We start from the raw sequence: 116,395 nt of genomic DNA, 5'->3' as shown, positions 1-116,395 counted from the left end.
GTGGCTGCTTAGAGCGTTCCCCACCCACGCCATGGAATTTTACACTGACCATCACTGAGTTATAGGAGCTAAAACAGCAATAAAATTGTAAAGTAAAGGGTTAAAAATTATCTTTGATGTGTAAACATTTCTGACTTCTTTCATGGGCAAATCGCTTTAACATATCAGTTACAAACCCTATTGACATTAATGTAAATTTTCTGTTACGCATGTGTTTTTTTTCTTAAACGGAGAAAAAGTACTGCAGCCACTATTGTTTTTTTTGTCACAAAAACGTACGGATAACGGATGACATAACAGTTACATTAATGTCAATGAGATTTGATACGTTAAACCACTATAGACGTTTGAACAGTATAGTGGGAATAATCCCCCTGGTCCATAGCAGGTGCTCTGCAATGTACACGTCATCACCAGGCCGCATTCCAGGCCCACTGGATAGGTGGAGGCAAGGAGCTGGGGAACGCACGCACGTACGTCAGCGGGGGATGACGTCACGCATGCGGAAGCAGGGTAGAGGCCGGAAGCTGGGCACTGAGTGAGAGCCGGGCGCTGACATCTGCCTATCTTGTGGCCGCCCGCTGCCGTTTAGCCCTCTCCCTATCGCGGTCATGTCTCTCCTGCAGTCCGCGCTAGATTTCCTTGCTGGTCCCGGAGCTCTGGGGGCCGCTGGCAGGGACCAGCATGACTTTGTGGGGCAGACGGTGGAGCTGGGAGAGATGAAGCTGCGGGTGAAGCGGGTGATCGCTGAGGGTGAGTATAACCTGTGTCCCTTGCTTATTGTGGGGGCACTATAGCAGTGCTGTACCTGTGCACCTGCCGGGCCCACCTGTGCCCCTAGCTCCACCCACACCTGCTGTGGGCTGCTTGTCTTGTGAGGTCATTCTCATTGTATGTGTGTGTACACTATGAGCTCAGTGCCCTAGTAGTAATGACTGTTACATAGACTGACCCTTTTATGTGGGATATAACAGGTGGGCAATGTACAGGACGAGATCTTCCTGTTCATTCTTAATCACTGTAAAACTGGATAATGTGTCACACCTACAGGGGTACTGTTTAGTGTTATTTTATGTCTATTCATAGCTGTAACGTTTATAGATTCTTTCTGGAGCTGGACTTATTTTCAGATCCATTTTGTCTTGTTATCCATCTTCCTCATAAGAACTTTATTGGAAAGTTATTGGATGTGTGTGGTAGTCACTCTTCTTACAGCAGGAGTTTGCTTTTGATTTTAGACATAAATCTATGCTCTTTTTTCACAGTACATCTTTGTATGATTACTGCACTGAGAAACCTTCTAGGCATATATTAAAATGGGATCCATATTAAGTGTCAATTTGAGGTCTATCTGGCCAGCTTACATCATGTTGTATGGAATAGTGATGTTCTATTCAGATGCCTGAAATCTGGCTTACTCATGCAAAGTTTTTGTGCTACTTAACTATATACATGATTTCTCATAAAAAATTAATAACTAATACTAATTACGCGTGCTGGTTACTAATGTGCATTTCTTCTGAACAGAGGTAGAGACACTGCTAGGGTTTTGGCATTACCTTGTGTCCCTGAGTAAAAATCCACTTCCACTGGGGGGGAGTGGGTATATTGAGTGGGTGATCCTATTACAGGCTAAGATGCTGTGCCTAAGTAAGGCCCCTTCCACACTTGCGTTGCAGATCACGTCAGAGTTTGATCAGGGTGCGATCAGAGTTTGGTCAGTGAAAAACGCACATTTTGCATCAGAGTTCAATCAGTTTTCAGTCAGAGTTTGTTCAGTGTCTCAGTTTTTCACGCGCGTTTTTGATGCAATTTCAATGCGTTTTTCACGCGCAGAAAATGCGTGAAATGGACTCAGGACTGAGCTCTATCTTTTCTATGGCAATTGATGCGTGAAAAACGCATTGCACTTGCATTGCACTTGCGTGTGTCTCAGAGTGCAATGTGTTTTTGATGCATCTCCATAGACTTATATGGTGCGTTTTTCAAGCGCGTGACTTGCAAAAGTAGAGCATGTCGAGATTTAAACGCGCGTTAAAAAAAAATGCAAGTCTGAAAAGACCCATTGATTACAATGGGTCAGAGTGCAATGCAAGTTCTGCGCATCAAAAGCACGCGCAGAAAACGCGCGTGAAAAACGCAAGTGTGAAAGGGGCCTAACTATAAATCTTTATTTCAATAATGCCATCATATTCTGCATTGCTTTAGAGATTATGGGTTACATACAGAGAGGAAGATAACATATTACAGAGATTCTGTGGAATATGATGGCGCTATATAAATAGATAAATATTTATTATTATTATGATCAATTTCTGTAAAGGAATCACAACAGAAATAGTGTCAAGTGACCAATCAGATTAATCCCATTACAGTATATGAGGCTAGTCAGTAAGTAAATTAGATATTGGTCTTTGCGCTCTGCCACTGATATCATGGGGCTATTTTTCAGCAGATGGTTTATTAACCTATCCGTCCCTGCTTCCACAGCCTTCAATATACAGTTTTCATCAATATAATAGTAATTTTAGAATAGTTCCCCTTACCCCTGTAAGTTTAATTGTGGGATATCAATAACCGGTCTGGGGTTCAGGTGCATCCTGCGGGACCTGGACTTATTAACTTATTGGAGGATTGGTTGCAATATGTTGTGATTGGCCAGGGGTGTCCCCCTGACCTATCACAGCTATGGCTAGTAGGTAGGGGTGTCAATTTGTCTTATTGACTGCATGGCTGTCAATCTGGCAATATGTCCAGGTCGTGCAGGATGCACCCGAACTTAATGGGGTATTCCCACGAAGACAAGTTTTTTTTAAATGTACTCATAACAAAATAACACATTCTCTAATTCACTGTTATTAACAAAAATATAGTATTTCACATATAAGTCCAACCTTTCTAAATCAGTCCTGATGTATACAATTTAAGTTGTCTTTAGACACGACCCTGTAACTTCATGCTTAGGATTGTGGAATCCATCTTGGATTTCTGTGTGACAGCGGTGGAGCTGAGTTTCTCTCTCTCTCTCTCTGCTCCTCTATCCGCTCCCCCCTGCAGTCCAGGACAGAGATCACAGACCCATACACTGACATCCTGCAGACCGTAGCATAAGGAGAACTACAAGCTACAGACATATAAGTTATTTATCTGGGGAGGCACAGCAGATCTAGTGTGTTGTGGAATAGGAAAGTTGTAAAAGAGATGACTGTGTGCAATAGACATCTCATGGATCTCATCATCTTTCATCTGCCTCATCTCTCTTTCTATATTGTCAGGTACTAGTGAATGTTCAGAAGGTAAATAAAGGTGTATATAAACCTGTACCGCGATAATCTAACCACATTGTCAGCTTACAGAACTAGATGGATCATAATGTGTCTCATTAGAGTCACCATCCACACTCTGGATTTTTACACTGACCATCACTGAGTATTAGGAGCTAAAACAGCAATAAAACTGAGTACGATTGTGAAGTAAAGGGTTAAAAATGATCTTTATGGTGTTAACATCACTAGGGGGTTGAAATTTGAGAATTTTATTTAATGGGAAAACCCCTTTAATGGGTCTGGGTAGGTAATTCATAGTGACACATTGGGGCAGATTTATCAAGTGTCTGAAAGTCAGAATATTTCCAATTGCCCATGGCAACCAATCACAGCTCCCCTTTAAAATATTCATGAGCACTGGTGAAATGAAAGCTGAGCTGTGATTGGTTGCCATGGGCAACTGGAAATATTCTGACTTTCAGACTGCTTGATAAATCTGCCACATTCACTTTAACTGGAGTCTACCTCCTTACATTTACCCCACAAGTAAAAGAAAAATTGTACAGTGCTATTCACAAACTTAACAGGGATACAAATATTGTTCTTTCAAAATCTGTCAACTTTGCAAAAATTTAGTTTTTTATCTTTATGCAAACGAGGTCCTTGGTAGACAAGGTACTGTGCCTGCTGGTAACTCCATTGTCTTCACTACGACTCCTTTCTGCAGGGGTTGCTGATCATTGTGTATAAAGATGTGCCACTGGTTGGTGCTGGGAAAGATGGAATTAGAAAAGTGTAGATGCTGCTCACACCGAGAAGCTAATCTGCATAATTTTAAAACAAATAAAAAAAACTGAATTTAATGACAGTTGATAGGGTACTATCAACTGTTTCTCTGAAGAGATAGTAGTGTCATACACTGTGCTGCTTTTACCTGTGGGGAGTTGGAAACTGGTCCCTTTATCACTGTATAAGCACAGCTCTTGTACTTAAAGAATTAAAGAACCTTTAATTTTTTGAAAAAAATTTCTAAAATAATGTAACTTTTTTAGCTTTGAGTCTTTAAATAAATATATTTTTTTATTTTTAAGGGGGATTTGCGTTTGTCTATGAAGCACAGGATATAGGCTCTGGGAAAGACTACGCACTTAAGGTAAGAATATGTTTAAACTGAGTAGCGTGTTAACAAATCCTTCTAGAAATTTTTTTTTTTTGTTTTTTTTTTTTAGTAAAATTGCCTGTGCAAGCAATTAATGCGACGACTGGATGTCCCGGTCATTTAGAACATGAGGACCTTCTGTTTTTTTTCATTGTTTGGTTCCTGTAAAGTGCAGATGTGAACACAGCCGTACTTGAAATGGTTCAAGTACAGGCAGTCCCCTGGTTACGTACTAGATAGGGTCTGGAGGTTTGTTCTTAAGTTGAATTTGTATGTAAGTTGAAAATGTTTATTTTATAATTGTAGATCCAGACAAAAAAAAAATTGGCCCGCAGTGACAACTGGAGTTTAAACATTTTTTGCTGTAATGGGACCAAGGATTATCAATAAAGCTTCATTACAGACACCTTACAGCTGATTATTGCAATCTGGGACTATAGTAAAGCATTCAGAAAGCTTCACCAGAGGTCAGAGGTGTCTGTCTGTAACTATGGGTTGTCTGTAAGTCGGGTGTCCTTAAGTAGGAGACCACCTGTAATGTAATTTCTGACAACTCTATATGACTTCATAGATGACTAGATAACATTTTCCATAGGAAATGTAAAGATAGACAAGTTATTCAGAATCCTATCCCAAAATTTTTGTCAATTTGCTCAGCTCAATAGTTTCCATGTCCTAAGTTCACTTTGCCTATAATAACTTTAGTTTGACTCTATGTAAAGTTGATTTGCATATTAGATGTTTTCTGTTTTGTAGAGACTACTGTCAAATGAAGAAGAAAAGAATAAAGCAATTATTCAAGAGATCTGTTTCATGGTATTGTTTTTATGATACATTTGTCTACTTTCTTACTATACATTGCTAAATATGAGAGATGTTTACATGACTATTGATTTTTTTGGGAGATAAAAGCAAGGGAGGACGTATTTCATTCTATTATCAAGCCTCTTTTGTCTGTATATTTTGTTTGGTATTCTGGTACTTTTTATTCATTTGTTGCGTTTTTATGGTATATAAGGTTGAAAAAATTGTTCAGGTCCATTAAAGGCCTGTTCCCATATATTCTTTTTATGACATATCCCCATGATATAACTCTCCAGAAGCAGGAATATAAAAGTGCCGGTATGAAATTAAAAGAAAATCTGATCTGATAAGAAAATAAATGTTAGACCAAATGATTCTATGAGCTACAATTCTCGTTGAAAAAAATCAGTCATTCTCTCCTTTTATTTAGCATAGTTTATTCTTATAAAATACAGTACAAATGCCAATAACATGTCCTCCGATTAAAAGAAATCTACCACTAACTGGTAGACATATTAAACTAAAGATACTCACCTCCGCTCCTCTTGATGTTGAACCCGGCGGTGTCCTTCTCTAAGCTAGAAAAGAAACCTATAATTAGCAGCACGAGGACAAGAGGTCTGGCGCTCTGTGCTGCTAATTATGTACGCCCCCCCCTGCGTGACCTCCCTGTCCAACATGGGAGAGAGAGGCATCTGTCATGCAGGAGGTTACTCTCGCGTGACGTCACCCTCCTCTAGCAGCATGGGAGAGGGAGAGGGCGCACATAATTAGTAGCCCAGAGCACCGAACATCTCGGTCCCTGCGATGCGTGCTGCTAATTAGTTTCTTTTCTAGGTGAATCCGGCATGTCAAGCTTAGAGGACACCAACGGGATCAACATCAAGAGGAGTGTAGGTGAGTATTTTTAGTGGTAGTGCACCTGTTTAATTTCCTTGCATTTGTGATGTCTTTGACACTCCATGGTGAAGTGGTACATCATTCATATTTGTTCTGTAGTTCAGTAGTAGAGTGCGGCAAAAGGTGTTAGGGAGTAGAATACTGATCCAAGGTGAATCTGCCAGTGGTACATGGGTGGGTTTACTACGGGATTTACATGGCAGATACCACCAAAGCAGTAACTAGATTTTTGTGAAACCAGCAACAATGGCTTGTATGCTATGTAATCTCTAAAATTGCATATATTAACTATTTTTTGGTACTTTTTTGTACTTGTGCATAGAAAAAGTTATCTGGACACCCAAACATTGTTCAGTTCTGCTCAGCTGCATCAATAGGAAAAGAGGAGTCTGATACAGGCCAAGGGGAATTCCTTCTTCTTACAGAGTTATGCAAAGGTGAGAAAGTTGCTGTGCAATGATTACAGTACTGCTAATCCTGTCAGGTCATTGAGACACGATCTTCAATGGCATACCCAAGGAACATCTCTTCCTCCACAACATGCGTGTCATAGTGTCTGAAGGCATAGTGTTACATTTAATGCTTGTCTTTTCATGTAATTTTTTTTTTTTTTTTATAGGACAGCTTGTTGAATTCCTCAACAAAGCTGAAAGTAAAGGTCCCTTGTCATGTGACACTGTATTAAAGATTTTTTACCAAACCTGTAGGGCGGTCCAACATATGCATAAGCAGAAGCCTCCGATAATCCACAGAGATCTTAAGGTAATAACATGGAGTGTAATAATAACATTCATCAATGAGTTATGCCCCTCATTCCAACTGCGGTGGTAGAGCAATGAGGTGTCTACAGTTTTGATTCCTGGTCCAGGAGTGCTCAGTATGGCACTCGCTGCGCTTTTTTACAATGATGCCAAAACACGCAGTCATAGATTTAATACTTTTACTGCCTGGTTTTAGAAGACAATGGCCAGTTGTTAAAGGGCTAAAAAAAAAGGGTTGGTATAATTTATTTACAGTATTTATCTAATGCTATTTTTGTTACAGTATTCAGTTTTTTGTGTTAAATATTGCATATAATGCATATCTCTTCTTCTGTCTCACTTAGCATATATATGTTTTTTCTCCTTTGATCTGAAATGTCGAGGCCAAGACTCTGTACTGTAAGATAAGGTTTATATCGTGGGAGTGGTTTAACTGACTAATATGCTTATTGAACAGGAGACTGATACACGTATGCTACAGCCTGTGACATATTCTAGTGTTGAAACCCTTTCAGTGGACCTCCCAAGTTTGCAATGTTCTTTAATAGGGTTGTGCCTCTCAAAGGAATAAATATACTTGGTCCTTCACATGGCCCCCCTCTTATTCCTAGGTGCCTACATGGCTTCCCTTTTTTATTTCTGATCCTTATAACGGCCTTTCTCAAAATTGTTGTCCTTCACCTTCTAATCCCTAATGCGCTAATTCCATTTTCCAAGCATGGCCCACACACTATTCTTGTTGAGAACAAGGATGTGGCTCTCTTTCCTAGTATTTGACAGGATGTACAATCTCTTCAGCTCCTCCTGCTCTATAACATGCTCACTGCAGATTAAACTGAATTCTCATGAAGGGGTTTATCATATTAATATTTCTATAGTTTCTTTTACTGGGGTATCTGTATCTTTTTAGTGTACAGACAGGCCCGTGTTATGTACAAGGTTATTTAGGTTTGTTTTTAAGTTGAATTTGAATGTAAGCTGGAACTGATAGGTTTTAAAGTTGTAGCAAAATTTTTATTGTTCAAAATGTTGTGCTGTCACAGGAACAAGGATCAATAAAACTGCATTACTGACCCCTTATATCTGATCATTGCACCTTGGGACTAAAGTATAGCAACCAGAGAGCTTCACCAGAGGTCACAGTGGGCAGAGGGGTCGTCTGTAACTAGGGTCCTTGAGACTGGAACAGTCTATATATAAATGTATTCTTCCTAGAAAATTTAATTCATTTGACCCAAGATACCTCAAAGACCAATACTTAAGATTTCCCATAAGATTTATTAACTGAAATAAATTTATTTGCAAATTCAATATTAAAAAAGAATAATATAATAAATTAAACAAAATGACTTATTGGCATTTCTTCAGTGTGAAAATAAAATAATGCTAATGTTTTACAGGTGGAAAATTTGCTCATTGGAAACCAAGGTACTATTAAACTATGTGACTTTGGTAGTGCAACCACCATTGCACATTACCCCGATTATAACTGGACAGCGCAGAGGAGAGCAATGGTCGAAGATGAAGTGAGTAAAAGAATGCATTAAGCTAGACTGAAGTACATTATTTCCATAGACAGATTACTGGCCTGTGAGGAGGAGTTAATGAGTACCAATAATTAAAATAATAAATTAAGTGTGTATGAAGTTCATGTGGAATAAAATATATATGCTGTATATGACTTGCTGTATCACTTAGCAACAGGCTTGTGAGCCTGTTGCCTTACTATAAAGTGACATTGCTACTTAAATATCACTTGTTTCATTTTCCGTGTACTGTACTTGCTTATACCTGTGATTGCTCACTGCTTGGTTCTTCTACCTGCTGACTACTTTGCAGGTGATGTTCAATGAATAGAAAGGACCATACAATCGCAACTAAATACAAACATAAATGAAGGAAAAAATGGTAAATTATTTGAAAACAAAAAAAAGAGAAGACAGCAACTTGTATAACTTCTGAACCTTAATATAGGTGATTCATGCAGCTCAGGATCCTGGTGTATAGGGTCCGAGTTACTCACAAGATAAGAAAAAAACACAGCATCTGAGGAAGTAAAGAAGGCAATAAGCCTTTATTCACACGAACATAAAGCAGCATCATTTCGATTCACCATGAATCTTTGTCAAGCATGCAGCAATTGCATACATATATACACCCACTTCCTGGTGACATCATATCCTGTTATAACAGCAATCAAAAACATCTTATCTTCAAAACGACTTCATAAAAAGTATACAAAAAACAATACGTGAATTGTGTTACATACAACATCCCCAAGTTTTATCAGATATTTGACATGGATATGATGTCACTAGGAAGTGAGTGTGTGTATATATATATATATATATATATATATAATATATATATGTGCACTTGCAAACTTGCTACATGCTTGACAAAGGACCGCATTCCTTGCTGCTTTTTTCATGTCCGTGTGAATAAAGGCTTATTGCCTTCTTCAACTTCATCAGATGCTGTGGCTTTTTCTTATCTTATTTGAAAACAAATCACTTAAACTATATAGTAAGGCTTTGCTTACTATAATGTACTGTAATGCTCTGTGATTAAAGTAACTTGGTTATAGAAGGAACAGCCATGTATCGATGTCCCATGAAGGGTGTTTTATTTAGGAACACTAAATACTGGGTCCAGTATTCTTTTTATAAAATTTATTAATATAAAAATCAAGATAAAATGTCAGGACAATAAAGGAACAACGCAGTTCGCGCTTGGGCCAAGCGACTTGTCAAGGTACAAGAGCTTGCTGGAGCTTATAATACATGTATCACAGGCTTTGTTGTGGGGTGCTAGCCCTGTGACCCTCACAATAAGCCCAACAACCTCTGGGGGATTAATTCAAGTCTGTAATGACCAAGTCAGATGCAGTTAATAACTGGAATAAACTGGAATTTTTACTCTCAGATAAACGACTATATAATCCATTGCATATTTCAGGGTGCAGACTTGTTAAGAGTGTTGGTCACAATTCCCTTTTTACATAATCTTCGCCAGCTTTAATACTGGCTATGGAGACATAACTTCTTGGGGTTTTGTAGCAGGTTGCTACTGGCAACGGGTACAGTCCAATGCTACATTATTCTGCCATGCATGGGCCTACGTAGTTTGGCTCGCTGTGGGAAATCATTTTAGGACATTCATACTCTCTGAGGTGAATTGCACAGTTCTCTATTGCAGGGCATACAGTGACAGATGTATGTTCCTTAGGTGTATGGCACTCACACTGGCTGAACCATTAGAGGCGCTGAGTGGAGCAGAAGAACCTTGTACAGCGCCCTCTCTTCTGGCCATATCAGTTTATAAATGAAGATGCCCTGCCGCCTTGGACTGCAGGCAGCTTGGTGTGTTGTGAGGTGGCGCTCCAATGTTGGGAATAGATGTTGGTGTTGTTTAACCCCTTAATGACCGCCGATCGCTTATTCAAGCCAAGAAGTAGAAAATGTAAAAAAGTTTTTAAAAAAACAAAAAAAAAACAAAACAAAATTAAATCTTTTTATAATATAATTAAATAAATAAAATAAAAGTCCCATAATCTCCCCAGTAACACATAAAATGCAAATAAAGTAAATAAAACACAAAAACACGTCCATATTTGGTATCACCGCGTCCGTATTAATCTGTAAAATAAATTTAAATCAATATTGAACCCGCTCAGTGAATTAAGTAAAAAAAATACTCGAAATGTTCTAAAAAGTGATCAAAAAAAGTTACGTTCCCTAATATGATACGACTGAAAAGAACTGTTTTCGCAAAAAATAAGCCCTCAAAGTTATGGCCCTGAAAAATTGTCAATAGTAAAAACAATGCGATTTTCTCCAATATTGGTTTTGCTCAGGAATATTGAGCAAAAATAAGAAAAACTATATAAATGAGGTAACACCGCAATCGTAGTGAACCAGAGAATAAAGATAAAATATTATTTTTACGTTACGGTGAGCGGGGGGAAAAAAATGCTAACAATCCAAAATAAAAATTGATGATTTTGTTTGTGTCCCCCTTGAAATAGTTAATAAAATCTCATGAATAAGCTTTGGACCCCCTAAATGAATTATCTATACATTGTATCTCATCCCATAAAAAATAAGCCCTCATATGTTCGCATTACCAAAAAAAATAAAAATGTATAGGTCGTACAATGTGATAATACAAATCTGCTGTGAATGGCGCCTCCATTCATTCTACACTCGGCCGTGAGCCCGTACAGCAATTTACCACCACATATGGGGTATCAGTAAACTCGGGAGGAATTGGGCATCAAGCGTTGCAGTGCGTTTCATCATTTAATTTATTCTGAAAATGTCAGTTTTGGCCTAAATGAATGTATTTTCCAAAAAAATTCTATAGTTTCTAAATCGCAGGTCCATATTTTTTAACCCATGTGAAACACTTAAAGGGTTAATAGACTTAATAGAAGTTGTTTTACATATGTTGAGGGGTGAACTTTCTATAGTGGGGTAATTTATGGGGTTTTACTATTTATTTAGGCCTCTCAAAGTCACTTGAAAGCTGAGTTGTCCCTCAAAATGTGAGTTTTGGCAATTTTCATGAAAATAAGAAACATAAAGTTCTGCACCTCATAACATCCTAGAAAAATGACCGGAAGCATAAAATATCATCCCAACATAAAGCAGATATTCTGTAAATGATAATTATCAAACCTTTTGGTTAGTTTTACATCTTGTCTGGAAACCAGAACATTTCAAACTTAAAAAATGAAGAATTTTTACAAACTTTTGCCAAATTTTCACTTTTTTTCAGAACGAAACGCAAAACTTATCACTTAAATTTTATAACTAACATGAAGTACAATGTGTCACGAGAAAACATTCTCAAAATCACCTGGATATGTTAAAGTGTTCCGAAGTTATAACCAATTATCGTGAGACATGTCAGATTTGAAAAATCGAGTCTGGTCATTGAGCTGAAAACTAGTGTCGGTGATAAGGGGTTTATACAGATCTATTACTAGATCTGGGGAATTGGAAGTTGGGGCCTAGGCTGAATGTGAAGAACAGCTGTGAAGAAAAGCCTGACTGAAAATCTCCTCAGCATCTGGTCACAACTGGCTCCTCCCTCTGGTTCACAGATACCACTTGGGAGACTCCTCCCTCAGAACATTCTAGAGGCTTTCAGGAAGCCTGACTGAGGGAAGGTCATGTGACCACAACCCTTACACCTATACAATTATGCCTGTAGGTGGCAACACATAGCAAATATTTACTGAATCACATAATACATTTGGCAATTCCTCAACCACCTGAAAACTATATTATCCAGTAGCTGGGATGAGGTACTGGTACACTACATTTACAAAACTTTTATATTAAGTTTGCGCTTTGTCAATGCCATGTTAACGCCATGTGTGAACGCAGCCTTAGAGGCTCAGATAGCCATGCAATAGTTGAGAAGCTACGCGGCCAGGCAAGACTTCCTGAAATCAATATTCCATTTCCATCTCTTTTAGATGGTCAGAAACACAACACCAATGTATAGGACTCCAGAAATTATAGACTTGTACTCAAACTTTCCAATTGGAGAAAAGCAAGACATTTGGGTAAGTGATGGAAAAAATTACTTTTTCATGTGTTTGTGCATTTACAAAATGCAATGTAAACGCCGCGCGTGAGCGCAGCCTCGGTGGAAAAGTTGTGCCCAGAAAATGACTGCAACTGCAGGTGGCCAGGGCACAACATATGCCAGTTGTGCTATTTTATTTTCTTTTTGTTGAGTAATTGAAATATAACAAAATACACAAACAATTACGGTGTATAATGTACTCAATATAAAAAAAAAAAACACTGGGCATCTCACTTTTTATTGCAATGCATATGTGATTGGGCCAAGCCCTGACCCCATTTGCATTGCATTTCTAGGCACAATACGAACGTTGCATGTGATCGCAACCTCTGGTCTTCATTTATTTGCATCAGTTATTGTGAGGCAAATACACAAAAGTAAGGTATAATGAAAAGACTTGCACCTGTCCTCTGTGTTCAACCACGGTTAGTTTGGGCTCAAAATAATTGATACAAATAAGTGGGGCACATTTACTTACCCGTCCCGTTGACGCCGCCGATCCGGAATGCCTGATGAGGATTCAGGTCTGCCGCGATTCACTAAGAACGTGCATCCAATTTCCTGCATGTGTTGCTTCCCCGCTGTGGTCCGCTGGAGTTCACCACCTTCTTCGTGGTGAATGTGAGTGCTGATCTTGCGACACAATTTGCTTTTTAAATTCCGCGGTTTGTCAGAATCAGTCGGGTTGTCTCACGTCCACGTCCCACGATTTTTGTTGCATGCAAGCTGGCACTGATGCGCCACAATCCGATTGCGTGCGCCAAAAACCCGGGGCAAATCTGAAAAAAAAAAACGCGAAATGCGGCGTTTGGACCCTTTAGTAAATGTGCCCCAGTGTGTTTTTGGTGCATTTTAAAAACGTGCCGTGTGACCGCATCTTTCCTGAAGGACTAACAAATGTGAACTGAACATAACTACCATTTAGTAACAGTTAGAACATTGATTAATAATCTCCCTATTGTGATGTTTTACCTCAGGCTCTTGGCTGTATTTTGTACTTATTGTGCTTCAAGCAACATCCGTTTGAAGATGGAGCCAAACTTCGTATTGTTAACGGGAAATATTCAGTACCAGAAGATGATACAAAATACCTTGTTTTTCACGGCCTTATCAGTAAGTTCTTTTGAGATGTTGGTTTTTGTTTTTTTTTTTTTTTCTTCCAGGCTTCAGAAATTTTCAACTTCGAAGAACAATTGTTAAATGGGGTTTATAGTCATATTTATGCATAAGCTACAAACGTCTGATAGGTCCGGGTTTTGTATCTATCTCTAAATGAATCCTATAGATGGCTTACCAGAGCTTTCTTGCCCCGCAGGCAGTGAAATACATACTGTCAGCAGTGGTTGAGTTTGACAGAAATTGCGTACAACTACAATACTGTTTGTCAGTCACTTATACCAGCCAAACGCATGGTAAATGTACAAAAACACATGTGCTTTCAGTCTGTTTAAAAACTGTCCAAGAATTCATGTAACAACACCCTAAGAAACTCTCTGCTCTGAGTTTTAACACCTGCTCTGTAACACTTTCTTGCCTTCTTTCTTACCTTCTCTCTCTCTCTGGGACATTCATTAGAGATTCTATGCCATTAAACTGGCGTAGAAGACCTTAAGTAATCACAATTTCTAGCGCACCGCTAGCAATTGCAATTATTTCCCCCTTCGCACCATGGGACGTAAAGGGTGGTGGCAGACAGGGGCTGACGTGGGGCATTCCAGACACTTGCTTCAGTAGACCTGGCTTAGAAAAAAACGCTACACAGACTGGCCATCAGATACATCAAGAGGCCAGAACCTCTTCAGGTATTCGGCGTCAGCAAGGCAGAGATAATTGTAAAAGAACGCTGATCAAAAATAAGAGAACATGTTCAGATGCCTGCAAGTTATTGGTGTTAATCTGGCACCCGGTGCTAATTTCCTTAATTATCTGACCAAACATTATTTAATGACCCGACATTGAAAGACCATTGCAAAAGAGGACAGGATAATGTGGTTATTCTCCATTGATAACAGTTTTAACATTGCTGTTGGAATTGTTCTCCAGTTCAGCACTGAACATGGTAAAGATCTTTCTTGGATGTAGCTAGCAGCCATCTTGGCTGGATGTACGTGAGAGAGTACTGTGCCTATGCCAGTGTTATCCTGACAAAATACTGCACCAGCTATATCGGCATAGGAGCTAATTGTCCTGCACAGATCACAGAACCGGAGGGACCTCCCTGATACACCCAGGAAAGCCAGATTTGGACACCCACCGGACCACCCTGCAGCACGGCTGTGGCCATGTTCTGCTATCCAGGACAGAGGGTGACCATCTGTGACAGCACAAAGGCATGTGAGGACCCATAACCATGGGAGTAGCAGATCCCTGCTGCCCCCACATGTCGGCTGCCATAGCCAGAGCCGGCCCCTGTCCAGTAGATGAACCAGCATGTCATATCCTGCTCGTCTATGAGTAATGAATGGGGATAAAGCATTGTTGTTCTTCACTACAACAGAGCTGGTAGACTGGCTGCGCACTCAGCATAGATTACCACCGCACTGCTAAAGCTCCTGAGCAACCCAACAGACTATGCACCCCATGCCCTTTCTCAAGTAGGCTGGGCACTAGGAGGATGGCTCTCTGTGGTACTGCAATCAGTTCCTCAAATGCTTCATCTCCAGGAGCAGGCTGTTCCTCCTTTGACCGTTACCTTATTGCATGCATATCCTTTTGATTTATGACATTGATGCAATGGTGAACCTTATTGAAATATTCATATGGCAAGCATTAAAGCTCATACCTGCTGCCTGCTGAACATCGTGTTTTAGTCAGGGGTATCCCCGACTATCTAACTTACAAACGGGACTGGAGAGGCTCATCTTGTCTATGACAGAACTTGGGTGCTAAAGAAGTCCTGGATTCAATGTCCACACTATACATGTCACACGTCAGTGTCCAAAGGGGTTTTCTTTGCTGATTTCCATGTCCGTGCGCTGGGAGTCAATTGCTTGTCAAATGGACCAGAATTTTACACAAAGCGGAACCTTTTGCGACTGCATATCCACAGGCCACAACTATTTGTATGGGGGATCTGAATTTACTGCACAACCAACAACTCGACATTTGGGTGGGCAGATTATTGGAGACAGAAATTTCCCACAACACTGGCCTTCTCCTATTATAGTCCCTCCTTCCATTCCTTTTTCCTTATCAATTACATGTTGGGGTTCTCGTCACGGTCGACCATATACAATCCTATAAAGTATTTGGCAAGGTTATGTGTTATTGGCAGCACACAAGATCGAAATCCATGCTTTCTGTATTAGCCTTACTGGCCCACAGGACATGATCCCATTGCAACTGAGGAAGCGATCTCGTTTCTAAGGGACAACATGACTACTTTTATTATATTTTTTTAATAACATCCAATTGAAGAAATGTTTACATATTGCAAATGAATATTATTAAATGTGAATGCCCTGATGGGAATACCCCTTTAAGAAGGAGTCAACTCACAAGGTATCAGAGCTTGCAGCTAGGTGCAGCACTCTTAGAGCAACAATGCATAGCAGACTGAACAATAGAATTGTATGGCTCATTACAGGGCGATTGGCCCTCATGGAAAAGAAAACTCCAAATTATTTTGAAATTGTGGAATCAATCGGCCAAATTGAGCTCCTCCTCCCCACCTATCCTAAGGATACAGTCACAGAAGGGAGAGAAAGACATTGCAGGAACAGGGAGCCATAGTTAACAGGTTTACACAATTTTACATCGACCTCTGCTCCTCCAGGTTTTAAGTCTGCCGAAGAGTTTCAGACAAAAGTGCAAGATCTAGAGTCCACTTTCCTCTTGCTGGAAGGTCTAGACAAAACCCCGAGGCCAGGTGGTCTTCAAGAGGGCTCACCTCCAGTGGCCTATACTACCATTACACAGAGTGGTTCTGCAAGTTTGGAAAAGCAGCTACATTAATTATAAACTTCAAAGACATCATAGCTGACATGCCGCTATGGCAAAATCTTTCATTAACCCAATTGGAGGGGGGGGGGGTGCAGGGCTGGAAATCTGCAGGTGTCCACCTACTTTCAAGGACAGGGTGCTAATCTCCTCCAGCAACCTGCAGGAAAAACATGGCCTAGGCAGACTGCGACATGCGCTATCAACACAATTCCCTAATGAAGCTTTTCTCATATCAAAATACTCACTCATAGGCTTTTATAGAACGTAGGACCCAAGAGGATTGGTCTCGATAGTCTACACATATCTAATATCAGAGTTAAGCATACCCCTTTACAGACACTAAGCAAAGGATAGGAACTCATCCCTACTCTAGAGGATGAGGCGCCTAAGGATATTCTCTCTTCCCATCTCAAGGTGTCCCCTTCAGTAAGTAATAGAATGACACAATCTATCTAGTACATCAGACATATCTTACTCCCAAACGTGCACCCAACACGGCTTGTCCGTGATGTGGCTCCTTGGAAGCCAACTTCTAGCACACTTTTGACAAAGGGTAACTGCCTTCCTTTCTGGCAAGTGCCTTATACTCCTGAAATATGAAGAGAGAAAGAAAGGATATGGGCGGCGCCACTAGTGCAATATGAATATTAGGAGGGTTGTATAGTGATTGTGATATCTGCTCACCTTGAGACACCTTGTGTCTTATGCGTTAAAGCAGACATTGTAGATCCAGTCTTCCCTTAGTAGAGTGGGTGGGGTATGGTGCGTCTTCCCTGCATAGGGAAATCACATGGAGAAAGTATTTGAAAATATCCGGGTTGGTGTAAGACGTGATGCCCGTAGTTAAGTTGATGCGACACAAATTTCTTTTGTGTAGAATTTATTCGTATAGAGGTCGGACTATGCATTTCGGGGGTGTTTTATGGACCTGATGAAGGGGTTAGAAGGTACTAGGCAAAGAATGATAAAATATATACATATACATACAAGTGTTTATAAAAACAATCAGATTACTTTAAAAAGAGAATTCATTATTATATAAATAGAGAAAATGAATAAATAAAGTCTTTGCATTTATTTACTTATTCAGTCTTTTCTTTATACATATCAATATAAATTACAATATCTAAAATACATATTGGAAAATTAGCTTATGGAACAAAAAGGGGTAATGAATAGTTGATCTGGAATAGTTATTACATATATATGAAAGGGTATGGATGGTGTATAGATGAATGGATAGTTTATAACTATGATGAGTGGATGGGGATAAGTCGAAAATAGGCATATAAAAGTAAGTGCAAGTAAGATCATTACCTTAAGATGAGGTGGCCAGGGACCAGTGGGGAGCTATGTAAGTAATAGGCTGGTTCTCCAGGTAACTAACAGCTGGTGGGAGAATATGGGTAATGGCTTTATAATGATTGGATGTGAGTGTTCAATTGGTACTGATATATGGCAATAATGTTACTATTATGATAGTAGTAATACGCGGTGGCTGCTTACTTAGTATGGAGCTCCTGTCAGGCGTGCTGCGCGTGGTCCTAGAGGTGACATACACCAACCGCGTCTTACACCAACCCAGATATTTTCCAATGCTTTCTCCGTGTGACTCATGAAATATGTCTACTTGGGTTGCTAGCCAAGGACCTAGGGTTTCACAACCATAGAGTATTCTTTGAGGAATCACTTTTTGTTGCCAGGAAACCAACCATGCGGTGATTCTAACCGCACCAATTATTCCCCCTTATACCGTTACTCACTCTAATCTACCGCCACAGACACCGCTGAGACACACTGTGAACTAGAGTCCCCCTCTGCTGGCCATAACGGGATTTATTTGAATTTGTTGAACTCAAAGTGTGTAAAGAAGTCAATGAAAGGTGGTGGAAGAAGTTGGTTTGATGAATATTTTCTGCATAAGAGGTGGACCTCTTATACAGCTACATGGCAGAGTGAGTGAAGAACGCAAGGAATGCACCACATGTTATTGAAGAAGGTTCTGATACACACTTCCATTCAATCAGCCAGTAACTTTCATGCAGGAAATTAGGAAATTTTGCCCTGCCTTACAGACAGAAAATGTTGAAACATTAAAGTGGCCATCCCATTTCGAGTCCTAATCTTAACCAAATAGAAAACCTCTGGAAAATCCTTGGTGAACAACAACCTTAACAGGAAGAAGAGTAGACCAAAATCCCACCAGAGCAATATGAGAGATTAGTGATGTCCCATTGTGCTTAAATCATTCAAAGCAAAAGTCAGTGCACATTATACTGATTAGTGAAAGTTTAGTTATAATCTTTCCCTATGTTATAATGCAGTCATCACTGTTCATCCCATGTTTTGCAAAATAAAGGTTTTATGTCCAAAATATCCTTCAAAAATCATTATTTCTGAACAAATCAAGAGGACATAGGGTCTACGTGCAATAACCTGATAGCTGCAGAGTAGGTTTGCTCTAAGCTGTTCATAATCATGATCAAAGTTTTGGCATAATTACGCAATGAGGTGATAGCTTGCTGCCAGTGGTTTCTGTGATCTGCTTATTTCCCTTGTCTCATTTCAGTAAACAGATCAGATTAACTAACAACTTTCTTTGTAATACATTTATTATAATACTTTGCTTTGTAATATATTATCTAATTAATATTTTTTTATTATTATTATAAAGAATCCATGTTAAAAGTGAATCCAGAGGAAAGACTGTCGATAACAGAAGTGGTCAGTCATCTACAGGACATTGCAGCTGCAAGAAATGTGAATCCTAAATCTCCCATCACTGAGGTAAGTATATAGTATAATTCTAAGCATTACATAAAGTTATATATACTCTTCTAAGGATCAGCTCACCCTTACTGATAGGCTAGGTTCAGATCCGTATGTCCTTCATATGCCACTGAGCATCTGAATTTCCGCTATTTTAAAAATTGGTTTTCTGTCCTGTATTCACTTACAGCTAAACATAAAGGAGCCTGATAACATTCCGAATGAGTTGACAAAACTTACTTGCATATTTTTCCAGAATCCCCTAATTCTGCGTCTGTAAGGAGAGCTCTTACTTCCCGACCCTAGTCACAAGACTCTCACTCGGCCAAATCGGTTCCCTACACTGTACTTCAGAGACCCAACTAGGCTGATACAGTGCTGTCTACAGTTGGGAGTCTGTTCCTTCTGGAATAGATAAACTAGTTTGGTTTTAAACCCACTTTATGTTATAAGGCTTCATGCTTGATGTTAAAGGAGCTGCATTACAAGGTAGCTAAAAGAGTTGTGGTTTTCCTTAGTCCGTGGCTATAAGTTTCCACAAACCTATGCGACGGCTTTAACTCTTACTTCTTAACTCTTTACACTCTTTATCACTGGATAGTCTAATCTCGTCAGAGGGATGAATCATTAAGTGAAATATTCTCTTGGAATGGAAATAGTTCATCTTTAGCCTGCTTTCCTTATATCTATCCTGTGGTACAGGACTTCAGACAATGCTTAGTATAGGAGAAATAATGAGCAGAAAAAAGGCACTGAAAACCAGCTTTATGTAATAAAGTATTTTACAAAGTTTGCTATAATCACTTGCACAATTCGTTGCTGCAATAAAAATGTATACGCCTCAAAGGTTTAGTTATGCTTTTTCTTTAACAGCTTCTAGAGCAAAATGGTGGCTATGGGAACACTGTGAATCAAAAAGCGTTCAATGTGATACCGCAAGTTTCCAAACCTCAAGGGCCCTCAGGTAAGAAATCTTATAGACTTAAACTTCCACCCACTACTTATGTACTCTGCTTCCCTGCACAGAGATTTACATAGACCTCAATGTGTCATCTCCAGTCAAACTCTATGACCATGAGGTTGCTGAAAAACTAATATTTGAATGCCATTAACAGAGCAGAAGCAATGCCTTGAAAGCAGCCTCCATTAAATTGGTTTTCTTCTGCTGTGGCATTGGAAGGGGGGGGGGGAGTAGAGGAAGATGCTATTCTTGCCCCTCTAGAGTGTGTCCTTCTACTGTCAGTGATGATGTTAGAAAATATTAGAGAGGAGCAACACAAACGGCGCTCCTAGTGTAGTATTTTCTCTACAGGTTGTTACTAGGATTCCAATGTAAATTGCTCATCTGATGTAATCTTGTATCAATGCCTTGAAATCATGGGTTACATCGCGGTCTCAATGTCTGATGGATTGTGACAGCCTCCCGAGAGCCGGTGAAGTAGTGCCGAATAAATATTTAGCATTAGGCTCCATTAACACTGCCACAAGGGGGACGTATGTACGGCCGTTCTGCGCCCTACGGGAGCTCCCGCTCTGCGCCCTACGGGAGCTGTACGGTGCCGTACCGCTCCGTACTCCGGAAAAAGATAGGACATGTCCCATCTTTCTCCGTAATACGGCACCGTGCGCCATATGTTCCTAAGGGGAGAGGCGGGGATGAGCTGCTCACCTCCCTCCTCCTCTCCCCGCGCGCTGCTGTTGCCCGCCGTGCTACGGTACAGCGGGCAACGGCAGTGTGAATGTAGCCTAAAACACAGAAACATACAGGTGTGTTATCCATGAAGCTCTTGAGACAGTGACTTGTGCGGTTTAAGGTATCTTTTATTTGTTAAAAATGCATTTGGGGGGTGGACCATCCCCTTCGTCAGATCAGTGACAGTACACTCTAAAAGGTTGCAAAGTATAGTTTGATATATACAGTAATTAAAGTAATAATCGGTATCTAATACAGGCGGTCCCCTACTTAAGAACACTCGACTTACAGACGACCCCTAGTTACAAACGGACCTCTGGATTTTGGTAATTTACTGTACTTTAGTCCTAGGCTACAATAAACAGCTATAACTTTTATAAATGATGTCTGCAATGAAGCTTTATTGTTAATCCTGGTTCTTATGACAACCCAACATTTTTAAAATACAATTGTGACAGACACCCAAAAAATTTTGGCTGGGTTTTCAATTATAAAGTATACAGTTTTGACTTGCATACAAATTCAACTTAAGAACAAACCTACAGACCCTATCTTGTATGTAACCCGGGGACTGCCGGTAATATAATATTCTGTATTATTATATACTGATTACCATGTAGTTTAAAAACATACACATGGTTTCATGATAATCAAATTTTAAACATAATTAAGTATTTGAATGTTTTATATATGTAATTATTGCTTAAATATGTCGATTTTTGTCATCCATAATTTCACCAAAACCTGACCTATATCTGGAACGAAAAAATAGTGAACATAGATTCTATTATATTTTTGGATATCATGGATACTGTATATATATCAAACTATATACCTGACGAAGGGTGTGGTCCACCCCCGAAACACATTGTCCATTATTACAACCTAAAAGAAACCTTGAATTTCGTGGATAGCGAGCCTGTAAACACCTGTATTTTTCTGTGTTTTATGCTAGTGATGATGTCAGTCATTGCTTAGAAGATTTCTTTGCCTATTCCTGTCAATAGCATTCACATTTGTGAACTACAGGACGGGAGATACAGGCATGTGGGAATTGGATTTTTATTTGCATCTCACATCCCCAGCTATGTCTTTACCTGCCTGTATGCATGTAGGCACTATAGAACCCAAGATGGGGGTAATTGAAGTTATTTGCATTTAGTTATTGTAAAACAAAAGCAGATGAGGCAATTACAAATAGGTAAGGTATTTGAGCCAAAACTAGGAGTGATTGAATACACAGAAGACCTAACAAAACGTGCCTTGTATTTCCTTCCTAATTGCTGCAAAAGTGGAAAAGGCATTATAAAATCAGCAAAAAAAAAATAAATCAAAAACCGTATTTTGAAAAAAAGATATTCTTCACTATCTGGTCATAAAGAAACTTGCTGCATTACCATTAATATGATTTTGTATGTATATACTTCAAACAGGTATTCCTGCTGGAGATGAGGATCCGAATTCTGGAGGGTTTTTTGACATCTTAAAGGGAGGCACTGAACGATTCTTAAGTAATATTAAAGACACATCTTCAAAGGTTATACAGTCAGTTACCAAGTAAGGAAGTATATGTGTTCATTAAAGGCTTGTGTGTTGTGTGTGTATATAGCGTACGTACTTGTGTATAAAAAGTGTGCTGAAAAACCTCACCTCGGCTTATACACGAGTCAGTAAAAAAAAATAAACTTAGATACTCACCCTCCGGCGCCCCGATGCTCCACGCATCTCCTCTTCTATCTTCTCTATGCTGTAGTAGCCGGATGAGGCGCGTTCATGCGATCTGCTGGCCAGCGCTGGCTTGCTCGAGATGTTTTTGTTAAAAAAAAAATTCTTTTATTTGGGCCATAACCGGCAATAAAATTGATTTAACAATAAAAAGTTGTTAGTTATACACACCATTCCTATTAGGAATCTGAGGAAGCGCATAGTTCAAGCGCGAAACGCGTCATTCCGCTTTTTACTTCTAACATCTTTTTATTGTTAAATCAATTTTATTGCCGGTTATGGCCTAAATAAAAGTAATTTTTTTAACAAAAACATCTCAAGCAAGCCAGCGCCTTTCTTGCGTCCCAAAATTGGAGGAGAGGATAAACTCACCGGATTGGATTCTTCCAAATAGTCCTGTAAGGAAAGCAATAAGCGAGAAAGATAAGGTGTTTAAGGTGCTAAAACACGAAGGTAGCAATGAGGCATTACAGGATTATAGAGAGAAAAATAAATCCTGTTTAAAGCAGACAAAGGCTGCAAAAATAGAGACTGAGAGAAATATTGCCAGGGAGACCAAATTATTTTTCAAGTATATAAATAATTAGGAACTAAAAACTGAGAGTGTGGGCCCTCCTAGAAATAGGTCATGGTGGAAGGAGATAAGGGAAGGGCCAATTTACTGAATGTCGCCTTCTCGACTGTCTTTACCCAGCAAAAATCTCCTGGTGGAAGACAGAATGAGGAATGATGTAAATTCTCTTTGGAATGTCTACAGTTTAACCCAGGAAGAGGTACGGCGCCGCCTCGCAACCACTAAGATAGATAGATCACCGGGGCCAGATGTCATACACCCCCGGGGTCTACATGAACTATGTACTGTGATAGACAGACCGTTATTTTTAATATTTGAAGATTCCCTGAGGATTGGTTATGTTCCACAGGACTGGCGCATAGGAAATGTGGTACCAATATACAAAAAAGGTTCAAAAAGTGATCCTGGAAACTACAGACCTGTGAGTCTTCTGTGTCGGGAAAAATATTTGAGGGGTTTGTTAGAGATGCTATCCTGGAGTATCTCACTGTACATAACCTTATAACCCATTATCAGCTTGGGTTTATGAGAGATCGATCCTGTCAGACTAATCAGATTGGTTTCTACGAGGAAGTAAGATCCAGACTGGTTCTGGGGACGCTTTGTATGTTGATGTTGTATATCTGGACTTTTCAAAGGCCTTTGACACAGTGCCGCATAAAAGGTTGGTACATAAAATGAGACTGCTGGGACTAGGGGAAAATCTGTGTATTTGGGTAAGTAATTGGCTTAGTGATAGAAAACAGAGGGTCGTCATTAATGGCACATTCTCAGATTGGGTTGACGTTACCAGTTTAGTGCCACAGGGGTCAGTATTGGGGCCACTTCATTTTAATAATTTTATTAAGATTCAGATGGAGCAACTGGCAGCAGATGTGTGGCATCAGGCGGGTAGCAGCAGCAGAATAGTGGCTGAGGCAGGTAGTTAGAATCCAGACTAATTTCTCAACATTTGGGGGAGGCGTTATGGCTGATCTAATCTGATGCATTAGGTATTGGTGTGTTAAAATCCTGACCGATCCAAGCCTGATTCATCTTGACAAAGATCAGGCTCTCCAGATTACGGGTGGACAAGCGGGTTTGCCTTGGGGTAACGATGGTCCCCGTCGCACTGAACACCCGCCAGTCCAGGGGATCCTCTACCTGGGGTGGTAGAGTGCTATCCTCCTCACTAGGTGGGTGAAGGAAGCTGCTCATTAAGGACTCCAGACTTGGGGAATACAGAACCCTGAAAACTGACACCCTGGACTTTGAGTAAAAAATCACTCCATCAACTATGTTGATTTGACACGGTGTTCCTTTCTCCTTCCTAGAGTTCTCTGCTCCATCTCCAAGGGTCCGAACGCTGCACTTTTGTCGGGTTTCCTGAATATTTCCGTTTTGCATCGGATTGTGGCGCATCGGCGCCAGCTTGCACGCGACAGAAATCGGGGACGTGGCCGCCGGACAACCCGACGGATTCGGACAAACCGCGGAATTTATAAAAGGTTATGTGTCACAAGATCAAGCACTCACATGTACCAGGAAGAAGCAGGTGCATTTAGGTGGACCTTGGCGCAGCAGCGACACAGGAAGGAACTCGGACGCACGATCTTGCTGAATTGCGCCGGACCCGAATCCACGCCGGACAACCCGCTGTGGGATCGCGACAGGACCGGGGAAGTAAATCTGCCCCATCGTGCTTGTGGCCATCTCTAAACAGAACCTTTTAAGAAAAACCATGGAATTAATTAAATATAATTCTTGAAAAATTATTTCACACCGGTTAATGGTGTTACGGGTGTTCAAACCCAGTTCACCATTCTGAAAGTGTTCTCCTTTGGATGGCGTCCTTGTACTTCTGGTAGACTCTGTGTCATATTGACCTATGGCAGTATCAGCAACCCAGTAAACAACCAGAGTTGGCGCTCTAGGTGTTCTCCTCACAAAAAACCTGATAAGAAGGCACAGCATTCCACTGCTAGTTTGTGAATTACACAATGTGGCTGATTTACACCCCATAATAATGGGAGAGACCGACTCCAGGAGTTTGATACCATCAGTTGGTTTACAATGGGGTTAACTTCCAACTGTCCATTTGTGATCCCTATCACGGTGTTGTTCATTCTGTTACCTTCTTGCTACTTTACTTTACTTGATATGAAATTTTAATCATGTCGATTTCAACATAGGAATAAAAAAAACTATGGGAAAACCAAAGACCCTTCCTCTCACTGTAGTTAAAGGTGCTATGGGTGTTCAGATTCAGTCATTCAAATATGGAATTGAGAAATTTTAATTTGAAGTTCCATTAATGCGAAATTGAATTATTTGAAATTTACCTGCTCCTGGGCCATGCCAACTAAGGGTTGTATCTGCCGAACCCTTGGACTCTTGTCTGGGGTTGTCAGATGTCATTTGGGAGCAAGTGGATGACCTAGTCAACCAAACGAGAACCTTTTTGGTTGTTTATCAACACACTGTCGCAAGATGACACCGGCAGCTCTGGCCTCGGAGTCACCCCTGCTGTGACTTCCCCTTACTGTGCTGCGACCTGTGCCTGCTTCACCTGCCACCTCTCTGTCTTCACCTGCCACAACCTCTGAGAGGTTGTGCAGGTTGGTTAATCAACTATGTGGATTTTACACAGATTTCTTTCTATTAACTTCAGCAACAAAAAGAACTGAAATTTGGGGTATACAGATCCCCCAAAATGTACACCCTGGAATTGGAGAAAAATCACTCCAGCAACTACTGTGTACAAGCATCTAGACGCTAGAGACCGCACATGCAGTGTGAAATAACGAGATTGGAAATGGTTGACTGTTTTTATAGGGCTGTGACATCACATAAGCCTGCCGGTCGTTGATTGGCTTTCATGTTTGCACATGTGATCGAGGGTGTTCCTTTCTTCTTCCCAGAGTTCTCTGCCCATGTAACACGTTGTGCTCACGCCCGTTTTGGTAATAAAAGGGGGGGGGGAATTTTGTTCCCACGAATCACCGCAAACTTCGGATACGTGAAGAATCAAAGTTTTTCTGAAAATCGGAACAAATTCTGATTCGTTTGAATCGATTCACCCATCTCTAATAGTTGCGTTTTATATCCATCTCTTGACTCTTCTCTCTCTTTTTCTGTGTCGGATACTATTAGAATGTTCAGAAGCTAATTGGAGATAAACCCTGAACCCAGATAATCTAAGCACATCGTCAACACACAGCATTTCATATCACAGACGAATCATGAAGTATCTGCTTAGAAAATATCCACCCACACTCTGGATTCTTACACCGACCTGTCTAGGGAGTGATGGGACCAAAAGCAGCTAGAAAACTGAGTAAAATTGTAAAAAGTAGGGGCTTAAAACTATATTTATTGTTGTCTTTCATGGATAAACCTCTTTTTAAAGCAATAGTGAACTCTGGGACGGTCTGTGGTGCAACATGGCAATGGTCGATGGTGTCCCATGATGTCCCAGATATGCCTCTCTACACTGACTTGGGCTAATGGAAATGCAGTATCACACAGGAACATCTCCAACAATTTCCGGATATAGAGGGATTTTTGTCAGTTTTGATGAACAGTTGAACTTTCAAGATGAGGCTTTTCTCTGGGAACAGCTCACTAATGATCTTTCACATCGTAATGCTACACAGTTTAGCAGTGCCAGATAACATGAAGGCTTGGCTTCTATACCTACAGTACATTTTCATGTGTGTGTTTCTGAATTTGAAACAGTTTTCCTCTTATATTCTATTTATAGTGTATAGCATCCATAAACTAAAACATAAAGCGGTATACAGAGAGGATCCTGCCTTAGGCTGCATAATCCAGTTTTCCTAATCACTGTAGCAGTTCTAAGATGATAAGTACAGACATTATTTCTTCCCCTCAGATCTGTAGGAGAAGCGCTTCACTACAATTCCATGTACATAATGTGCAGTCATCTCAACTAATAGCATACAAACTTGAGCTCAGAGAAAAGAAACTAAAAGAGCATAAAAAGGAAATATACACTGGGCAATTGATTTATGCAATTTATTAAAACTTTAGATATGCTAAGTATTTGCCTTAATTCTGATTTTCTGGTCATTCTAGCAGTGCTAGATGAGTGCAAGAATTCCCAATACCTGTTTACTGTGATCTGTAGGGGAGCATGCGCAAAAAGTGCATCCATATTTATCTCAACTAAAAGACTACTTCCTTAGATCAGCCATTAAGCTTTTTACTTTTCTGATTTTGCAGTTATGCAAAGGGAGATCTGGATTTATCTTACATAACTTCTAGGATTGCAGGTGAGTCAATACTAAAAGGTATTGAAAATGGTAATTTTTTTTTTTTCCAAATATGTTGGCAACAGGACTATTGCTGGTTTTTAACATTTAGATTTTGGGGTGCTGTTGATAAAGATTTTCAAACCGCTTCCAGTACTTTTGTGTGAAAATAGTGGTTGCCCTTGCTTGTTGTCATTATCTCTAGAAGACAACTGTGCTCTGTATCTGCTGTGGGGAACCCAAGTTATTGTATTCCGATATCATTGCATTTTAGCAGATCCTGCTCGGAGATGACAGCTCCCAAGAAACAGATTATATACAACAATCTTTATAAAATGTATCAGCCTGGCATTTAAAAAAAATGTTGTAAATGTTTTTCTCTAATTTGTTTGCCCTAGTGATGTCCTTTCCTGCTGAAGGTGTAGAATCTGCCTTAAAGAACAACATTGAAGATGTCCGATTGTATCTGGATGCAAAGCATCCTGGGACTTATGCTGTTTATAATTTATGTTTAAGGAAATACCGACCTTCCAGGTTTCATAACCGGGTAAGATGCAATACATGATAAGATTGTCTACTAGAATATAAACATATATTCGAATACAAAAGTGACTCGGAGTGGCTCATACTTTAGTCAAAAAATGATAAAATATCAATGGGGTTTATCCACCCGTTCATTTGATGTATCATGTGGAAAGTATCAATATATGTTTTATATGGAAATATTTGATTATGTGTTACTGCTGAGACCCCTTGGCACAAATATATCTGGCCCATTTCAGAACCTTAACAATTTATTGTGTGAGGTTGACGTATTATAAGTCCCCTCTAAAAGGCAACGGTTTTAATTACAAATGGATCAGGCAATGTGAACAAGAGTAATAAACCATAACTTTCATTTTCATTCTTTAAAAAACATGGGGGTGAATAAAATCATTTATAGTATCATATATATATCATTTCCATATATGAGTTGCACTTATTAGTTTCAGTATATAAGTTACTAGCCAGCGCGCACGGACCTGTCACTGCCTGCAGGACTAGATCAAGTAGTGGACCTGGGTAAAGTATGTACCCAAGTATAACCCGAGGTGCCTATTTTTACATAAAAAAACTGGGAAAACTTGAGTATAAGCCTAGGGTGAAAAATGTCCAGCAGAGCCCCCCTTTAAAAAGAAATGTCCAACACTGCCCCTGATAAAAAAAAAAACTTGGTACTCTCCTTCGGCACTCACCCTTGGCGTCCTCTTCTCAGCTCGGCTCCTGGCATTGTGGGGAGAGGCACTTCTATGCTCTCTTACCGCACACATTACAACATAGCAGAGAGCTGGAAATGAGCCGGGGAGAGGAGGACGCTCATTTTTAATAAACTTGTGTATAAGCCAAGTGGGGGCATTTTCAGCACAAGTATATATGGTAAGTTTTACACTCAACATCAACTTTTTCCTCTTTTCCCTTACCCTTATGTTATGCAGCAATTTGACTATACTAGGTGTTATACACCGAGAGTGGTTTTCTGAGGGAGACACTTAAAGTACAAATTATTCCAGGGTGTAAATTGATATGCGAGTTGGTAAGAGCACCTTTCACTGATTCAGTGATACACGCTCATATCATATTCTAATATCAGGAAACTGTTAGAAAACTGATTTAAGACCCTGTGCAAGTTTTCATAAAAAATAGAACCACTAGGTTACAAACTATAAAACCCAATCAAAAGGATCAAAATTTTAGTTCTATGCATGAGAAAAGAGATAACGAGGAAGCGGGCAAGAAGAAATAAACTGGTTAAAAAACTCAAATCTGCAGTGGACATTTCATTAAAGAGGGGCATCTAGGGTGGACATTTCATTAAATATGGGCTCTTTGGGGGGGGTGTGGCCAGCAACCGAGGAGAGCGGTCGCATGTAGCTTGAGCTCCGCTCTTGCCGGACACCTACTATATCATCCTGCCGAAATATTACGCTCTCCGCACCGGGAAACAAGGTGGGACACCGATCACATCACAGGCTGGCCACCATGAGCAAGACCAGGGCGTCAGGAGCCACTTCAAAGCTCCACGAATTTGCGTGGCATGGCTCACAAGATGGTGCCTGCACACAAACAACGGCTCCGCCTGAGGCACCGCGACAAGCGCCAAGCCCTGAAGCCTCCTCTTCTCCTCAAGAACCGGAGCCGACACTAAAGGAGGTAACTTCCCAGTTACTGGCGGCTATACAAACCTCCACCACCTCCCTTACCACCAAAATAGAGGAGATATATGTGGATGTAGGCCTACTGCGTCACATCTTTCAGCAGCTGCGAGAGTGAGTCAAAGAAGCTGAGACTCACATTTCTGAGGTAGAGGACACACTAGCCCCCATACCGGACAGACTGCGGTCCCTAGAGAGAGCTGCTAACATGTGGGCCCAGAAGTCTGCTGACTTAGAGAACCGGCTACGCGGAATAATATTCGTATATTGGGCCTACCGGAAAGAGCTGAGGGAAGTGAGCCTGTGGCGTTTATTGAAAAATGGTTCCGTGACACTTTACCAGCTACCGCATTGTCCACAGCGTACTCAGTGGAAAGGGCCCACAGAGTTCCTGCCAAGCCACCACCGCCTGGAGCCCCTGCACGGCCCTTCCTGGCTCGCCTTCTCTGCAGCAAAGATCGGGATGCATTACTGCAGGCAGCCAGAAGACACGGCACTACCAAAATGGAAATGTGTCGTTATTCCAGATTTTTCTGCTTCTCTACAAAAGTCCCGAGCATCATTCATGGGAGTAAAGCGACAGCTAAGGGATCTCCAGATATGCTACTCAATGACCTACCCAGCAAGGCTGCGGGTAATATCCGAAGGCAAGACTATATTCTTCGACAACCCCAGCGACGCAGAATCAGGGCTGAACACCCGCAAACGTCCACCGCGTCGCTAAAGCATATGTTGAGTTAACACTGACTTTTCGCTAATTACACTGATGCCCTTGGCGAAATAATAATAATCTGTTTGCTGATAAGTATAATTCTAATCTACTTGTTCTGTGTGTATACACTCACCGGGCACTTTATTAGGTGCACCTGTCCAACTGTTCGTTAACACTTAATTTCTAATCAGCCAATCACAGTGCATTTAGGCATGTAGACATTGTCAAGACAATCTCCTGCAGTTCCAACTGAGCATCAGTATGGGGAAGAAAGGTGATTTGAGTGCCTTTGAATGTGGCATGGTTGTTGGTGCCAGAAGGGCTGGTCTGAGTATTTCAGAAACTGCTGATCTACTGTTATTTTCATGCACAACCATCTCTAGGGTTTACAGAGGATGGTCCGAAAAAGAAAAAACATCCAGTGAGCGGCAGTTCTGTGGGCGGAAATGCCTTGTTGATGCCAGAGGTCAGAGGAGAAATGGCAGACTGGTTCAAGCTGATAGAAAGGCAACAGTGACTCAAATCGCCACCCGTTACAACCAAGGTAGGCAGAAGAGCATCTCTGAACGCACAGTACGTCGAACTTTGAGGCAGATGGGCTACAGCAGCAGAAGACCCCACCGGGTGCCACTCCTTTCAGCTAAGAACAGGAAACTGAGGCTACAATTTGCACAAGCTCATCGAAATTGGACAGTAGAAGATTGGAAAATCGTTGCCTGGTCTGATGAGTCTCGATTTCTGCTGCGACATTCGGATGGTAGGGTCAGAATTTGGTGTCAACAACATGAAAGCATGGATCCATCCTGCCTTGTATCAACGGTTCAGGCTGGTGGTGGTGGTGGTGTCATGGTGTGGGGAATATATTCATCATGTCAATATGGACCAAAATCTCTGAGGAATGCTTCCAGCACCTTGTTGAATCTATGCCACGAAGAATTGAGGCAGTTCTGAAGGCAAAGGGGGTCCAACCCGTTACTAGCATGGTGTACCTAATAAAGTGGCCGGTGAGTGTACAAATATATGCTTTGTGGGTCTGCCCGCAATGAAAAACCTACTTACCAAATGACCAACCCCCAGTGGGGCCCTCCTGGCCCTGGATAATACCACCCATAATCCCCTTCCCATAAACCCATTTGGTAGCTCATAATGTCTCCTAGGCTACAGAAACCATGGGTACAGTGGTCCGCACACTCCACTTACTCCACACACTCACGCGGGGTTTCACTCCTTATACACAAAAACCTGAGATGGGAAGGAGTGGACCACTTGGTCGATCCAGAGGGGAGATATTTATTTGGGTACGGCACTGTAGACTGTTATCTTATGTCTGTATATACCCCCCCCCCCCCCCCCCGGCACTCTCACCATTCTGTATGAAGCGGCTCAATTTGCTACTCGCTATCCTAGAGCCCTGATTATTTGTATGGGAGATTTCAATTCGGTAGTTGACCCCACACACGATAGGTTTCCCCCTCCCCCCCCATCTGACAACAGGTCAGACAGTATGACACCGCTTGCGAGCTTCCTACAAGAAATAGGATGGTATGACTTATGGCGCCTCAGACATCCGAGCACACAAGAATTCACATGCTACAAGGCTGGCCGGGGCACCCTGTCTCGCATTGACTATGTCTGCGGAAATGACCGTGCTAGCCTCAGTCTTGAATCAATAGAAAATTTGCCTAGAGAACCCTCTGATCATTCCACTATTATGGCGATCTTTAGAACCACTGATCCGCCATCCCGAGCGGGCCCCACGCAAAATCCACCCATTCTGGCTCACCTTACTTACAGAGCTAGACAGAACACCGACTTTACTAGCTGAGTTAGTCTCATCCAACCTCCCCTTTGAGAACCATTCCTTCTTCCTGGATGCCCTTAAATCACATGTACGCTGCTGTCTTCAGTCATCCATTAAACACATTAAGAAGGAATCTGCCAAGGAGGAGGAACACCTAGCCGGATCATGTGCTGATCTGGAGGCAGTCTTTTTGTAGCTAACCCTACCCCTGAGAATAGACGGGCATGGTTACAGATGGGCAGGCAATATATGCACTGCATGAGAAAGGTAAACGTCGTTTGTTTTTCACCAAGCAACTATTTTTTGAGCAGGGCAATCAGTCAAGCAGCCTTTTAGCCCATTTAATACATAGAAGCTCTGCTTCAACCAGGATTATCAGTGGTCTACTGTTACCAATACCCAGATTGACAACTACCTAGATGCTATACCATGTCCTACTTTGACACCATCTCAGCGAGGCTCCCTGGAAGCTCCCATAACCTTGGAAGAGCCCCAAGAAGCCCTGGGTGACCTATCCAAGGAAAAGGCCTCTGGACCTGAAGGTCTGCCCCTTGAAGTTTATATTAAATATCAAGATGAGATGCTGTCTGCGCTTCTTAAGATCCTCCAGGCATCTTTTGAAAAGGGAGAACTGCATCGTTTTACGACACTAACATAGTGGTCATACTCAAACCGGATAAAGACCCCCAGGAGTGCGGTTCATACAGACCCATCTCGCTATTAAATGCTGACTATAAGCTACTAACTAGGGTCTTGGCGTCTAGACTTAATAAGGTTATCGCATCTATCGTACATAGGGACCAGTCCGGTTTTATCCCTGGACGCAGCACAGCGGACAACCTGAGGAGAACCCAGATCCTTATGCAGGTGGGGGTTGGGAATAGGAAGGAGTGGGCCTTGGCCTCGCTGGACGCGGCCAAGGCCTTTGATTCCATTGAATGGCCATTCCTATTGGGGGCTCTTCGCAGATTTGGGTTTGGCCCCTCGTTTATTAAATGGGTGTCCATTATATATAGGTGTCCGACAGCCAGTATAGCACTAAATGGGCAACATTCTGACAGATTTCCGCTTGAGAGAGGTCCCCGCCAGGGGTGCCCTTTCCGACCCCTACTTTTTGCCCTAGCGGTGGAACCGCTGGCGGTTCAGATACGTGCAGATGAGATATATACAGGATTTCGGCATGGCGGAATGGAGGACCGTCTGGCACTCTATGCCGATGATCTCCTACTCTACATGTAGGACCCGGAGAACTAACTGCCTTGGGCCATGCAACTTATTGATAATTTCGTGACCTGTCGGGACTGCGTATGATTGGGATAAATCCTGCATTATGTATATGCCACATGCTCGGATGCCTGATGCACATGCTCAGGAGGGCTGAGGGTGGTTCCCCACTTCAAATATCTTGGCATTGTTCTTTCCCCAGACCCAACCATATTGCAGGAAAAGAACATTGCACCACTACTGGCCCTATTTAGAACAAAATTTGAACTATGGGCCAAGTTACCCCTGTTAGTGGCTGGGGGAATCAATCTCATAAAAATGGTCATTCAACCCAAGTGCCTATATGTTACTACACACCTCTTTTATCCTACCGTAAAACGTTGTTCACCTCCCTAGAGACACTAATGATGCCCTTCATATGGGGCTCTGGTAGATCAAAACTACAACTAGCTAAACTACAGAGGCCAAAGACACTGGCGGGCATGGCCTTACCTGACCCCTTCCTCTATTACCTAGCCAGCCAATTGAAGTTTCTGCAATCTTGGCTATCTGCAGATGCCCCGCAATACCCTGAAACCCATCTAGCTTCGCATCTGGGTGCTGATAATTTATGGCATACGCTGACCACTCCAATATGGAGGGGGCCCAAACTTCTCCCGGCACATAAACTAGCTAGGACTGCTTGGCGAGAGGCTAAACTAGTTACCAGAACCAGTTCGGTCCCCCTAGAAACCCCACTCTGGGGAAATCCAGACCTCCCGCATATGACAGAGGCCCTCGATCCCCAATTTTGGATATCGCATGGAGTCCGTACGATCAGAGACATATGGGATAAATCATCCATTCTCCCCTATGACCAGCTTGAGAAAAAATAAACTACCCCAACACAGTTTTTATAGATACTTACAACTACGTCATGCATTGCAAGCTCAATTCCCCCCCTAACGAGATCTCCTTATCTGACAGCTCGTAAATAGGTGTCATACGGTCACAGGGCCCCGGTGGCTTAATCTCACTCATTTATTCTCACCTAATTTGTGCTAAAGCTCAGGCTGCTCCACAGAGAGCATTGGAGGAGTGGAAAACATTGATCCCCTCCTTGAGCGAGGAGTAACCTTGGAATCACATAAATATGTGTCCCCCTCAATCAACAATAAGCTTATCCAATTATACATTATCCATCAAAGCTATTTGACCCCCATCAGGCTACACAAGATGGGTCGTCTTCCAAATCCGGGGTGCCACAGATGTAGACATATACCTGCAGGTTTTTGGCATATGATATGGGAGTGCCCCCGAGGTGCGAGGGTTTTGGGGAGAAGTCACCTCCCTACTTACGAATATCATAGAGACCCCAGTGGCACTAGATCCAAAGATATGCCTGTTCGGGATCCTAGATGAAGAAACCTGGTTTCATCGATCCCGTCCGGATAAGTTTGATAAGATTTGGGGAAGATGGTGTGAATCGCCCTTAACCCAATACTGTACCTCAGTGTCCTCCTCCTCGCTCACCACTCCTCCTGTACCCGAATGAACCCCACTGAAAGTGAGAGGCTCATACTCACCCTAAACAGGGACTTGTCTGTTAGGCGGAATGGTCAAATGGGTATCTCTGATGCCCTTTAGCGAAGTGCTACCGTATCCGATCGATAAAAGTTTGTTTATTGTGATTTTATTTGTTTGAAACAATACTTCATATCCATCTATTTACCTTTTGATGAGAGCGGTCAATAATTTCTATCTCCTCAAATTCTTTACGAGTACCAACTGAACTCCTATGTAACTGCATGTATATAAACCTATATGTACGACTAGCTTGTCTTTATTATGTATGACATGTATGGATATGTAAATTTTATTCTTTAATAAAACGAGTTTAAAAAAAAGATGGGCTCTTTGGGGGCATTTCTGTAAAGGGGGACTCTGCTGAGGACTTTTCAGTAATTAGGTGCAGCTGCATTTTATTACAGTAGGGGGTGCACTTCCTACCCTAGGGTTTATCCTCCACTCATCTTTTCCCAGTTTTTTTTTTTTTTTTGGTGATATTGGGAGCCTTGGCTTAAACGCGAGTATTGGTGGTATGTGGGGAAGCTTATCTGCAGAGCACAGAGGCCTGGGCAGCATCCACATCTCCACCCCTGACAACCATCCAGACCAGATCTCCCAGACAGTGTAGAAGGGTTTCATGAAGTCCAGGAATGTGATTGGTTTCCTAAATAGATGGGTTATAAGAGCACGATTGAAGTTCATCATTAAATAACTTATGAACAGTACAAGATTAAGAATATAGAGTAGAACTTAAAGGGGTATTCCCATCTGGGCATTTAATATTTAATTTAATTCATTTGCCATATGTAAACATTTCTTCAATTGGATGTTATTAAAAAAAAATGTTCCTGTGTGAAGATAATTTCTTTTAAATGTAGTCATGTTGTCCCTTAGAAACGAGATGGCTTCCTCTGATACGACCACCTCACATTTTGGCAACAATGGCCAGGCATGCGCTATTCCTGCCTGACCACCTGGGTTCAGCAATCATTACTACATTGTTTCTTTGTGCAATCCCTCCAGCAGAGGTGGCCGTTTCTAAGGGACCATATGACAACATTTATGAGAAATTATCTTCACACAGGTAAAAAAATTTTAGTGACATCTAAATGAAAAATGTTTATATATATTAATGAATCTGGATGTGAATGCCCAGACGAAAATACCCCTTTAAGTCCTAACGTCCAGGGGACATGTTGGTTTGGACGCTAGGCAGTCCCTAGTCGTGTGAACAGCCCGTGGCCCAAGGGACATTTAATCTGCAAATTTGGTTACAGGCCTCACATGTACCACATCAAAAAGTACCCTGTGGTTTACTAGGTACCCCCACCAGCACCCACTTGGATATCTTGATATCTCTTCCCTAAAAAATCTTTTTGACTTCTCCACTTACGAAACTTGATTTGAGGTCTTTTACCTAGTAGGTCTCTTAGACCTTGATCCCAAATGACATGTCAAGATATTTTTAATTTCTGTATGGGCTTCATCAAGTGTGCCAATTACCGGAGGTTTCATTGGGTCCTTCATTTTTTGTTTTGATATCAATAGAGATCTACGAATTCTAGCAATGGCTTCATTAAAGGATTGCCTCCAAAATGCTTTAATGAAATCCTTATGGAAGCTGTTAGTTGCAGTCTTTTATTCTAAAGACTTCAAGTACCCATTTCTATCCTTAGATCAGATGTTGACTATCTATCGAATTCCTTTAGAGAAGCTGTGCACTGATTTTATGCCTTTTTAATGCATGTGTGAATATTTGAATTACATATTTTCACAGGTGTCTGAATGTGGTTGGCCTGGAAGACGTTCCCCAAACCTAATGTCCCTCTACAGCATCTGTAAAAATATGCACCTGTGGCTGAAACAAAATCCCAAAAATGTTTGCATTGTTCACTGTCTTGTAAGTAGATCTTCTTTGCAGCTTTTTGGTAGGACTATGCCTCAATCTTCTCTGTGCAACGTTTATATGAAATTATAATGTCAATTAGAAGTATCCTCCAACCGTTCACAACAGTATGGTCAAACAGGATGATGATCTGTGGATGACATTACAGGGGTACTTTAACACTACTCGTCGCTTTAGAAGTCAGTAAAATTGGCTACCCCCCTGACTTCTAGATTCTGCCCTCCTTTAACACGTACGTAAAATTAAATGTAATACGGCAGTACTTTTCATACAGATGACTTCTGTTCTATTTTTTCAGTAGTATTTATATTAAACACTTCCTTAGAGATTTGTTGGGACCAAAACTGTTTTAATCTGGACTAGTGAGTGGAATGTAAATAAAGGTGATGTTAAAAGTACAGTATTTTTCCGACTATAAGGTGCACCGGAGTATAAGGCACACCATCAATAAATGCCTGCTAAAACATCTGGGTTAATATATACTGCGCTCCGGAGTATAAGGCGCACCTGATTATAAGGATGAATGACCAGCAGGTGGCAGACCTGTGCACAGTTCAAGGCAGCTGTTGTTTGTAAGTATGGTTCATATATAAGGCGCACTTATAGTCCGAAAAATATGGTAATAGAACTACAATATTTGGTAATAACTTTGTGCTGGGGTGCTTGGGTTTATTGGCGTTTTAAACACCTTTGAGGAAAAACCTGAGCAGTCATTTAGTGCCCAGTCCTATACTATTTATGTCTTGTCTAGGATGGACGCGCCGCATCAGCTGTTGTGGTATGTTCCTTCCTCTGCTTCTGCCGCCTTTTTACCACCGCTGAAGCAGCTGTGTATATGTTTAGCATGAAGAGGAGCCCACCTGGCATCTGGCCTTCTCACAAAAGGTATTGTTTTGTACTTTATGATGGATTTCAGAGTGAGGCCTTTTAAAGGGAATCCTTCAACAGTTTTCACCATACAAAGGTGCAGACCAGGTCTACTACCAGAGTGCTGCAAATCCATTTACAATGCTGGGATATAAATCCTTATGCAGATGCCCACAAATGCAAATTCATTTGATAAGCCTATGTCCATTCCGTGTCACTTAACATGTCATACAAACCTTGCTATTTCCAGGATTTGTCTGCATTCATGGCATAGATGTGCATTTTGTTGTAATCACCTGTTTCCAATGGGTGCCATAAAAACCTAAAATTAATTCATTCACTTATGGCATATATAGGCGTATGCTTATAGATCGGCTTATATATAAATATATATTATAACTAACCACATATATTAATATGCCTGTGTCCAGGGATCACACAATGTATACTACCATTCTTTTATCTTGAATTAATAGAAGTTTTATTTAAATTAAAGAGAATCTGTTGGGCACATCTAGACCCCCAAACCAAAGGTCCTACCTAATTTATTGTAGTGAGTTGCTCTGGATGATGATATTAAAATGAGTCTACAGTTCCTGTGAATTATAAAACGACCCCACCCCCATCCCCATTCTGCATTGTGAATTGAGTCAGCCTGGTGTTCCCAAGTTGCCCCGAGTCGGGCTGCAACACACCCTTTCTCCTCTTTCCTGTTATAAATACACCACCTGCCCACACCACCTGCTAAGCTGCAGCACAGAAAGGGCTTTGTATGATATGTGCAGGAGGCATGCAGGAAGGTGTTATTGCAACAACCGGCTGCCTCTATTCACTGGATTACAATGCAGAGTGGGGGGGTCATTTTATAATTCACAGGAGCCACTGTCTCATTTTATCATGCAGAGCAAATCACTACACTAAATGAGGTAGGCTTGGGAGGCTAGACGTGCCTGAAGGATTCCTTTTAAAGGGTTTGGTCCCTCCAAAATGCCCACATGCCTTTACTGCCTTAATAATAATTCCTGAATGTTCACCAATGGAATCATCATCTCTGATGCTTTCTTCAGTGTTGTGTGCAGACTCTCTGGGGCACATTTACTAAGAATGGTTCAAACTGCACTAAGTGTGGATTGCCTCTGTATAATGCAGGGTTTCTGGTGCCCGTTCTTCATTAATCTGGCACTCCCTGAACTGCCCCGACAGAGTGCACCACTTTTTTATGATCGATCTTTAACATGGGGCATGTCGGACCTGCATGTCAAATCTGGCGCACTCTACGACTGAGCACGGGAACGCCCCCTAATTTGTGTTGCATGATGGCTACAGCAGCTGTGGCACAAAAGGGTCATGTGCAATACATTTGTAGTGCAGCCACTAAAAACTGAACATATCCCTGGTTCCACCAGGATGCAAAAAAGAAGTTTATTACGCTACATATTCAAAGCAGCTAGATCAGTGACTCCAAGGCACTGGACATCTCCTACTCCTCCCAAGATTTTTGATTGGGTTCAAGAGATGTTATCAATAGCTCACATGGAGGAGTTGGCGGAAGCGACATCCACCTGGAGTAAATACTTAAAGGTATGGCAACCTTGGATGCTTAAAGACTCTCTGTCTTTTCATAGAGATGTTGGCAGACCCCTCGGTACCGGGCCAGTCTCTCCCTTCTGCCCTGCCCTTCCCAGCCCAACCCCTCCCCCCTCCCCCACAATATATTATAGAACTGGGTTTCCCTACGAGCTACCTAATTACACCCTTTTGCTCTTCTTTTCCTTATTTACTGAACGCTACAACTCCCTCTCTCCCCCTTTGTGTAACCCCTTCCCTGTACCCTATAGTGCATTTCCGATGCTTTTAGTTACGTTGCCCTTTAGAGAACACTCGGGCATACATCCGACATATTAAAAACATGTACTGAAGCTAGGGACAGAATCGGGTTCTCCTTTTGTCGCAATATCTGATTCGAACTTGAATTTGTTACCATGCAACCATATGTCTTTACATTGTATTGCTATGTTTTATTTCTATTGTTATACTTTGTCCGTTTGGTCCAATAAACTTGATTGAACCATAAAAACTGAACATATATTTATTGGTCAGCAGTTTCTTTACCACTGTTGCACATTTTTAGCGCTGTGTATTTCTTTATTTTATACTCATTATTTTGGGAGACAAGGTATTTTGAACAGAATGTAATGGTAAAGTACAAAATTAATTATTTTTCTAGATATATAGAATACATGTGTGATATGATGGCAGAGGAGCCAATAATTCCCCACAGTAAACCAATTCTCATCAAAGCCATTGCTATGACTCCAGTACCACTTTTCAGTAAGCTGCGCAATGGCTGTCGCCCCTTTTGTGAAGTGTATGTTGGGGATGAGAGGGTGGCAACTACATCTCAAGAATATGATAAAATGAGGTAAGTCACTTTAGTAAAATTTCAGTACAGTATGATACTATAAATACAGTAATATGCTTTGGAGGGTGAATGTTGGAACTTCCTATCTCTAGGCCTCCTGGAGCAACTTCTTGCCTTTTTCGTAAAATTGCTTTTTTTTTTTTTTTATTATTATTTTTGTAAATTTTTTATGTTCATGTTTTTTTTTAATCTGGGGAGGGAATTGTCTTGTGCTGATCTGGTTGATCACTGTTCAAAGTTTTGTAACAGTCCAGAGGGATGTGTATAGATCTGTGCAGAACTCTGGCTCCTTCCTATCATGATGTCATCACAGGTCTTAATCAAGGTCTCATAATCTTGAGATAGATTTGGCTCCTGTTCCTACTCCCTGTAGGCTGCTTTTGTGTGTAATGAAACCATACACCACTGAAACCAACTAGTGGCCAACTATATTAAAATATATATATTTTTCAATGTATGAAGCAATTTTTTATGCGTAAAGCAATTAAAAAGAGCACCATAAATGACAAAAGTAAACAATTCTCATTGATAAAAAATACATATTTGTCCTGAATAGCTGGCTACAAGCAAAGGGATTTATAGTGTTGTCCTTTTTTCTGTCTTTTATTGCAATATATAGAGATTTCAGGAGTGAAGATGGCAAAGCAGAAATTCCATTAGATGTGACTGTGCAAGGCGATGTATTAATTGTCATTTACCATGCTAGATCTACATTAGGGGGCAGGTTACAAGCAAAGGTAATAATTGATGTTATTTTAAAATGAACGTCCCTGCACTTCTGCAGTGCTGTAAATTAATGTATTCATTTGTTTTACTGGAGGTGGACCAGGAATGTTTAGCTGTACATGCAACCACATTTTGAAGGGGTTTGCTTCTGAGGCCACATTCACTCATAGCATTTACAGTGCTTTTATTCAAATGCAATGTAAACACAAGTGTGAACACGGCCTAGTCAAACAAATAGGTTCAAGATATAAAGCACACAAACATGCTCAGTCTGTGAAATACAATTTCATTGTGGCTAACCTGCTGCTTGTCCAGCTTTAACAGCAGATTTTCACTTTATTATCTATTAATGCTGCTTGGTACATCACAGCAGCGTGATTTTGTATATTAGGGAATATATGTTTATTAGCAGCTCTGTTTATTAGGACTGCATTACTTATGGTAATTTATGTTAATTAAGCACAAGTACTTCAGGAACAAGGAAGCGGATCACCAGTGCTTTGGGGGTGCATAGTACCCCCGAAGCCCGGAGGACGCTCTGGTAACACAACCAAAGCACTTGTGCTTCCATAACCTAAAATAAGGTTAATTTTCTACCCCACAGCTTTAATATGTAATATAGTGGAAACTGATGGTAGATTTCCTTTTATGAGGTTTTCCAGGAAAACATATGAATAGCCTTTTCCTTTTATATATTTATGGGCTATTGAACAAAGACAAGAACTATATATTTTCTAAAATTATGACTTTTGTAAGATTTAAAAATTGTCTGTTTTAGATGACGTCAATGAAGATGTTCCAGATACAATTCCATACTGGATTTGTACCTCGAAATGCAACAACTGTGAAGTTTGCAAAGTAAGTAGTTTAGTAGTAAGGATTTACAGCCAAGTTCTGGTTAGGTAACTACCACACAGTGCTTTTTAACCCTTTCACGACCCGTGACGTAATAGCACGTCACGGGTCGGCCGTGGGTGCATGGAGAGGGCTCACGCGCTGAGCCCTCTCCATAGCCGGTAAGTCTTTGCTGCATATTGCAGCAAAGGCTTACCGGTAACACCCGCGATCGGTGCTAGCACCGATCGCGGGTGTTTTCACCTCGATCGCCGCCGGCAATGCTGCCGGCGCCTTCAAAAGGATGGCGGCGCGTGGGCGCCGCCATCTTTTCGAGGATCGCTGCTCCCCATGATGTCATCGGGGAGCGGCGATCCGTCGCCATGGTAACCACGGGTCTCGCGAAGACCCGAGGCTACTTCAGGTTAACCCATGCATTACAATGTGCTATCAGCACATTGTAATGTATGAGTAGTAAAATCCCCATATACTGCCATACTGTAGTATGGCAGTATATGATAGGATCGTGCAGACCCCCTAGGGTTAAAGTACCCTAGGGAGTCTGAAAAGTACTAAAAATAAAAATAAAAAAAGTTAAAAAAAAATATATATATATAATAAAAAACCCTAAAAACTCAAATCACCCCCCTTTCCCTAGAACTGATATAAATATAAATAAACAGTAAAAATCATAAACACATTAGGTATCGCCGCGTCCAAAAATGCCCGATCTATCAAAATATGATAACGGTTTTTCACTGCGTTTAATCCCGTAACGGAAAATCGCGCCCAAAGTCGAAAATGGCACTTTTTTTGTCATTTAAAAAAATTTAAAAATTCTATAAAAAGTGATCACAAGGTCGAACAGTCCTAAAATTGATAACATTGTAAATGTCATCAAAATCCGCAAAAAACGACACCAGCCACAGCTCTGTAAACCAAAGTATAAAAAAGTTATTAGCGCCAGAAGATGGCAAAATCCCCCAAAAAAATTTTGTACAGGAGGTTTTAATTTTTTTAAATGTATGAAAACATTATAAAACCTATACAAATTTGGTATCCCCGTAATCGTACCGACCCAAAGAATAAAGTAGACATGTCATTTGGGGCGCACAGTGAAATCCGTAAGATCCAAGCCCACAAGAAGGCGGCACAAATGCGTTTTTTTTTTTACCAATTTCACTGCATTTGGAATTTTTTTCCCGCTTCCTAGTACACGGCATGGAATATTCAATACCATCTCTATGAAGTGCAATTTGTTACGCAGAAAATAAGCCGTCACACAGCTCTGTACATGGAAAAATAAAAAAGTTATGGATTTTTGATCATGGGGAGTAAAAAATGAAAATGAAAAAACAAAAAAGGGCCAGGTCCTGAAAGGGTTAAGAAAAATCTAGCCTTAAATATAACTTCATCTTTTCCCTCCTCTTTTGAGTCGCATACTGCTTAAATATTTCCTCTATTAACTTTGTACATGTACTCCTGACCCTGCTTTCTGGATATTGCCTCATTTCCTGTTGTTTTTGCTCTGTCATGTGCCCAAAACATTGTCTGCGTGTGCATATTTTTTCAGCTTCAATTGTACTAATCTTGTAATGTTCTCCTACTGGCTGCGAAAGCAGTGATTGTATTAGAAAAAAAAGTTAAACTCAGTTTGAACCTTACTATTCTTTTAGGTATGATCTGGATGCATGCGACATACAAGAAAAATACCCTGATTTATTTCAAGTGAATTTAGAGGTTGAAGTCTCTCCACGAGATAGGCCAGCAAACATCACTCCACCCTGGGAAAATCTTAACACCAAGCGATTGACTCCTAAAATTCTCTTTTCAAGCCGGGAAGAACAACAGGAAATGCTGTCTAAATTTGGTAACCTTTTTACTTTAGGTGTAGATGGGAACATGAGGGCAGGACAGCTGGGAATTGAACATTAGGTTATTTCACGCAAGCATGTCCACTACGCTTCTGCAAACAATGTATCTGTTTTCAGTACTTTTGTGTCAGCATTGTATCCGTGTTACTTGTAAAATGTGTTTTTGCACTTTGCAGGAAAACCTGAATTACCCAGGCAACCAGGGTCAACTGCACAGTATGAGGCCGAAATCTCCCCAGCAGAACATTCACCTGAACCACCAAGCTCCGATAAACCTATACAGAATAGCTTTTTTCAAACTCTTGACTGGCAAGGTACCTATGCAGTACAAAGCCATTGACATTGTATAGTTATACCCTGTAGTTCTACAATTCCTAAATCCCCAAAAGTGCTTTGATTACACTGAGGTTGGGCCTTTTCTGTGAGAATTTGCGGTAGGAATTTACTATTCGTTCTGTGACCTAACAGAACCATATGTAAAAGGAAGTGAATGTAATATTACTGGTGTCTGTATTTTGCCTCATAAGTTTGTTAATATATATGTTGTACATTCCTATGGGGGCCTCAGTGTGTCTTCTAATAATGCATATGAGAAACTGCCAGTATTGCTGTCGTTTCAGAACAGCTCATCTGATGGAGAGAATCCCTGACGGCAAGCTCTTCCCATAGCCCCAACCCCCCCCCCCCCCCCCCCTTAGCTCCAAATCTTCCAATGCTACTCATGGAGCAGATTTGTATCTGCATGTAGCATGTTGAGAAGTGGGAGACCTTAGACCTCATTTTATTGCATTATATACTGTAAGTATTTAATACCATTAAAAAAACAGCAATATTTTCAAAAACAAATTACAGTGGTCAAACTTCTCCTGTTCTTCTTGACCAAGTTTGCACACACTGCAGCAGGGATTTTGGCCCAGTCCTCCATACAGATCCTCTGAGAATCATTGTTGCCCCACGATGTAAGATCTTGAATGAAGCCCCGACATCTAGTGTTTCTTCCATTTTCTAATAATTGTGCCAACAGTTGTCTTCTCATCAAGCCTTTTGTCCTGTAGCCCATCCAATCCTTGTGCAGGCCTACAATTTTGTCCTTGGTGTCTTTAGACATTTGCTTGGTCTTGCCCATGGTGGAGAGGTCGGAGTGTTTGGACTTTTCTACAGAAAACAGGTTCAAACAGGTCTAATTAATACAGAAATGAGAGCAGAGTAGGAGGAGCTTCTTAAAGAAAAACTTACAGCACTGAGACAGAATCCTTGCCCGTTGGTAGGGGATCAAATACTTATTTCATGCAATAAAATGTGAATTACCGTAATTATTTAAAAATTATACAATATGATTTTCTGGATACTTATTTCCAAACTGTATGTGGGATCCGATTAGTTCTAATTAGTCAGATATATATAACCCTTTCTATGTTGAGACGTTCATTCATAAATGGCCCCCTTTATAACTATAAACCCTTCCTTGACCTAGGACTTTAGAATATTTTCCACAAAACTGTATACAGGCAGTCCCCGGGTTACATACAAGAGAGGGTCTGTAGGTTTGTTCTGAAGTTGAATTTGTATGTAAGTCGGAACTGTTTATTTTATCATTGTAATCCCAGCCAGAATTTTTTTGGTCTCTGTGACAATTGGATTTTAAAAATGTTGGGCTGTCATAAGATTTAGGATTAATAATAAAGCTTCATTGTAGACACCAGTGATAACTGTTATAGCTGATCATTGTACCCTAGGACTAAAGCACAATAAGTAACCCAATATCCAGAGGCCGTTTGTAACTAGAGGTCGTATGTAAGTCGAGTGTTCTTAAGTATCCATTTACTTGGCGCCACCATCTCTCTATCTTTTTCCCTCAGATCAGACTTCGTTTTACATATGACCGGTTTCACATTGGTGGTGGTCTGACACCTGCACCTTGCGCCAATCAGCTGCTCTTCCTGCAGAAGAAGGTATACTTGGAAAAAGGCTATGTCTACCGTATGGCTGGAATACTGGAGGTTTTATCTGGAGGTTTAAGTTAATAAGAGCAGGCCGGCATTACCACAGCACTATATGGTAGACAAAACTTTTTTCCCCCATATGTAGGTTCTTTCCCCCGGAGACTACCTGGTATAGCTGATTGGCGGAAGGTCCAGTTCTCACACTACCACCAGTCTGAGGTTTATATTAAGGGATGCTGATCAGTATCAAAATGTCCAGAACACCAGATTCATTTTTAATAGTTTTCTTCAAGGTTCATTCACACAAGTATATTTGTGGTCTCTAGAACAGATCTCTCTACTACAGCTACCACTCATTTCAGTGGAGGCATAGTGCTCTCTTCTAATATAGTTTAATGATGCAGTGTTTGCATTCTTCATTAGATGTTGCATATTGGTGCTTTACTTCTTTTTACCTAGGTGCAAACAATATTTTCAGGATAACCTTCTTAAGTACCCTATGTGTCATTTTATTTTGCTAACAGTTTATCATTGTTCCTGATCATAGATCAAATGGAAGGAAGAGATGTTACCATTGGGGTCCAGGAATACTCGTCTAGGGAAGAGCACAATGGAAGCTCAATTGACAATAAAAGTGAACCTTCTGATGAGGAGTTCTATGACTTTGGTCAAGTGCATAGTGCACTAGAAAGTGAAGAAAGAGGCACAATCAACATAAGTGAAGAAAAAGGCACAAGCATCATATCACCTGAATTAACTGAGAATTTATATGAATCAGACAATGGTGTAGACACTCCAAAACCTAAAAATGAAGAAGCCGATTTATTGGGACTGAATTCGTCACCTTCATTTGCAGATCACATATCCCTCCACTCCCAAATAAAGAATTCTTCCAGCAATGCAGCTTTGTTAGGCAATCTCTTCACAGACAATCCCTTTTCTAATGACTGCAAAACGGATAACCTGCTAGGCTCAGGAGAAGATTTCTTTTTCAGCGGCACGGCTCAGACATCTGCAGAATCTGCCTCCTCATTTGACACAACACTTTCTGCTTCTGGTAATGTATAGTTTCCATGCAGAGATCCAGAGTTATACATTTTACAGAATCCTCATATGTTTGCAAAAACCAAAATACACTTGTCTATACAAATTTATTGTAGTGCTGGCTTAAAATGTAAATTTCCCTTTCCACGTCATATTCACGAGATTTACAATTTTATGTGTCCTTTTTTTTTTTTTATACCAAATGTATGAGAGCTAAAAAGGTTTTGCTAAGGAATATAAAAACCAAGAGGATATTAACTAACTTTTTACCTTTTGTTACTGTGATAAAAGAAACCATCAGGTCTGAGGGACTAGGAAGCAGTGACTCTACACTGCCTTAATAACGATTCAATTCAGGGTCTCCCCCTTCTGAGAGTCAAAGCAGCATTGTAGCGGATGCAGGACTGCAGAAATACAGCCCTATTGAGTATGCATATTTCCTGGAGAACCCCCTTTTAACAGAAAACTTTCGCTAACTTTTTCCATTTTCGGATGAGATCTAATCTTCTGTTTGATAATAAAACAGGCCGGTTAAAGAGCGATTGACAGTTGACCGCATACTTGCACTCAAGGGGGTTGTCCACTCCTTAAAGGGGTTTTGCAAAGTTCACAAATTTTCCTCATGATGGGGATAACACGCTGATTACTGAGGGAACAACTGCTGGGACCCCACCAAGAACTGGGGTCCTTTTCTTACTATTGGTTGAAGAACCAGGCTGAGCATACATCTTGTTGCTCCATTCATTACTATGGGAGTGTGTAAAAGTGCCCAGCACATCGCTCAGCTATCTCTGGCACTCTCTAAGAGAATGGGAGCGCTGGAGATGGCCAAACAGCAATTTCTGAAACCTACCATATTAATATATGAAGCCACTGGACACATGCATGACCTGCCGTTCCACCCATTTGTGAGAATGGGACTTGAATTCCACAGATTACTTGGGGTCTGTTTTCATGATAAGTGTCCCGCAGCTGGACCGTCACAGAACAGCTTCCTATCCCTCTTCCTGTGGGAAGGGGACAACTCTCATACTTGATGCAACCCATTTAAGGTTTTAATCTGCCGTGTAGTCCATAGATAGACTCTCAATAATCCACAAGACAGGGTTCCATTTTTCTGTAGACTTTATGCCAAAGTGGCTAAAACATTTGGTTAAATTGACAAATGGTTCAAAGGTAGAACTGGCACATTGTCATCATTAGGAAATCTGAATTCTTTAAATCTTATCCCACAACTGCAAGCTTCTAAGGTGCTGTGAACAGAGAGGCCATTAACACTTAATGTTCAAAGAGCCCAGACACATTGTGTAACTATTTAACAGTTGATTTCTACTACTTATTGCATGCTGCATGGTGCTTCATGTGATGAAAGCTGCCATGCTGGTCACTATATAGATCCTAGATATAAAATATGCAGTGTTCAGTGTATTTACTTGTAGGAATCTCACAATATTAGGCAACTGGGGCCTATTCTAACATCGCTACTCTTCAGCTATTGGCTGAAACTGCATGGTCTACCTGCTTGGTCTTCCCCGTATGAACTCTGCACATAATACTAAAAGCTTTGTGATTCTTTTGAGCTTATTCTAGTAATTTTCTAGTGCAAATGAAGGATGAATCTTCTAAGGAATAGAGCGCTTGAAGTAGAATGCAGTGTTTTATTTCGTCATTTCTTATTTGACATTATGACAATACAAAATAAGTAAACATAAGCATTCTGTACCGTATCCTGAATATTTTGTCTAGCGGCCTTCATTTCAACCTGCTGGTTGATTCTTTTTTCATAGTCATTTTTTAAAGGGGCTCCTTCTTCTTGTAGTTTAAAATGTTATACCCATTCACATTGAACTAGAAAATGATCACTAGAATGGGATTTTCAATCCCCCTGTATCAGTGAATAGGTAAATAGGTAAAAATTCTTTACTTTGAGACTATGTTGTCAAATTTTATTACAGATCCATTTGATCCATTTGCAACCACTGTATCTGAAAATAAGTTGGGTAGTCCAGATTTGTTTGAAGGGCTGATCAGCCCACACTCTGCCTCTACTCCCAACGTGTTCCCGTCCACACATAGTGCTCCACCACCCGCTTCGAGTATGGACTTCTTAAATCTAGGTGAGTCCTAGTGAAGTTTAATATTGATGTATAGTTTGTTTTTTTAGTAATAAACATCATTTCAGGGGGGGGGCAGTGATCTCTTCATTATGACTTGTTAAACTGAACATATTGCATTTTTTTAGGTTTAATATTTGGTTTTATACATATCTATTGTATTTTTTTCTTATCTGTTTATTTTCAGATTTGTAGATTTTCTAACAACTAGTTACTTCATCATCCCATTACAGATTTTACAGTATTATGCCATTTATTGTTTTACAGTGTATCTTTTTCATTCTTTTTTTTTTATAGATAATTTCCCAACAACTCACAAAATAGTTTCTTCTGCAAGCAATCCAGATCTTTTGGGAGGATGGAATTCATGGGATGAACCCTCTAAACCTAAGGGATTTTCATCAAAATCCAATAAATCCGCCTTTGAAGGTATAGGGTACAATTATCATTGGCAAGATACAAATATTGTTGAAGTAAAAGTCTTCTGTTGACTTTAATGAATTGTACCTCAGGGACCTGCATCTAATTGATAAAGATCCCGTAAACGTTAAGAGCTGTGCTATGTATGCACAGCCATGAGTCTCCTCTTCTTGAGATAGGCGTGGGTCCCACCTCTATCTGAAATTTATGGAATATCTTGCGGATGGGAATACTCATTTTATGCAAAACAATATATATTTTTTTTTTGTTCAAATAGTAGTATAACAATGTTTATAATATATCCTGTTAGGAGAAATCTACCTTCACATCAGCTTGTAGTCCCTCCTTTTCTCCTCCTCCCCCTCACATAATTCAGCAAACTTCTAGTGAACCAGTTTCTTATGTCCCTGGACGCAGAACCATCAAAGCTTGAATTCAGTGTTCAACTCTCCACATCCATGACTTTATACAACCAATTTACATTTCACTTCAAAGTTGATTTTCTGGATGATGACACCTTAGCTTAAAGGTGGTTAGAAACTTGACAACATACTGACAGGGATTTTATAGGTAAATTCTGCTGACATGTTCCCTTTAAATATTTGGTTGTGCATAGTCGGTGTCTCGTTTCTCTTTTTTTGTTTCTCCTACATTTTGTTTTGGGGTGTAGATTGCATCCTGGCTGTGTTGCCCACAAGCAAGTAGTTAGTATAATCTGTTATACACAGGTCTACAATAGGAAATTGCGCACTCGCTGCACTTTCTGCTGAAATACATGTAATTAATTGTGAAATTACTTGCTGTACTGACAAATTTCACACGGACTAGCCAGATGTACTGTATAAACATTTTACATTTGAAGAAAACTTTTCTCCCTTGTAACTAGTAACTATGTCTCACTATATCTTTTTTCTAGGTCCGATCTTTACACCACCTAGCCAGATGAGTACATCTTCAAGTTCATCCTTTGTCCAAGCAAAGTCTACTACCTTTGACCCATTTGCTGAGCTTGATAGTCTTGGCTCTTCGTTCCAAAACAAAGGTAATCTAGTAGAACTTGATCCTCAATCCGATCATCTTCCTATTAAGTGTGTTCCCGAATACAAAGGTGTACAGACAGTTTCAGAGGCATAGAATCCAAACAATAGAAAAGCCAAGGAATAAAATGTGTGCAAATGTGTTATTCCATAACAGTTAAAAAAAATTTGTGTACAAGAAAGCAGTCCCAGGCCCTTTATGCGCTTTGGTGGTAAAAGTCTTTTCCTTAAACACAAATGGAAAAAAGTTTTTTTTTTTTTTTTTTTTACAGACCCACATGAGTAGTTGTTATGTTGCAATCAAAATTGTATTTCCCTGCAGAACCATTTTATATTCTGTTCACTGTACAGGGAAGCTGTAAAATTTCTGCTGTATAACTGACCAAAAACATTTTTCTACATACTTTGTTTTTACATCATTTTGTGTGCAGTCCAAATGACGCACTCCCTTTTTGTTATTTGGGCGATTATGGTTACAGAGATGCCAGATTTATGTAGTTTTGTCTTTAAAAAAATTAGTCTTTTATTATTTTTTGCAATTATTTTTTTTTTCCTATGCTATAGTTCTTCAGCAAAATCATTTATAACGCCCCCACAGTTGTTGACCCTCTCTTTACAATGAGCCCCCAGAGTGGCTCGTAACAGGAGCAGTGATGTAGTGCATTTACTGCACCTCCCTGCTGTAGGCTGATGGCCCTTTTCTCCATACTGGTGCTCCAACTTGATCTACTTCCAGAGGATTTTGCGTAGTCAGCGTGAACAGATGTCCTGCTGAATTGGGGACATCGCCAGGGGCGTAACTAGGGGAGGCAGGGCCCCATATCAGATTTCTGGAAGGGGCCCCCCCCCTTCTCCTTAAAAAAAAATACATACATATTTGTTCATTCACAAGTTTATACGCTTATATACACACACATAGGCCCACATTTACTAATAGTAAGGCAAAGTGCACTATGTGCATTTTTGCCTTGTTATCGTGCACGCGCCCACAGTGATGATTTTTTTGCAGATTTTTTTCCTGTTGCACTCCGTTCAAGGGGCATGTGCCACATTTCTGTCGGACATGCCAAGTACGCACTGGAACGCCCCTTTCTGTGCACAGGATTATGTTATGGTCTGCACAGTGCATCCATGACACAATACTAGTGCAAACACTTCATAAATTCATGTGCAACTAGTTTGCACATGTATTTATGTGCAGTCAATGCCAGAATACTAGCTTATTAAATGTGCCCCATACTGTATGGTATATAGACATAATATATACATCAAATACTTAGGCATACAGTATATTATCATACATACAGTATACAAACACATACAGTATATACTACATACACAAATACAGTAAACACATACATAGTACATACAACATATATGCACAAACATACAGTGTGTTTGTGTGTGTAATATAATATATATATATATAATATAATATATTATGCAGTTCTATAAGTACCCGTATTTGACGATAGAGGGCAAACTGAGGGAAGTTGGTGTTATCATTGTGTGCTGCCATCAAATGACAGCAAAACAAATTGCAGACTGATTGATAGGTTTGTTTGGATTTGGCAGCCATTTGAGTAAGACGTGTTTTGTGATTTTCTCTAAGATGGAAAAAGAGCAGTATCGTTCGCTAATTCGCTTTTTGTTTTTGGATGGGAAAAATTGTGAGAAGATAAAAGCAAAGTTGGATGCTGTTTATGGTTCAACGAATTTAAAAGTGGGTGAACATCCGTTTTTGATGAGGAAAGACCAGGATGCCTGGCAGACGTGGTTACAAAGGAAATCATTCAAAAAGTCACGACATGATAATCGCTGATCGACAAACAAAAGTGCGCAAAGTGGCAGAGGCTGTAGGTGTGTTGACCGGAACCGCAATTAATATTTAAAATGATAAGTTGGCGATGCTCACGGTGGACAACAAGCTGATGTAGCTGTTAACTTCGAAGCAGTCTTTGGAGCAATGTAAGCGAGATCCGAAGGTGTTTTTGCATAGAGTTGCCACTGTTGATGAAACCTGGATTCTTCATTACACACCAGAAACTAAGCACCAATCAAAACAATGGATTTCTCCTTGTGAATCTGCTCCAAAGAAGGTGAAGACAGTCCCATCGGCCGGAAAGGTCATGGCGACGATTTTTTGGGATGCGAACAGCGTCATCCTTATGGATTTTTTAGAAAAAGGAAGAAAGCTCACTGGACAATACTACAGTGAGTTATTGGACCACTTCAACAAAAAATTGAAGGAGACATGGCTGTATTTGGTGCAAAACGCACCAGGACATTCATCCGGAGTTGTCGCCGCCAAACTGCATGATTGCATTATGAATTGCTGCTGCACCCCCTGTATTCACCCAATATGGCTTCCTGCAACTTTTTCTTGTTCCCTAACATGAAGAAATGGCTCGCAGGTAAAAAAAAATTGGCTCAAACAAGGAAGTCATCGCCGAGACAGAGGCGTATTTTGGAGAGTTCGACAAATCCTATTTTTTGGAGGGGTTAAAAAAATGGCAGGAACGTTGGGAGAAGTGTATTTTTCTAAAAGGGTACTATGTTGGAAACAAAAAATGGAAATTGTGTCTTCATTTCTAACACGGGCACTTATTGAGTGTGTGTGTGTGTGTGTGTGTGTGTATATATATATTTATAATGTGCATGTGTATAGAAATATACATGTAAAGATACAGATAGAAGGTACATTGATTATACTTGCCTCATGCACCTCCAGCACGTTATCGGGATATGGGTCATGTGCCGTCACGTGTCCTCAGCCAGGAAAGAAGAGAAGGGACCAGAAAAAAAGTGGGCAAGCTGGGTGCTTTAACAAAGGCAGCAGCAGTAAGGATTTATGGGGTGCACCTGGAGGCATGGCCAAGTCATAATTTATTCATGCTGTACCTCCAGGGCCTTCCCTTCATGTCTCTGCTGATTGTAGCTGCCTACAGGGCCCGTGGCCTGGTGTTAATAAGGAGCTAGGTTCAGCAGGGTGGGCCCAGAGCCACAGCATGATAAATCATAATTATGACACGCCCATGCCTCAGGGCCCATTAACATGGCAGCAGTAACGCCACTGTCCCCAACCATGATAAAGGGTGTAGCTTTGCTTATAGTATTTACTAGCTATTTATTATCTCCCTATATTTTTCCAAATTTTTTTCAGGAGCTTCCTCACAATTTTCAGCCCGGCCCAGTGACAAGTCATTTCAAAAGAATCATTCCAAACCTGCTCCTAAATCGCAAACCACTAATCCATCATGGCAATCTCAGCCAAAAACTGCCATTAACACCAAGCCTAATTACAGTGCAAATTTTAGTGTAATTGGCGGTAGAGAAGAAAGGGGCATAAGAGCTCCAGGTTTCGGTAAGCCAGAAATCCTTTTTTTTTTTCCTTCTTATATTTGATATGTATGATCTCATATACCATTGTGTACAATTTTTAAAGGGCCAAAGCCAAAAGTGACAGAAAGTGACTTTGGGGATCTGCTCACGACCCAGGGATTTTCATCAAAAACTGACAGAAAGGGTCCAAGAACTATTGCAGAAATGAGAAGACAAGAGATGACTAGAGACATGGATCCCCTCAAGTTGAAGGTAATAATGTTTGTGCTTTGAAGGAAATCTACCATCAGGACTTCACCTATCTGGGTGGTTCCCAGTAATATCCCTAAACTATCCTTCCCTAACTCATAACACTTTCTAACCTAATCTACAATTTATCTAACTAATATGCGCCAGAATTTGGAAAAGAATTGCCCTATGTGTTGAGGGCTCAGCCTGTGAGCCCTCTCCATCTACTATTGTTGGCACCATAACACATCACGATGTCACGATATGTTATGGGGTTAAACCAATACACATATTGGTGCAGATTTATCGTTCACTAGCGCTTGATGTTCTCCCCACCACTCCATACTCAGATATATCTAGAAGCTGAATCCTCTTGACATGACTTGGGTGTGGCTGGGCAGCTCAAAGCCGGATTATAGAATTGCACTGTGACCTGTACCAGTTGTTGGCACAAGCTATAGCAAGCAGGTGCGTGGCAGAAACGCCAGTGACTCCACTTCCACTTGGCATTGAAGTGACAGAAGGTGGAAAATAGTCACAATTCTTGTTCTTGCATCAGGAATTGCGACTATCTTCACAGTTGTACAAGCTTTGATAAATTCCCAATTCCCATCATTTCATGGTCTTCCATGTTAGGTGAAGGGAGAAGGTCAACTGCAAGTAGGAATTGTGCTCAATCTGTCAAGCATCAACAGCCACACAAATGCAATTGCAGGTGGACACCTGGTTGCCACCAGCACATTGACCTGCTCTTTTATTTAAAAGTGGCATGCCACCATATCATCGGTGTTTTTTTTTTTTTCTTCTGTCATTACCCAATCAGGGCTGACAAGGACACTCTCTTTGAATAAAGGACTATTGGATGTTATCATTCTTCCTTCTCAAACGGTAACCGTACAGTGCAGAAGATGCTCCCAAATAGTTATTTTATGGTGAATGTAGTCGGAACAGACTTGTCTGAAGGGACAATTGATTTGAAGAGAATGGAGCAAACTGCCATTGTAATCCAAGAAAACATGTTTCTTGAATAGCTTTACATTTATTTTTTATGCAGATTTTAGACTGGATTGAAGGGAAAGAGCGAAATATAAGAGCTTTGATATCTACACTTCACACTGTGCTTTGGGAAGGAGAAACAAAATGGAAACCAGTGAACATGTCTGAGTTGGTAACACCAGATCAAGTGAAGAAATACTACAGGAAAGCCGTTCTTGTGGTCCATCCTGACAAGGTAAGACAACAAAGAACAACCTTATAGAATGCTACCTTATATTCCAATGATCACTGACTTTTGAACAAACTTTGTCTAAATAAATTGTACAAGTGAACACAGGAAGCTTTCTTATCATAGAAAAGTGACTCCACTTAAACACTTATATACTTTATTTTTAAACCTGCTGATGTATTACATCTTTATAACAAGACACAAGGGGAAGCAGGCCTCCCGCCAGTAGCTTGGAGACGTCTGCAAACTATAGAAAAACTATAGAACTATATAAAAACATCTGCAAACTATAGAAAACGTAGGAGTTAATGTTTTCAACCAGAATACAGTAACATTAAAGTGGTATTCCTGGAATATGAACGTCTGATAAAAAAAAACAAAACATGATGCTATAAATAAATGAATATAACAAAACTCAACATCATTAGTTACTAAATGGAGCTTAAATAGTTTATTTTTATGATTCACAAAATGTTATGGCCTCTCTAAAGTAGGTCAAGATGGCCAACACTGGCAGCTACAAATCCCATGATCCTTTAGTTCTCAGTAACTCCTCCTACCTCTTATGCTCTGCTCCCAGTGATGATCTAACAGACTGCCCTGCCCTGTTATCATAGTAATGATGTGTAAATGCAAACACTGGCCATACTACAACCAACCAAACATAGTGTTGCTCACATGACCTCCCCAGGCAGGTGTAGGACATGTGATGTGGACGTGTGACCAGAAGCCATCTTGTGTCCTGTGTCTTCTCCACACGGAGGAAATTAACAGACTGATTAAAGGGCCAGTAGCATTTTAATTCTTCATGACAGTCTATGACCACAGCATTTTTCTGATAAGGGGAGCAAAATTTTAAACAACAACTAATTACATATTAGCTTATATTTTACTTACTCAGTTGTAGATGAATTATGCTGATTCCTGAAATACTCCTTTAAATGGAGTTGTTGCTACATTGTATTGATTCGTGCAAAGTTTCTTAAAAGCTGAGGTACCCTGAATCGGTATTAAAACTTTTTTTTTTTTTGTAGGCCACTGGACAACCTTATGAACAGTATGCCAAAATGATATTTATGGAGCTAAATGATGCGTGGTCAGAATTCGAAAACCAAGGATCAAAAGCCCTTTTTTAAAATAGAGTCCCTTTTAAAGACCTATATTAAGTGTGTTATCTGGTCTGCTTTGTTTTTTAGTCTGTTTCACTCTGGTTTTAAGCTGTTCCCCCAACACAAAATCACAATCTATTTGTACATAGAAAGTTTACAGAGTGATATTATTTTTCCTAATTTCTGGCCGGCACGTTATCCTTCGATGTGATTGCATTCCAGACCATGTGTTTAGGGCATTATTCATTCCATCAGTAAAACCAAACTGTTTGAACTTGCCTGTTAGTCAGCAGTTTACATCCCAAACCTGGAAACCTGCAACATTCAATGATGGACTCATTTACTTAATGCATTTGTTTTCTAAAAATTGCTAGATGTAAATTTTTCAGTTATAGTAAATATGTAATCATAACCATTGCATTGTGTAAATAATTAAACACTTTTCTTCAAAATTATTATTTTTTTTCATACTTTCTTCCTCTCTGAAGATATCCAAAGGCATTCTGTCATTTTTAGTATAGTAGAAAGAAGCTCCCTGATGTTTTTGTTGTGTGATCAGATATGGCATTGGATGTTGTGTAGCAGCAGTGCCTGGTTTTACATGATGCATAAAAACGCTAAAGAAGGTTTGCTAAAGAAGACCCTTCAATAAGCCGATCTATTTATATGATGGCTAATCAATATTTAATCTTTTAAGGACCAGGTTTTTCCATTTTTCAGATTTGAACCTTTACACAGCCATTGGTGGGCTTATTATTTGATCCAATTGTACTTTCTGGTGGCACCAAGTAACATTGTGCAGTGTACTGGGAAACTGCAAAATAAAATTCCCAATGTGGTGAGATTGCAACTTTTTCCTATGGGCCCAATTGACACGGCTCCTTTATGCTTTGGACCAATATGGTGGCACTCCGCTGGTACTGCACAGGTACCACAGTCTAGTTCAGTTGCAGAACCTAAAAGTTTAACAGACCTAAAATACTGCAGACACTTTGTCTTTATTTTAGAGGGCTCCTTCCATGAGCAGCCTCTATGCACCCTTAATGACCCTTGACTTATCTTTGCACAACTGGTCAGTGAAAAAGTGGGTTTTACTGTCCATATCGGCAAGAAATGTGTATATAGCCTGCCAGACCCTGCCCCAGTGTATATAGCCTGCCAGACCCTGCCCCAGTGTATATAGCCTGCCGGACCCTGCCCCAGTGTATATAGCCTGCCGGACCCTGCCCCAGTGTATATAGCCTGCCGGACCCTGCCCCAGTGTATATAGCCTGCCGGACCCTGCCCCAGTGTATATAGCCTGCCGGACCCTGCCCCAGTGTATATAGCCTGCCGGACCCTGCCCCAGTGTATATAGCCTGCCGGACCCTGCCCCAGTGTATATAGCCTGCCGGACCCTGCCCCAGTGTATATAGCCTGCCGGACCCTGCCCCAGTGTATATAGCCTGCCGGACCCTGCCCCAGTGTATATAGCCTGCCGGACCCTGCCCCAGTGTATATAGCCTGCCGGACCCTGCCCCAGTGTATATAGCCTGCCGGACCCTGCCCCAGTGTATATAGCCTGCCGGACCCTGCCCCAGTGTATATAGCCTGCCGGACCCTGCCCCAGTGTATATAGCCTGCCGGACCCTGCCCCAGTGTATATAGCCTGCCGGACCCTGCCCCAGTGTATATAGCCTGCCGGACCCTGCCCCAGTGTATATAGCCTGCCGGACCCTGCCCCAGTGTATATAGCCTGCCGGACCCTGCCCCAGTGTATATAGCCTGCCGGACCCTGCCCCAGTGTATATAGCCTGCCGGACCCTGCCCCAGTGTATATAGCCTGCCGGACCCTGCCCCAGTGTATATAGCCTGCCGGACCCTGCCCCAGTGTATATAGCCTGCCGGACCCTGCCCCAGTGTATATAGCCTGCCGGACCCTGCCCCAGTGTATATAGCCTGCCGGACCCTGCCCCAGTGTATATAGCCTGCCGGACCCTGCCCCAGTGTATATAGCCTGCCGGACCCTGCCCCAGTGTATATAGCCTGCCGGACCCTGCCCCAGTGTATATAGCCTGCCGGACCCTGCCCCAGTGTATATAGCCTGCCGGACCCTGCCCCAGTGTATATAGCCTGCCGGACCCTGCCCCAGTGTATATAGCCTGCCGGACCCTGCCCCAGTGTATATAGCCTGCCGGACCCTGCCCCAGTGTATATAGCCTGCCGGACCCTGCCCCAGTGTATATAGCCTGCCGGACCCTGCCCCAGTGTATATAGCCTGCCGGACCCTGCCCCAGTGTATATAGCCTGCCGGACAGATCGCACAGAAGATATACAGGGGTCACCGGAAAGGTGAGTTTAGATATATTTATTTTTTTGACTCGAGTATAAGCCGAGTTTGGGTTTTTCAGCACATTTTTTGTGCTGAAAAACTAGGCTTATACTCGAGTATATAAGGTAACTAACAGTTATCCTGCCGTGATGGACAAAATCCATTTCACATAAAAGGTCCTGGGAATCTATCCTAAGTGCTTCTATTCACACTTCACCAAGCTTGCGTTTTTTCTATATTTTATATGTGGTATATTCTGACCCTTTGGCCTGTCTTTCTGGTTATCCCTATTGCCTATGAATTTGGTACTTCTTTGTCCTCTAGGTTTTGACTCTTTTTTTTTTTTTTTTTTTTTTTTATTTATTTCTTTGTCTTGTCCTCCACTGTTGTTTTTACTTAGAGTTTAGCAGGGGCTGCCACCCAGTTGCTTGCCAGCCCCTGGTGAAGAATTAAAAATAAATTGAAATTTGTAATTCACGAAAACTTGTTTTTTTATTTTTAAGGCGGTTGTCCAGTTATAGAAAAATTTATGTTAATGCTTATTGTTAAACAATCTTTCAGTATACCTTCTATATCAGTTCCCCAGAGCCTCATTGTTTACTTCCAGTGGATAGAGACCTGTCCCTGGTCATGTGATTTCACACAGGTGCATGCCTTGTTAGTATCACATTTATGTGCTTGAATAACTAAAAAGGGAGAAGACTTAGAGCAAGTTACTTGACAAAAATTAGTTTTAGTACAGCTGCAGAGTTCTTTTGACAACAATTCCTACACATTGTGTTTCTGGCTTCTTATATGAGGCCATCAGTGTGGTTTTATACTTACTTTTTTTGCCATAATACTCTATGGAAGCTGCTCCCTATCTGTAGGCCTCCCCTTTGCTTTGCTAGGTTTGTCTGGCTATATACTGTGCTGTGTGTGCAGGATCTGGTCCCATTCATTAGAATTGATGGGGAGCGTAAGCTATGTCTTTATTTGTGCATTCAAACTTTCATACATTTCTGCTACATTCAATCATTCAAACACAACCAGCCCTGCCTCATACCATTCCTGGGGCAATATACAGAGACTGTCTCCTTGTAACATTTTTTCAATGTTGCAAGCAATTATCAGGACTGATATTCTTCTGCACCTTGCAGCTACAGGAGAGTGCACCTCTGCTAGTACCCCTTCCAACAAGTTGTTCTTTTGTAGCGTGCAGCATGTCTGCTCTAGCATCTTTTGCTCTCCAGAATTATTTTTAACACCAGAATCAAATAAAGAATTTGAATATTAACCCCTTAACGCTTTGCGCCGTAGCTCTACGGCGCAGAGGTATAAGGAGTGTGTGAAGAGGACTCACGGGCTGAGTCCTCTTCATACAAAGGTGGGGGTTTTTGCATATTGCAGAAAACCCCCACCGCTAATAACCGGGGTCGGTGCTTGCACCGATCGCGGCTATTAACCCCTCCATCTACAGTATGGCAGTATATGGGGATTTTCCTCCTCATTCATTACAATGTGCTATCAGCACATTGTAATGAAGGGGTTAAAACGAAATAGCCTCGGCTCTTCGGAAGACCCGAGGCTACCATGGAGACGGATCGCCGCTCCCTGATGACGTCACGGGAGGCGACGATCCTAGGCAAGATTGCGGCTCCCATGCGCCGCCCTCTTTTTGAGGCTGCCGGCAACAATTGCTGTGACAATACACGCGGCAATATGCTGCAAAGACTTACCGGCTATGGAGAGGGCTCAGCCTGTGAGCCCTCTCCATGCAGCGGGACACGACCGCCGCTGTGAATACACCAGTTAACCAGTTAAAGCGCAGAGAGCATCATGAAGACCAAGGAACACACCAGGTCCGTGATACTGTTCTGGAGAAGTTTGAAGCCAGATTTGTATATAAAAAGATTTCATAAACTTTATACATCCCAAGGAGCACTGCGCAAGTGATCATATTGAAATGGTAGTAGGATCAGACCACTGCAAATCTACCAAGACCCGGCCGTCCCTCTAAACTTTCATCTCAAACTAGGAGAAGACTGATCAGAGATGCAGCCAAGAGGCCCATGATCATTCTGGATGAACTGCAGAGATCCACTGCGGAGGTGGGAGAGTCTGTCCATAGGACAACAATTAGTCGTACACTGCACAAATCTGTCCTTTATGGAAGAGTGGCAAGAAGAAAGCCATTTCTCAAAGATCCATAAAAAGTCTTTTTTAAAGTGTGCTACAAGCCACCCACATGTTTGGTGTAAAGGCAACACAGCGCATCACCCTGAAGACACCATGCCACTGTCAAACATGGTGGTGGCAGCATCATGGTCTGGGCCTACTTTTCTTCAGCAGGGATAGGGAAGATGGTTAAAATTGATGGGAAGATAGATGGAGCCAAATACAGGACCATTCTGGAGGAAAACTATTATCTTTCAACGAGACTCCACAATCTTTTCAGTGAAAATTGCTTGCACAGGTATTCAAGAAATATCCGAGACATTTCTGGCGCACACAAAACAATTGTCGCGCCACAAAACAAAGGTGCACCAGAAAAAAATTGTGCACTCTGGCAGAAGGCAATCCAGGGTACTCTGCACACTACACAGGCAAACTGTTCTTACTAAATGTGCCACAATGATTCAAAACATAAAACAAAAGCTACAGAAGAATGGTTCACAAATAAAAGTATCCAGGCATAAGAATGGCCAAAGTCAAAGTTCAGACCTGAATCCAATGGAGAATCTGTGAAAAGAGCTGAAAACTGCTGGTCACAAATGCTCTCCATCCAAATGCCTTGTACAGTGGTAATCTTACATCCCTGTCCAGAGAGCCCAGACCACTTTTGCTGATTGACACTGCATGTTGTTATTTCATTTATGATCTAATAGTACCTTTAGAAGTTGAGCTGTCAGATGTCATGATGCATTTGGAGAGCCCCTGTAGTACCAAAACTGAGGAAAAGTTTGCGGACGTGGCACTTATTGCTATCCTATAAATACAGAGCTCATGAATGATAGAGCGCCATGATCATCTAAGGCTTAATTTGGTGACTTAAAGGAAGCCTAACATCATGGATCTACCAATTAAGGTATATCTGGTGGCAAGTTCATCTAAGGTATAGCCCCCAAGCCCTTTTTAGGACTAATCAGTTAGTCCTCTGTAACGTTTCTAATCTTTTTATCTCCCTAATATGCAAATGTGCTGAAGAGGCTACTGAGGCATGGAGTAGCAGCGCCATGTAACTTGAACTCTAGCTACTCCACACCCCAGTAGCCTCTTTGATCCAAGAAATCTTCCAAGAAATTTTCAGCATGCAGCTCCTTGTAATTACGTGCACTCATCTGCAAAGCCGCCAGCCTGCACACTGTATAGATAGTCTATGCAGAGCGTAGGCTGGCAGCTGTGCAGTCTCGGTGCCAGATCTACTGCGCATGCACAGAACTCTGGCTTCACGGACGAGTGCATCCAGCTACGAGGAGCTACATGCTTAAGATTTCTTGGTAGGAGGATCAGAGCGGCTACTGGGGCATGGAGTAGCCGGAGCTCACGTTACACGTCTACTCCACACCCCTGTAGCCTCTTCAGGAAATTTGCATATTAGGGAGGTAAAAGATTAGAAAACATTAGGGGGGATTAAAAGATTAGCCATTTATACCTTAGATGAACCTGCCATCAGATCTACCTGAATAGGTTGAAACGTGATGGTGGGTGTCCTTTAAAAATGCTGTGCCAACTAATGCAGAATTTTTCGGTGGAAAACCTGTTTGCACATTACACTCAAGGGAATTATCAAGGGGTATAGTGAGCATTTTGACCTCACAGTTGTTGCATTGATTCCTTCTCCAGAAATGAATGCACCTTAATGAATTGCTTTTAGACAACGGGGAACTGCTACAAGTAGTCAAGGTAGCAATTCCAATTGCTTTACTTCATATAGGATAGCAGATCCTGAAACTGTACTACTGCAGGAATCTATGAAGGAAAAGTGTCCATGAGGAAAAGTGATACCATGAGCTGATGGAAGGATATAAGAGGTCACTACGCTCCCACATTAAATTAGACATGGAAGTGGCCAGTGCTGTTGGGCGGAGAAAAGCCAGAGATCTTCGGGACATAGATTGTTCACACAAACTGATGACCATTGCAGGCCAGAAAATTCACCCCATGGGTAGGCTTGGCCCTCCCGAATTGAGGCTCTTGGATGGGGACCCAATCACAGGCGATCCAAACTACTGCATCACAGCAACACAGAGTACCGGTAATCGGAAGCTCACTTTACAGATAAAGAAGTAGCAGAGACCATTAAAACTCTACACTCTAATAAAGCGCCAGGCCCTGATGTTTTTTTTGTGTGCATACTATTAAAAAATGTTTGGTAATCCTTACCCCTCATTTTACTCACTTATTTAATGTGTTTTAGGAAAGGGGTTCCTGTCTCCTTTGACTCAAGCGTGGCATACATCCCCAAACCCTATTATTAATGTGGACCTAAAGATAATGACAAACATTTTTAGCAGTCCGTCTGAACACCTTCCTGACTGCTTATATTTATCCCATTCCTTGCCCTCTTTAGAAATACACAGGTACCATCAATTATGAGTTTTCTCCCATCATAAAAAAGGCTGAGCATTCAGATATATCTACCCTCTTGAATCCAGGGGTATAACGGTTGTATTACTTTATTATATAACAAATTTTTACCATGCGGAAGTGGTAGGAGGAAATGGGCCATGGAACTTGGGGGAACAACAATGGAGGGGCATGGCCTTTTCAATATCTAAGCTCCTTATTAATACTGCATTAGTGAAAGCTGGATATAAAGTATTGATGCAATGGTATATGGTCCTGACTACGTTAGCATTGATCACAAGATTGGGTGATTCTTCATGTTTTCGCTCTTGTGGCGGTGTAGGTTCTTTCCATCACATTTGGTGGGAGTGCCCAATAGTGGATGAATTTTAGGGGGGAAGTTTGGGACCTTATTCACACTTTGAGAGGCACTACTATAGACAAAGCTCCCATCATAGCATTTGATAATGGTAAACTTCCTCAACTACCGAAAGGCACACAAAAATGAACTATGTTTATTTTGCTAGTGCCAAAAATAGCCATTGCTAGAGCATGGAAGTCTCCCACTATCCCTTTTGCTTTCCTGACATACAAAATTTATGTGATTATGATGAATTTTCCTGCTGGCTTGGTAGATAAATTTGACAAAATTTGGAGTACCTGGTAATCATTGATGACAACATATACAGGATAACAGTCCTTTCCTCATGATGGAGGTCTTTGGTGAGTGAAGGAGAGTCGGTCAGTTCATTTACCCCTACCCGTCCCCCCTTCCCCCTCTCACCGTATTTTGGTTGCTGTTACCTTCTAAATCTCTTAGTTCCTATGAGAGAACAGGTGTAGAGCAAATTATCATTCTCTGATGGGTTCTCACAATTTGAGGTATACTTAAAGGGGTATTCCCATCTGGGCATTTACACTAAATTAAATTCATTTGCCTTATGTAAACATTTCTTCAATTGGATGTTAATTAAAAAAATGTTCCTGTGTGAAGATAATTTCTCATAAATGTAGTCATGTTGTCCCTTACAAACCAGATATCTTCCTCTGATACGACCACGTCATACTCTGGCAGCGGTGGCCAGACATGCGCTATAGAGTCCTGCCGGACCACCAGGATTCGGCAATCATTACCACAGGATGGCTGTGCGTCATGTAGTAACTCCCGGATATTTTATATACAATAACCTTTTGTTTCTTTGTGCACTCAATCCATCAGAGGTGGCCGTATCCGAGGAAGCTATCTAGTTTTTTAAGGGATAGAATTACTAAATTTATGAGAAATTATCTTCACACAGGAAAAAATTTTTTTAATAACATCTAATTGAAGAAATGTTTACATATGGCAGATTAATGAAACTGAATGTGAATGCCCAGATGAGAATACCCCTTTAAATGTTGTTGATTTAAATCTTCATGTTGTTATTTTGAACCTTATGCACTAGCTGTGGCCTGTTCTCTAATCCAGTGATTTTCAACCAGTGTGCCATGGCACACTAGTGTGCCGCGACACATGGTCGGGTGTGCCGTGGGGAAAGTTCCCCAAACTATGGTGCCCCCTGTGTTTTGTTTCCCGGCAATGCGCAGCGATGCGCAGTCATTGCTTCTTACAATGTAGGAGACGTGTACAATAACACATGCGCAAACTTTGAACCTCGCGCGACAAAATGACGTCACCAAGGCCGGCGCATCATCCTGAGAGCGGAGAGACTCTCGCATTTGCCGACCGCCAAGGTAATGCCCACCAATAATGCTGACTATATGAGCTTTTGCCTGACTATATGAACTGTTGGCAGAATACTCAGCATATGAGCTGGTACTTTTAGTACTCCAGCAGTATACTGCATATAACAATGAGAAATGTAAAATGAGAAATACTATAGTCATGAGGCTGGAGTACTACAAGTACCAGCTCATATGCTGAGTATATGAGCTGGCACTTGTACTCTGGCCTCATGGCCACAGTACTTCTCATTGTACCCCTTTATTTTGCAGTATATGAGCCACATAATAATCAGCGCCATATACTAAAAACAGGGAGAAACTGAGAACTGTTGAGGAAGAGCTTTGTGTGTGTCTTTCCACCATTCCTGCCAGGATATCCCTTTTGTGTTTATCGAAACAGGCCCAGGTTTCACACTGAGTGAGGAAAATAAATGTATTTATTTCTATATTATTAACTACAGGCAGTCCCCGGGTTACATACAAGATAGGGTCTGTCAGTTTGTTCTTAAGTTGAATTTGTATGCAAGTCGGAACTGTATATTTTATTATTGCAATCCCAGCCAGAACTTTTTTGGTCTCTGTGACAATTGGATTTTAAAAATGTTGGGTTGTCATAAGAATCAGGATTAACACTAAATCTTCATTACAGACATCTGTGATAACTGTTATAGCTGTTTATTGTAGCCTAGGACTAAAGTACAATAAATTACCAATATCCAGAGGTCCGTTTGTAACTAGGGGTCGTATGTAAGTCGGGTGACCTTAAGTAGGGGATCGCCTGTATATGTATAATATGACTGTTTTAGTGTAATTTTGTGCTATTTTGGTTGGTGGTGTGCCCCAGGATTTTCTAAGTATAAAAAGTGTGCCGCGGCTCAAAAAAGGTTGAAAATCACTGCTCTAATCTAACACATTTCATTTTGAGAATAACTTTTTTATAGGGTACACCTCCTGACTGGAGAACTTTGTTCTATACTGTAATGTTTTGTTATCATAAATAAACCTAATTTGAAAACTGAAATGAATGCACAGTAGAAGTTGAAAATAAATTTGTACGCTGTGTATGAGTATGTATTTTTGTATTTGCCAAGTATCTGGGTATAAGGTGATGGTATATACCAGGGTAAACCAGTTGTCACACTGATATATATTGTCCTGCTCTGGTATGATACAGTGGATATTAGTCCCAGAGGTACTTGGCCGTGGACATTACCTTTTGAAAATGGAAGGTATGATACAACGTGGTCTGCATATTGGATTTGCACATAAGAGTAGTTACATTTGTACCATGTGTTCATCCAACTTTTTGTAACACATCATTGTTTTCCTTATGGTGATATACAGCTTCAACATCATATTTGAAAGATCAATCTCACCTAGTGGAGTGGCGGTGTTGCCATGAATGGGGTCAAAATAAGAACATCCAACTTGTCCTTATGCTACAACAACTGCATATTTTCATTAGAGCATGCCCTACAGTCCCACTTTCTAAGTGGTTGCCTAATGAAGGACCCAGGGAGGCCTGTCTTGGATTTGTGTGCGGACTGCAATACCTCTGGATGTGAGGGACTTGGAAAGGGGAATGCTGGTATAAAAGTTATCTACATACAGCTGGTAACCCTTGTCCAGTGGAGGTGCAGGCAAAAGGAGAGCTTCATGCCACACAAGAAACAGCTGCAGTTCAACAGCTTTAGATTGCTCTCTCTATAAACTGTGGGACAACAGAAGTGATGAGCTGAGAAAGTAGATTTATTCATTGAGGAGACAGTTTTAACCATCAGCTTGGCCCCTCTTAAAATACTCAGCACATTCTGCCTTACAATCTTTACATGTTAGGCATATAAAGATTGTAAAAATGCTCAGTTCAGTGGCTGCCCTCACCTTCTTGGACACCTTTGGGGCTGCAATAATCCCCAATTGGTCTTTACTTAATGGGGTTTACTTAATCTGACTTTGACCCAATAGGACTTTTACCTATCACCGGGCCCATGCAGTAAGGTGCCCTAACGGTCCACCTTGGGACATTGGCCAAGATCTATTAAACTGACTTTGCGCCGAAAAGAATGTCTTTGGAGCTTTCACGTGTATTTAAAAAGTATCTGCACCAATTTTTTGTCATGACTGCAATGTGTCTGACAAGACAGAAAAATTGTGCAGCTGAAGCGGAATGTTAGTGCTTAGTTAGTGTTTGCAACATATTTAATACAGTGAATCAACAGAATTGTGTTGCACGCTGTATGTTAAAGGTGCGCCAAAAATAAAATGGTGCACACTTTCCCAGAAGAGCAGCGTGCACCAGATAATTGAAGACTATGCGCCAGTGTTCAATAATCTGGAGCTCCCTGCACATTCTTGAGGCAAACTGCGCTTAGTATAAAAACAGAAGAAGTCCAATGCTCCACTTCTTTGTTACAAGAAACAGTTCCAACTCATTGAATGTCGTTCTCACCACTCCACCATAGTGGAGAATAGACAACCCTTAAGCAATCCTTCCAACACTGATCCTCCCCGCTGGCATCCAACAAGCTCCAGCTAGGAATCCTACATGAGGACAGGTATAGAACATTGCATAGATCGCCCAGGTGTAGGGATAAAATATATTTTATTAATATACTAATTATATATTTATTACAATTATATATTTGATTAATATATTTCCCAAACCAATCTTAAAACCGGATTTAACATTTGGTTTTGTAAATTGCACTTAGTGCTGATTGCACTGCTTTTATAAAATATGTGCCAGAAGCTACACTAGGGTTGAACATTGTGCAGACTCAGGGCCACCATCAAAAGGGAGGCCCTAGGGGCTCCCATTACCCACTAACCCCCCCATTCCTGGGCCCTATCAGTCTAAGAAAAAAAAAAATCTATATTCATCTTTCGGGCCCGCGCAAGGAGAAGACGGGGAGAAGAAGCTGAAGGCGAGTATAGATTTTTTTTTCAAGAGGGCCCGGCTGTGGACATTACATTAATTATGGGGGGGGGGGGGGGGTTCTATGCAAAGGGGGGGTATCTTGGGTGGACAATTCAATAAAGGGGGGCATCTGGTGGACATTTCAATAAAGGGAGGCATCTGCTGTGGACTGAGTAGGCACATGCTAGAGCGATCTATATACTGAGTGGGCACATGCTGTAGAGTAGGGTCCTTTCATAAGAGTTTAGCTTGTCATGGCTTAAAAATGTTTTGGTAAAAAAAAAAATAATATTTGTGTATACAATGTTACGTATCAATGTGGGGATGGACGCCGGTGGGGGAGGGGCCCCAAAATTCATAGCAGCGGCCCTGTACAGACTTAACCCCCACTACACTTGGGTTGAATTTTGTACAGACTTAACCCCCACCACCATTGCTGAGCATAAATATATGAAACCATATTTGGAAGTCCTGCAGAGATGCAGATCCTATACAGGTGAAGCTTCCCCTTCAAATTGACTTTTTCTTCTCAGGATAATATCCATGCTGTGAAGTTGCCAAAAAGCCGGACACAGTTTTTAGTCTGCAGTTCATGCTCTCCAAATCCCCCTCTCCTGCTGCAGTTCATAGTTCTCATACCCTTCTTTATTTCCAGAGACTTTTAGCCTTGTGATTGCTTACAGACAATTCCTGTATTGTACTCCCCCAGTTTTTGAGAAGTGCATCCATCATTTTCATATGGACTTCCCCTGTGGAGGTTTCTCTGGAGTACTTGGACCTTGATTTCCTTACTCCCCATTTTTCCCCTTTCTGAATTAGTGCCAGAGGCAATGATGACCTAGGCCTCATCCAATGAGTATGATATGCAGAGTACATGAGCCATTTGTGTTATAGCATAATGCAACATGTGTATAATGTGAATTAATTTATATATATGACTTTATTTAGTCAAAAGAATTTGTATCTTGTAGTTCAACACATGTATGGGGACATGAAAAAGGAATGTACCTTCTCATACTACCTAAGGACGAACTTACAGTTGAAACCAGAAGGTTACATACACTATATAAAAAGACACACATGCATGTGTTTTTCACAACATGAAAGTTAGGATTACCAAAATTGTTTATATTTGCCAAATGCCAAGGCCCTTTTTCGTTTTTTCGTTTTTGTGTTTTCATTTTTCACTTGCCACCTTCAAAAATCTGTAACTTTTTTATTTTTCCATGTAAAGAGCTGTGTGAGGGCTTTTTTTCTGTGTAAGAAATTGCACTTCGTAGTGACAGTATTTAATATTCCATGCCTTGTACTGGGAAGCGGGAAAAAATTCTAAATGCAGTGAAAATGGTGAAAAAACACATTTGCACCATTTGTATGGTGTGTGGGCTTGGATTGTACGGCTTTCACTGTGCACCCCAAATGACATGTCTGCTTTATATAATTAAAACCTCATGTACAAAAAAATATTTTGGTGTACGGAGCTGTCAGTGGTGTCATTTTTTGTGACTTTTGATGACTTTTTCAATGCTTCTTTTTTTAGGACTGTACAGCCTTGTGATCACTTGATCACTTCAAAATGGTAAAAAAGTGTAATTTTCGTCTTTGGCCGCTATTTTCCGCTACACGGTTAAACACAGTTATCATATTTTGATAGATCAGGTATTTTCTGACGCGGCGATACCTATAGTGTTTAACCCCTTCACGCTCCATGACGGATATATCCGCCACAGAGCTATGAAGGGTGTATGAAGAGGGCAATAAAATATTAAAAGTTCAAATCACCCCCCTTTCCCTAGAACTGATATAAAATATAATAAACAGTAAAAATCACAGACACATTAGGTATCGCCGCGTCCCAAAATGCCCAATCTATCAAAATATAAAAACTGTTATGGTCGCCGGTGACCCCCGGAACGGACATAAAAAATTTAATGAAAAGTGATCAAAATGTCGCACAGACCTCAAAAAAGTAGCAATGAAAACGTCGGCTCATTTTGCAAAAAATGACACCTCCCCCAGCTCTGTTCACCAAAGTATGAAAAAGTTATTAGCGTCAGAAGATGGCAAAAAAATTTTTTTCTTTTTTTGTACACATTCGTTTAATTTTTGAAAATGTATTAAAACGCAATAAAACCTATATAAATTTGGTATCACCGCGATTGTACCGAACCAAAGAATAAAGTAGTGGTGTTATTTGTAGCGCAGAGTGAAAGTCGTAAAAAACTAAACCCACAGGAACGCACACACGTTTTTCTTTTAAATTTTTCCACATTTGGATTTTTTTCCGGCTTCCCACTACATGGCAGGGAATAATAAATAACATCACAGGAAAGTAAAATTTGTTCCGCACAAAATAAGCCACCACACAGCTCTGTGCACGGAAAAATGAAAAAGTTATGGATTATTGAAGATGGAGAGCGAGAAATGAGCGAAAATACCCTTTGCCGGCGGCAAAGAAGAGGTTAACACCCGCGATCGGTGTGGAGAAGGGAAGGAAGGATTGTGGAGAAGATGACTCACTCGTTTAAACTGCCCCTCATCTGGACTTAACACATGCCACTGGCAGTGGCACATTGTTACAGATGTGTAGCAAAACTGCCATATACTGTTATTATCACTATGTTTGGCCGTAGTGCATTCAGTGCAGTGCATGCAGTATGGCCAGTGTTGTGGTGAGATGTCATTGGGAGGTGATGTGCAGTGATGGCAGTTACACATCATTACTATGGTAACAGAGCAGGGCAGACTGTTATATACTCACTGGGAGCAGAAGATGGTGGAGCTGTTACTGTGAACTGAAGGATTATGGGAGTTGTAGTGTCCTGTGTTGGACATCTTGGAGATAACTCCACCTACTCTAGAAAGGGCATTAAAATTTTGTGAATCATAAAAGAAAACTACTTAAACTGTGTTTTGTGATTAATGACATTGAGTTTTGTTGTATTCATTTGTTTATGGCATTATTTCGTTTTTTGTATCAATAGCAGAATAGAACTGTAGATAGTAAGTGGAGGCTGCTACTGGGCATTTCATTAGTGAGGGGAGCCTGCTGCTGAGCATTTCGTTAGTGAGGGGAGGCTGCTGGGCATTTCATTAGCGAGGGGAGACTGCTGGACATTTTGTTACTGAGGGAAGGCTGCTAGGCATTTTCTTAATGAGGGGAGGCAGCTAAGCATTTCATTAGTTGGGAGAGGCTGCTGTACATTTCCTTACTGAGGGGAGGCAGCTGGGCATTTGGTTACGGAGGGGAGGCAGCTGGGCATTTGGTTACGGAGGGGAGGCAGCTGGGCATTTGGTTACGGAGGGGAGGCAGATGGGCATTTGGTTAGTGAGGGGAGGCTGCTGACACTACATGTAAGGTATATGAGTATTGTGTGTCTGTGTGGATATGTGTGCAGTCTCAAGTGTAATGTGCGGGATGGGGGTGGCAGCCACAGTTTAGTTATATGGTTGCCCCGATCCCACTGGTGTCTTGTTACCCCGCTTATCCCAGGTTTCGCTTATGTGAAAGATTTTCTTCTCTCTGTAGTGTGGCTTTTAAAATGGGCACTTTCTATCGTGCTGTGTACAAGGTAGTCTGCATAAGAGCCGCAATGGCGTGAACTTCTATAGCCCGAACCATCGGAGCTGAGAAAATACAATGTAAAGCATCAGGAGATACTCTCCAGTTCCTGTCTTATTACATGCCCCTATACGACCAGGATGCGCGCATGCCAAATGAACCGACGTCAAACGTCGGGGGCGGAGTCCCGATACACGCGACGTACATTAGACTCTTCCGGGACGTCAGACGCACGAACTTAGACTTTTGATTCCCGGCTTCCTCTCCCAGGCTGCTCTGCGCTCACAGTGTCACTTGGAGGAGACAAGATGGTTCCACCGGTGCAAGTGTCCCCTCTGATCAAGGTGAGTGGCTGCAATGGCGTGAGGAGTGGTTTATGCAGCGAGGCCATATCAGGGCGCTCGGGTTCTGCTCGGAAGGTCACTGGAGGTGACATTTGGCTTTCGGCCTGTAGAGCTGGCGCACTGCATGCGGAGGGATATGCCTGCTCCTGTATTAGACATGTATGCAGATAGAAGCACCAGGGGCAATAGTAATAATCATCACTATATGTCAGGAGACATTGAGGCTGGTGCTACACCTCCTCCTCCTGCTGCTTGTGTATCTTGGAAACTAAGCAATAGATCCAGTCTCTACAGATGATACACAGAGGTCACGTACAACTGATTGTAACTGTAAGAATCCGGTGTGACCCATTCTCCTGTACCCCCAATATCTCTAGTCTGGCTGCTGAGCCCTATCTGTTTAGCAATCTAAAGGTGGCAGTGAAGGTGAAGCAGTCCGTCAGCAGAGCGCCACCCCTGCACTATCATACAGTACTGCAACTTTTACTTTAAATATTCTTTAACTATTGCTAGAAATATTTGCATGATTTACCATTATAAGTTTACAGTAAAAAGTATATGCCATAAGGTACTTTACTCCTCCTGCTATCATGGTAGACACAAGTTATTAAAAAAAAAATCATGAAAACATTTTTACACTAAAATCCAAAAGTGATCAAAAGGTCGCACAGTCCTAAAAATGATACCAATGAGCGCATCATCAAAAGTGGCAAAAAATGACACTATCCAAAGCCCCGTGCACAAAGTATGAAAAAGTTTTTTTGTACCGGAGGTTGTAATTTTTTGTAAATGTATGAAAACATTATAAAATCTATACAAATCTGGTATCCCTGTAATCCTAACGACCCAAAGAATAAAGTAGCCGTCACAGAGCTCTTTATGTGCAAAGTTTTATAGATTTTTGAAGGTGGGAAGTGGGAAAAAAAAAAAAGGGCAGGTCGTTAAGGGGTTAATAATATTATAGACTATAAAATCAAACACTGCATCCCATGAGCACTGTGGGGACAGAGTTGAAAGCTGAGTTTTTCACTCTTGGCAAAACCTTTTAAAACCCATGCTCACATTTGTTTTTATATTTTAGTTTGCCAGATATTCGGCGCTGTTTCTTGGATTTGTATATGGAAGTGCAAGGTTCTGTAAGTATTTTCTTAGTAAATAAACCTATGTTCTTAAAGGAAACAATGCAGTTCTGCTATACATCAACATGCAGTAGACCTATTTTAGACAAATGTTATGTTTTTCTTTCTAAACTTGATCACTACACTCTTGTCATACACAAGACCAACTCTAGTGTTGTGTATAAGCAAAATTGTACAAATGCCCCTTCTTTTAGTAAACAAGCGGGCACTTGCAAAAGTTACTGATATCCCCAAAAAATACAAATGAAGCCTAATCCAGTATTTAAAAAAAAAAAAAAAAAAAAAAAAATCTATGAATGGATATATAATGGATTATCCTATATTTGTGTTTTACTCTTTATTGTCAGGTGACAAACATATGTTTCCTTATATGAAATATTAACAGTGTTTTTAAAAGACCCTGACACATACCATATGTTAGAGGAAATGAATTGATACTGCCAGCCTCTCAACGCGTAAGTAAGGCCAGGGCTGGGAACTGCATGCAGGATATTGACCTATCCTTTTTATATATATATCTCCAGGGAGCCCCCATTGCTCGCAAGTGCCTATGGGAATGTCTGAGAATGACATGGGGACATGAGAATATATTTAGTATTAACTTGTTTGTATATCAATAATTATTATGTAGCAGTGAGTAGATATATCAAGTTCCACATGGTGTTTTATAATTTCACAAAGTGTTAGACTAGGAACAGGGCTTCCATTATTCTGCTCTGTTCTAAAAGATCCCTCGTCAAGTTTCTTTTCTGATGTTCATAATTTTTCTGTTTTCTGGAATACTTTCACCTGCTGCCGAATTACATGAGTGAACTACGCCCTAACAAAAAAACTACATCGCAATTAGTTTTTAAGTGGTTTTGGATGCAGTTTTGTCAATTTCTCAGGTAAAAGACATGAACTGAACGGGTGAAATTGATTTTGAAGGGGAAAGCTGTTCGACAAATGTGATTCGCCTTTTGATTTGATGTTTCACTTGTTAAAATAAGTAATACCACCTAAAACCAACCAAAACCTAATTGCGATGCAGTTTTAACTGCAACGTGTGACTGCACCCTGACATTTGGATCTCCTTTAGAAGATTGACAACAAGTTATAAGATTTTCTAAAAATATTTTTATTTTCCTTATCCAGCTTATTTAAGACCTATTGCTGAAGAGGACAGGAGGATAGAGGCAGAGGAGAAAAAGAAGCAGGAAGAGGCGGCTCGCATTGCAAGAGAATTGGCAGGTGTGTAGTGATCGGTTTTGTAAAGGGGTATCGTGGCTCCATTTTGCATCAATTCTTTAAGTTTCTTTTAAAGTAAATCTCAAACAGGACTTAATAAATCATTTGATTGGGTCTGTACAGTTATGAAGTATTATTGTCAGACTCTCTTCCGCTCTTTTCATCTCCTATGAACTTGGAGGTTATTTAATAATTTTTTTTTTTTTTTTTTTCAATCGTTAAATGGGTGAGATTTAACATAAAATGGGGAAAGCTAGATGCCTTACATGAGGGGGTAGTAGTTTGGTGTAAAAGCCAGTGACCTTGTCGATTTAATAAGGTGTTTGGTATATTCTGTCCTTACATTGGCCAAGTTGTCTATATTCAGTCTCCTACTGCTTATCTTCTGTCAAACAGCTTACATGGTTGTGGGAAACAATAGGGTCTCTCTTAGAATTTACACAATGGGGCATATGTATCATGGCCTCTGGGCCCTGAAATAATGGCAAATGCTAGCTTATTGCTAGCACTTGGCATTATTTTACTCTCTCCGCGACCTTCATGCCAGTGGTGCGTGAAGGGGGGGGGGGGGTGGCATGTGCAGCCAGAGGGAAACCTCTTGATGTATGCCGATGTATGATAAATATGCCCCAATATGTCTACGACAATGTCTAGATGCTCATGGCTATCAATCGGAGCTCCGCTTTCATTTTTCGATAGCGGTTTACATAAGAAAAGCTGAGCTCTGGTTGGTTGCCATGAGTTCAGAATTGCAATGTTTTTCTCTGTTGTGCAGAACGATTATGGACCAAATTTGTATAGCCGTGTTAATAGCCATATAGAACTGCACAGATTGTACAATGAATGGTAACTTATCTTCCTCTAGTGGTCTCCAGCATATCCTTTTCTAACAGGAGTACACGCAGTCCCTGGGTTATGTACAAGATAGGTTCTGTAGGTTTGTTATTAACTTGAATGTGTATGCAAGTCGGAACTGCATGTTTTATAACTGTAACCCCAGTCAAAAAATTTTTTGGGTCTGTGTCAATTGGATTTAAAAAATGTTGAGTTGTCATAAGAACCAGGATGAACAATAAAGCTCAATTGCAAACACCTGTGATAACTGTTTGCAGTAGCCTAGGGTTAAAGTACAGTAAATTACCAACATCCAGAGGTCCGTTTGTAACTAGGGATCGTCTGTAAGTCAGGTGTTCTTAAGTAAGCGGCCACCTGTAGTAGTTATGGCAGACAATGCTCTATGTCAGTGATGGCGAACCTTTTAGCGGTCGAGTTTCCAAACTGCAACCCAAACCCCCCCCTTATTTATTGGCAACCAAAAATTAAAGCGGTAACCTATTGCTCCCTGTTCTTCAACAATGTTCGAGTGTATTGGCCTTTTGATGACAAGATGGAAAATGTGCATCATTTTAGCTTCTTTTCAGTGTCCCTCTGTACACAGAGAATCGAGGGGCCAGCAGAAGGTCCTTCATAGATAATTTGGCCCTGTCTACTCCCTCTTCCTACATTCCCAAGTAGTGAAGTAAGTATCACTTTAATATATGACTGAAAGCAGCATCTTTTAAGTTGCTTGGAACTGCAGGAAGATTCTTTGAGTCCTGTCCGGTGTGCTGGGGTGATGGCCCGGGTGCCCACAGAAAGGGCTCGGAGTGCTGCCTCTGGCACCAGTGTCACACTGCTCTGTGTGTAAATATCTATATACAGGAAGTCCCCTACTTAAGGGCAACCGACTTGCAGACGATCCCTAGTTAAAGACGGAGCCCTCTGCCCACTGTGACCTCTAGTGAAGCTCTTTGGAATTTGTGCTATAGTCCCAGACTGCAATGATCAGATGTATATTTTATCTGGATTATTTGATAATCCTTGGTCCATTACAGCAAAAATATTTGAAACTCCAGTTGTTACTGGGGCAAAAAAAAATTTGGGGCCTGGATCTACAATGATAATACATTCCTAGCAAACCTATGGAACCTATCTTGTATGTAACCTGGGGACTGCCTGTAGTACACTTGTAAAATGAAATGCAAGTCTCCATAATATGCATAAAGCTTTACTTGATGATCTCTCATCCTGAGCTGTTTTTGGGAAAACCTCCTATGGGCCTTCAAAGGATCTGGTTTGGCTGCTGTTGGAGCTTTTGTGATCTAATAAAGCCCCTTTTATATGTGTTATACTGTATCACCTATCACTATTGTATATATGAGCTGCCCAGTATATTGTAACTGGATCTGTTTTCTGCTTGTGTGAGTATGTAACCTAGTTTTTTTTCTCTTGCTTCTATTACTTCAGCCCAAGAAGACACCATCCTGAAGTGATTATTCCAGGGACACTGCAAACAACTACTATTGTTGCATAAACTATTAATGGAACCTCTTTTGTAAATGTGCTTCAGATTTATGTGAACCATGAAATAAAAATTCCACCTGTTAAGCCTCTGGCTGCAAATTGATGAGTAGGAAGTGCTTTTATTGACAGTGAGCTAAAGCCTAAAAGATGAATAGTAAAATGGATCGTCATAACTACATGTAGTTTATCTTCCTAAATCAAACTAATGCCTTATAATTTATCAATGAGATTGTGACTTCAACAAACTACATAAATCAATAGTCCATAAGAAATTAAAAAAAAAACTTTAATATAATGCTTATAAGTGTCCGCTTACAGAGGTGTTAGTTTAAATAAATAGTTTAGAGGTCAAGGTACTGGAGGAGTCCACTAACAAAAACATAAGAAAAATATATACATGTTTGAACCTTAAGCAACTTCAGAAAGGCAAAAAAGGTCCTAGAGCTCAAAGTAGAATGCAGACAAAAAAGTACATGCAGGTAAAAGCACTAATTCAGGTGAGTGTATTAATACCTAGATGGTCTGTTAAAGATAAAATTACCCAAAGAATTACGTTATAACCAACATGCTGAGTGGTTTGCATGAAATTAAAGATAATGACAAGTTACATTTTGGAGACCTGAGGGGTAAGTACAATATGCAAGTTCTTATTGTTCATTTGATGATTAAATTCCTGACCTAAAAAAAGGGGGGCCAGTCCAGAACAAGATGACATAATCAATGTAACGGTACCAGCCGTGCACAAACTGTTTAACCCCTTACCGAGTATTACGTCACATGCCGGGTGCAGGTGCATGGAGAGGGCTCACGGGCTGAGCCCTCTCCATAGCCGGTAAGTCTTTGCTGCATATTGCAGCAAAGACTTACCTGTAACACCCGCGATCGGTACCAGCACCGATCGCGGGTGTTTTCCTGCTGATCGCTGCCGGCGGCTTCAAGAAGATATGGGCGCCGCCATCTTTCCGAGGATCGTCGCTCGCCGTCGTCATTGTAGCCTCAGGTTTTCCGAAGACCCTCGGCTTAACCCATGCATTACAATGTGCTATCAGCACATTGTAATGTATGAGGAGTAAAATCCCCATATACTGTACTATGGTAGGATCTTACAGACAACCTAGGGTTAAAGCTCCCTAGGGAGTCTGAAAAATAATATAAAAATGTAGTTTTTCAAAAAATATATAATAAAAAAACTCAAACCTTTTCTGATATAAATAAACAGTAAAAATCATAAACACATTAGGTATCGCCGCGTCCGAAAATGCCTGATCTATCAAAATATGACAACGGTTTTTCACGGCGTTTAACCCCGTAACGGAAAATCGTGTCGAAAATGGCACTTTTTTTGCTATTAAAAAAAAAAAAAAATTCTATAAAAGTGATCAAAAGGTCCCACAGTCCTAAAAATGATAACATTGTAAAAGTCATCAAAATCCGCAAAAAAAACGACACCACCCACAGCTCCGTATACCAAAGTATAAAAAAGTTATTAGCGCCAGAAGATGGCAAAATCCACACAAATATTTTTGTACAGGAGGTTTTAAACATTATAAAACCTATACAAATTTGTTATCCCCGTAATCGTACCGACCCAAAGAATAAAGTACACCTGTCATTTGGGGCATACAGTAAAATCCAAGCCCACAAGAATACGGCACAAATGCATTTTTTTTTAACCAATTTCACTGCATGTGGAATTTTTTTCCCAGTACACGGCATGGAATATTAAATACTACCATTTTGAAGTGTAATTTGTTATGCAGAAAATAAGCCATAATACAGTTCTGTACATGGCAAAATAAAAAAGTTTTTGAAGGTGGGGAGTGAAAAATAAAACCGAAAAAGGGCTGTGGCGTTAAGGGGTTAAACAACGTATGGGGGTAGACGTTCACCTCCTCCCACCAACCCAAAAATAGGTTGGCGTATGAAGGTGCACATCTAGCCCCTTTGCATTACCGGAAACTTGCTTGTAATAAGTATGGTCAAATTTAAAACTTTGTTTAACCCCTTTCTCAACGCGCGACGTACTAGTACGGGGCGCCCTGGGTCCTGGTACATGGAGAGAGCTCATGGGCTGAGCCCTCTCCTTAGCCGGTGATTTTTTGCTGCATATTGCAGCAAAGACCTACTGGTAACGCCCGCGATGGGCGCTGCCATGGTAGCCTCAGGTCTTACGAAGACTAGAGACTGTCTTGTTTTAACCCATTCATTACAATGTGCTATCAGCACAGCAGTACTGTAGTATGGCAGTATATGGTAGGATCTTACAGACAACTTCGGGTTAAAGTACCCTAGGTAGTCTGAAAAATAGTAAAAATCAAAAAAAAAAAGTATAAAACTATTAAACTAAATTTAGTATTAAACTAAATTCAGATCACCCCCCTTTCACTAGAACTAATTTATATATTAATAAACAGTAAAAATCATTAACACATCAGGCATTGCCGTGTTCGAAAGTGCCCGCTCTATCAAAATATAATAGTTTTTTTTCACTGCATTTAACCCCGTAATGGAAAATAGCGCCCAAATCGAAAATGGCACTTAGAATTACAACAAAGTAGCAGGGTGGTGGGGACCTCCCCCCCAGCCCCCCACCCCGGGAGAGAAATCCACTGGCACTACCGGACCCGACAAGACATCACTCGCGGCGACGGGCCGTTTCGCGCAGTCCTGCGCTTCCTCTAGCCGTGTGAAACATCGGTTTCACACGGCTAGAGGAAGCGCAGGACTGCGCGAAACGGCCGTCGCCGTGAATGATGTCTTGTCATACCTCCCTGCCCACAGGTGTTCAATAAAAGAAGATTTACCTGGTGAGTGCCGCCTTCTTATTTCTACTTATCTACGCCGAAAATGGCACTTATTTGCCATTTTGAAAAAATATATTTGCGACAGAAGATGGCAAAATCAAAATAAAAAATTTGTAAAGATGGTGGTAATGCCACAGCTGCTGTATGCCTTGCACAATGCCCCGATGTGGTTGCCCCTTAAGGCCCCTTCTACACTTGCAAGTGTCATGTGATGAACTTGCATCACACTCGCAACGCATGCTGCTCGGAACGCACGGCCAGAATGCTGCACACCGGGACTGAACTGACATGCTGAGTGTGGAACCGGCCTAACAGGTTTCATAGGATCAATGCCCTAAGCAGGGATTTGGTGTGGGGGCACTAGGCCTCTCCAATCCATGGCTTCACTATCTGGCAGCTCAGCTCCAACACCTACGGGGGTGGGGGGCTGACAGAATAGTGGGGGTCTCAGCAGAGATGGTTAGTTACTACTTAGGTACCACAAGGCTGTTGATGACCTTGGATGGAGGGGGGCTTCCGCCGGGAATAGTTTCAGTTATTACGGTTGAAAAAAAAGACACTTGTCCATCAAGTTCAACCAAGGAAGGGAAGGGATTGGATGAGGAAGGGATTTAAGGGGAAACAATTCTATATAACATAACAATTAATGCTAGACCCTTCTTGAAGCTAAGGCGGATTCTGATTGGCTTCTGACAATGAAGCTTAATCACACCTGTTGAGGGAAAGTGAAGCAGATCAGAGGGATTACAGGCTATACAGAATATACCCCTTTTATGGCATAACGGGACTCTTGGGGAATTTGCTAAGATAGAGGACAGAGAGTATTGGATTTCGGTGGGTTTGGTTAAACTGTCACAGCTATGCGAGGATGGTAGCATTAAATCATTTCAGAAACTGCAGGAGGAGCTATCCTTACCGCACAGCAGCTTCTATAGGTATCTACAGGTGCACCACGCATTTGATGCGCAAAAGCGACTAACTCCCTTAGAAATCAGGAAGGTTCCAATTATTTGATGTGTGACCAATGCGACTTATCTACCAGGACTGATATCCTTTGTCGACTTATCAACTTTTATTAGATAATTTTTGGACAGCCATCCCCTTGTGGGTCAGGCAGAAGTGGGAAAGGAATGTAGGTGATATCACTGATGACCAATGGGTTTATATATATATCTGTTCTAAGGAAAGGGGTGATTTGAATTATATATATATATATATATATCATTTTTTTTACTTTTACTATTTAACCGTAGGTTGTCTGATTGATCCTACCATATAGTGCCGTACTACAGTATGGCAGTATATGGGGATTTTCTCCCTCATTCCTTACAATGTGCAAAGCGCACATTGTAATGATGACACAAGAACCACAAAAACGTCCATTGGTTGCAGCCTCAGAACAGAACATGTTAATTTGCAGACATCCTTTGGCTAATTTCACATGGCAATATTTTACATCAGTATGTGTAAGCTAACAACTTGATTAAAAAGTATAATGAAAGAATTATACATATGTGTTCAGGGTTCATTTCATATTTTGGATCACATATACTGAACAGAACACTGCTGTTTTAAAACAGCCTAAGTATGAAAGTATTTTCTGCAATCCATAGAATAAATTCTTCTTGGCTGCAACTGCTTTTTTTTGTTTTATTTTTTTTAAATCAGATCGTTTTTATAAAACTCCAACACTTTTTCCCATTTACAACACTATGAACAAGAACACAACAGGTTCCTGTTCCTACCCCCCACTCGCCCCCCCACCTCCCTCATTCCCCGCTACATTTATTGTTTTATTTTTAATATCCCTGCCAACTTTTTCAAAGAGACCAAGAGCCTGATCTTGTAATTTTGCTTGTGGCATTTACAGATTTGCACTTTTCAAAGTATCACTGAAATTTCTAACATGCCTTGTTATATGGAGTGAAAAGGCAACACAATGGCATACAAGCGGTAGATACGCTACAGATTAAACTGTTATCCTATCACTGTATTATTGGCAGGGGCGCGGGGGTCACTCTCCCACAATCACCTGTTAAATTCACATTTTGGAGTGGCCTAAGCCATCGTCCACTCATTGGGGGGCATTTATCAAACTTTTTTTTCATTTTTTTTGTTTCTTTTTAGCAATTTGCGCCTTTTTTTATTTTATTTTATTTTGTTGTCCCACAAAGTTAGGTTTTTTTCAGTGGAGCACCTGAACCTGTGGCTGTCCCATCAAAAATGTTTCCTGGGGGAATTACTGGACACCTAAAATCAAATATCCTTCCTACCCAAAGAAAAGGTCATTTTTCTTCCACAGCAAATGTATGCCTTTAGGAGAAAAGACTTGCTCTTCATCAGGGAAGTGATGCAGTTGATTGGACCTCTTACATCCACAATACCTTCTGTCATATGGGCTGCAGCACACGTGAGGTAAAAGAATCCCAAAATTGGTGATTGCTGAAGAAGAACCTACAAAGGGGTGTCCCTTTAAAACTCTCTCCACAAGTTGTCATCACAACAGACACCAGCAAAGAGGGTTGGGGTGACCCAACCCTCGTTGTTGTCCCGGCATGACATCAATGGCTCAAGGAGTCAAGAGCCAGGAAATGAGCTCAGCCTGCTCCAACCTCAGAGAACTGACAGCTGTTTGGGAAGCCCTTATAGCATTCTCTTCCGAAATCTGGTCATAATGGGGGGTTCTTATAATAGATCTCTTTGCGTCCAGGAAAAATTGTCAACTTCTGAAATTCTTCTCCCTTTACCAAGTGGACAACCCTTAAGGCATAGACGCTCTCTCCCAGACATGGCCTTAGGGTCTACTTTACATGTTCCCTCCGTTTGCGCTCATTCCCAGGGGTCAAAGTAATCCTGAAGAAAGCCTGGTTCCCTCTCCTTCTACAGATGTCAGCAGGGGACTTCTGGATCCTTCCTCCAAACCAGACTATCACCCAAACGTTCTTCAACTGTAGCTACAGTAACAGCTGGAATGCTGAAAGACACATCTATTTCTCAGAAAGAAAAATATTTGCATCATCTGGTTGTGAGGAGATGTCTCTTTGCATACCTTAAAGCTATAGAATATTTCCAGAGATTCAAACACCTGCTTATTCAATTTCAAAATGACTATTACCTGTTTTCTGATTTTCTGTAAACTCCACAACGGCACAGATTTTCCCACCATTATTAATTTAGTTGTTAGTTGTGTATTGTCAGATTGTATAATTGTTAAATACATTTTTTAAGCATCTAAACTCCTCAAAAAAGAATGAGGAACAAGGGGGAAGGAACCCTTTAAATCAATTCCAAGTTGTTTCCTGTCCTTGGAGATGCGGGGAATCTCTCCCCTATCAAGTGCCGTTGTAGAGGTTATGGAAAATCCAATTAAAAAAACAAAGCAAAAACAAAAGTTCTGCATTTATATTTATGTTGAATGTATAAATAGTTTTGAGGCAGAATCCCCCCCCCCCTTTCAACAGAATGCAGTTTGCTGCACTTTCATATACAATAGAAACAATCATATTCTGATAAGTACACTCCTTTGGCTGCGGTGACAGGAATGAAGCCTTGAAGAATTTATTTTGTCATATATAGGGTGCAGCCACATGTGGAATTTTTTGTTTTTGTGTTTGCATTGCACAAACGCATACATAAAATACATGTTGTTTTTTTTTTTTACATATTACCATGCATTTGGCTGGTTTGAAAATATTTATCATCATAGCTGGAAGTGTAACCTGCTATGTGTTAACAGCTGCTAACACTTCCAGTAATGAATAAAAGATTTTTGCAAAACAGCCCTTATTACATTTAAAAATGCAATGCAAACACTATGGGGCACATTTATGAAGGGCTGTGCGCCAGTTTTCTGCAGGACTTTGCATGTTCTTTTAGGTGCAAACTGCTTGCACAGGTATTTAAGATTTGTCTGCGCCACATTTGTGTCGCATGCCGCGTTCCGATGCATGGAGAGGGCTCGCGGGCCGAGCCCTCTCCCTAGCCGGTAAGTCTCTGCTGCATATTGCAGCAAAGGCTTACCGGTAACACCCGCGATCGGTGCCGGCACCGATCGCGGGTGTTTTCTTGCTGATCGCCGCTGGCAAAGCTGCCGGCGGCTTCAAACTGATGGCGGCGCATGGGCGCCGCCATCTTTCCAAGGATCGCCGCTCCCCATGACGTCATCGGGGAGCGGCGATCCGTCGCCATGGTAGCTTCGGGTCTCACGAAGACCCGAAGCTACTTCGGGTTAACCCATTCATTACATAACGAAGTATGGAAAAGTTATAAGCACAAGAAGACGGCAAAATAAAAAAAAAATTTTTGTTCATGAGGTTTTAATTTTTGTAAATGTATGAAAACATTATAAAACCTATACAAATTTGGTATCCCTGTAATCGTACTGACCCAAAGAATAAATTAGATGCGTCATTTGTGGCGTGAAGTGAAAGCCGTAATATCCAAGCCCACAAGAATACGACACAAATGCGTTTTTTCACCATTTTCACTGCATTTGGAATTTTTTTCCCACTTCCCCGAACATGGCATGGAATATTCAATGCGGTCACTATGAAGTGCAATTTGTTACGCAAAAAACAAGCCGTCACATAGCTTTTTACGTGTAAAAATAAAAAAGTTATAGATTTTTGAAGGTGGGGAGTGAAAAATGGAAATGAAAAAACGGGAAAGGGCCCGGTCCTTAACCGGTTAAAGATACACCAGAAAAAAGTTGGTGCGTCTGTCGGGGCAGTGAAGTTAGCAATAGATTCTTGAAGAACGTGTGCCAGAAATCCTGAATCTGGCGCACTGCACTATACACAGGCAAACTACATTTAGTGCATTTTGTCCTGTTCTTAGTAAATGTGCCCCTATGTGTGACCAAACCTATAATATGACAGGAGCTTTCTCTAGCATCCACTACATTTGTAAAACTCAGATTCAATATGAAGTCCATAAAACAAGTGAGTCCTATTAACATAATGTTTCACAAAATTCTGTACTCCATCTAGTCCCATCTGTTTAGAGTAATTTTTCAGATCATTTCTTCTCACTTTTGACGTCAGTATGTGGTTTGTGTGCATAATATTACGTTCAAATTATAATACAGTATGTGCAGCTTGGAAAGACAGGCAGTGATCCCACGCTCATACAACAGCCAGGAGTGATCTTATTAAAGAAGCATCATTTGCCAGCATTGCAAGAAAAATGTTATGGTGAGGTAATGAGAATGTTAGAACTTGAGCTTCATAAGAAATAACTGAAGGGATAGGGATCCTGAAAGTGAGGGCTACACAACTATTGAGACATGTGAAGTTAAATAAAGTGATTGTTAGGAACCACGGTTAGTGGACCCACTGGACCACCGTGAATGATGACGTAAGCCTACATCTCGGACAGGATTCTAAGTGGTACCCGATTTTCACCAGAGCCCACTGCAAAACAGGTTGGACTTGTAGCGTGGCACCACCAAGAACGTAATCGAGGTCACAACGAGAAATCAGCATAATCGCAAAGGGTATGGAACACAGCTTTCTCTTAGGCATAGAAGCACAAAGATCCGTCAGGCGTCACAAGAAGAGGTTGAGCATTTATAGGTTGTCAGGTGGCCAGTGGCAAGTAGCGGTGCGCTGGCCCATTAAATTTCAGGCACCCGACGCATTACTTTGGAGGCGGGGACAAACGTGCTTAAGCGAGGAGACTGTTGGAGCAGGGCTGGGTAAGTGAGGCTGCTGGTGAGAGGGGGTGCACAGAGGCACACAGGTGGTCACATGGAGCACCCGTGACAGTGGTGATAATGAAGAAGGTTTATCATAGTGTTCAGAAAGCAATAAGAATATGCATTAAGCTTTTATTAATTACTATCCAGTATGTTATGAGGTCACTTTATGTTACATCTGATATTATATGAGTCGGGGAATGGAGTATCTGCATATGGATTTATAGAATTTAACAGGCACAGTCCAATATAGGATAATTGGTGCCCATGACCTATCGAAACGGAAGTAGTACAGCTATCACATGATTCTGTTGCGGCAGTCATGGGCTTCTTCACTTTTGGTAGGAGTATTTTCTCATTGACTGAGGTACTTAGATCTGGGAGGAGTTCATGCATACAAATACGGGGCATGGGATCATGTTGCTTCACTTACCCCTGAGGAAGTCACCACGGCGTGAAGATACGCGTGGGGTCCATGCCTCCCCTTTTTGTGCTTTGCCATACTCCATGTGGTATTTTCTCCTTATATTTGCAGTGACTCAGGAACATTATTACTGGGGAAAGCTGTGTATACTGGGGGGTTGTGTATTACTGGGGAAAGCTGTGAATACTGGGGAGGCTTTGTATAATGGGGGGCTGTGTATTACTGGGGAGGCTGTGAAATCTGGGGAAGGCTGTGTTCATTACTAGGGGCGGTTGTGTGTACGAGGTACTACTGGTGTGGCATGGCTCTGTGTACTGTCTATGGGGATCTGTATATAGGGGCTGTATTTTAATTAAACTGGGTGGCCTTATATGGAGTACTGTATATAATATAACCGATTAAGGACCGGGCCCTTTCCCGTTTTTTCATTTCCATTTTTCACTCCCCACCTTCAAAAATCTATAACTTTTTAATTTTTACACGTAAAAAGCTATGTGACGGCTCGTTTTTTGCGTAACAAATTGCACTTCATAGTGATCGCATTGAATATTCCATGCCATGTACTGGGAAGCGGGGAAAAAATTCCAAATGCAGTGAAAATGGTGAAAAAACGCATTTGTGTCGTATTCTTGTGGGCTTGGATATTACGGCTTTCACATCACGCCACAAATGACGCATCTAATTTATTCTTTGGGTCAGTACGATTACAGGGATACCAAATTTGTATAGGTTTTATAATGTTTTCATACATTTACAAAAATGAAAACCTCATGAACAAATTTTTTTTTATTTTGCCGTCTTCTTGTGCTTATAACTTTTCCATACTTCGTTATATGGAGTTGAGGGTGGTGTCATCTTTTGCGACTTTTGATGATGTTTTCAATTATATTATTTTTAGTACTGTACGACCTTTTGATCACTTTTTATAGAATTTAAAATTTTTTTTAAATGGCAAAAAAGTGGACACGATTTTCCGTTACGGGGTTAAACACAGTGAAAAACCGTTATTATATTTTGATAGATTGGGCATTTTCGGACACGGCGATACCTAATGTGTTTATGATTTTTACTGTTTATTTATATTTATATCAGTTCAAGGGAAAGGGGGGTGATTTGAATTTTTAGGTTTTAGGCGCCCATGCGCCGCCATCTGTTTGAAGCCGCCGGCATCTTTACCGGTGGTGATCAGCACGATCGCGGGTGTTACCGGTAAGCCTTTGCTGCAATATGCAGCAGAGACTTACCGGCTATGGAGAGGGCTCGGCCCGCGAGCCCTCTCCATGCATTGGAACGCGACCGCCGCCGTGAATACACGACGGGCGGTCGCAAACCGGTTAAAGTGTAACCGTCATTCTGAGCCAAAAAAAGTAAAATACATAATTCTGCTCCAGGTGTCCCTGTGAATCATTCCTCAAAGTATTTTGCCTCTCGGTCCTCATTTAGTACTTCTTTTGGCCCACAGCAACCATGGTTTTTATCTCTCAAAAAACTACAATCAGCAAGATGGAGGGGCGGAGCCTGCCTCCTGTCACCTCATCATAAGCGCGAGGACCAATGAGAGCAGAGCTATCTGTGTATCTATCTAATATCTATCTATCCATCTATCTATCTAATATCTAATTATCTATTTCATATCTATCTATCTCATATCTATCTATCGCATATCAATCTCATATCTATCTATATAATATATATATATATATATATATATATATATATCTCACATCTATCTATCTATCTATCTGTGCATATCCTATCTATCTCATATCTATCTATCTATCTATCAATCAATCATCTATCTATCTCATATCTACCTAGCCATGTACCTATCTATCTAAGTAACACTCCAGCACAGCACATGACAGGACAGCATGAAGACTTGGAGAGAGTATCCTGCCACTTCCTTGTGTGAGGTGATGGGGGGCTGCAGTTTCTGCCTGTGTGGATTATGTGTTTATACACAAGTGTAGGGAAAGCTGAAGAGAGATAAGTTTAGGTGTTTGGTCACTACATTAGTCAGGGCTTCTCCCTGCACATGACTGAGTGCTGGAGACATGAGGTGATCAGCTGTGTGCGGGGAGGGGGATGGGGGCGTGTCTCTTCCTCCGTAGTCTCTCTTTCTTTCTGAAGACGGAATGTCCATAGTAACAGACATATGAGAGATCACTGACATCTAGGGGAGGTCTTCAGAATACAAGAGGAAGGAGCAAGATTCGGGTAACTAATCCAATTGCAAAAGGTCTTAAAATTACCTGCCCTACAACATATCAAAAGTTTTTTTGAAATGACGGTTACACTTTAAGAGTATGTATATGGGGGCTGTTATAAATAAATTAGGGGAACTGTATATAAATAAAATGGGTATATTTAAAAATTAGCTAGGTGTTGTAGTTCAAGGTGTGTGGTATATATAATTCTGGGTGCTGTTTGTACTATAATTTATAATTTATTTAAGGGGACTATTTAAAGCATGTTTTATGTGGGAAACAGTTGATAATATATATAATTATTAACACAGTCCATTATACTGTAGGTGACAGTGGTTCTTTAGGGGCGCTATGTGGAGTTATGCTAAATGGAGCTTAAGACATTTGACTGAATTCAGCAGAAATAAACCATGGCCGAGAGAAAACGTAAAGAAGTCCTCTTCACCTATAAGGTACTAGATGTCACTAATGTCTTTCTCATTGACTGACTTCTAGTGTGTTAGGTAGCGTCTTCTGGCCCGGGGGAGAAGGGGGGGGGCAGTATTTTATATTTTCACCTCAGGCAGCAAAAAGGCTAGTGGCAACCTGTCTACTGGGGGGCATGGTCTATTGTAGGGCTTTCACAGAATGACATTTTAAAATATGTGGTGTTCATGGCTCTCATAGCCAAAAAGATTCCTGACCCCTGGTCTAGAGGAGGGACTATGTAGACAGGGACTTTTTGCTGTAAGATTAGTGAACCTATGGAGCTCTCAGCCACAGGAGGTCGATTGCTGATGATAATGAATGAAGAGGCTGATGTCCTGGCAATGTATATTTCTAGACATTGGTGTTGATCCAGGGATTTATTCTGAATGATATAGTAGGAGTTGGGAAGGACCATTATGGGATTTTTGCTAGCTTCTGAATTAACATGGTAGGATTTTAGGATGAACTTGATAGTTCTTTATCTTTAATTAAACTTTAAAGTACACATATAACAGTCATATGCAATAATGGCAAAACTACACATTTATGTTGCTTATTTTTATTATTACACTACTGTAGCATCTAGAATGCTATGAACTGTATACTCTAAAATGAAAGCCCTGCACATTGTACTTTAGATTTTTAAATTAGATTGTTCAATCAATGGATGTTTCTGCTCTTTATTTAATATATTTAAAGGGGTTATCCCACAAACCAAGTTAGGCCCTATCCATAGAATAGGACCTAACTTGCTGATCTGTGGGGGTCTCAGTGATGAGACCCCTACAGATCTCGAGAGTGAGGGCTACAATGGAGCAGACAGTTCTGCTCCATACAACAGTCTGACCAGAGCTCCCTGTGTGTCCTTTTATATATCCTTTGATAAATCGACGATTTCACTCTTTTCCCAACTGTGTTCCAAATTCTTCAGTACACTTCCACACAAACGGTATTTGGATGGGAATAGATCGCTATTCAGACAGTTATAAGCTGCGTTTTCTTGCATCCTGTAGCCAAATAGTGTACAGCTACTATAGAAGAGCAGCAGATAGGGTAGTATGTTCAAATATATGGAATTTATTTTCTTAAAACATACTCACAAAATAGAATAAAATCATGCGCATATAAATCCACCATGTGGACGCCAGACTCGCTAGTTCGCCCGACCCAGGGTTTCGCTACCACGGCTTCTTCCGGGGCGTTGCTGGCTAGTAACCTCTCAGTCTTTTTATACCTTACACATGGCACAACTACTGTCTTCAATTCTATTACAAAATAGATACATCAGACCATTTAGCAACTATTTCGTATACATACAATATTAATATATATAAAGCTAACAAGAATGTTCTACCAGGAGGAAAATACAATATCTGTTGTTACACAGCTTTATCCAATATAGTATATCTCAAGACTTCACACCCTCTTCCCCATATTGTAGACACCCCCCCATGTTTAATGTTTAACCCCCTACCTTCTCACACATAACAAGCAGTGCGTGAGCAGGAGTAACTTGGTCCCTGTTCACACTACTACAAAAACAAGAATTTAGTTCATTATTGGCCAATCAATTTGAAAGATTAACATCTTAAGAGGTGAATTTATCTTCAATGAAGGGTATATGTTTCCATCCCTTATATTGAGAAAAAAAAAGGATATTTTTGCATAACTCACTTTATATAGAAATCATAAATATGTCAGTACCCACAATTGATCAAATGTTAACAAAAATCATACCTATTATATTTATATTGAACTAGAGGGATATTCTTACATATCCATATGTACACTGAAGTAGTGTTATTACGTATCTACACTCACCGGCCACTTTATTAGGTACACCTGTCCAACTGCTCGTTAACACTTAATTTCTAATCAGCCAATCACATGGCAGCAACTCAGTGCATTTAGGCATGTAGACATGGTCAAGACAATCTCCTGCAGTTCAAACCGAGCATCAGTATGGGGAAGAAAGGTGATTTGAGTGCCTTTGAACGTGGCATGGTTGTTGGTGCCAGAAGGGCTGGTCTGAGTATTTCAGAAACTGCTGATCTACTGGGATTTTCACGCACAACCATCTCTAGGGTTTACAGAGAATGGTCCGAAAAAGAAAAAACATCCAGTGAGCGGCAGTTCTGTGGGCGGAAATGCCTTGTTGATGCCAGAGCTCACAGGAGAATGGGCAGACTGGTTCGAGCCGATAGAAAGGCAACAGTGACTCAAATCGCCACCCGTTACAACCAAGGTAGGCAGAAGAGCATCTCTGAACGCACAGTACGTCGAACTTTGAGGCAGATGGGCTACAGCAGCAGAAGACCACACCGGGTGCCACTCCTTTCAGCTAAGAACAGGAAACTAAGGCTACAATTTGCACAAGCTCATCGAAATTGGACAGTAGAAGATTGGAAAAACGTTGCCTGGTCCGATGAGTCTCGATTTCTGCTGCAACATTCAGATGGTAGGGTCAGAATTTGGCGTCAACAACATGAAAGCATGGATCCATCCTGCCTTGTATCAACAGTTCAGGCTAGTGGTGGTGGTGTCATGGTGTGGGGAATATTTTCTTGGCACTCTTTGGGCCCCTTGGTACCAATTGAGCATCGTTGCAACGCCACAGCCTACCTGAGTATTGTTGCTGACCATGTCCATCCCTTTATGACCACAATGTACCCAACATCTGATGGCTACTTTCAGAAGGATAATGCGCCATGTCATAAAGCTGGAATCATCTCAGACTGGTTTCTTGAACATGACAATGAGTTCACTGTACTCAAATGGCCTCCACAGTCAACAAATGTCAATCCAATAGAGCATCTTTGGGATGTGGTGGAACGGGAGATTCGCATCATGGATGGGCAGCCGACAAATCTGCGGCAACTGTGTGATGCCATCATGTCAATATGGACCAAAATCTCTGAGGAATGCTTCCAGCACCTTGTTGAATCTATGCCACGAAGAATTGAGGCAGTTCTGAAGGCAAAAGGGGGTCCAACCCGTTACTAGCATGGTGTACCTAATAAAGTGGCCGGTGAGTGTATATGTTCCATAAAGGAATATGAATATCCTCCATATTAACTTATCCTATTTACGTGTACTCTAAAAAAACAAAAAAAAAACAGCATATTTATGTAGTGTTCATCTGATGGTTAGTAATCCATAATGGTTGGTACCCACTATTTTTCTAGATCTCCTTCAAAAAACATTTCAACTCAAAATCTATATTTAAAATTAAAAATAGAATCTGCACGGAGGTAAATGGGCACAAAATTAAATTGAATATGGATATGAATTGTGACACAATGAATGTAATTTATATCTTAATGTGTCCCTGCAATTTGGGGTATGTAGGGAGAACAGGCCGAAAGATCAAAACAAGAATTGCCGAACATTGCCGAAATATCAAAAAAGGGGTCACGAGTCATAGCGTTTCTGCACAATTTAAAAGGGTACACAATTCAGACCCTAGTGGTCTGCGATTTATGGCAGTAGAAAAGGTAAAAACACATTGGCGGGGAGAACAAATAAACGTAAAATTAAGTTGAAGGGAGGGACACTGGATATATAATTTAGGGACTTTAACACCGGGTGGTTTAAATATAGATTTTGAGTTAAAATGTTTTTTGAAGGAGATCTAGAAAAATAGTGGGTACCAACCATTATGGATTACTAACCATCAGATGAACACTACATAAATATGCTTTTTTTTTTAGAGTACACGTAAATAGGATAAGTTAATATGGACGTGGAGGATATTCATATTCCTTTATGGAACATATAGATATGTAATAACACTACTTCAGTGTACATATGGATATGTAAGAATATCCCTCTAGTACGATATAAATATAATAGGTATGATTTTTGTTAACATTTGATCAATTGTGGGTACTGACATATTTATGATTTCTATATAAAGTGAGTTATGCAAAAATATCCTTTTTTTTCTCAATATAAGGGATGGAAACATATACCCTTCATTGAAGATAAATTTACCTCTTAAGATGTTAATCTTTCAAATTGATTGGCCAATAATGAACTAAATTCTTGTTTTTGTAGTAGTGTGAACAGGGACCAAGTTACTCCTGCTCACGCACTGCTTGTTATGTGTGAGAAGGTAGGGGGTTAAACATTAAACATGGGGGGGTGTCTACAATATGGGGAAGAGGGTGTGAAGTCTTGAGATATACTAGATTGGATAAAGCTGTGTAACAACAGATTTTGTATTTTCCTCCTGGTAGAACATTCTTGTTAGCTTTATATATATTAATATTGTATGTATACGAAATAGTTGCTAAATGGTCTGATGTATCTATTTTGTAATAGAATGGAAGACAGTAGTTGTGCTATGTGTAAGGTATAAAAAGATTGAGAGGTTACTAGTCAGCAACGCCCCGGAAGAAGCCGTGGTAGCGAAACCCTGGGTCGGGCGAACTAGCGAGTCTGGCGTCCACATGGTGGATTTTATATGCGCATGATTTTATTCTATTTTGTGAGTATGTTTTAAGAAAATAAATTCCATATATTTGAACATACTACCCTATCTGCTGCTTAATCTCTTCTATAGTAGCTGTACACTATTTGGCTACAGGATGCAAGAAAACGCAGCTTAAAACTGTCTGAATAGCGATCTATTCCCATCCAAATACCGTTTGTGTGGAAGTGTACTGAAGAATTTGGAACATAGTTGGGAAAGGAGTGAAATCATCGATTTATCAAACGATATATAAAAGGACACACAGGGAGCTCCGGTCAGACTGTTTTATTTTTACTAATTGCTAGATGTGGGATCCATCTGTGACTGTTTGGCAGCTCCTATAGGGGATAGTGTGCATCACAAAAACACTTTTTCTTTTGCTCCATACATCTGTACATACATAAAATCGGTCAGCGATCTCCGTCAGCTCCATGGAGATGAATGGAGCAGAACTGTCATGCACGGCCGTCTGCTCCATTAATCTCCGCAAGCGACAAAGAGGTCAGACTGAGGTGCCCCTTGTTATCGGGATCTGTGGGGGTTTCAACACTGAGACCCCCACCGTTTAGCAGGTTAGGCCCTATCCTGTGGAAGGAAGCAAAAACCCTTTAAAGGAAGCAAAACGGCATGCTGAATCAAGTGCAATTACATCTGCACTGCATTCATTTGACCACCAGATGGCATAGACAAGATGGCATACAGAAGAGGACAACCCAAATATAGCAAACTGCTACATTTGATTGGCACAGCTTCAGGAATTCTAGTTTTTGTTGTTTTCAAGGGCAGTTACAAAAGTGCTTTAATGAATGTGTGACTTAAGTCATAAAGTATTGGCTGTATAGTGTACCAGGAAAACTTCTTTAGTGATAATATTAAGAATTCGAATACATAATACTTCCTTAAATATAATTGGTACCTGTATTTTATGGTGATGTGGAGAATATGACAAACGCCGAAGGTTTAATATCTGAATCATTTACTTATACACAGATCCTGATAATAATGTCATATTAGCCAATTGTTAGTTACACAACTCTCTGACTACTATGATGGAGCTTCACATACCATACACTACATGCGTTGTACAAAGTGTGCACCTGATTATATAAGTACTACTAATGTTGTACAAATAATCTATGGCTCTGCCCACGCAGTGAGTAAGTCACACAAGAACATTCATTTCAGGTTTGTAGATTGCACTAAAGTGCAGTATGTTACCTATTGTTCCACAATCAGCATACACAATGTAATGAATGTGAATCTTGGGATGGAGGAATGTTCAATGTGGACAAATTCACACTAAGGAAAACTGCAGATGCCGATATAGCAAACAAATATGCTTCCCATTCCCCTTCCACCCAAAATAAAATAGTGATCTGTACAGCTCTGCGGAATATGATGGCACTATTTGAATAAACATTTATTATTTTATTATTATATAGTTGCTTAAAACAAGTAACATGCCTTATGGAACATAAAGTTCTGTAATATACTGGGCATATTTAGCAGACCATAAAGAAGTTTCCTGGCCCCATCATCAGATTTTGATACTAATGACCTATACGCAAGAGAACTTGCCAGTAAGAAATTGGTGGGGATCTGGAGACCCCAATGGTTACCTATTTCTACAACTTCCGGATTACCAAAACTATACAGTGGATCAAGCTAAAAGCAGTCGCTTAATAGATGGAGAACATGATGGCGCTATGTAAATAAAGATGAGAGGTATTTATTCACTTGAATAGAGCACTGCACTTCCAACACTGTACAGTGTATATATTCTGTTGACACTGTACAGTGTATATATTCTGTCGACACTGTACAGTGTATATATTCTGTCGACACTGTACAGTGTATATATTCTGTCGACACTGTACAGTGTATATATTCTGTCGACACTGCACAGTGTACATATTCTCTCGTCAAAACAGGTGATTTGTGGGGTCTCCGTTGTCCAGCAATGGGGCAAGTTTTTGGAAAGTGATGTTCCTTGTCAAAAAGTGGAGGGTGGCCTAAATTTTTCAACTAGTAAGCAGACAAATTTTTAAAAAATTATAACCAATAAAATAGTTTAATATCCCCTGTTTTAGGCACTTAGATTTTCATTTATGGTATGAAAATGAACCCCTACTCTCTCCTGCACATGGCTGTTTGCTTGGCCCGGGCATACATTCATGTGCAAGGAGCCTAAGCAGTAGCCATTTCATGACCAGATCACTGTTTCTGAGCAGAGAGGTGTAAATTATTAGGTATTTTTGGGAAGGATTTTTGCAAGAGTTTTGGGTATGTCTGTAGAAATTATTGCTCATTTATTCAGATGAACAATTGTGAAGTCAGACCTGCATCTTGGATCTTTGAGGAGAGGGCCTTTCTTGCAATCTCTATATTACTTTCTTCTAATGATGTCAAGCAGTAAAAGGCCTTCTCCAAAATGTTACCATTGTACAAATGCGGCCATTTTACCTACTGGCATTGTGCTTGGTGATGACAGGCGGCTTTTCAGCAATGGAACCTATACCATGACGCCTACAGCATACAGTTTTTGTTATGGTGTTAATATTAGAGGAGACTTGAAACCTTGTAGTTATTAAACCAGTGGAGAGTTGGCGACTATGCACTAAATGACTCACGGCTTGGTGAATGCACTCTTACCATTAACATCTAGATGGGAAAATTGCCTAGAACTGTGGTAGAATGGTGGCATCCTATAACACCACCACACAGAAATTCAGTAAGATCTTTACGATTCATTCTTTCACAAATGCCCGTAAAGGCAGGCAGCACAACTACACCTGTGCCAATGGGGTCTGTATTCAATTATAAGAGCTGTGGACAGGAGCAGAACTAGGAGAGGCTTCTCCTTATATATATGTATATGTATTTAATGCATATATATATACTATATATACAGTACATACACACATGTTTATGCCACAATCGCACACATTTATAGCACACCCATAAAGTACTACACTCATACTAACACATTTATGCACTCATACACATGAATACACTTATACATAAAGTATATAGACACCATATGCACATGGTATGTATGCATCGATAAATGTATACACACATACACATCATAAACATACATACAAACGTATAACAGCTTATTTACTAAGAGTCCCGTGGCCGCAAGTTCATCGGGTTTCCCGACTTTTCGGGGATCGCGCCAGGGATTGTGTCCCACGCGATCAATTTGTGTCGCAATCGCGCTAGCTTTCAAGTGACACAAATCGGGGGACGGGCCATTGGACTAAGCTCGAGATTTACCATTTAAATTTGTGTCGCAAGCCAAGCACTTACATGCACCAGGAAGAAGAAGGTGAACTCCAGCGAACCTGAGCAGGGAGCGACACATGCAGGATATCGGGCTTAGAATCTACGTGGATCACGACACAGTGCATCAGTCTGGATCGGGGATCACGACTCGGACTGGTAAATAAATGTGCCCCATAGTGTATAGTATATACACATTATATACACAAATAGTATATATTCTTAGACATATACTTAGACATACAGTATATACACACCATATATACACAGTGAATATACATACATACGTACGTACAGACATTATAGACATTATTATATATACTTATAGACACATACATACAGTATACACAGCCTGGGCTGGCGTTAGCCCAGGGTCCCCTGCATGTGGACTTTTGTGGACAGAGGATGTATTGCTCTTTTAATACCCCTTGGTCTGTCTAGTTATTTATCTCCTATAATTTGTCTATTTCCTATATATACATATGTCTATGCATTTATCTATCTAGATTTATGTCTAATTGTCTATACAGGCGGTCCCCTACTTAAGAACACCCGACTTACAGACAACCCCTAGTTACAAACGGACCTCTGGATTTTGGTAATTTACTGTACTTTAGTCCTAGGCTACAATAAACAGCTGTAACAGTTCAAAAGTGTCTGCAATGGAGCTTTATTGTTAATCCTGGTTTTTATGAGAATCCACATTTTTAAAATCCAATTGTCACACAGACCAAAAAAAATTCTGGCTGAGGCTACAATTATAAAATATACAGTGCCGACTTGCATACAAATTCAACTTAAGAACAAACCTACAGACCCAAACTTGTACGTAGCCCGGGGATTGCCTGTATATCTTCTATATACCTATCCATCAACTATCTATTACATACACTCACCGGCCACTTTATTAGGTACACCTGTCCAACTGTTTGTTAACACTTAATTTCTAATCAGCCAATCACATGGCGGCAACTCTGTGCATTTAGGCATGTAGACATGGTCAAGACAATCTCCTGCAGTTCAAACCGAGCATCAGTATGGGGAAGAAAGGTGATTTGAGTGCCTTTGAACGTGGCATGGTTGTTGGCGCACTGAACCAAAGAATAAAGCTGAGGTGTTATTTTGAGTGCACAGTCAATGTCGTAAAAACTGAGCCCACAAGAACATGACGCACGTGCAGTTTTTTTCAATTTTTCCACATTTGGAATTTTTTTCAGTTCGCAGTACACGGCATGTTAAAATAAATAACAATACGGGAAATTAAAAGTTGTCACACACAAAATAAGCCCTCACACAGGTCTGTACACGTAAAAATGAAAAAGTGATGGATTTTTGAAGGTGGAGAGCGAGAAATGAGCGAAAAAACCCTGCGTCCTTAAGGGGTTAACACAAAAATACAGAAGTTATGCTTCTGAAAAGTTGTTAAAAGTAAAAACAGCGAGCAAGATAAGAAAAACTATATAAATGAGGTATCACTATAATCGTAGTGAACTAGAGAATAAAAATAAAATATTATTTTTATATTATGGTGAGCGAGAAAAAAATGCCAAAACTCCAAAAATGCCAAAACTGTTTGTGCCCCCATTTCATAAAATCTCATGAATAAGCTATAGACCCCCAGAATGAATTATCTATACATTGTATTTCACTCTGCAAATAATAATCCCTAATGTCTTACCAAAAAAATAAAAAATGTATAGCCTGTACGATGTGACAGTACAAATCTGCTCTGAATGGTGCTGCTGCCATTCCATGCCTGGCCGTGTGGCCATACAGAAGTTCACCACCAAATATGGGATATGGGTACACTCAGGAGAAATTGGGCATCAAACTTTGCAAAACATTTCATCATTTAATTAATTATGAAAGTGTAATTTTTCACCTAAATTAATGTATTTTTCAAAAAAATATTCAAAAGTTTTTAAATCACACTTCCATTTTTTTAACCCTTGTGAGACACTTAAAGGGTTAAAAGACATAATAGAAGTTGTTCACATACGTTGAGGGGTGAAGTTTCTATAGTGGGGTAATTTATGGAGTTTTACTATTATTTACGCCTTTCCAGGTCACTTGGAAGCTGAGTTGTTCCTCAAAATGTGAGTTTTGGTGATTTTCATGAAAATTAGAAAAATTGCGCCAAAAAGTTCTGCACCTCATAACATCCTAGAAAAATGTGAGGATAAAATAGCATCTCAACATAAAGCAGACATTCCATAAATGTTAGTTATCAAGCGTTTTGGGTAGTTTAAGTATCTTCCTGGAAAACAGAATGGGGCAGATTTATCAAGCGTCTGAAAGTCCGAATATTTATAGTTGCCCATGGCAACCAACCACAACTCAGCTTTCATTTTACCAGTGCTCATGAATATTTTAAAGGGGAGCTGTGATTGGTTGCCATGGGCAACTGGAAATATTCTGACTTTCAGACACTTGATAAATCTGCCCTTATAATATTTCGAACTTTGAAAATGAAGAATTATTTGGCCAAATTTTCTGTGTTTTTCAGAATGAAACGCAAAACTTATCACTTAAATTTTATAACTAACATGAAGTACAATGTATCACGAGAAAACATTCTCAAAATCACCTGGATATGATAAAGCGTTCTGCAGTTATAACCGATTATCGTGACACAGGGCAGATTCTAAAAATCAAGTCTGGTCAGTGAGCTGAAAACAAGCGTCGGTAATAAGAGGTTAAAGAATACAGTATGGATGTCATACAGTGATGTCTGATATTGAAATGTAAATTTGTAATATCTCAGTCTTTTACATAATGTAAGACATATTTGAATGATAATAAATGAGATGTGTTTTCGGTGTTCTGACATTGGCCTGCAGGGTATGTGGGACCTTATGGGACTACCATGGATGATGCGCTGAACATATATCACAGGCACCTTATACAAGGTGACAAGATTTGAGCCCGCTCTCTATACAAGGAGCCGTCGGCCAGTCGCGTCAGTGTAGTGAACAGCGTGTGGGCGCCTTGTCATTGACGGGATGAGCCAATGGCGGTAACTGCCCCGCCCCCTGCCGGCAGCTCATATAAGGAGCGAAGGTTGCTGTGTGGCGCATAGACGCTCGGAGCTGCTGGGAGTACGGGTGCTTGGGATTACTGCATAACGCTCTGGATTATTCCCCACTAAAACTAAGGAGGATTATAACACTATGACATTGGAGGATATTGATGCCTGTGACAACAACAACGAAACGTAAGTCCTGCTCTTTTCCCTGTTTGCGACTCCTAGCATCCGTGTATATAGTGCAATCTGTATACAGCAGGTATATCTACATGATGCGGGGTCCATTCTGTGTAGTCCTAGACCACCAGCTGTCTTCATACTGTACAGCCACAGGCCTAATTTTATTACCTGTATTCCGGTGGCTTCTTAATATACGAAGATGGTTGTTTTAGGGGTTTTTTTATTGGTCTATGGCACTTTCTGGAAAACCTTCTATGCTCTAGTGTGTTCCCCCCCCCCCCCACCTATTTTTATTACTTATCTCCCAATACACGTGTTATCACTCTCCATACCTGCCTTGTACAATGTGTCACCTGCTGTGTCTCTCTGTACAGGATGCATCCTGTGGCCACGGCTCTGGAGGATGTCCTTGTTGCTGCTCACAGGCGAGATTCGCTGACCATTGGTGTCTATGAATCGGCAAAGTTGATGGACAGGTAGGTGTCCAATGGTTGTACTACATAACCTTTGTTTCATTTATTACACTTGGCATAGCTCGAAGGTGCTTTGTCCAGTAGCCTGTGGAACCGTAGCTAATGAGTGATCAACTTCATTAAACCCTGGAGCCGAAATGGCTAGCATTGGGGAGGTACTAAATCCTTTTACATCTGCAGGATTATCTCGCAGTATGTCAGTGGTATTCATACAAACCCCATATACTATACTATTGTAGGTAATCAATAGCCATTTCAGTTTTCAGCATCAGACTACATGCACACAAACTGCAGTGTACTGTGGTGTCATAACACTGGTGTATTTGCTAAAGGATAAAAACATTTAATGGCACTCAGCACATTAAAGTTATATTTGGGATACAACCCACTATGCCCTGTTCTCCACTGAATGCTTTAGATATTGTTGGAATCATGTGTTGCCCGTTGTAACAGAATTTGTTGTATGTATGGCTGCCAGTTGTGGTTTACTCTGAACAGCACATCACATGTAATTTTGAGGAGAAAGGTTTGTTCATTGTAATATGAGGACAGTGTCACTCCAAACAACCAGTAGCCTCAAAACTTTGGCATACTTCTCCAGTATCCAAACCCTGTACTGGATGTTCTAGTTTTTAGCCTTTTAAAATAATTATGTCTATCTTCATCCGCAGAGATCCTGACAGTGTGGTGCTCTGTCTTCTAGCGGCAGATCCAGAACATGACAATGATGTTGCATTAAGCATACACTTTACGCTGATACAAGCCTTTTGCTGTGACAATGACATCAACATTTTGAGAGTATCTGGCCTTCAGCGTCTGTCAGAGATGATTCATAGTCAGATTGAGCCAAGCTCTGAACCCATGGATCTACACTGCATATTAATATCGGTAAGTTTCCTTGGTTAAACAGAACAAACAACGTGTCTAATATATGGCCCCCCCTTAAAAGGCAATTGAGCGGTTAGAATAAAATCTGGTGTAGAGCCTGCAATTAAATCCTTGGTTGACCCCTTGGTTTCTGCAAACTCGCATCTACAGGCTTTTATAAAACCCGCTCTTTAATTTTTATTTTCTCACACTGGTTGTTAACTGTGGGAATTTGCATCTTACACAGCCACAATGCCTTCCACCTCTGACAGAAGGGTCCAGAATGCTGTTCCTTCTAATGGGAGATAAAACAAATATTCAACATCTATTCCCAATATTAAATAGAAGTGTAATCACTATAAAACACACAACCTGCCTCTTATGAGTTATACCTACAATGTTTCTTTTTGTTTGTTGTATTCAGAATCCACACAACAATCCCTGGAAGAGCTCGAGTTTGGATGAGGTCTTCAATTATTGTGCCGAATGTAAATCCAGGAACCAGTGGATCCCCTTCATGCCACTGATGGACCGGTGATGGCCCTCCTAAATTCCACTCATTTTGTGAACTCTCGACAATGACTATTCTTTGGTGTGGAGTATTTTGTGCCATTCTCAGTGTTATGGAGTCTTGGATAGTGGCAAACACGACCGTGGCTGAAAATATTGTGCTCTGAACAAATGACTTTTACATTGTGACGCATGCAGCTGGATCTGCAAGGCACTTGGTACACTTTTGTAGACTTGGGACCAAGAAGGATTGAATTTTATACATATATATTTTTAGTTTTTACCTTTACAGAAAGCTAATTTTTGCAAGTTATTGGGTGTTTGTCAGTAGCGGTGCCTTGATCATGGAAACATTCCCCCAGGATCTCCTTGTTTTAACTTGGAATGCTGTTCAGTCGTGCTCAGGTCTTCTTTAAGCCTCATCTGATTGGACAACACCTTATCTGCACATTGTTCCAAAAATTATGGTTTACAACTCCTAGTACAAAAAATAATGAATTTCTCATAAGAGTTCTATGTTTATGACTCTTTTTCAGTAAAAAAAATGAAAGCCCAAATTTAAACAATGTAAAAATAGATTTTTTGTCTTTCTAATAAATCTTTAGAATGAGAATTTTCATTTCATGTCTGGGTTTTATTTATTTTGGTTGTTCCCCCTACTACCTTATAAAGTGTCTTTTATGGACCATAGATGGATTCAAATGTGGTCCATAAAAGCCATACTTGTTTGGCTTTTTCCCTGTGAAAAATAAGCCACTAAATCCATGTGGTAGATTTCCTTTTAACTATACTTTGTGTAAAAAAAAAAAAAAAAAAATGGGAGTTATATTGTAGCTGCACTTGGAACTCTGGCGGAGTCTCCTCAAACCGTTTCCTGACCTCACCTTTGCTGTGGTATCAAATTACCGCTCTTTAGGCCTCATGCCTATAACTGTTGTGTTTGCGGTTTCTAAGCTCACACCACCCATGATGGAAAAGGGCTGCCTAGGCCATGAAGAAGGGTCAAGGCCTTGGAGAGGGGCTGTGTTCAGTGAAGAGATTTTTACACTAGTGCACTAGAGCATTCTAGATCCAACTTCTTGGTATGTAAATGCATTTTTCAATACCAGCTCTGACATTAATCATGTACCAGTGTATGATGTTGGCTCTGGCTACAGCAGCAAGAGTTCCATTCCAGGCCCTGCCTGGCATAATTCTGTTGTCTACAACTGTTCAGGCATCAACAGCTGGAGGCTATAGCTGGTGTGCAGGCATGGTGAACTGTAGTTTATGCAGATCAGCAAAAGACATATGCCACACTGATGTAACTCGCCCTTAAAAAAAAAAAAAATTGAAAATGTGTATTTTTCATGTGTCAATAAAACCTTGATTAATCAAAAAAAGTGCTTTCCTCCTATGATGAACATGGTTAACACACTTATCAACAATTCCCCCACAGACCAACAATGCCATACTGTATTCGGGAGAACAGTTTGGCCTCCTTGGCACTGTAGTCTGTATGAAATTCAGCCCCTGCATGGGTCTGCAATTCAGACAAGCCACAACCATGTGCTTTATCGCCTAAATTTATAACCCAAAGGCATGTTTCTGTTTGTTTTGAGCTTATGTACTCTAGGTGTTGGTTTCCAGAGTGTGCTCAAATCACTCTGCCATGGCTAATATATTCATATACAAGGCTCTAGTAGTGACCAGAATCTTGGAGTGAAAAATTAATGGATTCTGCCATTTCTTACCCCTGTGTATTCATATATTTTGGTACAATTAAAAAAAAAGTTGCTAAGCACCAATTTCAGCCACAAACCTAGAAATAAAATTCGATATATAATTTTAGTAGAAAACATGTGTAGACCAAAATAATTGAGTCATTTGTTGTAATGAAGAATTGCATAATAAAAGGAAATGTCATAAATATGTTAGTCATCTATGGATTCCAAGTGAGTTGATAGCTGTTCAAATGCTGATATCACAAGCTGGCAGATCTGGTTGTTCATTTTAACTACAAAAGTAAGATCTTGTTATCCATTTAGCAAGTCTAGTAATGGTCAATTGACAGCAGGTGAGCTACAGGTTATATAAAGATTACATTAACTGCCTCCACTAATGCAACCATTTAACCCAGCCAGTAACTAGTCATGCTTTCCATAGACATAATATGGAACCTCCTCTCTCCAAACACCTTAACTCTTGCCATTGTAACCTAGACAAGCAGGTACGCATGTAACAAATAAGGTAATAGTTAATTCAACAAAAGGCTATCTGCACACAATGCAGAATTTACTTGGCAGTAAAATTCTGCAGCCATTGGCTGAGCAACAGAAACCAGACAAAATTAACCTGTCTACAGTGTTAATTTCCAAAGTGCACAACCTAGAGGGAACAATCTTCAAAGCCTTAAATAAATACAGTATATTTGGGGGGGTGGCTTATAAGTACTTTTTCACCAGTTAACAAACTCTGTGTGTGCACATACAGGTATTGAAGCAAAAATTGCATCTTTTCTACTTGAATGTAGTCAAAGCCTTGACAGGAAAGGGACAAGTTGTTGATTGGGTTGGTATAGGGCAATTAATTTAACATTACTGGTAGTTATTCCACAAACTGATATGATTCTTCAGTTTCTGATTAATGCGCCAGACTTAATATTTTGGCACTATTAAAGGGGTTGTCCGAGTTCTGAAAAAAAAAACTAAGGGAGTCCGGGAGGGCGCTGCTTAAAAAAAGGTCCTACTTATCTTCCGATAAGCACTTCCGATATCCTCCGGAATCCAGCACTGCTGTCACTCCAGCGCTGGATTCAGCTTCTGGCCGGCCACGCCTATCCGTCCCTATACACAGCATTGTGTATGGGGGCCGGAAGCTGAGTCCAGCGCTGCTCCGGCGGCCATGTTTGTTTACATGGCGCCCGGACCGGAGTGACAGCAGTGCTGGATACCGGAAGGTAAGTAGGACATTCTTTTTTTAAGCAGCACCCTCCCGGCCTCCCGTAGTTTTTTTTTTCCAGAACTCGGACAACCCCTTTAAGACTGGTGTTATGTTTCGTTTAAAACCTTGAAATATTTCTCTTTCAATGTGTGAGCTGAACCCTGGTCAGGGCTTACCAGAGACAGCAAAAGCAAAAATACGGCAGTTACAGGACTAGGCAAATCATTCAACCTAATATTGGTTATTTGTAACATTCATTGCCTTCCTTTACCAGTGGGGCCAACATAAAAACAGTAGCTCCCTGTGGAATTGGGAGAATATTTGAGGTTTTCTCTTATAGTGAAATTGATGGGAATAATTCATTTATAGCACATATAAATAAATAAAAATATATCCATACAATTAGCATTCATGTGTACTATGCCATCTAAAGTGTGAAGTGTTCTGGCTTCTGACATTTTTTATCAGGGCTTTGGAATTATTTCTAATCCCAAAATTGAGGATTTGATTCATCCCTATAAAACGCTAAATCAATTAGAAGGACATCTGTTGTGAGAGAACAAATAAATCTTATTAACAAACATATTCCTACAGATTATATAAGGTAATTCAAATGTCCTGATGTTAAATTGTAGCATTTGGCCAAACCTTGGTATTATTACATGGATTACATTGTAATATACATATTGTTTGCTAATACTGCAACAACATGGTAACACACTGACAGTGCTGTAACTAGTAGACATATTTGTACACACATTTATATACTTACACACACAAAGTTCTACACTCATGCATACACATTTATACACACATGTCTAATCTGGTATAGTTTTGCATAAAAAACTGAACAAAAGTGAAAGCTGTTGTAATTGCCAATTGTGATAATTTAAACTGTTTCTCCGCCAGAAATCTAAAGTTATTTAATGGAACCTGTTGGCTCCCTGCCCAAATATAAAATAAACATCTCTTAGGCTGGTTGTACACAAGCGCATTTGTGCATGGGATTTACTGAACCGAACCAGGAACTGTTTAAGAGTTCAGTTCAGCAGTTGTAGGTTCTGTCTAATACACACAGTGGGAGTTTTCGGGAACAAACTCGCTCCTGTACAACTAGCCTTGGTTTCCAACAGTGGGATTTATAGTCCAGTGTATGTGCAGTGTTACATGCCTTCTGATCAGCTGTGTGTGCTCTATGTGAATAGACTGTATCAGTCACACCTATGTTTAACATCTGCTCAATTTCTGCCTTTTTGCAATGTTTTTGCACAAGAAATTCTCAGATACCTCAAACATAAAATTGAGCAAAAACTTCCCCTGTAGTAGCAATGGACACACATACATCACCTCCTATGTGGTGTAGTTTTGCGATTAAATTTGTGTTCTTTTAAAAATTCTCAGTTGATAACTTTGGTGTTGCATACTCTGTGGTGTATTTTTTCCGCCATTGCATGACTTTAGAGTTTTTTCTTGATAAAAAAAACACAAAAGAAGCTACATAGGACTTATGGTAAATCTCCCCCATAGAGCACATAGGTGCTGCATACACATGAAAAATGTTACGTATATACGGGCTCATACTGCACGGAAATACAGGACAGGAGAAATTACACGTTCGTGTGAATGCAGCCCAACTGCACCAGCAGAGAATACTTATTTTCTCCTCTGTATGATTATAGAGATGTGTGGAACAGAGGTGTCTTCTTCATGTTTTTCAATTCAATTATATTCAACTTCTGAAGGTATATACCACATTTAGGGAAAATTCTTAAATTCTTTCCCATAATGTGTCTTTTAAAACATTTCATGTTCAGTGAGTGCTGTTATACAACTTGTGTATGCAACTAATGAAGTGTACTCCTGTTTTTCATCACTAAATACTCTCTAGCTACCAGCACTGTACAGGCAGCAAACAAGTGAAATGAGTCACACATGGTTCACACACCAAACACATCAATATATGCTTAATTATTCTTTTTACTATACATAGCAACAGAGCATAATGCCAATCATTAACCGGATATTGTATTATTGAGGGTAATGTTGTTACATAATGCTACCTGTACTTGGGAAAATATTATACACTAAGAAATAGAGGGAACACTTCAACACAATGTAACTCCAAGTTGAGGAAATGAACCTTTCAAGCCACGAATCAACACCGATTGTGAATCAATTTCTCCTGCTGTTGTGCAAATGTAACAGACTACAGGTAGAAATGATAACTATAAAGGAGTGGTTCTGTAGGCAGTGACTACAAAATAATTATTTGTTCTTATTCTTTTTGGCAATTGTTCTTGTCAATTTTGCATTTTGTCATTGCACACCCCTAGAGCTAGCAAGAGGCACTGTCTATAACCCACAGAAGTTTGCTCAGGTAGCGCAGCTCATCCAGGATGGCACATCAATGTATACTGTGGCAAGAAGGTTAGCTGTGCCTGTCATCAACTCAGCAACAACTCAGCATTAGTACAAGGAGGAACAGTTCCAGAACCCTGCAAAATGACACTAATATCCGCGATTCTGATCAAATGGTCAGAAACTGACTCCACAGAGTGGGATGAGGGTCAGGGTTCCACAAATCTGTGTTATGCTTAAAGCCCAACACTATACAGGGGGATTAGAATAGGCAGACAACACCAAGACTGGCAGAGTCGACATTTGTACCCTAAAGATGCTGTAGAGAAAGCTCTGCTGCCTGCAAAATCGCACAGATCTACCCTGACTACCATTAGGTACTGGGATGAGATCCTCAGATCCATTTTGAGACCATATGCAGGGGCAGTGGGCCCTGGGTTCCTTATGATGCATGACAATGATAAGGCATCAGTTTCTGCATAATGAAGCCATTTAAGGGACATTTATCAGAAGTGTCTGAGAGCAAATATGTTCTAGTTGCTTATAACATCCAATCAGAGCTCAGCTTTCATTTTATTAAAAACTAAACTTTGGTTGCCACTAGCAACTAGAACAGTTTTGCTCCCAGACAATTATGACAAATCGCCCCCCATTGATGGCTTGGACTCGCCTGTCCATTCTCCAGCCTGAATCCCCCGAGCACATCTGAGAAATCATGCCTTGTTCCATCTACCAATGTTACTTTGAACCACAGACTGTCCAAGAGTTAACTGAAAAACAAATAAAGCATTGCAGCTGGAATATTTCAGTCATTGAGATCTAGGATGCGGTATTTTAGCGTTCCCCTTATTTCTTTGAGCAGTGTACATAAACTTCTATGAAGCACATTGGGTGCTTATTCAGACAAGCGTATTTCACATCTGTAAGCCCATAGAAAATAATGATAGCACAATAATGATCACTGATAAACGTCAGTCAGAAAAAACACAGAATGCACTAATGCATGCAGACCAGATACTTCTATAGAAGTCAATGGGGCAGATTTATCAAGCTGTCTGAAAGTCTGAATATTTCTAGTTGCCCATGGCAACCAATCACAGCTCCCCTTTAAAATATTCATGAGCACTGATAAAATGAAAGCTGAGCTGTGATTGGTTGCAATGGGCAACTAGAGATATTCTGACTTTCAGACACTTGATAAATCTGCCCCAATGGGTCTGCAAAAAAAAAAAGTGAGGGTGTTAATTTTTTCTCTCATATAACGCTGGAGAATCTTTTTTTTTTTGCTGTCCAATTTTGTCAACCATCTGGTGACAAAATGGACACAAAAAACATATTTCACATGGATGTGAACGAAATGATGTAGATATAAAACTGACATGAGACAGACTGAAAACTGAGGAATATTTTGTGCACGTGAAAGGGTCAAGCCCGTCTTAATAGGCAAACAGCCAATTAACAGAATTTTTCCTAGAACCAGAAAGCCGTCACAGAACTAACTGCTCCCATTTCTGGCACAGAGGTGTGGTAAAAAGACAGGCATGATACCAGCAAGTTGGTTCTAATTCTATTTTGGGTGTAATGCTTAGCTTTGATATATCACACATTGAAGTCAAATACTGGTTTAACTTGTTACTAATTCCAACCTACAATAAGCCAGTGCGGAAATCTCAAACAGAAACACTGCTGCCTTCACAATTTAGGGGAAACTTAAGCCTTTCGTTCAAATTGCTGGCATTAAGACATTCTTAAGAGACCTAAGTAACAGTAAGATATACGTACTGTAGTGTTCTGGACTGAACACACTCATTTACCATTCAACACTTGCACAAAAGAGAATCTTTCTAGCTATGAAATAATCACATGGATAAGTCAAATGACCACCACCAGTTCCATTCTATAGGTGCAGCCATCAAACATTTTTTTCTTTGTTAGTGCTGTCCATAAAAATGTATGGACACTGCCAGGACAACAAACACAGACCCATTAAGGTCCATGAAGATATTCACATGCATATTTTTTTATTGAATGTATTGTCAGCCTGGAGAATTTTTTTTTTTTTACCATGTCACCATTTTGTTTTCTCATTTGTAGCCTAATCTCTGCAATGCAAGTGGTAATAATTGTACAATAAAAGGGACAGAATATATGACCAGGCACCATACAAAGCAGGGATGTAGAATGGTCAGTTGTTTTTATGGTCTGAAACTAGGCTAAGGCTTGCAGAGTATATGTAGCCTACAGATGTGCAACCAATGGTCTTCTGTTGAGCAGCAGGAATTACATGTGATTGATTTGTAAATAATAATAATATATAAAGATTATTATAATTATTGGATTTACAGATTTATGCCACACAACTACGGTATCAGCCTCATCTAACACTATGGGAACATGGCCTATATTGGAAGAACCTGGTTAAAAGAATTTCCCTGGGGCTGCAGGTGGCACATTACTTATCAGGTTTCCCACAACGTGCCATTGCTTCTGTATATATACATTATATATAGTGTGGCACCTCTCTGCCAAGCTTTGTTTTCTCCTACAGGTGATGCACACAGCCATTAAGCAATTGGTTGAACATAATGACAAACGTGAAACTGTTCAACACATTCCTCACATAACTATGAAGGTGGAGGCGACTTCAGGAATTTATTTAATGACAAGATAATAATAATAATAACAATAAATGGAATGAGAATTTCCCTGCTAAGAGGTGACACCCTTAAGGTAACGTGTGTCTTGTCAGTATTCCACATGAAAGAAGGCAGCTGCACATTTTTGATTTAATATTGTTACATGATCTTCTCTAGGAAAGATGGCTTCTGCAGTTTTATAACTGTTTAAAGCAATGTACACACTAAGGTTACCTGCTACCTGTGCTTTCACAGGATGCAAACCACAGACCCATGGTGCGTTGGGAAGAATAAAATTGCTCCAAAATGTGCAAATGTACATTTTGTAAATGTACAAATGTATGATCCAACAGAAATACAGAGAAGTGTGATAGCCATTGAAACTACGGCTAGAACACACCTCAAAACAAAGTTTGTATGTATGAGCCTTAGATCTAATAAACATTTGCGGACAACACTGATCACTAGTATGGGGTATCACTCCCCTGGTCCTTCTCGCCTGGATAACAGTGGCCAGGGGTTTGTATGGAGCAAGAGCCCTGGTGAGTCGAAGGTCACATCCGTGCTAAAGGCTTTTATGCTATCTGCACAAGATGTTGATGTGTATTTGGTGCAGATTTTCACTCTCACATAGACTTCAAGGTAAACAAATGCATGCAAAAAGTAACAAAATCTGTGTATAAAATTCACACGAAATTTGCAATGTGTGCAGCTGACCTTGGGAACCTCTGTAGCAAATTCTGTCAAAAAGCATAAATAGGTCCGGCCAGCCCACAACATACATGATAAGAAGGCTGACCCGAGTACAGTCAACGGGATCTTCAGACACTGTTAGTGTGCATTTGTAGTACTGCCATTTATTCTATTATTTGGATGGTTAGAGCTAAAGATTACCTAGAAATAGATTTAACTAAATTCTCTAGTTGTGAGTGGAACCATAATATTCTATACCATAAATATAGACAGATCATCTGGTTTATACTTCTTTCTACAAAGACTTAAAGAATTTTAAAAAGAACTGTATTAAGAGCTTAAAGTGGAATTGCAGGTGTGGTCTTAAAAATGATATGTCATTATGCTTTGTAGCACTTCCCTGCTATTCCATTTCTTTACTCCTAGCTAGTTTTACATTTAGTAAGGGAATATCCATACTCAGTAATTTCGCTACTGCAGTAGTTTGTGGAATAATAATAACAAAACAGCGCTGCACAGAGCTTGCCAAATCGGTCTCACAATGGGGCTCACAATCTAATGAACCTACCAGTATGTTTTTGAAGTGTGGGAGGAAACCGGAGGACCCTGAGGAAACCCACAAAAGTTTCAGAATGCCAGCTGTCTTAATTTTTTTGTTGTCATAGGCTCAGTCTCCTGTTCCCAATCCACCTTCTCCCTCCAATTGGCTTCTTTGTACAAATGAAAAGAGATCATCAGATAAATCATCTATAGCGAGGGGATGAGCTCTAAACAAGCCAGATCCTATGGTTCACCTTTAAATGCCAATAGGGTTGTATAGGAGTATAATAAAAATGGGACACCAGTGTTTACACCACCTAACTACTAGCAGATTGGGTATGAATTTAATTTTTTTACCAGAATTAATTTTTTTATGTTTACAATACAAACAATACAACAATAAAAATACAATGATAACGAATAACAGAAAATTGATTTATCAGAACATTATATTGTCCCAGTTCCAAAATGATATTTGTATGAAAGAAAGATTTTAGGTAATTGTGTTTATGATTAGTGGCAATCCTATTGCTTTTTCCTTCTCAGTTCCCTTTTCTTCCCTCCCCTTCATGGATAGTATTTAAGCCCTCTTTTACTTTAAAACTCCTTTAATCTGTACACGCTCTGTGCCGTACTTGCCGCTATGTTTACATCCGTTGTTACCATGTCACACGACATGGTGATATCGCAATGAAACTCAGGTGATGGAGGCAGGAGAAGCTCCTGCCAACATCACCCAGCCAATCAGTTCCGTCCTGGCTATCGCTGCAATTGGCCAGTCAGATGTGACTGTTACTGTAAAAAAAAATAATAATAATAAATAATTTTAGCTTGTTCTTGCTCTCCAGTGGCACAATTTTTCTTTGGCATCTCTGGAGAGGGTTTGAGAATTACATTGTGGCAATACACTTTCACTACACTACTGCTACTCCCATCTTCCTTCCTGCATCCTGTGTATTCCCTGTGTGATCACACTTGTCATTAATTTTTTCCCCATCTCCTGTCTTATAGTTGAATGCACATTATCAATTTTTTCTGTGTGCCATCTGTGTGGTTTGTCCGTATAGTTTGGCAAGCTCTGTGCAGCAATGCAGAATCTGTAGGCGCTATATAAATAAAGAATTATTATTATTTGGTGCACGTTATCTAATTTTTCAGTGTGCCATCTGTGCGTTTCTTCCATATACTTTTGTGCACATCAAATTTTTCATGTGCTACTTTTCCAATCTTCTGATTATGGCTTTCAATTTCTGCTCAAGTAGCTGCTAAAAGTTTACTTACTGCCCAACTTAATGTGTAGCTTCCATGTCAGCATAGGATATTGCCTCCCTCTCTCCGCATACCTTATACCACCATGGTCATTTATGATCCTACCAACGCATTTATGTATATATGTAAATATTTATGTACAATTGCCTTTATGTCTTTCAGTGTTTGACAAAGACCTGAGTGTAGGTCGAAACGTCACACCTTTTGATCACTTCTGTATAAATATAATAAAGTATCACTTTCTGGCATCAAAAACACGTACGGAGTGCTTGGATTTACTTGTACTTGGATATTATCGGGGTGGGAACCCTAATCCTTAACAGCACCCAATATCGATGTGCGACCGCACAAATTAGATGACTACTTGACCCTTACGGTTCGGCACTCGAAGAAACTATGACCAGTTCATTCTTAACTTACAACCAGGAAGAAAGAGAAGCAATACTATCCCAGGTTAGCATTGCACGGGATTTTCTGCAGACACCTCCAACAGAATTCAGAATACGTGACCTTGAACGAACCTCTAAGAGGTTAACAAACTATGAACTACACTGCGCAACCCTGGTAGAATATATCAAGGTTGAAAGGATACCATGTGGCCTGCGGGTACCACTGCGACCTACAATATTTAGTGACAACACTGAATATTGTAAACAATTTGAATCCATATTAAATAAATGTGCTTTTGATCTTATGACACTAACTGTCTCTAATCTCCACAAAGAAATAGAAGAATTGAAACAACAAGTCACCACCATAGAACAACAGTTATCGGATACACTTGCGGCAGAAGAATTCACACAACAGAAAGAACAACTCTCCAAACACCTCAGCGAACACCGAAAACTCGTCGAGGCTACCAAAAGACGCAAATTCCTCCGTGACACCGAGGATTACAGACAAAAACGAGTCTACAAATGGCACGACAACTACTCTTCCAGACAAGGTCGACATCACAGCAGACCATCATCCAGAGAGTCATCACTTTCGGACTCAGGTCCAGAGAGCTCCACATACCAACGTCAGCAGCATTTTTTAGACCAACACTCACGTCCAAGAGGAAGAAGACGAGGAGGGGCCACAGGCGGACCACCCAGGGAAGGACCCACGATGACAACACGCTCCCAGGTAGGAACTGTCCTAATCCCCAATCCCTTACCGTCAATATATCCTCCCACTCACTAAGTCCCGCACAGATAGAACTACTACAGAAAGGTCTATCCTTCTGCCCCACGTATCAGTTTGATACGTTTCAATTGGACATGGACCTCCAGAGGTTTTTCCTCACCATCAGACTCAAAGGATACTTCCAGGAGTCTGAGAACCCACGACATCCCTTGGTAGATAATACTGACTCCATGATAGATATCAGGAATCTGGGCCTGAGGAACAGAAGCACATTCATGCCACCCAAGTCCATCCCCGCCATCGAAACATACATCCGCATGGTCACCAAGGACATCGAGAAGTTTCGTGGTGACCTCAACCGCGGTCATTACAAAACTCAGAGCAACATGTCAGCCACGGACAGACAAGCACTACGTGCATTACTACAGAACAAGGAGGTTATTATCAAACCCGCCGACAAAGGCGGAGCACTGGTAATAATGGACAAACGAGACTACGTGGATGAATGCCTACGACAATTAAACGAGGAACACATATATCGCAAACTATCCAAAGACCCTACGCCCGATATCAAATCCCTGATCCAAAACACTCTAGACAAATACTTAGAACAGGGCCACATCTCAACAACCACTTCCCGTTTTCTCACTAATCCCCATCCAGTCATACCAGTCTTCTATACCCTCCCTAAGATACACAAACGGCTCAACAAACCACCAGGTAGACCCATCGTGGCTTCAACAGACTCCATTCTATCTCCATTATCCATCCTCCTGGAAAAAGTTCTCACACCTCTAATCCGCAGCACTCGGTCATTCTTACTTGACACCTCATCATTCCTCCATCTCATTCGCACACTTGATCCTATCCCCTCCTCGGCCAGACTAGTCACATGGGATGTGACTAGTCTCTACACATCCATCCAACACAACAAGGGCATTCTAGCCATCACCGAGCTACTGACTGAACACTCCTTCGAAGCATCCAAAATCTCCTTCTACACGGACCTCCTCACTCTAGTCCTAGAACAGAACTATTTCATGTTCCAAGACCAATTCTACCTCCAACTACAAGGGACGGCCATGGGCTCAAATGTAGCACCCCCTTATGCCAATTGCTTCATGGACCATTTTGAGAGACGCTTCATTTACAACCATCCTCTCTTCATACAGCACGCCATCATGTATAAGAGATACATTGATGATATCTTCTGCATCTGGGACGGCCCACCTGAGACACTCCTCCAGTTTCACCACCATATGAACTCCATTTACTCCGAACTACAATTCACATTACATCACGACCCAGTCACCATTAGTTTCCTGGACACCACCGTTACCCTCCACGACTCAGGGCTCCTGGTTACTGATCTTTACCGCAAAGACACAGACCGCAATAGTCTCTTACACTATACCAGCTGCCATTCCCCCACAACCATCCAGGCCATACCACGTTCACAATTTACCCGTGTCAGACGCCTAGTCAGCGATATCAATACACAAAACACCCGCCTTGTCGAAATGGCAGATAGATTCAGAGAAAGGGGATATCCGGAACAGGTCATCACGGGTAGCATGACAGTACGCCACACCACCCCCAACACCACTCCCCCTCACCCCAGAATACCATTTGTACATACATACCATCCAGTCTCCAACAAAGTACTTCGCATCCTCAGAAGACACTGGTCAGTTCTGACCAGGGCCCTACCTGAAATTCCAGCAACCTCTCCTACCGTGTAGAAAACGCCCCAAAAATCTCAGGGACTCCCTCATTCGAGCTGACATAGGCTCCAACACACACACAACACGACAACAATTTCTCCGCACACCCAAGAAGGGCACATTCCCATGTTTATCTTGTTCACAATGCACCAACGTTCTTAAAGGCAGTACATTCTCCCATCCCCACACTGGTCAAACATATCCCATCAGAGACTTCTTCACTTGCGACACAAATTTTGTCGTGTACCTCATCAAATGCCCCTGTGGCCTAATTTACATAGGTGAAACCACCCAAAGAGTCGGCGATCGGATAGGGCAACACAAGTCCACCATCAGGACCAACAACTTACTATTACCTGTTCCAGCCCATTTCCAGAGTAGGCGCCATAACGTATCCCAACTACGGTTTCAAGTCCTTGAACATGTACCTAAACCGAGGAGAGGTGGAAACCGTATACTATTGTTGAAGAAACGTGAATCTTATTGGATTCACACCTTGCAGAGTCTAGAACCACGTGGGATGAACAGAGACTATGAAATTTCTAGCTTTATCTGATGTAAACTGTTATATGATTGTTGTTATTATATGATTATACTAACATGCTTTCCATCTTTCCTTCCCAGAGACCTTAGAAACCATACTTTTCTACAGTGGTAAGATCTCCTACGCACAACCCGCTTTCCATCTCTTATACACTCAATCTACCCCACGTCTCATAGCACCATACCTTCCCCAATATAGACACACCATACTCCGGAATAGACAATTTTACCTATATAACCCCACATCACATCATCCATATCATACTGCATTTACCATTCACTCGATAAGCTCGTGGTATTACTAGCGCAGCCATCACCATGGCAACGCGCTTACACACAGCCCGACATCTACAGAGTCAACTCCTCCCCTCCACGCCTCCATTATACTTACCCCATGACTCATCCGAGCTCCTCCTCTATTCACCGCCACTCCTACACGTCACGTGACTGACACGTGACCATCACGTGATCACCGCATCACACTAAGGGGGCGTTCCTTAGCCCTTTTAAACCCTTACACGGCGGCACACAGCAGCAGACTGCCTACAGACACATAGTGTCAATACCGGACGCTCACCAGCACAGCCAGCCTAACCCTGTCTTCCATCCAGATCGGTAACTAGCCATGTTTTCTTATATTTTCAGGCTTGTCATAGTAGCATCCACTATCAATCTACTGCTGCCTCCTACCCCATGCTTCAAAAGCCCCACTTTGCACCCAAATGTTGGATTCTCTTTCTATGATGATGTTGATGATTTATTGATTTATTTAACCTGTACCCGCTTAATGACTATGTGGTCCCATTCACCTTATGCAGCTAGACCCTGCCATTCAGGAGTCCAGTCTGGCTACATGTTCTTACCTGGTGTCAGCATAGGATATTGCCTCCCTCTCTCCGCATACCTTATACCACCATGGTCATTTATGATCCTACCAACGCATTTATGTATATATGTAAATATTTATGTACAATTGCCTTTATGTCTTTCAGTGTTTGACAAAGACCTGAGTGTAGGTCGAAACGTCACACCTGTTGATCACTTCTGTATAAATATAATAAAGTATCACTTTCTGGCATCAAAAACACGTACGGAGTGCTTGGATTTACTTGTACTTGGATATTATCGGGGTGGGAACCCTAATCCTTAACAGCACCCAATATCGATGTGCGACCGCACGAATTAGATGGCTTCCATGCCAATGTTTAACAAAGCCATCTCTGGATGAGGATTTATATTATTATTGAGAATCGTGATTATCAATGCAAACATTTGATTCCATGTCTCTGACGTAGGGGAATTTCCACCAAATATGATAGTCATCTGCATCTTATCATAGTTAATGAACATATTAGTTAGTCTGGGTCTTAATTACCACCCAAGAAGAAGTTTTTTTCAAAGTTTCAAAATAATTAATACAAATAGCCAGTTTACAAGAAGATTTTGTAGCTCTCAGCTGGGTATGGAGGTAAAATTGTTATTTATAAAAGCTTTCCATTTTAACATTATAATTGAATTTATTTCTGAACTTTTTAGCCATTCAGAATATATCATTAAAATGATAGGTCATGTGATTTAAAGTAATCCCTCATCTGAGCGTTCTAATAACTTTATAATAAATTTATAATTTCTTAAATTTCCCTTTTTCTATAATGTCCTTTATGATATACTGTAATTACAAAATCTTACAAAATCTGACCAAAGGATGAATCTTAATGTTTGGGATTGCACTGTCAAGATATTCCTATAACCCTATTATTTTTTATATACTCATTCCAGGCTATAATTACTTTTTGTTATTCTAGAATTAATCTCTATATTGCCAAGCTGAAATGTTTAAGATATATCCTTGGTTGATTTCTTGCAATTGATTATTTTTTCTAGAGGTTCCCAATTTTCTAATTTACTTTTTTTTTCCTGTCTTCCACGATTCTCTAATTGACTCCAACATTGATACTAAACGATAATGCTCGAAAGACGGAACCCCCATCCCTGCTATTTGAAAGGGTATAAATAATATTTTTTAAGCAATTCTTGAGCGA

At 40.7% G+C, this 116,395-nt stretch overlaps 2 protein-coding genes and 1 long non-coding RNA gene across 3 annotated transcripts; all 3 read left to right on the top strand.

The window, feature by feature from the left end:
* The first annotated feature begins 454 nt into the window (after window positions 1-454).
* Window positions 455-56,467, top strand: GAK (cyclin G associated kinase). The gene is made up of 28 exons (XM_072112037.1): window positions 455-753; window positions 4,358-4,419; window positions 5,182-5,241; window positions 6,452-6,566; window positions 6,749-6,891; window positions 8,291-8,416; window positions 12,376-12,465; window positions 13,466-13,601; window positions 19,105-19,217; window positions 20,073-20,163; window positions 22,326-22,449; window positions 27,416-27,465; window positions 27,843-27,991; window positions 36,699-36,821; window positions 37,579-37,712; window positions 39,922-40,116; window positions 40,736-40,853; window positions 41,621-41,700; window positions 43,353-43,546; window positions 43,727-43,864; window positions 46,041-46,550; window positions 48,493-48,654; window positions 48,949-49,080; window positions 49,988-50,113; window positions 53,272-53,472; window positions 53,554-53,702; window positions 54,733-54,909; window positions 55,938-56,467. Exons 1-28 carry the CDS (start codon window positions 612-614, stop codon window positions 56,037-56,039), a joined length of 3,942 nt encoding a protein of 1,313 aa, XP_071968138.1. The 5' UTR covers window positions 455-611; the 3' UTR covers window positions 56,040-56,467.
* A 14,795-nt stretch (window positions 56,468-71,262) lies between these two features.
* Window positions 71,263-76,231, top strand: LOC140064795 (uncharacterized). The gene is made up of 4 exons (XR_011847814.1): window positions 71,263-71,419; window positions 72,501-72,555; window positions 73,693-73,788; window positions 76,072-76,231. It is a non-coding gene; the product is annotated as an uncharacterized lncRNA (long non-coding RNA).
* A 22,315-nt stretch (window positions 76,232-98,546) lies between these two features.
* GADD45B (growth arrest and DNA damage inducible beta) lies at window positions 98,547-101,159 on the top strand. Its single transcript, XM_072112020.1, has 4 exons — window positions 98,547-98,699; window positions 99,065-99,166; window positions 99,835-100,051; window positions 100,455-101,159. Exons 1-4 carry the CDS (start codon window positions 98,656-98,658, stop codon window positions 100,566-100,568), a joined length of 477 nt encoding a protein of 158 aa, XP_071968121.1. The 5' UTR covers window positions 98,547-98,655; the 3' UTR covers window positions 100,569-101,159.
* Window positions 101,160-116,395: the final 15,236 nt, after the last annotated feature.

Source organism: Engystomops pustulosus, chromosome 1 (assembly GCF_040894005.1).
Source record: "Engystomops pustulosus chromosome 1, aEngPut4.maternal, whole genome shotgun sequence".
Taxonomy (NCBI): Eukaryota; Metazoa; Chordata; class Amphibia; order Anura; family Leptodactylidae; genus Engystomops; species Engystomops pustulosus.
Note: the sequence above shows the minus strand (reverse complement) of the source record. Positions and strands in the feature narration are given on the sequence as shown.

Coding starts and splice junctions, on each gene's coding strand:
- GAK (XM_072112037.1), top strand. CDS start 612: ATGTCTCTCCTGCAGTCCGCGCTAGATTTCCTTGCTGGTCCCGGAGCT. Junction 8,417..12,375: donor GAGCAATGGTCGAAGATGAA/GTGAGTAAAAGA, acceptor CATCTCTTTTAG/ATGGTCAGAAACACAACACC. Junction 19,218..20,072: donor CTAAATCTCCCATCACTGAG/GTAAGTATATAG, acceptor TTTCTTTAACAG/CTTCTAGAGCAAAATGGTGG.
- GADD45B (XM_072112020.1), top strand. CDS start 98,656: ATGACATTGGAGGATATTGATGCCTGTGACAACAACAACGAAAC. Junction 98,700..99,064: donor TGTGACAACAACAACGAAAC/GTAAGTCCTGCT, acceptor CTCTCTGTACAG/GATGCATCCTGTGGCCACGG. Junction 100,052..100,454: donor TACACTGCATATTAATATCG/GTAAGTTTCCTT, acceptor TGTTGTATTCAG/AATCCACACAACAATCCCTG.